Source organism: Pocillopora damicornis, chromosome 5, assembly GCF_964200805.1.
Source record: "Pocillopora damicornis chromosome 5, jaPocDami1.2, whole genome shotgun sequence".
Taxonomy (NCBI): domain Eukaryota; kingdom Metazoa; phylum Cnidaria; class Anthozoa; order Scleractinia; family Pocilloporidae; genus Pocillopora; species Pocillopora damicornis.
Window position 1 is genome coordinate 3120102 of NC_142674.1, and position 144179 is coordinate 3264280.

At 37.5% G+C, this 144179-nt stretch overlaps 9 protein-coding genes and 5 long non-coding RNA genes across 25 annotated transcripts in view; 5 read left to right on the forward strand and 9 right to left on the reverse strand.

Moving 5' to 3' along the window:
- The window catches only part of LOC113686509 (gamma-aminobutyric acid receptor subunit beta), a 10618-nt gene extending 4392 nt beyond the window's left edge, over positions 1-6226 (reverse strand). The window contains exons 1-5 of the mRNA XM_027204138.2: positions 6092-6226; positions 4797-4967; positions 2493-2575; positions 1977-2044; positions 1268-1488 (exon numbers count right to left, since the gene is read on the reverse strand). Of these exons, the coding sequence (XP_027059939.2) occupies positions 1268-1488; positions 1977-2044; positions 2493-2575; positions 4797-4864 (440 nt within the window). The 5' untranslated portion in view covers positions 4865-4967; positions 6092-6226. The remainder of the gene's footprint in view (positions 1-1267; positions 1489-1976; positions 2045-2492; positions 2576-4796; positions 4968-6091) is intronic.
- Positions 6227-8712: 2486 nt separating this feature from the next.
- Positions 8713-9847, reverse strand: LOC113686583 (melanocortin receptor 4-like). The gene has a single exon (XM_089208020.1). It carries the CDS (start codon positions 9707-9709, stop codon positions 8846-8848), a length of 864 nt encoding a protein of 287 aa, XP_089064146.1. The 5' UTR covers positions 9710-9847; the 3' UTR covers positions 8713-8845.
- A 706-nt stretch (positions 9848-10553) lies between these two features.
- Positions 10554-12918, reverse strand: LOC113686557 (melanocyte-stimulating hormone receptor). Its single transcript, XM_027204192.2, has one exon. It carries the CDS (start codon positions 12780-12782, stop codon positions 11865-11867), a length of 918 nt encoding a protein of 305 aa, XP_027059993.2. The 5' UTR covers positions 12783-12918; the 3' UTR covers positions 10554-11864.
- Positions 12919-15503: 2585 nt separating this feature from the next.
- Positions 15504-25906, reverse strand: LOC113686643 (RNA polymerase II-associated protein 3). Its single transcript, XM_027204290.2, has 10 exons — positions 24097-25906; positions 23125-23253; positions 22572-22706; positions 21699-21826; positions 21124-21316; positions 20412-20498; positions 19170-19556; positions 18547-18644; positions 18001-18095; positions 15504-15913 (listed from the first exon to the last, which is right to left on the reverse strand). The coding sequence occupies exons 1-10, from the start codon at positions 24241-24243 to the stop codon at positions 15813-15815; spliced, it is 1500 nt and encodes a 499-aa protein (XP_027060091.2). The 5' UTR covers positions 24244-25906; the 3' UTR covers positions 15504-15812.
- On the reverse strand, positions 25353-64492 carry LOC113686529 (uncharacterized). 2 transcript variants are annotated; one of them, XM_089208019.1, is made up of 6 exons: positions 63900-64492; positions 30527-30711; positions 29728-29990; positions 29045-29335; positions 28356-28433; positions 25353-27379 (listed from the first exon to the last, which is right to left on the reverse strand). In XM_089208019.1, the coding sequence occupies exons 1-6, from the start codon at positions 63921-63923 to the stop codon at positions 27111-27113; spliced, it is 1110 nt and encodes a 369-aa protein (XP_089064145.1). In that variant the 5' UTR covers positions 63924-64492; the 3' UTR covers positions 25353-27110. The 2 variants fall into 2 exon arrangements, with proteins under 2 accessions (XP_089064145.1, XP_089064144.1); XM_089208018.1 differs by lacking the exon at positions 63900-64492 and adding an exon at positions 37605-37765.
- Positions 51166-51948, reverse strand: LOC149044733 (uncharacterized). Its single transcript, XR_016187078.1, has 2 exons — positions 51503-51948; positions 51166-51369 (listed from the first exon to the last, which is right to left on the reverse strand). It is a non-coding gene; the product is annotated as an uncharacterized LOC149044733 (long non-coding RNA).
- On the forward strand, positions 53454-54115 carry LOC149044734 (uncharacterized). Its single transcript, XR_016187079.1, has 2 exons — positions 53454-53587; positions 54053-54115. It is a non-coding gene; the product is annotated as an uncharacterized LOC149044734 (long non-coding RNA).
- LOC149044735 (uncharacterized) lies at positions 53694-53968 on the forward strand. Its single transcript, XR_016187077.1, has 2 exons — positions 53694-53854; positions 53928-53968. It is a non-coding gene; the product is annotated as an uncharacterized LOC149044735 (long non-coding RNA).
- On the forward strand, positions 62355-98094 carry LOC113669383 (uncharacterized). 6 transcript variants are annotated; one of them, XM_089208017.1, is made up of 7 exons: positions 62355-62486; positions 80102-80283; positions 80696-80937; positions 81161-81532; positions 82023-82088; positions 82763-82849; positions 83250-85248. In XM_089208017.1, exons 1-7 carry the CDS (start codon positions 62445-62447, stop codon positions 83543-83545), a joined length of 1287 nt encoding a protein of 428 aa, XP_089064143.1. In that variant the 5' UTR covers positions 62355-62444; the 3' UTR covers positions 83546-85248. The 6 variants fall into 6 exon arrangements, with proteins under 6 accessions (XP_089064143.1, XP_089064140.1, XP_089064139.1 ...); XM_089208014.1 differs by lacking the exons at positions 80102-80283; positions 80696-80937; positions 81161-81532; ... (1 more) ...; positions 82763-82849; positions 83250-85248 and adding exons at positions 92930-93111; positions 93489-93727; positions 93964-94362; ... (1 more) ...; positions 95807-95887; positions 96287-98094 and having other exon boundaries at positions 62371-62486; XM_089208013.1 differs by lacking the exons at positions 62355-62486; positions 80102-80283; positions 80696-80937; ... (2 more) ...; positions 82763-82849; positions 83250-85248 and adding exons at positions 67867-68023; positions 92930-93111; positions 93489-93727; ... (2 more) ...; positions 95807-95887; positions 96287-98094.
- On the reverse strand, positions 87465-89152 carry LOC149044736 (uncharacterized). The gene is made up of 3 exons (XR_016186880.1): positions 89076-89152; positions 88763-88896; positions 87465-87852 (listed from the first exon to the last, which is right to left on the reverse strand). It is a non-coding gene; the product is annotated as an uncharacterized LOC149044736 (long non-coding RNA).
- A 2199-nt stretch (positions 98095-100293) lies between the features above and the next one.
- LOC113669429 (uncharacterized) lies at positions 100294-102507 on the reverse strand. Its single transcript, XR_003446080.2, has 3 exons — positions 102340-102507; positions 101355-101488; positions 100294-100657 (listed from the first exon to the last, which is right to left on the reverse strand). It is a non-coding gene; the product is annotated as an uncharacterized LOC113669429 (long non-coding RNA).
- An 18656-nt stretch (positions 102508-121163) lies between these two features.
- LOC113669334 (C-reactive protein) lies at positions 121164-130959 on the forward strand. Of its 3 annotated transcripts, XM_089208000.1 has the most exons (8): positions 121164-121270; positions 122936-123062; positions 123450-123664; positions 124007-124040; positions 125368-125608; positions 126433-126733; position 127391; positions 130782-130959. In XM_089208000.1, exons 2-8 carry the CDS (start codon positions 122960-122962, stop codon positions 130865-130867), a joined length of 981 nt encoding a protein of 326 aa, XP_089064126.1. In that variant the 5' UTR covers positions 121164-121270; positions 122936-122959; the 3' UTR covers positions 130868-130959. The 3 variants fall into 3 exon arrangements, with proteins under 3 accessions (XP_089064126.1, XP_089064125.1, XP_089064124.1); XM_089207999.1 differs by lacking the exons at positions 121164-121270; positions 130782-130959 and adding an exon at positions 122586-122604 and having other exon boundaries at positions 126433-128636; XM_089207998.1 differs by lacking the exons at positions 121164-121270; positions 130782-130959 and adding an exon at positions 122790-122814 and having other exon boundaries at positions 126433-128636.
- On the forward strand, positions 128575-130460 carry LOC113669356 (uncharacterized). 2 transcript variants are annotated; one of them, XM_089208001.1, is made up of 3 exons: positions 128575-128686; positions 129300-129614; positions 130182-130460. In XM_089208001.1, exons 2-3 carry the CDS (start codon positions 129308-129310, stop codon positions 130343-130345), a joined length of 471 nt encoding a protein of 156 aa, XP_089064127.1. In that variant the 5' UTR covers positions 128575-128686; positions 129300-129307; the 3' UTR covers positions 130346-130460. The 2 variants fall into 2 exon arrangements, with proteins under 2 accessions (XP_089064127.1, XP_089064128.1); XM_089208002.1 differs by having other exon boundaries at positions 128616-128686; positions 129303-129614.
- A 617-nt stretch (positions 130960-131576) lies between the features above and the next one.
- Positions 131577-143573, reverse strand: LOC113669345 (monocarboxylate transporter 13). 3 transcript variants are annotated; one of them, XM_089207993.1, is made up of 5 exons: positions 143512-143573; positions 135648-135879; positions 134581-135149; positions 133515-133884; positions 131577-132055 (listed from the first exon to the last, which is right to left on the reverse strand). In XM_089207993.1, exons 2-5 carry the CDS (start codon positions 135862-135864, stop codon positions 131865-131867), a joined length of 1347 nt encoding a protein of 448 aa, XP_089064119.1. In that variant the 5' UTR covers positions 135865-135879; positions 143512-143573; the 3' UTR covers positions 131577-131864. The 3 variants fall into 3 exon arrangements, with proteins under 3 accessions (XP_089064119.1, XP_027041165.2, XP_089064118.1); XM_027185364.2 differs by lacking the exon at positions 143512-143573 and adding an exon at positions 139288-139753; XM_089207992.1 differs by lacking the exon at positions 143512-143573 and adding an exon at positions 136952-137119.
- Between the last annotated feature and the right edge of the window lie 606 nt (positions 143574-144179).

Genomic DNA, 144179 nt, shown 5'->3' on the forward strand with positions numbered 1-144179 from the left:
TAAGAATAGAACGACATAGGAGCACAGAAACAGAAGCATTTGAAATTAGGGAACTTGGATAAAGGGGAAGCAAGAATGGAACGACATAGGAGCACAGAAACAGGAGCTCTTGAATTTAGAGACCTTGGATAAAGGGGAAGTAAGAATAGAACGACATAGGAGCACAGAAACAGGAGCTCTTGAAATTAGAGACCTTGGATAAAGGGGAAGTAAGAATAGAACGACATAGGAGCACAGAAACAGGAGCATTTGAAATTAGAGACCTTGGATAAAGGGGAAGTAAGAATAGAACGACATAGGAGCACAGAAACAGGAGCTCTTGAAATTAGGGACCTTGGATAAAGGGGAAGCAAGAATGGAACGACACAGGAAAACAGAGAAAGAAGTATTTGCATTTTACAGACATTGGACAAAAGGAAAGTAAAGTGGGAAAGAAACAGGAGAACAGAGAAAGGAACATTTGAAATTAGAGGGGTAAAGAGCCGCCTGAGGGGTAAATCTCGAAATAATTGACAGGACTTCATCCCTCCCCCATTCAATTTTGCCGGTATGTAGCTAAAAAAATTAATGGCATCACAATACAACATTGTTTTTTTGAGGGGGACGGAACGAATAGGTTACCCCAACAAGGACAAAAAAAAAGATAAAATTGAAGTAATAGGAAGTTGAAAAGGTCAATGGGTTCAACAATTTGGTCACTGACTTTAGGGTTAGATGCTTAGCCGAATCCGTCAGTTATGATCCTGATTCAGGAGATCTGGGGACGAGGGGAGTGCGGAATCACCCCCTAATCGCCATTTCTCCAGCCCAGTCAGGAGCGCCGATTTTAGGGTTAGATGCTTCACTGTATCCGTCGGTTACTACCGTGATTTAAGAGTTCTGGGGGCGTGGGGAGTGCAGAATCACCCCTTAATCGCCATCACTCCCGCCCACTCAGGAGCCGTTATCCCTTTCATGGTCTTAGCTAAGGTTTAAATAGGTCTGTTAAACTGTAAGAGCATTAAACAATGAGAACCAGCAGATTAGGTTTTTGAATGACGGCGAGCTCGGCCTGGTGGACTAGTCATCAATGAAGATGAACTCTCCTCACCTTAAAAGGACTCAGGTCTAAGCCCAACCTCAGTCAATGAGCATAAACTGCCAGTTTACGCTCATTGGGTCTCTGCTTTCGGAAAGCCTTGTTAAGCAGAGACCCTGTATAGTTCTTTCAACCAGGAAAAGCTCATGTGATATTTCTTAGATGACTCGTTTATATCCCTTAACTCACCCCTTCGAGTAGAACATTGAGCCATTGGTATAAATAAATAAAGTACTTTCTGCCTCAGAGTCTTTTTGTCTCAGATTGGACTGTCTTGAATTGCTGATATATGTGTCAGGCATCCACGCATGCTCAATGGTCGATCCCTTCAGCTGAATAACCTCCTTGGATTTATTTGCAAAACGCTTGTCTGTCCAGTAGTGACGGAGGTAACCAAATAAGGTGTACTCCTTGAAAAAAAAATTAAAAACTGATCTTTCAGTTTCGTTTTCAGATGCCTTTATTTAGGACCTTTTTTTACAGCTGGACACTCCGTTCATTTTGAAAAATGAAACGAAACGTCTTCTGATCCTTGGTCTTCATTCTGTACGCACCCTTAAGTTGCAAAATCGTGTTGCTCTTGCAAATTTGCGCACAGACTGTATGTGTTTTGAAAGCCCAAATGTAATTAAGTCCTAAATGTAATAAGCCTCGCTTAAACATCTCGATGTGGATGTCCACTGTAACAACAATGCACTGGCGGAGTTAAACAATTGCATTGGAGGCTTATTAAATTTTGGACTAATTGTTGTTACATTAAAAACTTCATTACATTTTGTGCCAAATATTATTTCATTTAGGACTTTATTACATTCAGGACAGTTATTACATTTAGGACTTTAACATACGTGCAACAAAGACCGGCCGCAACGTCTTAGGAAAATGATTGATTCCCTACCATATTAGCTTCTGCAATATTTGCGAATGACTCGACGTACAAGTCCACCTCTACATCCAGTGGCTTGACTAAAAGAAGACAAAAAGCAGAAAAAGAGACAAAATACAAATAAAACGAACAAAAAGACAAAGAAGAACGTCGACAGCAACAAAACAAGGACAGCAACAACAACAAGATCAGCAATAAACAACAAAAAACAAAAACATCACTCAACAAACAACACACAACAAAAACAACAATTGCAACAACAAGAATAAGAGCAAGAACAAAAAGTAGGAAAATAGCAACACAAAAACAACAATTGCAACAACAAGAAAGAGACTGACAAGAACAAAAGCAAGAAGGACAACGGTGAAACAAACAACGATTAAAAAAAAAAAACAAAACAAAAAGGATAAGAAAGAAAAGAACACTAAGAAGAAAAAGTAGAAGAACAAGAACAAGAAAAATAACAACAATGCCGAAAGCCACTAGGAGATCAAATGGAACAACAACAAGAACAAGAAGAATAAGTACCTCCGTGGTCGGGTCTCACGTCCTTGTCATAATTTGAGAACAGCAAGTCCCGTATCGTCTGATTAGCAACTCTTTGCGAAGACCTGTCAGAAAATCGACATGAGACGCGTTTTTTTGGCAGAAGAAGGATAAAAATTCGGGAAACTCATGGGGCTAACCGATGTGTTTTTATAACCCATGATGCACTTTTTCAAGGGCTAATGACTCTATCTACCCTTTACAAACAAAACATAACAATTTTCATTCGGGAGTTTGTCTGCATCGGCAGCCGAGAAATAAATAAATTTTCATTATTTTTTCTGCCATCAAATACTTTTTGTTTTTCTCATTTTAAAAGATCCTATCGACGTTCAGTGGAGAGGATTTCAATTTTAATTTCATAAGCAGTCTTAACTATTATTGGAAAACACTCCAACTTCTTTCCTTTAAAATGAAACCATTATTCTCCATATTAACTTCGGCAGAACCTGCTGAAAAGCTATTTTTTCATTCTGCCTACATGCACATTGCGCTTTTGTGTAAGAATAACGGACACACCACGATGTAAAGGCCATCGTAACCGTTTTACACCGAGGCAATCGAAAACTCACCAGGATATGCTAATAATTACAACGAATACTTATAGAGATTTATCATTATCTCACAATGTAAATATCTATGAAAATAAATTATCTTTTGAGCTGTAAAACTTCCTAGAAGAGACGAGTTTGACCTTGATGTTTCCAAATGATTTTAAAAACACACCTTTTTTCCAAAACTCATATTTTAATTGATGCAAGGATCTTTTTAAACAATGCTTTTAAAAAGCTTAATCACATACAACTATTTTTGAGAACCTTCCTCAGCTAGATTCGTAACTCTAAAGCAAATATTCCGGGCGCGGGAATATTCAACTCCATTTCAAGATAGAAATAAAAAGTGGTATTAATTTTCTTTATCGTCGATGTGTTTTTCGAAATGCAAAAATGTTATTTCCAAAACAAAGCCATTTCAAAATTGGTCTTCCATACACTGTGCATGTCTATCGTGTTCAAATTTTGTTTCACTGAATTGAATATAACAATTGAAACATCATTTTAATAATTTCCCCGCTGCAATTTTTTGGATGAGATATTTCTCTACAAGATTAAAATATATTTTTAAACGCAATGCTCCTTTCTCAACAGAATACGACAACCTTTCGGGTAACATGCAAAAATGACCTTGTTGTTGTTATGTTCGGTGTAATATTCGTGAATTATTTATGGCGATCAAGTGGATCTGGCTAAGCTTTCAAGACCAAATTAAGACAGATTTTTTTAATATCGAAAAGAAAGAATACATTTGTCACGGAATGATAGAAAAAAAGAGAAATCAGAAAAGTAAAATAAAGCAGAAAACCTTTTCCGCTCAGACACAGCATCAGTGGATTTTATAAACACCGTTTATCTTCTAGGTTTTTTATCATACCAAGTTTAATTGAATTATGCAAAGTGTAGACAATACTGCATGAAAAGTAAGCTGTTGATAACTCTTCATTTCGAAATACATTTTGCTATTTCAGAATGGTTACTTGCCACGCAACTGATTCGAAAAATATAATATTAATTCTGTTTTTGAACCGCACAAATCTGGCAATAACCTCTAGAAACGTTTAAGCAACGTTTTTTTAAAGGTAAAAAATGTTCAATTGTCTCTGCAAGTGCGATATGACAGCGTCGCACTTGACACAAGACACTCCTCGTAAGTGATTTGCGCAAGAAAGAGGCGAGAGCTGAATTGTTTCGCTTTTTACATTGAGAGCTTTTTCGGTTCTTATTGAAACCAAAATAAAGCATTCACGTTAAACCATATTTCTCGAGGGAGCTCCAAAACTAAATATCCGTCCTTGAGAACAGTGATTGGCGATCATAGCTATCATGCAAAAAATTCAACCGCGACAAACAATAGCGAAAGTTAGGAAATCAAACTAAATCTTTTGACGAACGAACTCAATCCCAAAAGATGTGTCAAAATTTTACCAAAAAATTAGCCAGAATTACGTGAAAATATATCGGTTATTGAAAAAGTTATACCTAAAAGATCCAAAAAATATGGTTAAATTAAATTAAATGTCGGGTAAACGCAACACCAATTTGGTTATTGATCGGTTTTGAATGAGGTAAGCATAAATTTAAAAAAAAAAAAAAAAAAAAAGAAGAGGGTTGTAATTGTTTTGAACGTCAAGCACTTTGAATAATTCTTTACTCGGGCTCCAAAAGTTTTTTTTTTTTTACCTCAGTAATTTGAATTGGTTAGTTGAAAAACTTAACATATTTTACTTACCCGAACGGGTGAAATATGGTCGTAAAGACGATAAAAGTGAAGAATTTTGAAGAATTCGTGAGAGACATGGCGTTTTAATCCAACTGCGTCTTTCTTAAATAAACGATGATCTGTAATCGAATGCCTCTGGGTAGGAAAACTATCACCTGCGACAATGTCTCCTTGGCTACCCTAAGAAGAAACAACCAGAAAAAAGGTGAAAAAATAATGACTATATGTTTCTTTTTCTGTACCATTTCTAGCTTTGACGGTTGAATCTAGCTCAGAGTTGATTTTATTATCTTAATCCTGAAAAAGTTTTTAAGATCTGTTCGCTTGGGCATATTTTTGCGTCTTTCTGATGAGAGCGTGGTTACGCTATTCGCTTGGTATGCAAGAGGTATGAATTTTGTCTTATGTTCAAATGGGTAAATTATAACTGGGCCAGTTGAAATCTCAGGAAGATTCCTACTTGAACGAAAAAATCAACTCGTCTATTCAAACGAAAAGGGCGTTTATATCTGCAGACGTCTGGCTAAGGGCTAAGGTGTTTAAAGCTAAGCTAAGATAACCCAGGGTTTGTTTGAAATCTGACCTCACGTATGAAAGCTTTAAAAGAATATTCATTATAATTAGATAACTTATCTACAATTTGGTACTTGGACGCTTTAGAAAGAATAGAGGAAATTATCCAAAAAAGGCTTTTGGAAAAAGAAATAAAGAAACCCAGATTAAATCTGGGTTAGCGCTAATCAGCCTTCGAACAACTGGGGTCTGCAGTTGTCAATAAGGACCTTAAGCACACCCTGACGGCGAGGGCAACGAGGACGTAGCAAAAAAAAAGATCTAATGGCAGAACAATAGTCAGCACGTGCGTTTTAAAAATGTTTATATTTCTAAGCCGTCTTTTGCAAAACAAAGACGTGAAATCACCAAAATTTGCGTCGTCTGGAAACAGAAAGCGCAACGACAAATATTTAAATTTTCCATTTGGAACTCAACGCTGCTTATAAACGTTGTACTGAAGTTGAGGTATGACACCGTAAGAGATTTAGACAGTAAACACACGCAGCTATTTTCAAAATTCTAACTAAAAATTAGAAATTCATTTCTTAATCGACGTCTTTCTTAGCGTTGCTGTGCTTACTGCTCATGGTCCCTATCATCTCAACAGTGTTGACGGCAATTGGGTGAGCATATGTTTCCTTACGATCACATTGATACATATTTCTAAGAAAGATTGATGAGACGAGATTTCGGAACCCAAGTCAGTTATTTAGAGAAGGAGTCTAACTTACCAAGTGTAAACTACTTACCCCAAAAAACGTGCATAAAAAGGTTCTATTTACTCTTTGACTGTCGCTCGACTTAAATATGCTGAACAAGCGTTGAGAACTCAACCTTTGGAGTACAGCGAACAGTTTGCGGAAGTCGAACTTCCTCGCTTTCGGAGTTAAGAAGTTATCTGATGAGACTTTTCTCTTCACTTTCACGTATATACAAAAACATCGCGCACACTCAACTAATTAAGATACATATGCTCACGTCTACGCCTACTCATTTACATCCACGACGCAAATAAGTGAGTTCCCTTTTATGACATATATTAGCACAGAGCCTATGTAATAACTTTGATATCCTGAAGGGTATAAATCAAAAACATCACACACATAGTATGAAATATTGCATAAGTTTGAGCTTAATTAAGCATAAACAAGGTTTGTGGTACGCCTATTCCGCAAATGTTTCTGGATAATTCATCTATGCGTCACTCCTAGTTGATGCAATTTATTTTTAAGTATTGAGACGAGCAAATTAAAATTATCTCGAGTAGCTCACACTATCACATGAAATAACGGCAGGGGGGAAAATTAATGGAATGTGATTCAAATTATTCCATAAGTCTTTTAACGCTCTAGCAAAATCTATACGGGGCTAAATTGGAAGCAACATCCAATCCAATACCTTTACTAGATGATGTTAAAAACTCCTTTTTTTCCATTTTCCTTTTTATTAATTTTTTTTTTTGAAAAGGCGATGCACTGACGATTTCTGGTGTTGACTACGAGTTCCATGCACTATTATTTTCTTTGCTTCTTGCTCTAGTGCTGCTAAAGGAAACTTGAACGCAAAAATATCTCCAAACAATCTCACTAGTTCAATTAATTATTTAAGCTTGCAAATTACAATCCACGAGAAAAGAGTTACCGACAAGAAATTATCAACCCTCTTGAGTCGTAGTAATTGGCCTGATTTGTAATTATACTTCAATTCAGACTTCCACATCAATCATCGATTTTGACCTGTAACACCAGAAATTATGTTTCAAAAGAATCGTCTGAGTCACGTGAAAGAGCGACTAAACGCTTTTCGTAATTCTTTCTTATCAACTCCTTTAACAGTCTTGTGTTTTGGTTTTCCTAATACCTTATTTAAATTGCGATTAAGTTGAGAAAATTCAATTTTCAACCATTGATTCCATTCAAAGATTTTCTGCTCATTCACCGAAAAAAAATAAAAATAATAATAAAAAAAAAAGTTGCCCCGGGCAATAAACTGTCTTGGGGGCGAAAAGTTGTCGTTCACCTGTTTTTATTTTCTTCACCAAAAATTGAATGAACGTCAAATCGCTTTAAAAGCCAAAGACGAGAACCAACCGCTTCCAAGAGCTCTATTCAGTTACATACTATGAAAGTTAGTAAGGGTGGCAGCTGTTTGTTTAGACGGTCGGTCACTGGTTTCTTCTTTTTTTAGCTCCTAATCTAAAGACGGGGGAGGTAGGTGGAGTCGTTAAGTAATAAGTGTTGCATTAGTACGGAAAATTTCTACCTTTGCGATAAATCTATAGACATATTGTTAAAGCCTTCAAAAATCGTTCATCGGCGTATGCACGTTACAATTTTATGGCTGAAAACTTTAGAAAATATACTTCAGGAAAAACAGATCTTAAAACAGATAGGAACATAAATTCGTGCAGAGAACTCCAAAATCCGCTTTACGTTTTTCAATAATTTAGACACATGAATTCCATAGATCTTGAACTAATTACCAGCAAATGTCTCAGTATTGCGTAATAGAAGTGGAATTGAAAACAACCATAGCAAAAGTGGTCAAGATAGCTTGCTATGGGACTCAAGGTTTCTTACCTCTGATGATGGACAACATCCCGTCAGGAAAAGGTGTCTTTCAGTCACTGCATGTAGCCTAAAAGAGTTCGAGACCATCCTCAAAGGCATATCAGAAGGCCAAGCGGTTGTAAAATACATCACGCACAACGGCAACTCGATGTCGATAGCAATTCCGCCCAATTTTCTTTTAATTTCGAGGTTTTTTTTTTTTAATCCAAAGGCATAAATTACAGAACAGTTGAGACCTTATCTTTCTCGCTCGAAATGGAAGTCTTTGTATTGCGTCCAGGGACCTAACATTTGAGATTACAAATCAGGGAATACCGAGAGCTTTGCGCTTGCAATGCTAGTGTATACGTAGCCAGTAGCGTTACGAAATCGCGATCTTTAGCCTAATCGCTGTGTCTGATTTAGAGGTTTAGCGGACGGAGAGAGTTGTGTTCGGTGAAGCACGAAGACTCTCTCCCCTCTTCCCTTCTGTCTTCTTTCGCCTAAAATGGAGACATTTGTAAGCCAATTAATTTTCTTTCCAGCCTTTCTCCGCCTAAAAAAATCTAAGATCATGTCTAAGCGTTATAAGGAGATAAAAAGGACTCGCGGCCGCATTGCACTCTACTCGCTATGTGTTATGAATACCTACACCTTACGGTTATTCTGAGAGCCTGTTTACCTATTTAGGCAAGTTTTATTCATTAATAATTTACGTTTACATTAACATTTAGGGAATAAATAATAAACTCATATTATAATTCATCTTTCCAGCTGAGCAATTGAACTCACGATTTCTAACCGTTAAACACAACCAGGCCACAGTTAAACATTCGACTGACGCAAATTAGAAGACCAAGTACGTGGTAATGCTAATGCTGAATTGAAATGCACTCTGCAAACCTTTCAAACTACAGTTAATAAGCTTTGCATACACATAATGAGTGTAAATTGCTATATTAATTTACAGCAAACGAGTTTGCGATAAGTATTTTTTACGACATTGCGAATCTCGTGCAATCGCCAGCAGTAAAGGAAAGGATTAACTGCTGAGTTAATGAACACAATCGTTGAAGTTAGAGACGTAGCAAGAGAAGAATTCATTGAATAAAACGAAGAAACCAAATAAATAACAAAATATGGACAATAACAGATGATAAGAACGAGAAATAATATAAAAGAGTTCATTGCAGATCTTTTCAGCCCCGCCACGTGTGAATTGGTGATGAATTTGTTATTGGTTTCCACCGCTTGCACCTGGATTTGAATCACATGTTGGTGATGGCGAACCTTTCCGTATATTATCAGGTTGGAAATAGTAGAGACAAATATACAAATGCTTATCACAGTTCCCATTGCTATCAAAAGGAATCTTTCCGCCCAAACTTCGGAGCTTGCTAGGAGAACACAAACTGCCCAAATCGTCCCAACTGTGCATGCCACACGAGAATTTGTAACAATACTCGGATACTGAAGAGGCTTCTGTAAGGCAATGAGCCTGTCCACACTAATAGCTGTAACCGTACAAAGAGATATACCACATACACAAAAACCAAATACATTGTAAACATCGCAAAAGATATCTTTGAGTACCTGGGACTCAGAATACAAGGTTATGAAATCCTTTGCGACAAAGAGAGGTTGCACGATCGCACCAACACTGAGATCGGAAAATGCTAGACAACATAGTAACAATATCGAAGGTGAACGAAGGCTTGGTGTTTTCCATATTCCATGCAACACCAGCGTGTTCCCGGCTATTGATGTTAGGGCGAGAAGAATGTTGACCGCACAATTTACCACCAAAATATTATGCATGATGGAATTAGTCAAGTTTCTTTACCCTTTGGATCCCAGTTTTGGGACAAATAGACCTACTGACTTTTTTGACGAAGCAGTTGTTAGGAAACAAATAATCGTTGTGGGGAAGGTATCGACACATTTAGAATCTCTAAATAAGTGATGATCGTAAAGGCGGTTCAATAAAAAACTAATTAAAAATTAATAAGCAGGGGCATCTGTTTTTGCGTTGAGCACCGAAAAAAAAACCAGCAATAACAACAAAAAAACCATCGTGCGTTCAAGAGGGCCAAGAATTAAGAATGAGCAGGAGGAACATTAGACAAAGTGTAGCAATCGCATTTTCAGAAGTTGCAGAAAATTGCCCGAGTCACACAGCAGCGACGAGGAAATTTCTGCAATTTCTGAAAACAAAAGTGATATTAATCCTTTATTTCGAGAGCAAAATGCGCTTACTTATTCATGATATAAAGGGAGTTAGAGTCACTGGACTTTCAAACGCACGAATCAGCCGAGTGGAAATGTATTTTTGTAACACTACAATGTAACCAGCCCTGCTAAAAATCATTTTCCATTAATGAAATTTTCATACTTAAACGTAAAGTTGTCTCTTTCTCGTTTTCAATTTTAATTTACAAATTCAAATGCTCGGGAAAATTACCACAATTAAGGGAAACTTTCCTGTCTCAGTAGCCAATCAGCATCTAGTAATTTTCCTCTCTTTGTTATAAGAAACATATTATTTGATCCTTGTTTGGGAGTTTCGAGTTAGATAATTCACCTGTAATTGTCGTCAAGAAAAAACGAAGCATCATTACAGGTGATGGTGTTTGCATTAATACGTTACAACAGAAGCTCGTGACCTTGAAGCGGGGTTTATTAGCTGGCTAAACAGTAACATTACACAGGTGAAATTCTAGCCCAAATACGGAGTTAGAGTTTTGAGTTGTGTTTGCCTTCATAAAAACTTTACAGCCGATTACGTAGAGGCAGTAAAAACCCTTCACTAATGAAAGATTAATCCATAAGTTATGGTAATCGATTTCTCTGAGGGGAGACTGGGATAACATTCCTATAAAAAAATTTGGGTTCAATTTCTTAAACTTAAATGCAGTGGCTGTCGGTGAAAGCGGAATGCAAACGAGTCGAGAGGTTTGCTTTGAGAGTGTTAAATGGAAAAGATTTACACAAGTAGACAGTCTGAACTGTCGAGAAAATAAGCTTCTAAGTTTTCTCCGTTCCTCGTTCTTCAAACAATATCTCAATGTATAGTGCATGCAGTACACTCTCGGTTCAAGGACATCTTGCTATTTTAAAGAACCCGATGATACGGATGGCAGCTAATTTCCATAAGAAACTCGTTAAATACGGAGTCCTAATATTAAGGACACTATATTGCAGTTTCAAGGTCGTCTGCATGGATGGAGTTGATAATTGTACTGGTCAACTCTGAAAGGGATCTGTTGATAGAAGTTTCTTAGTCTTGATCAAAATCAACCCCATAGTCGAGTCTGGTTATTTCTACAGTAAGCACAAGATCTGGTCCCTGCATTGTTGCTCTTGTTGTGAGAGTAAATATAGGAGAGTGTGACCAGGTGCCACTGAATTTAAGTCTTTAAACGACCCCATAGTCGAGTCTGGTTACTTCTGCAGGAAGCACAAGACCTGGTCCTTGCATTGTTGTTCTTGTTGTGAGAGTAAATGTAGGAGAGTATGACCAGGTGCCACTGAATTAAAGTCTTTAAACGTAATTCCACCTGTTACCCTGTTACCATGAAGATCGATTTGCTGTCCCTCATTTAAAGTACTAAAACGTTTTCCTCAATTTTCCTATCCTCGGTAAGAAGAAAAAAAAGCCCGCAATTTTTCATGGTAGGGTGGCTGCAATCCATACCTGTGTTGGATCTCTCTCCTCTTTACCAAGTATGGCTGAGGATGGTGATATTTGGCTCTTAGCGGCTCCTGCAACAAGCCAAGGGTTGGCTAGACTTCTTTGAAATTTCTGAAGTTCGTGTGGACCCCCTATTTCAATCTTCGCAATCGCTATTAAGCGCTTTATTTCTCACACCAAATCACCTCCAAAGCTTTGAATAGGAAATTCTGGAGATTGCTCATAAGGCTGTACTCATGTTGATTTTTTTTCAGTGAAAACACAATAACAAATGTACAAAAATCAAAGTTTAGGACGAGTCTGTTTCACAGCCTCTCGAATTTCACGCAGTCGCCAACAGTAAAGAAATGGATTTACCACAGAGTTCACGAACACGATTGTTGAGGTGAGCCCTCTTGCTAGGAAGCCATTGATCGTAGATTGCGAATATATGGCGTAAACAACAAAATATGGAAAATAGCAGATAAAAAGTACAAGAAATACTATAAAAGAATTGAGCGCTGATTTTTTAAACTTCAACATGTTGTCCAAACTGCCATCCGTATTCTTTCCCACCGCTAGAACCTGAATCTGAATCGTGCGTTGATGGTAACGAACCGTTTTGTAAATCAACAGATGAGAAGTGGTGGAAACTCCGAGACAAATCGAAGTTACGATTCCAATTGCGCTCACTCGAATGTATAAGCTACTTAACTGCAAGGCTGGCAAAAGAACACACATTATCCAAATCGTTACAAGAACGCGTTTCGCCCGAGGGATCGTGACCAGACGAGGATACTCAAGGGCCTTCTCAATGGCGATCAGTCTGTCTAGGCTTATAACAGCTACTGTGCAGAGAGAGATTCCACATAACGTGTACCCAAACGTGTTGTAGACACTCGAAAAGACGTCCTTAACATTTTGGGATTGTGAGTACACTCGAAGCAAATTGTTGACGATAAAAAGTGGTTGTGCTACTATGCCAACCGCTAGATCAGAGAGTGCCAAACCACACAGTAAGATAATAGAGGGCGAGCGAAGAGTTGGTGTTTTCCATACTCCATATAACACCAATGTGTTCCCAACAAATGATGTTAAAGCCAAGGGAATATTCACCACACAGTTGATCACCAAAATATTACGAATGGCATTAGTTATATTTTGTCCGTCTATAGATTGTAGGCTATTTGAAAGGGAACTGTTGATGGATGTTTCTGACATGCCCGAAGCGTTCGTTTGGTAAGAAAAAAACGAGTTACCTTCCACGGCAGTTCTGCAGTAATTCTTTTCGCGGTAAATCTACGGATACGATGTGTTGACCAGCACGCCAAGAGTCTCGATATATCTTATTTGTATAGTTGAATCACGTTTTGCCGCTACAAATGAAAACGTCACCGAGATGTCGTAATAATAGAGAACTTACATCTAAACATGTCACCACAGATAACATTAAGTGAGAGCAAGTCCACCTCTCTGAGAAAGGGTACTTATACTTGCGTCATACAAAGGGCATTTATATGTCAATTGTGAAAGGTTAAATAATGAGAATGGTCTATTTCCAAGCTAAATTAGCATTCGAGGTGAAACATGTGAAGCAAACAATTGCTATAACGTCGCACAGATATTTAATATATATTTTTTCTTTCTTCGAAGTTTCCCCTGAACCAGAGGAAAGAAAATAACATCAAAAATTAAAAAAAACTATATATATTTTTTTCGAAGGTGCGATACTAATAAAATAAAAGCATGGATTAGGCTGTGAAACGTTTAATCATCCGTCCAACTGCCGAAATGAAAAAAAAAAAAAGAGAAAACACAATTTAGTTTTACTTGATGGCGCTAAGCATGCGTATTTTCCCATTATGTCCCCTTTCATGCGAAACTAAGTCCTAGGGCGTATATTTTCTTATTAAAAGGAGTTGAATTATTTTTTCCAAGCGCAAATTAATTCTGTTACATTCACGGATAGCATAAGACTTTAAGAAACAGACGTAATAATATCATCCTTGTGTGTCAAATTATACGTCAAACGTTCCGCCCGAATTATGATTTTAATTCATAAACCATAAAATAAAACGTAAGTTTTGGCCGGAATTTTGCATCTATAAATTATCTTGTTCTACAACTTTCGCGTCGAAGAATAAAGTTCCGGATCGCTTTGCTTCTGGTGAACTTACAACTTACTTGAGTGTTGAATACCCGTTTATTTGTTTGTGTGTATTTGTTCTTGGCAACAAGGGATACAACCCAATTCAAGATCTGCATCAAGACGTGTCATCATCATTCTCGAAAATTACAAGCACAGTTTGTAATTTTTATTAGCGATACTTGATCGGGTGGGAAAACCAAAATATTGCAATGCTAGCTGCTTGACCCTGTCTTTTAACATGCAGTTGTGTCCTCTCAAAATGATACCCCATTCATACCAGCAAAATGTGTTTAGCTGAACCGGGTTTTATCGGATGAAAATCAGAAACAGAGAACTAAAAAGTGAGTTTTCCATGGGGTTCAAGAAGTCACTAACTTTTATTTTCGATGTGGTAAATTTGACGTCGACCAACATCGGTTTCAGCAGCTTCTGTGAGAGGCAAACAATTTTCAATTGTGTTAAACAAAACAGCTTTAAAATATGTTTAAGCTGTGGCGTGAATTGGGTATTCGAATAAGAAAAATCTTATCCTGGATGAATATTTAACCACTTAAAGAGGCCGACTCTTTATTTGAATAAGAAAATGTCCATTACCTAAAGCCGTGTAAGAAAGTTAGAAATCTCATAAGGAATTAACGCTTTTAAGCGGAACTGTTTTTTTTACGGAAAAAGAAAAGAACAGATGACGTTTTTAGTGACGGCAATGATTGCCCTTTCTCTCGTTGAATCTAACTGTTTTTAGGTTTCATTACGCGAAACCCAATCGAAAATATTAAGCGAACATCCGCAATCCACTTGGCAGAAGTGTAAGTGGGAGAAGGACGGACTGGAAAAAAATACTTTTCAAAAGTTTCGCACGTGTTTTCAGTTCTGTCCAACGTTTCTTCCTTTCTTAAATTAAGCCTTTCTGTATGACATACAATCAAAGATACGACTCGAAGATGTAAACCACTTCGCAGAAGTGTGCTTAGAAACGACGAGAAAAATCATTCAAGGAGGTTTCTGAAACAGGTGTTTTTACGAAAGTGTGCCATGAGTTACTCCTTACTTCAAGTTAAAAGAAAATTTACATTTCTTATGTTTAATTTCAACAATCGACATTCACAGGTAGCAGTTTTTAAAAGACATTTCGCGGTTTATATTTATTTTTCTTTCTTTTAAGTCCTTCTTAAAGGTTTTTAGCGTGTTCTCGTGGTGCTGCATGACAAACAAGACTGAACATTATTGACGCCACTTCACATTAGCTGATCAATCATAGTTTCCGCTATTCATTTGTTCCGTTAATAACCTTGTAAGCTCTAAGTGCTTAATCTGTTCATCTCAAAGTGGTCAACAGTTTCTGTTGACTATTTAAGGACCTTCACATAATAAGCCGAGTCCGAGCACGTATGAAATTTGAATCAATTTCTAAAAGACAACTTACGAAAATTTGATATTTTCTGCCAAGCTCCATGGCGCTTTTCTGGAGCAAAATATGCCGAAAAGAGTGCAAAGGTTTTGTTTCATAGACGCAATAGAGCTCGACTTGAGACTGCATCTTTCTCAGTGTCTCTTATCCACTTCACCTCTTTCACCAAGAATAATAGTCTTATAATGTTGACGGCTATTGCGTTTCGCCCAACAAAATAACGCAGGTGATTTCGAGCCCATTGCTTCACTATTGAAAAATATCGTACTCAAATTCATACTCACCTCGAAATCTGAAGGTCTCTAAATATGTTTCATTAAACCAAGTTGAGCTGAATAAAAATCAGGAATAGAATACTGAGAAACTGAATTCTGCATGAGATTCCAGGATTGATTAATTTTTATTTCCGCTGAGCTAAATCTGAAGTCGAAAAACATCAGTTGAAGCAACTTAAATGAAGAAGAGAATTCCAAACCGTGTTTGACAAACCAGCTTTCAAACGGGTTTTAAAGCTGTTCGTATTTAGCCCCATAACTCCGGCATCATAAACTTGAAAGTAAGTATAGCGAAACAAGATTCACAAATGACTCGATATTTCGCTTTCTCTGGGCCTGCTCGGCTTACACTAAAGGAAACACACGTGACATCCATCGGTAAATATCGTCGTGGCGTGTCAAATTTCCAAGGAAAATGTTCAAGACACTCCATATTTGGTAGCCAAATTATTGACATAATCATCCGTTAATTTCCAGTCCTCCTTGTTTTGTTTTATGCTTTGTAAAAGGTCGCAGATAACTGCAATAGAACACATACACAACGCATGAAATAACCTCAACTAATGATTATTTCTAATATTTTTTTTCCTCCCAATTACTTTTAAAAGGAGACGGTTAGATTAAGAAGCAATCCCTTTAATATTTTGTCACAAAAGTCATGGGGATAAACTGCACATTCTCTTTGCCCGTGTCACTTCACAAGTGACACACAGTTGTCATGGGAAACATATAATTGCAATGAACACTTGAAAAACACTTGAGTAAGAATATGGAGTGGCTGGATTAGAATATCTCTTCATGTCAAATTATCAAGTCCCCAAGTGAAGTATTGTCAAGTTAAGTAAAATAATTAAAAACTTCAAGATCAATCTTCTGCAATAGATAATTTGTCAAGTACAAGAAGGAAGAGCAGAATTTTCCATCAACTAAGAATTCTGCTACTTAATTTTCATTTTAAATTCTGCGGTACGGTTTTATTTAATATCGATAATGTTCAGTGAGGTATAAGGAGTCTTAGCATTGTATGAATCAATGTAATGTTGACTCTGTAAATAACACGTACAGTGTAGGTAAGCGTACTGTTGGTAGTACAAGAGAAAACATAATTTAAGTCTTAACAATGTCCTTGACATGTCTCCTGTGGTGTCAGGTTTAACTCTTTCACTGCCAATAACTCAATTTAATCTCTTTATCAATTGTGAAACATTAATTTCCCGTACATCTAGGCCTGATAATTCGGTGTTGAATCCAACTGTATCCTTTTAGCCGATATTTTTCTTTCCTTTTACTACTCTGCTTGAAATTATATGAATATGTTAAAAAGAATTTCCTTATTGGTCACTTCCGGAAGAGAAAGAGTCGGGACGTAGCTCTGACCATAGATTGACATACGTCACCGACCGCCCCAAAAAATTGTAACCAAGCAATTAACGAATTTGCAATGTCACCCTCCATTAACAAAACCTAACAGCTGGCCAGCAAAAAAGGCTCGTCTAAAAACAAACTTTATTGCGCAAGAATTGCATGTTAGAAAATTCAAATTTACACGACTGAACATGTGAGTCCACAAGACCGATATTACAAAATAATATATTTTTAAGCAAACATTTACTAAAAAAAGTCAATTCTTTACTGACCTTCGGCTTTGAGCTAGTTTTCGAATTTATCACAACTTATGATCCAAGTTCACCACAAATTTTTCGTTAGAGAACACTTAAACAAGCAACACGTCTGTGTTCTGGATAGAAAAAAAATGTCCTTTTGTCGTGCAGGATTGGGTATGGCTAAAACAAATAGGCTTGTGGACGGAAAAAACTTGGGCAACTGACAGAAAAAATTGTGTCATCGTTGGGTATTCCTTTTCAAACGTGTCGTTTTATTCACGGCCGTTTTCGTTTCTTCTTCGCATTATACACGATCAAAAATGGACGAGGTTCAAGCGCCGTCCAAGGAACATTCGTTTATGTTTTTTTGTTCTTTTCTTTCTTTTTTGTTTATTTTCACAGCGTCTTTGTCTACGTATCAAGTATGAATTTGATAAAATAAATGCTTTGAACCTAGGAGTGAGGTTTGATTGTGTAGTCTGATCATAAGCTTCATTCATCAGGTATGTCTGGGAGGCTGGGCTTCCGCACAGACTAGTTCTTCACGCTACCGTTATGTCGATGTTTTGAAGATAGCTTTGAACATCGAAAAAAAACAACACCATTTTGGGCTCTTACTCGGTGTAGAAGACACAGTTGACGTAAAACAATAGGGAACAAAACGGCAAAAGAACGAGTAAAACAATGACAACATTAGGTTAATGAGGCGGTGTTCTATCGTGACATTTCTTGTGTCTTCTACACCAAGAAGGAGCCCCTTTTTGGTTCTCTGGAATCACTCGAAGCGAAATTGTACTTGTAGGACCCAACGTTTAAAAGATAAGACAAGGCATTCTTGCTCTACGAATTAGTAGCACCGATATTCCAAGTTCAAGCAAGTTATGTTTAAAATGGATTTCGAGCTACCGTTTATCCCTTTATGAGAAACAGCCTCATGCAGCTCTCCATGCAAATAGCATGATGTTGCTTAACTAGTACGAGTGGTCGCACTAGGTTCACTCACCTGTCTTATCTTTGTCCGACAGAAACATGACAGCCATGCTGAATCTTTTCACTTCAGAAAGGTATTTCAATTCTTTGAACACCGGTAGGCCATTTCTAAAAAAGAATGAACAGTGTAGCATTAAAAAAAGTTGTGCGTTTAGCATTAATGGAAAAAATAGATCCAAATCGTCTTCAAGCGCTTATCTTCAAATCAACTTTGAACAATCAAGAAGAACATCTAAGAAAAACACAATTCATCCGATACACGCGTGCACAATACATGCCTTTTTACTGATTCTAAATTGCGCGTATTTTTTATGAACGCAATTGCGTGGAGTTCTTTGTAAATTTCACTTTGCATGCGTGCAATACGCCGGAATTGTAGGCGCTTGAAACGCGTGAAGTGCAATAGCGCACGTGGGCGGTACTGTGAATGCCACAAGACTCTTGTAATCATAAATTGGAAACCTGCGCACGATCGTAGTGGTGTAATATTACGTAAAACCCCTTCCCAACTTTACTTGTACATAAGAGTTCGCATCAACTGATCAAAAACTCAACTTACGAGAGATAGAAATCGCGTAAGAGGTTCGTTATCTTAACCAGCATGTCTGACTCAAGAGACTGTTGGAACAACTTTGGGTAAGATTCTGGGTTGATTTTCTGGAAGCAAAAAAAAAAAGCATTGTTACTTAGATTCTTTCCATCTTAGCTGTCAGTTTTTTTTCAAAAGAGTTATCAAATCAGAAATGCAAGTGCATTCACTGTTAATAGTGTGCTGTGGTCAGAGTGTGCAAAGGAAACATAATAAACGAACACACACAACAAAAGCAACAAAAACAAGCTAAGGGAAGGCCAAGGAGGTTGACAGAATATATACCACAAATATCACCCTTAATAATGGGACGCTTCGTTTCTCTTCAATCTAGATAGCCGCACACTCTTGAAGCGTATGATGTAGGGTTGTAAAAGCCTTCTTTTCACGTATTCTCCCGGCTCTCAGCTGTTCAACAGAGTCCTCACACGTTTATTAAGCGCAATCTAGAGCTATTGGCTACACTTGTCGTACCATTTTTGTACCATTTATCCAGTGTCGTTCAATTTTGTCAGCAACAGTCACATAGCAATATAACATTCAATTGACAATAGCTAATACGAGCTGTAATTATGTTTACTTAATAGTCTCACCCTGAAATACTGAAATAGTTTATCAGGTTCTTTATGCAGTGCTCTCCAATCTGCTTGAAATTGTGCCGAAGACTTTGGTACTGCAAATGCCCTAGGGGAAGATTGTGCGCGAGCAGTGGACGCAGTAGACGGAGGCTGAGTGGATAATGGCGATGATGATGATGACAAAGGAGAATTTTTACTGGAATTGTCTTTTAATTCTACTTTTAAAACGTTAGCTTGAACAGAGGCATGTACAGGCCCAGCTGAATTAGAATTGTTCCTTGTCTCGGCAGTTGGCAAAGAGGCTGTTATTTGAGCTCTGGTTGAAACTTTGGCCGTACTCTCTTCATGGTCACTGTCACTTTCTGTTCCAATCTCTTCGATGACAATCCTTTTAAGGGGTTTCTGAGGAGAAAACAGACACTTATTGTATGATAGAAGATGAGCTATTTCGAAACTGCAGTGATTCTCTGATACGATTCCTTAACAAGACAGTACTGCCAGTGCCTGTGGAACTGACAGATTTTTTCTTATCCTTTTTCAATCCTAAACTCGTGAAAACCCGACTCTTTTTACCTTTTAACCCCTAAGAGTGACAAGCATCTAGTTTCTCCTTACAACATCACCTGTGATTCACATACTAAGGTCACGGGAATAAAGCAATGATCATCAAGTAAAGGATCTCATAATTGTCAAACAAATTCACCTTGTTAGCACCTTAAGAAATGTATACAGAACAGTATAGAGAATATGCAAACTGATGTTAGGGTGAAAAGGGTTAATTAGGAATTTTATCCCTGTCTGATATACCAATACATTGAAAAAGTGCCCCTTGCAAGCAGAGGAAATAAGAGTCATGGCCTTCTTCCAATCAAAGACGTTTCTAGGAAGTTTCTAGTTTTCATAACTTTAGAAGGCAAGGTAACCTACTCAGTTCCCACAAACGTTCTATTGAGTATTTTTATATAAGAAATAACAAGGTTGCCTGACACTAATAATTGATGATCCAAAGGACAAGCTCTTGGGGACTGAGAAAAAAGAATATTAAACTCCATAGCTCACTCGTTTTACTGCAAGAGTCTGAAAACTGCTTACTTAACAACAACTTACAGCTATCTCCTCCATTACATCAATTTGTATATGGTATTGAAGTTTCATTGCATGCTGATCTTTAATGTAATCAGTCATTATACGATTGACTTGACAAAATCATATTGAAGAGGTCAAGGTTTTCTGAGCTTTTCTTAGGTTCTTTCTCACCTTGGATTTTGTGGGCAATTTTTTATCTTCCTCATTTTTTGGTGACTTTTCTTCAACTTTTGTTTGCTTTCTCTTTTCATTCAACAGCTGAATAAAAAAAACCTTAAAGTAAATAAAGATTTTGAAAAAAAAGTACTGTGGTACAATTGGTACATGCAGTTGGGATAAAATAACACAGTTGCTACCTACATGTATGTAGGGTTCCTACCCTTTTTCAGAAACAAATTTCAACGGCTTTTCAGGACTTTTTCAGGACCCAAATTGATTTTTTCCATGACTACAAAATTTCACCTTAAACCCTTTCATTTCCAATATTTCAAAATCAATTCTCCTTACAGTCTACATACATTTCTTATACAAAAAAATTCTGAAAACTTAAGTGCTTGATTGATGATTTTAGATATATGAAATTCATATATTTGCACTGCAGTGAAGAGATAAAATCAAGAGATCCTCGCTGCTAAGAACACTACTGAAAAAAGTAGTTGAAAATAGGACCTGAAAAAAATTCAGGCCATATATCTGCCACATAGCTGTGAGGATCTCTTACAGCTGATTTCCAGACCTGACTGGGACCTGTAGTCTTTTTCCAGGACTTTCCAAAATAAAAATTCAGGACTCTCCAGGTTTTCCAGGACCCTTACGAAACCCCGTGTATGCCATCCTATGCATATCAGGGAATCTGAAAATTATATTACCAAGAGCACATTACCTTAGCTATGTTTTTCAATTCCTCTTGAGCCTGCTTGTTGCTTGGCTCCAGTCTCAGTACATCTTTATAGTCAGCCTCGGCTTCTTTCACCCTTCCAAGCTGAAAGCGTGCCGCTCCTCTTCTCAGATAAGCCTTAGTGTATGAGGCATCCAGGGACAAGGCTTGGCTACAGTCTGCTTCAGCAGCCCCGTATCTGTAAATAAATTATAATAAATAAGGTTCAGAGTTTGATAAGAAGAACACCATTTGTAAATGTATGCTCTCAAGGATAAGGGTGGGGTTTTAAAAATATTTTTGATTTTGCTTGTTTACTTTTAATTCTTAAATCTAATTTTCAATATTATGACCATCATTATCATCATCATTATCATCATCATTATCATCATCATGATTATCACCATCACTGTCTCAGTCAATGTCAAGGTAAATTCATCATTACCAGTTCTGGTGTCATTGATATAATTATCATTATCATGATAATAATTTCTCTAGTCACTGCCTTATGTACAGTGACTTTACAGTTCATCTGTTCATATCACTTTAAAAGAAATAGTCTTTTGAGAGAAAAGACTAACCTTTTCAATTTTAGAAGACACATTGCCCGGTTGGCTGGGAGTACAGCATTTGTTGGGTCAAACTGAATTCCAGTTGTGTAGCAGTTAATGGCTGCTTCATATTTACCCTCCTTAAAAAGTGCATTTCCCTGTAGATGCGCATGTAAACAAAAGTTCAGTAAAATCAAGAAATAAAGTTTGATATGATTCTACCTGTTAATCTTTAAGTAAGTTAGTATGCTATTGGGAGGGGAAATGACTGTGAATGCAAAACAACACATTCAGTTGAAACAATTCAATTCTCGTAGAGGGTATAACAAGGGCTACAAGATAAGTATTTTATTATTCAAAACTTAGGTTTCTAATTTTTGTTTCTCCTTCTAGATTCTAAATCATATAACCATTGTATGTATCCATTTTTAATATTTTCTTTTAGTTTTGTTATTTGTAATTTCTGGTGGGGAAACCTTCCAAAGAGCATTCCCACAGAAATTATCACAGGTATCAAGAATAAAGATTTTCTTAATATTGTAATCAAGATGAGACAACTAACACTACTAGTAACACAAAGGAAAATATCCAAGGTACAAAAGTATCAAACTTTTTAACTTCCTTTCCTTGATACATAGCCTGTTGACCTCATCACCAAACTGACAAAAAGTCATCCAAATGTTCCAATCTACATACTTAGTATCCATATGATTAAATACATAGTTTTTTACATGTATGTATGGCTTGACAATTCAGAAATCTTTGACATTGTCATTTTTGATTTACAAGGCATTTTGGTATTCTCTAATACAAGGACTCAGTGGCTCAGTTTACTTTCTTTTAAGAGTATATATGGATTCATTTTAAATGACCATGTTATTAGCAGACATACTCAAATCTAACCTTGTCCTTTTCAAGAAGTGCCTTCTGCAATCTTTGCTCATTTTCCAGATCTTCATCAGTCTCTTCACTCTCTTCTTCAGAACTAGAAAATGTCTTCATTTCATCTGCTTCATCCATGTCTTTTAACACTTTATCCTGATGGAGCCGTTGAATATTAATTGAGTACATCAAATAACAAATAAATACATGTTCACATTCTTTTTTACCCTTTAACTCCCAAGATCTGATCGTTAATTCTCCCTTCTACCTCCTACTCATTTCCTTAGAAACTTAGATGTGAGAATTTGGTGTAAGATCACAACTTCTACCTGATAAGTTTCAGTATTCTCATAACCTGTGTGATAGATAATCTATGGATATTATTGGGAGAAAGTACATGCTAATCACCTTTGGGAGTTAAAGGGTTAAGACTACCAATAATTGTCATTTGACACAGAGTTACTTGGTTTCAGTTCATGAAACCAAAACAAAAAGAACTCTTGCACACACACTCAATGGCAAGTAATACAATGTTAGCAAAACCAACTGCTGACAGTTTTAAATTAGTACTTACAACATCAAATTTATCCCATGATCTGTAGTCATAAGAGCTTATTCTTGTTCCAACTTCTGGTTTTTCTCTGTCAGAATCTTTCTTTTTCTTCTTCTTTCTCTTGGCTTGATTCCTTACAGGAGGAAGGTTCTGCAGCACACAATGTAAAATTAATGATCAATAGAAACCCATATGTTTGCATACACTGTGCATGGATTCCAAATTATTGCACAAAGTAAATGGTATGAATAATTGATCATCAATATATTCTTAAAATTAGGGGAAACATGGATTTGTAACATCCTCTCAAGTTGTCAAAACATCTCTCACTGTCAATGTTCCAACAAAGGTGATCACACTTCACAACCAACTATGTGGTCATGTTAGGTAAAATTGTTCAACCATCAACTCCCAGAAGTGATTAACAAGTAAATTCTCCCTATAATATTCATACATTATCCAGCAAACAGGTAGTGAGAATGTTTAAACTTATCACATGTAAGTTTTTATCTCGATCTAATACCAAATTCTTGTAACTAAGTTACAAGGAAATGTGTAGAAGAGAGAGGGGAGACTTAACAGTCAGATCTTGGGAGTACAGTTTTTGAGGTTGATATGCACTGTACCCGGTTTTATTTTGACTCCGACTACCTGATTAAAATAACGACAACAAAAACAACACCAGAAAAAATTCAGGATGGAAGCACTTGTGAGAAGCTTTATACCATATAGGGCAAGGGTTACTTAGGTAAACAAATGAAAGAGCGAGTTGAAGTCATCTTTTTAGGAGAGGCAGGGATGTGACATGCAGGTTGTAGAGCGTTGAATATTAATTATATAAAAAATGTATGCATATTTCTACGGTTTTAGGGATGTAGAGTTTCTAATCCTTCGTTACGAAGATGTTGGTAGCTATTCTGATACAGCGATAATCATGTATTTAAGACTGCATTAAAAGAGATTTTCTAACCGAAGCACGCTTCCTACACGAACCTTTTTCGTTATTGTCTTTGAATTTCGAAGATCTTCATCTTTGATTTTCATTTCATTCTGCCAACTGTTCAACTCCTTCAGCATGTCTTGCAATTCTTCAGCATTTTGGCGAATACTCATTTGCACTTTCAATCCTTCATCCGCCATCTTGAAAACTTTGTAACCTCGCTATTTTCTGAACAGACTTCACAAGGATACCCTTCTAGATTACGAAAAGCGATCACTTCTCGAGGGAAAAGCCTTCTATTAAGAAATAGAGCGACTCAGGGTTGATTTTATTCTTTATCTATTTTTTTCTCTATAATCATAAAATTTCCTTAATTTCAATTTCATTTGACCCTAAGGTTCGACCGCCTTACGAATTTTTATGCCTCTCCCTCCCCACCCTACTGCAAATGACCGATAATGTCCATGATTTTGACGGGAAAACGCGGGAACGGAGTACAGCTATCTCTAATCACTCTTTCAACGCTTTTATTTAAGCCTTTTTAGTCTCTTTTTTTATATATACTATTTTTGTCTAAGATTAAGATTATTGACCTTTTTTAAGTTCAACGAAGCGTCTTAAATTAGGGTCATTTACCATGGTTTGAAGTTATGACGAAATGAGACGAATTACTCAGAGGGCGAACCTTCAGTTGCTGCGATATGAATTTTGTAAGCCGTTTTTCATGTAGCTTTAGATATTTTGTGCTATATCTTTTACTTCCCTCGTTTCCTACACGACAAAATCTACGAATGAACCGATTTTAATGACATTTCAAATTAACAGAGGTACCATAAAAAAATTACAACCACAATAGCTTGAATTTCCACAAGAAGCGAAATCCTTTTAACCCAAGGTACTGAAATATAATATTACCTGTATAACTGTAAGTTTCATCAATGACCTGAATTTCCAGATCTCAGATCAGTCAATTTGTCGGTACATTAAATCCCCACTCCTGATGCCCAACAGATCTTTACATGATGACCACTACATGTGCGAGAAATATACTGTTACTTCGACACTACTGAAATCTATGGTCAACGCACATATCAGGGAAGTGTGGGTGGGTGTGTGGGTAATTTCTCTATTTCATCAGTGCATCAGTTTAGCAACCAATAATCGAAGGCTATAATAATGCAAAAAAAAAAAAACAAAACAAAACAAAAATGATGATCCAAATATGTCTTCTATATCTTGGTTGGTTTACTGTTGCTGTTTTTCTATTCCTTATTTTTATCTTAGCTTGGCAAATAAAAGTGAATACAAATTAAATGAGCTGTCTCTTTATTCTACAAAAAAATGAGTATACATGTAATACTAAGTAACTGTTAAATAAACCTCTATTCCTCCATATATCCCCTCCTCCCCCCTGTCTTCTGCTGGTCAAATCTAAAGGCAGAGTTGATCAGACAAATAATTAAATAATGTAGAGATTTATAAATATCAAATGATGATCAAATAATTTTTTTCATAATCAATTGCAAAAAACGTCATTTGAACTATTTCCAAATAGCAGATAATATTTAATATAATAAATATACCAAAAATTTATCAATTATTATATTAAACATATCCTATATTCAATGATGGGACTCATATCAGCCTGGTATAATCACAAATTTGGATATAAAGGATCAATTTATGTTTGAGTCAGGATGTTTTGCATCAAGCTACTGCAATATGAACAGCTCCAAATAACTATGGAGTTGAAGGAAACCCTATTAAATGTGAAAAACACAGTGGTTGATCCTTATGTACATGCTTCCATCTTTGGTGTTCTACTAAGGACAAATTCGAAAAGAGGGGGTAAAAAATTAAGAAAAAAATTGGGGTCAAAAATTGAGGTGACAGCAGAACCTTGAGACCTCACTGCAATTAAGCAACACTGACTATTACTATATTGTAAACAAACACAAAAATCCTAGAATGAAAAGGAAAAGGGAAAGCTATGGCTCCAAATGCACCTTAGGCGCATGCAACTAAGTCACTTACCTAGTAAATAAACAAAAAAACAAACAAACAAACCAACAATAAAAAAAAACAGACAAGGAACAAACAAGATAACAAAAACTACGAAAACCATAGCAAAGTAATAACTCAGGCTAATGAGTGTTCGTCACCATCTACCATACATATAATTTTTTAAATCTGCCAATAGATCTCAATTACATCAGGTAGACTATATCTCTCCTTCAACTGATATGTTTTCAAATTATTTACACAAGTGATTCCAAAATACTCTATACACAATGATAAGAGTGTATCACTTGTTAACTTCCATTTAACAAAGATAATTACAATTACCTTACTCTTACTTCTTTTGCCTAACTAACATATGAAAAAATATTGCAAAAATATGACACTGAGCTTAGAAAATAGACAAGCAATGTAAACACTTTTTTCTCAATCAATAGCTTCTCAGCTGATCAACAGATCAGAATCTTAATAACAATGTAGCTCCCAGCCATTCTCATTTGTTGTTTCCAGGTTATTAACCCTATAACTCCCAGATCAAATCTGTAATTCTCCTTACAGTCGACCATACAATTCTTATTAGTATTGGATAAACTAATTATCCTCAAATTTGTATTTTTCTATATTCTCATCACTTATCTGGTTGATGTTGCATTTATATTGTAAGGAGAAATTTTGTCATGGTCACTCATGGAAATAAAAGGGTTAAAAAAAGGTGCACATCATACATGTATGGAACCGAAGCAGTCATTGTGAGTGGTTTTGTTTTGGGTTCAAAACTATAAGACGACTTATAGTATTGCGCTGACACTTAGTTCAGTTTTCTCTAATTAACAAGCGGACTCCAATTCATAAGTCATTAACTCTGGAAGGGAGATAACTGTGGAGACGCTAGGCTTACTACATCAGGACGATTAATTATAAACACCAAGGATACGAGTGCTTATGAACTACCTTGAAATCTTTGTCGGTAAATTTCTGTGAACAATCATATGGAAACATGGAATCTATTTGTTAATTAGAAAATTACATTTTAGAGCAAGTATCCTCTTCAAATCCTGGTCAGTATCTCGTCAGTATCACCACTTTGACCATCTCCAACTGAAACAAGTTCTTCTATCAATTTATTTGCAGAAAGACCCAGTCCAGCATCTCTGATGGCCTGAATCAATCTCTTAACTGTACTTCCCTCCCTCTCACCATATGCCTCTAGAAATTTTTTGATATTTATTTCGTCGTCTCTTGCTTGCCATCCCCTAGATTCCTCAAGCAAACCGGGGTCATCCAATTTTTCCAAGACAACATGCCAGTCATGATACCCTTAAATAAAAAGGATATATTTTTTTTAACAATCAATCAATGAATAAAGAGGGTAAGTTTCTAAAAAGTTGCGTCGGCGGGAGAGTAAAATAAGATAATTTTGATTTTATCATCTGAGTTTATAAATAAATGCAAATTGGTAACCGTAAAGAGCATCAAAGCTGACGTATCGAGCGTTAGCCCTTCGCTCTAACAAAGGACTAACGCTCGAAAAGGTGATTAAGTAATCTAATCAATCAATCAAAGCTGGTTTAATCCGGGAACGGGGTCGAAGTCGTAAACTCGACGGTATCGTTGTCAGAAGAATCATTGTTGCAATTGTTCCATTTTCTTCCCCATTTCACCTAGACCTCAACACTTATGATCCAGTGAAAACAAGATTGTCGGTGTCGCGCGCAGAAGTGGAAGAAGCAACCAATCAAAAAGCCAGTTCCCAGTATTTTATTTTCATTGTTTGATTCTTCGGATGTAGCTTACGACTCCGACGATCATGCAATATTCACTGCCGATAGTTATTCAAAACTGATTAACTATATGCTAGCCAATGGCAAGAACAGTCGAATTCCAATTCAGTAAACACAACAAAACTTCCACGTAATTTTCTCCCTTTAATCGCACGCTTCATTAGAGCAAGAGGGTTTCGAATTTCAAAAGGCTAAAAAGTGCGCTCGCGAAGTTATAATGTAAGCGGTAAGTTTGCCCAGTCACTAAGGCAACAAATCTCGTTACTCATATCACGCAATCAATGAATGATCTACGGACTGATTGATAACAGATGCTGGAAAAATCAGTCAGTCAATCCAATCACCCATCAATCTGACGGTCTAATAAATCAATAGTCAGTATATTCATCTTTTTCCCATTCACTTCAAGCCTTGATTCTCAAATAATTGTTTTTGTTTAGTTTAGATTTTCTTCCTTGTCGGAGAAAATCAAATTAATGTCTTCTCTAGTTGAAGGATGGACATTTACTTACCACACCGTGAGCCACTGATTTCTCTGATTATCTTTTTTTTTTCGTCGGTGGAGAGTTCTCTTAAGAAACGGTCCAATCCTTAAGAAACAAAATAGTAATATTTTATGATTTTTACGACAAAATCATATCTAGGGAAAGGAAGCAGTTTAGAATTGACTTGTAAGCGAAGATTTCGCTACATAGTGCTGGCAATGATGACTATGACATACTTTCTGCATTTTTTCCTGATTCCGTATTATTGCTATTATTTTGAGTTTCACTTGGAATGTTATGTCAAAGCAGTTGTCAGAATTCACTTGATTGAGTTAACACCTCGTATTAACATCCTATGATTTTAGATACAGTGAAAGAGACCAGTTGGAAGAGATTCTTTAGCTCCTTAAAAGTATAGGCAACATTCTCCTTTACATCTTTAAGAGTTTTCAGTAATTTTTACGAGATGAAATGGATTGAGATATTAAGAACAGGAGAACACCTTCAAACATTTCTTAAAATTTCAGTCTTAAGGCGAGACGACCGATCTGAGTTGGCGGAGAACCGACTTATAGTTGTGTTTTCGAGGCGACTTTGACTTTTAGCGAAACGACCAATCATAGCTCGAACTGTTACCAAGCTAAAAGCACCCTGAAACTGGAGTGCAGATATATGTATCTGAGCAGCAGAGTACGTACTTGATATTACACTCTTACCTATTCGCAAAAATGGCTGAAGGGCATGATCAGTAGTTTCGTGTACGTAATCATTTGATTTTCGCCTTCTTGCTCTGTACACTAACGCTACCGCTACTAAGAGGATCACCACAACCACCACAACTCCCACGGGGATAAAAATCTTTAGGTGTTTGCTCCGAGTTCCTTCTGCCCGAGACAACTTCTCAGTCTTCGGTACCTCATATGTCTTGTCTATTTCGGCGTCAGTCTTCGTAACAACAGTACGGCGTTTCGTACTCATCAATGTCACCTTCTCCTTCGAGTTGTTTGCTGAAATAAAAAGACAATGACGTATTCAGGTGTATTCTCGAGGCGCACGCCGATTGAGAGTCGTTAATCCAATTTTATAACTTTTTCATAATAATCAATTGTGGGGTAATAAAAGGCCATGATTAGCCGAGTTCAAGGCATTACCTAAGAGTCTCTAAGAATATGGTTCTATGGTTCTACTCCTTTTTTGGTTTACTACGATCAGCTCTTGTCTTCAAATTACACAAACTTCCACGCGCAAAGCTAGCTACAAGTTGATACCATTGATAGCTGGTAGACATATGTGGCAAATATTGTGAACTGGGTCAACAAGCTTCGGGAATATTTGAGAGTCTCGCTCTTGGTGTTCCTAGTTAGAAGCTACGTCGACAAAGCAAGATTACCACACGTACTTGAAGTTGAAGTTGTGGGACTTGACGATGCTTTTGGCACTGCATCTGTACCTCTCGGTTTGCAAATGCGGTCATGCTTCGTCAAGCATTTTTGCACTTCTTCCTCATCGATGCGACATGGAGACGAGCACTCCACACAGCCATTGACCTCGCTGTCAATATAGTATCCATCCTCACACCCATTGCATTCGGGTGGGGAGGATACTGTACACTTTTTTATCAATTTGGGTTTCCCCGGCAGACAATTTGAATAAGTGTCACACCTTACAAGAAAGAAAACAAAATATACTTTTATTTATTTTTTCTTCCAAAAGGACGAGGAATGATTGTTCAAAATAAAACAAACAAGGTGCTAATATGTTTACGTCTCCCTTGTTGGAAGGGGAAAGCTGTATGCAGTATCTCTCATTCCTACTTGCATGTTCACGTTGTACGTGTTTCACGCCACTTGATAAATGTCTCAAAGAAAGGCTAATCAATAGAATTATATTGAAGAGGTGAAGAGATTGATAATGCTAAATAAGGAAGTGAACAAATCCATAATACGTAAATGGATGAAGAAATCGAGTAACAATGTACATGAAGAAATAGGCGCTTCTGATTGGCTGAAAACAAATGCATTCTCATGTAACACGAGGGCAAAGTTGTAACCTCTGAGATGTTTATGAATTTTTATCAATTTGAATAATAAAATGAATGATTAAGAATACAGAAAGTGTCTTATAGTTAAACAACATGGTAATTGTATCATTTGCGTTCTTCAATGAGATAATACAGGAGTTCTAGTTCGGAAACTTACAAGATACATTCATCGTATCCATTGGTATTTGAATAATCATATCCCTCAATGCAGGGCTGGCATCGAGTATCCTCTGTTTCCGAGCAGGGATCTTTTACACCATATCCCACGGGGCATTGTGAACATTTGGTACATCCTTTATCGTCATGGTAGTAGCCAGGTAGACAGTTATAGGCTGTGGGGCTCTGTAAGGGAAAGGAATGTTAGCCAGGGGAACCCTCTGGTTTAAGTTTGTGACATTTGAGCAATTTTTTGTTGTTGATAATTTTTTTGTTTGTTGCTGTTGTTTATTTTTTATTGTTGTTGTTGTTTTTTTAAGTGCTCAAATTATCTCGATTTTTGTTTTGGTGAGTAACAAACCTAACAAAAAAAAGAGGAAGAAAAAGGTGGAAAAGTTCTACGCCATTTTTTTTCGGTGCACTAGCAGCTCAGCTCAATAAACTTGCAAACAATCATGAAATAATAAAATAAACAAATAAATAGAATGTTCATAGGTCATAGGAACACAATGCAACTTGGTAAAGACATAGTTTAAGCATCTACTGCATCCAATCAAAAAGAATTAACCAAAGTACTAGAGCCGATCAATACAGTCTTTAAGCCTTTCCTTTTCTGTCAAGATTTCTCGATCTTTGCTCAGTTCGAAAGAAAGAAAGAAAGCCGCGCGAAGAGATAGAGGCAAGGAGTAGGAGAAATGGAGTATTGAGGAGATGACGGCAAACCCGAGAGCCTCATAATTATTTGACCACACGAGTGATTAACCCTTTAACTCCTAAGATCTGATAAGTAATTCTCCTTACTGTCTTCCATACCGTTCTTGTGATGCTAGTTTTGCGAATTTGGTATTGGATCAACTCATATTCCCTTAACTGATATTTTTCTTTATTCTCATCATTTGTCTGCTTGATATTGTATCGATATTGTAAGGAGAAATTCTGTCTTGGCCACTCGTGGGAGTTAAAGGATTAAAGCCGTTCTTACTTGAGTATGACCCTTTTATTTTCAAACAAGACGCCTGGAGGTGTTAATGTGGGATACGTTGGTCGTTATCTACAGTCACTGAGGTTTAACTTTGAAAATAATGACATCAATGCTGGCTGTTCAAAGTATAGAAATGGAATCGAAAAATAAAAACCCAAGAAAAAATTAAAGTCAACAACATGAGAAATTACGTGCGGTCAGCCATCGAAGTATTAACCCCAGCGAATAGGGCTTGACTTCAGCGAAAAGCACGTCATCGATTTTCACATCTGACTACGATTAATTCTTTATGTTTTCTACCCCAGGCAGCCTGTGTAAAAAGCACCAATTGCCGTATTTTTTCTCACTGAGCAACGGATACTATGCGAGGTCGAGGCATGTTTCATGTAACCTGCTGTCTTGATAAGATCTTGGGTGGTAAGTGACATGCAGTTTTTAAAGGGAAACAAGTTTCCTTATAATCCTTCAGATGCAACTCTATACTCATGATCATGTTATATCCGCGATAATGACAAATCGACGCCTTTTCTTCCTATCCGAGAGGTCTGCTTGTCTCTCTTATTGTTGGAACGTGGTTATTCCCTGCCAGCCTATTTTTTTCGAGGAATGCACTTACACAGCGGCGAATTCATCGTTGCGACCCAACGACGACGCTTTTTTCACGCCACTGAACATGTCGAAAACCTTGCTTAAAAAGCAAATCAACACTTTGTGGCCCTTGACCCATAGTTTTTTCGATAATTATTATTATAAGCTAGCCATTTCTGTTATTCTTCACCAACTAAATGCCTACAGGAAACCTTGAGACAAAATAGTTGTCGCAACTTGAAGTAGTTGACATCCTTTATTGCATCAGATTTTGCTAAGTTCGCAAAGAAAAAAAAAACTGACACGAATGAAAGTAAATAGCAGTGTTTCACGCGCGACTTAACCCGTCTAGCGAGACCTGTGAAATGATGAGAACAGGGTAGAAAGTCTTTTGGATCCGTCATGTTGCAAGTGAATACAAAGTTTTCCGCTTAGGATACAAATGTTTGATTTTGCTAATTATCATTTAGTGGTCTAATTGAAAGGGTTGCATGTGTTAACTTATACCGTCCACTGTTTAGGTTAACACATATCCGGCGCTTGCTCTTGTAAAAGCTTTTGTTTTCATAACCCACATCGGGGAGAGGTCAGACTAATTCAAGAGTGAACTTACTCAAAACTTACATCAAAGGGAACATATTTCCCTGTGTTGAAATACCTTTTTTTCTAACGAATGCGGTGATCTGGCTCATTTATTTTTGGGTAATGGATATAGATAGATATCTTTGTTTAATTGAGATTCCAGTCAACAGAAATTAGTTTTGGCCATATTTACAAAAAGATCGGTTGAACAATTACGTCACCAAAGGTGAGCGAGCAAAAGTTTACGAATATTAAACATATTTTTTTGGTTCTTCAAGTGACAAACAATACATGATTTTCTACATGTCTTTTAATTGGTCATTCCAGTAAAAATGTTACGAGAAGTTCGGTTAAATACTGTTAAAAGATTAAGCGAGTTTTAATAGAGAAAGCTGTTTAAAGGAACTGTGGCACCCTAGACACAAATAAACGCTTGACTTAGAGCATTACTTTCGTGAACTTAAAGGTATTGCGGGATGCAATTCCTAAAAAAAATGTAGACGCTAACCGTAACTTAGAAATCGGGCACCTTGGGGTTTGAAAAGTAAGGCTTTGCCCATAATAACTACAAAATTAACAAGACTTTTGCACATCATATTTGCTTCTAATTAATTCATTGCTAACGTGGCCATAGAGCCCCTGATGCGTGATGTCATAGAGCCGCTGATGCGTGATGTCATAGAGCTCCTGATGCGTGACTCTATGCGTGACTCCTGATTAAAGGGTCACTCAAACATTATATGTATTCTTTCGTTGCATTCTTGTGCACGTACATGGTAAGACAAAACCCGGCTGACGCATGATATTGCGCTGGTCAAAAACCTTAGAAAATTGTTTCCCTATTTGATAAGACCTCCTATACCTTCAGACCCTTTTAAAACGTACATAATTCGTATTAGAAATGTACCAAACTGGTTGATTTTCTCGCGTGAGATGGACTTAAGACAAATTATGCTCAGTCATCAACTTTTTTTATCTTTTGTGTTTGAGTGCGGCTATGTCGACTAACAACTCCGATTAGACACGTGGACATATCTACCGTTATTTTGACAATGACCATAAAACATATTAAAGAATTTAGTTTTCCTCAACATCCAATGATTTCCTAAGTGATAAATCCAAGAGAAGTCATACTTAATGATTAGCTCTCGACTATCCTATTCGAAACAAGTGGGCGCGCATGCAAAAACAGTTGGACTTTGATTTTATCACGAGAGGTGATGATCATCCATATATTATTATTGTTTACGCCGATTACGCTAAGTACTTGACCCCCACCTGTCACACAAGTGGGTTATTGCGAATGAATAAAATGAACATTGAAAACCGATGGTTTGGTTGGATCTCGGCAAGACGCAAGTGATCTCGAGAAATGTTTCATAAATACCGCAAATCGTGACATTTCATCCCCAAAATCCGCTCAGCCACACTGTCAGATAAATAAAGTTCACTTATCTTCGTTTTCTCTGTGTTGTCTCGAGTTGGCTTGGCTCTTAAACGTTTATCAACTTTACATAAAGCTACGCTTCTCAAAGATATCAATTTCTGCTAATTGAATTAAATCCTTATCTCTTCTGACGACGAAGGTGAAAACTATTCTCTATCCGTTAATTGCGCAACGACGATGTGTGGTCATCGGGAATGTAGGACACAGTCCGTTGGACGTAACTATCAAATATAATATAGAAGTATGGTAATATAGTATTCACAATAAGTAGTCAAGTATTTGCCATACTTGACTAGGTTTGGAAAAAAAAAATTTCCTGTATGGGAAGATCGTTTACAAATTTCCTGTACCGTATACAACCTTGAGATTGTAAAAAGGGACTGAGGGTACCAAGTAAACCTAGACACGGAAATTGTCTGAGAACAGTGCTAAGCTATAAAAATACTTATAGAATGCTTGGTGCCCTCACAGCTTGATAAGATCTTTATGTAGACACCCGAGGCTTATTACTCACGATGAAAACCTCTCACACCAGCTCTTTTACTCAGTGAAGCCGCTGAATCACAGAAAAACGGTATCAGTGTGCATTATGAATTAACTGTGTCCATTTCTAAGGTGTTAATGTTCCTGCCGGTAACATCTATGTAATAAACAACACTAAACTGAGCGCTCGTTTTGTTGTCATAACTTATCAATGTTTGTATGTTGGTGCCGGCGACCTTGCCACCCACTCCTAATTGCAAATCTATATTTGGAGAAAACATGGCACGGCGGTGCCAAAATGCGTAAAAACCATCACCCATTTTCGGCTGTAATACTAAACCACTAATCGTATATTAGTAAAATGCAACTTTTCCGAAACGGCGCCTCCGAAAAAAAAGTTTTTTTTATTTTAACACATGAGCTTAACTGTGCTTTTGCCATTATTTCTAAGCCCAACCAAAATTAATACTGTCCGCAGATTAGCATGTCTTTCACACTGATTGGACCCTAATCAACTTTCCAAAGACTTGAAGCCATTTCTCACGCTATGGTAACCAATTAATATTGATTGCGACAAGTCACGGAAGTCCATTTTCCATTGAATCTTGTTATGTCGAAATTTAACAGAAGTATGTGAGGAATTAAAGATACTCATTTTGTCTCTTTCTGTTTTGTTTATAACTTCAGCAACAAGAAGTTATACACTCTCTTTAAAATGCACACTTTTATCAGAGGAGACGATCACCTGTCGCTTGTGGTCGATCAGCAAGATGGAGTAACTTAACGAAACGTAAACATCTTAAGAGAAAATATTTACAAAAACTGACTAAATAATCACTGAAGTGAAGAAGGGTCCTCGATACTAATTACTGTGCGGATTATGTAAGCATTTACGGGCTTTTTATGTTATCTTTCGATTCCCTTGCACTCATAATTTGACAGAATTTAATATTGCATGCGACTTACTCAATTTAACCAATTGCTGAGTAACTGGGTTAGAAATTCTGCTTGAAGAAAATATAAACAAAACACTTTTCTCGAGGAAAATATTAATCCAGCGAACAGACAGGAACTCAAGAAATCATTATTCCTCGTCAAATACACAAAGGAGCAAATAATCAAACAGAGATGGGGTAAAATTTAGCCGTAAAAAGGGAAGGGCATTTAGCCGTTATGCGTGAAAATCGACAAGTTTTAACCGTTAGTTGTTAAAAAAGGTACGATAACCTTAAAAATTTTTCATTTGCTTTGTAAGCAATTTTTCCGCGTGTTGTACGGAAATAAGCACGCTCTAAGGAAAAGAGACGAGCACTAGGGTGACTGTGATCAACAAGGCGTAAATTCTCAGCCAATTTGCTTTAAAACTCGACGTTCTATTTTTACAAAGAGCCGCCAGTAACTTAGAAGAAGCGAACGGTATTAGATAACTTAAAACAATTTTGTCGGACTACGGCTGCAATTAATCTTTTGAACTGACACAGTCTGGGGCATTTTATCTACACAAATTCTCAGTTCTATTCAGATGATAATGTTAGCACTTGACCACCACAGAGCAGTAGACAAGCGTTAAGTACCAAGTCACGACCATACGAGCCATGTAATCCTTTGAGGTGCTAAATGCATGAGAAGTTGGAAAAAAATAATCCGACGAAGGCTTTTTTCGGCTGTAATCAAACCTCTTACCACATATCATGAAGTGCAACTTTAGACAATTAAAGATAGACACAAACAGCTTGGCACCATAATGGAGTCAATATTTGCCCGTCTAGAAGGTCTTTGTTGTAGTGTCGTGTCAGCAAACCACGTCGCAATCACGTCGTAAGAATACTTAGAATTTTTCTGGCGTGTGCTCACGTCGAATTTCCTATCTGTGGCAAAATAACGAAAATTACCTACACAGGCGAGCAAAGATTGAATAAACAAATCTCCATAGTCGACACGTTTCTTCAGCAAAGCACTTTAACGCCTTACTCGTAGACTTCTAAGAGCGAGGACATTGCATCAGCCAAGCATCTTAAAACTTTCATTCCATGCATGCTTGTGTGGTTTAAATATATAGCGTTCTTTATTTCGGTCTGAGACTGATATTATATCACGTCGAAGTAAAGAAATCGATTTATTACCTCAAACACAAGAATTTATGATTCTATATCGTTAACTAATTCTTTACAGTGATTGACGTAAACTGACGAGGTCACGGTCGCTTTATTGACCAAAGAGAATTATCACTAGCGAAAACCTCTTTTAAACAAAGACGATAAGAACTTACAAAAACACCTACTTTACTTTGTAAAGCCGACCTAATCGGCGGAAGCTGACCAGAAAGCGCATAGGTTATTAGATAACAGTTATCTAATAACGTAATATGTGGCAAACACGGTCTACAGACTCTTTTGTCTGCGTCGGTATGTATACATAATGTGAGATTTTAAGCCGTCAACTAACGGAAGAAATTACGCCGTTGGGGGTGGGGAGCTAAGTAAGCTCCTCCAGATGAACATATAATTACAGGCCAGTTTTTACTAACTTTTCATTAACCTGGTTTATCAGGTTAATGACCATCGCTTCTTGTATCTCACCATGGAGACCTTCTCGTTCCACTGTCCATGCATTTAGAAACTCAGAAATTACCACGATCGTGCTATTTAGAGATGTAATTAAAGAGCCAAACGTTTTAACCTCTGCGGAAAGGTTGAAACGTTGTACTTACATTGTCTAATAGATTTATATACCGGTATGATATGGCTACACGATTCTCATTTGCAGACACAAGGTCTTATAATGACTGATTTTTTGTTGCGATGCCTAAAATAATGAGGCTGATCAACAGAAATTTGACCTGACTCGCTCTAGGATGATAGGATAGACACCTTAAGTATAATACTGATAAATTCTTAAGAAATTGCATCATGACAATTCAGCCGATTGTTATGCAAAGTAACTCACAGCCATCTACCGAAGGAAAATGCAAAATCAGTTTAGATGTTAGTTACTTACCCCAGATACTAAAGTTGAAAGAAGAGCAAAACATGCAATTCCTAACATCCTGTTCTTCTATGCGTTGAGACGACTTTCAAGTTTCAGAAAAACACGACGAGTTGCCGATGGGGCAAGAGCGATGTTTGTCGCACACGAGATAATACTAAAAAGGCCGCTCATCTCGAGGCTCTTGTTTTTAAAGGGTTCGGTATCGAGTTGCATGTTGGGATACGGGACTCCCCCCCATAAATTTTCTTTCATTTTCGAATCAAGTCATAAAACGATCCTTAGTCATGCGAAAATCAAAGCGTTGTAATTTGCCAGGACCAGGCGAATCATTTTAATCATGATATGGCTCTAGATCAGTATTTTCTACATAAACTCATACTGCGTCGCCAAACTGAGAGGGGAAATTCAAAAATATAGCGCAAATTCGTGTTTTCAAACGGAGAGAGAAGCACCCAAATTGTTTCGGATACTGCTTGCTTAATGGACATGATATTTGTCAAGGCTTTGACTTAACTGCTGACTTAACCACGACGAAGGTGAAAACTATAAACTATCTGTTAATTGCAGAATCGACGATATGTTGTCACCGGGAAAAGTACGGCACAGTCCGTTGCACGTGCCGCGTATATAAATAGATATAGATACATAAAAAGAGCCGGTTAGCAGAGTAACCTGTCAGACAGGAAGCCTTTAATTTGCCATACTTGACTAAGTCTGGTGAAAGAAATATCCCATATGAACAAACATTTCACATGCACTAGGAATGATTCTTTTGTTGGGTATATATTGATCGTTAATAAATTTCCTGTACCAAATACTAACATGCAACATTGAGATTGTAGAGATTGTGAGGTTTGTTTAGGTTAAACAGCTTTCTCTATTAAAACTCGCTTAATCTTTTAACAATATTTAACCGAACTTCTCGTAACATTTTTAATGGAAAGACCACTTAAAAGACATGTAGAAAATCATGTATTGTTAGTCACCTGAAGAACCAAAAATATATGTTTAATATTTGTAAACTTTTGCTCGCTCACCTTTGGTGACGTAATTGTTGAACCGATCTTTTTGTAAATTCGAATAAGTAAAGATTTGGTAAAGCATTTGACAATAAAAATCTGCGATAAAATATTATAAAACATAATACGACGTTTCGACGTTTCCAGAACGTCATTATCAAGTGAACTAAAATAATAAAATCGAGTATATATATAATGAAGCGGTGAATAAATTAAAAGTTAAACAAAGAGTTTGGCCCTAATGGAATCGCTCTGGGTGTTTAAATTGGGCCTTATTGTTCTTATGTACAACATTTCGTAATGATTGTCTTGTTTATGAAATGTTGTATGTAAGAACAATAAGGCCCAATTTAAACACCCAGAGCGATTCCATTAGGGCCAAACTCTTTGTTTAACTTTTAATTTTATTCACCGCTTCATTATATATATACTCGATTTTATTATTTTAGTTCACTTGATAATGACGTTCTGGAAACGTCGAAACGTCGTGTTATGTTTTATAATATTTTATCGCAGATTTTTATTGTCAAATGCTTTTTGTAAATATGGCCAAAACTAATATCTGTTGACTGGAATCTCAATTAAACAAAGATATCTATCTATATCCATTACCCAAAAATAAATGAGCTAGATCACCGCATTCGTTAGAAAAAAAGGTATTTCAACACAGGGAAATATGTTCCCTTTGATGTAAGTTTTGATTAAGTTCACTCTTGAATTAGTCTGACCTCTCCTCGATGTGGGTTATCAAAACAAAAGCTTTTACAAGAGCAAGCGCCGGATATGTGTTAAAAGAACTGTGGCACCCAAGACACAAATAAACGCGTGACTTAAAGCATTACTTTCGTGAGCTTAAAGGTATTGTGGGATGCAATTCCTAAAAAATGTAGACGCTAACCGTAACTTAGAAATCGGGCACCTTGGGGTTTGAAAAGTAAGGCTTTGCCGATAATAACCACAAAATTAACAACGCAAGCAAGCCAGCCGTCCGCAGATTAGCATGTCTTTCACACTGATTGGACCCCAATCAACTTTCCAAAGACTTGAAGCCATTTCTCACGCTATGGTAACCAATTAATATTGATTGCGACAAGTCACGGAAGTCCATTTTCCATTGAATCTTGTTATGTCGAAATTTAACAGAAGTATGTGAGGAATCAAAGATACTCATTTTGTCTCTCTGTTTTGTTTATAACTTCAGCAATAAGAAGTTATACACTCTCTTTAAAATGCACACTTTTATCAGAGGAGACGATCATCTGTCGCTTGTGGTCGATCAGCAAGATGGAGTAACTTAACGAAACGTAAACATCTTAAGAGAAAATATTTACAAAAACTGAGTAAGTAATCACTGAAGTGAAGAAGGGTCCTCGATACTAATTACTGTGTGGATTATGTAAGCATTTACGGGCTTTTTATGTTATCTTTCGATTCCCTTGCACTCATAATTTGACAGAATTTAATATTGCATGTGACTCAATTAATTTAACCAATTGCTGAGTAACTGGGTTAGAAATTCTGCTTGAAGAAAATATAAACAAAACACTTTTCTCGAGGAAAATATTAATCCAGTGAACAGACAAGAACTCAAGAAATCATTGTTCCTTGTCAAATACACAAAGGAGCAAATAATCAAACAGAGATGGGGTAAAATTTAGCCGTAAAAAGGGAAGGGCATTCAGCCGTTATGCGTGAAAATCGACAAGTTTTAACCGTTAGTTGTTAAAAAAGGTACGGTAACCTTAAAAATTTTTCATTTGCTTTGTAAGCAATTTTTCCGCGTGTTGTACGGAAATAAGCACGCTCTAAGGAAAAGAGACGAGCACTAGGGTGACTGTGATCAACAAGGCGTAAATTCCCAGCCAATTTGCTTTAAAACTCGACGTTCTATTTTTACAAAGAGCCGCCAGTAACTTAGAAGAAGCGAACGGTATTAGATAACTTAAAACAATTTTGTCGGACTACGGCTGCAATTAATCTGCTGAACTGACACAGTCTGGGGCATTTTATCTACACAAATTCTCAGTTCTATTCAGATGATAATGTTAGCGCTTGACCACCACAGAGCAGTAGACAAGCGTTAAGTACCAAGTCACGACCATACGAGCCATGTAATCCTTTGAGGTGCTAAATGCATGAGAAGTTGGAAAAAAATAATCCGACGAAGGTTTTTTTCGGCTGTAATCAAACCTCTTACCACATATCATGAAGTGCAACTTTAGACAATTAAAGATAGACACAAACAGCTTGGCACCATAATGGAGTCAATATTTGCCCGTCTAGAAGGTCTTTGTTGTAGTGTCGTGTCAGCAAACCACGTCGCAATCACGTCGTAAGAATACTTAGAATTTTTCTGGCGTGTGCTCACGTCGAATTTCCTATCTGTGGCAAAATAACGAAAATTACCTACACAGGCGAGCAAAGATTGAATAAACAAATCTCCATAGTCGACACGTTTCTTCAGCAAAGCACTTTAACGCCTTACTCGTAGACTTCTAAGAGCGAGGACATTGCATCAGCCAAGCATCTTAAAACTTTCATTCCATGCATGCTTGTGTGGTTTAAATATATAGCGTTCTTTATTTCGGTCTGAGACTGATATTATATCACGTCGAAGTAAAGAAATCGATTTATTACCTCAAACACAAGAATTTATGATTCTATATCGTTAACTAATTCTTTACAGTGATTGACGTAAACTGACGAGGTCACGGTCGCTTTATTGACCAAAGAGAATTATCACTAGCGAAAACCTCTTTTAAACAAAGACGACAAGAACTTACAAAAACACCTACTTTACTTTGTAAAGCCGACCTAATCGGCGGAAGCTGACCAGAAAGCGCATAGGTTATTAGATAACAGCGTTATATGTGACAAACACGGTCTACAGACTCTTTTTTCTGCGTCGGTATGTATACATAATGTGAGATTTTAAGCCGTCAACTAACGGAAGAAATTACGCCGTTGGGGGTGGGGAGCTAAGTAAGCTCCTCCAGATGAACATATAATTACAGGCCAGTTTTTACTAACTTTTCATTAACCTGGTTATCAGGTTAATGACCATCGCTTCTTGTATCTCACCATGGAGACCTTCTCGTTCCACTGTCCATGCATTTAGGAACTCAGAAATTACCACGATCGTGCTATTTAGAGATGTAATGAAAGAGCCGAAACGTTTTAACCTCTGCGGAAAGGTTGAAACGTTGTACTTACATCCTCTAATAGATTTATATACCGGTATGATAAGGAAAGATTTTTCGTTGCGATGCCTAAAAAATAATGAGGCTGATCGACAGAAATTTGACCTGACTCGCTACAGAATGATAGGATAGACACCGTAAGTATAATACTGATAAATACTTAAGAAATTGTATCATGACAATTCAGCCGATTGTTATGCAAAGTAACTCACAGCCAGCTAGCGAAGGAAAATGCAAAATCAGTTTAAATGTTAGTTACTTACTGCAGATACTAAAGTTGAAAGAAGAGCAAAATAGGCAATTCCTAACATCCTGCTTTTCTACGAGTTGAGACGACTTTCAAGTTTCAGATAAACACGATGAGTTGCCGACTGGGCAAGAGCGATGTCTGTCGCACACAAGATAAAAACGCCGCTCGTTTCGAGGCTCTCGTTTATTAAGGGTCCGGTATCGAGTTTCATGTTGGGATAGGGGACTTCCCCTTCGGCCTTCTCACTATTTTCGATTTTGATTTCCCAGGATGCAAATTTGAATTTGGGATAGGGGACTTCCCCTACTCACTATTTTCGATTTTGAATTTTGGATAGGGGACTTCCCTTACTCACTATTTTCGATTTTGAATTTGGGATAGGGGACTTCCCCTACTCACTATTTTCGATTTTGATTTTCCTGGATGCAAATTTGAATCAAATCCCACGCGATAGTGTAGTTTTGAAAACAAACTCGCCAACGGAAACCATTCATAGCGCCATTGTCCCCAAAAATCTGAACCTCAACAATTGGTTTTACCAGATACAAAGGTAAAGTTTGACACGAAGCCGCTGTATGTAAAATATTTTCAAAAGCCCAGTCAATCACTCGGTCTTTGCTGTGTTTTTAAAGCTATTCAAAGGATGAGAGCCTCGTTGTCAGTTTTCTAGAACCATTCGTGGTTTCATACCCTCAGGCTACACTTACCGAGCATAAGTTCGCCGTATTAGAGGCAGGAAACACACGGGGTCATTAAGTTAAATTTCAATTCAGAAAGAAAGTTTTTGTTCAGCGCCGAAATGGCTAATCCCTTTCGTTTTAGTCTATTTTCTTAATTCCCAGTGAGGCCATTGAATTCGAGGACTTCAGTCATTGTTTCCGATCTGTTCATTCTAAATATATGTGGTGTCTCCTGCTCCAATATCAAGAACCATCCACTTTCTTTTGAGGAAAGAAATATCCTATATGGACTAACATTTCACGTGCACTAGGAATGATCCTTTTATTGGGTATATATTGATCGCTTACAAATTTCCTGTACCTGTAATATCATATGCAACCTTGAAATTGAAAAAAGGGACTGAGAGTACTAGAAACTAGAAAATAGTACTAGAAAATCCTAGTCACAGAAATTGTCTGCCATTTATTCAATACGACTTGTGCCACACAGAGTAACTGTTTTGGCAATTCGACTTCGATGGACACACTCCGAATGTTTCGGGGGCCAATAAGAATTCGATGAGACAAACAGGAAATTCAATTTCCTGTTTTTTCTTATAATTTTTCATCGAGTTTTCCTACTGAATGACTCAATAGAATCGTACGTTCCCGCTTAAAGAAGAGAGAGAAAAAACTATCTTTATAAGAAGGAAAATACAATTCATTACGTCCGTTTACCGAATGGTGATCGAGAATAATTCTTGCTTTGTCGAGGCATCACAAGAATCGATGTAATAAACAACTGTAATCAACAGAGCGCAAATTCTCGGCCAATTTGCTTTAAAACTCGACGTTCTATTTTTACAACTAGACCCTGTGAGCAGGGTAACTGGGATACCTGGATGGTACTGGATCCGTGGAATCAAGTGTAGTGATACTACGCGTGTCGGACTAGTATACTGAAATAGTGAGCTCAAGTCTGGCCAAGGGCATACACCTGTCTCAAAACATAGGCATGCTATGCATGCAAGAGTTATTTTTTCTAGGGTGGCTGGATTACTTGAAACATTGTAAGTGGTCTACGTTCTTACAAAAGGAAAGAAGATTATTAACGCGGGAAAGAATGAAAATGTCGAATTACCTCACACACAGGTATTTTGTGGTAGATTATGTGTGTTGTACGAATAAATGTAACCAAAAATAAACTGTATTTGTGCCACGGATACCTGTTAGTACAAAATGTAGACAGCAGACTGCAGACCGGATACAAAATATAGACTGCAGAGTGGGTAAAATATGCAGACTGAGAATCTGAAGAGTTTTTACGTCTGGTATATAATAACATGTCATCTTACAGCTTACCGAGCGTCACGCAATCGCTTTTCCGCGATCAGCCTTCACGATAATTTGCACAATTGTGGAAAATTCCTGGCCCATTTCTTGATGAAAATCGATCGTAATATTATTTCAAGCCTTCAACATAGTCTTCTTACTTTGCGCGCGAGTTGGTTGGTGTGATGTCTGTACAGATTTTACCAGTGTAATAAAAGTAGATGACGTGAATAATAGTGATGGTAAAGCAAGCTTAAAACGGCAACAATCGCCAGAAACTACAACGGATACACAGGGTATGAGTAAGTTTTATTGATTTTACGAGAAAAATCTTCATATTTCGAAATACTTATCATTGTAAATCGACCATATTTCGTTCCCTATACTATTCCTGATAACGTGTTCAAATTTTCAACGGTTCCTAGAATAACTTACTCTGAGTCACACAAGGCGTGACGCGTTCGTGAATTAATCGTTGGCTCTTTCTCGAAACGTGACCTTGGGTCGCCTGTGACAAGACAATTGCGTAAACAATACTTGACATAATAACATTATACACAAAAAACACGGGATTTTGGACCATGTATTTATTAAAAAAGAATATCCATACAACTACAATGAAAACAAACATAAGATTCACCTTTCTGATCGTGAAATTAATACCATTCGCACTGTTATCGTAGCTACGTTCCCTGGCATCAAGTGAATCCAACATGGCGTCTTTCTTCACAAGCAGTTTGCATCCATTTGAATTTTGTTCTTCAGTCTCACGGTTACCGCTCAATAACATCTTTTTGTGTGGATTGGCCGCGAACAATACGACTTGTGTATGCATCTATAAGTATTTTGAGCGTTTGCCCCATAATGCTCCAGATGATCGTAATCCAATTACATTGAAATACAAAACGACTGACAAAATAGTTTTATGGGCAAAAATCTCGTGTTCGTCATGTGACCCGGCCCTGTCCGTGCATTACAACGTCAATCATCATCAAGATAGCACGCGTGATCAGCATGTGAACACCTCATTGGATCACAGTTAGTTGTCATGGTGTTGAGGGCCCAATGACCTCTGGGTACTATTGCGCAATTTTTCCATTTTGTGGCGGAGGAAAAAAAAAAAAAAAACGACAAAAAAACTAGACCCTGTGAGCAGGGTAACTGGAATACCTGGATGGTACTGGATCCTTGGAATCAAGTGTAGTGATACTACGGGTGTCGGACTAGTATACTGAAATAGTGCGCTCAAGTCTGGCCAAGGGCATACACCTATTTCAAAACATGGGCATGCTATGCGTGCAAGAGTTCCTTTTTTGTAGGGTGGGTGGATTACTTGAAACATTGTGAGTGATGTCTACATTCTTACAAAAGGAGAGAAGAATATTAATGTGGGAAAGAACGAAAATGTCAAATTACCTCACTCACAGGTATTTTGTAGGAGATTATGTGTGTTTTGCGAATAAATGTAACAAAAAATAAACTGTATTGGTGCCACGGATAACTGTTAGTAAAAAATGCAGACAGCAGACTGCAGACCGGATACAAAATATAGACTGCAGACTGCAAAGTGGGTACAAAATGCAGACTAAGAATCTGAAGAGTTTTTACGTCTGGTATATAATAACATGTCATCTTACAGCTTACCGAGCGTCACGCAATCGCTTTTCTGCAATCCGCCTTCACGATTATTTGCACTATTGTGGAATATTCCTGGCCCATTTCTTGATGAAAATCGATCGCAATATTATTTCAAGCCTTCAATATAGTCTTCTTACTTTGCGCGCGAGTTGGTTGGTGTGATGTCTGTACAGATTTTATCAACGTAATAAAAGTAGATGATGTGAACAACAGTGATGGTAAAGCAAGCTTAAAACGGCAGAAATCGCCAGAAAATACAACGGATACACAGGGTATGAGTAAGTTTTATTGATTTTATGAGAAAAATGTTCATATTTCGAAATATGTATCATTGTAAATCGACCATACTTCGTTCCCTATACTATTCCTTATAACGTGCAGTTCCTCTCGTAACTTAACACCGAGTCACACAGCGCGTGACGCGTTCATGAATTAATCGTTGGCTTTTACTCGAGACGTAAGCTTGGGCCACTTGTGACAAGACAATTGCGTAAACAATATTTAACATAACAACATTATACACAAAAAAACACTGGGTTTTGGATCACGTATTTATTAAAAAAGAATATCCATACAACTACAATGAAAACAAACGTAAGATTCACCTTTCTGATCGTGAAATTAATACCATTCGTACTGTTATCGTAGCTACGTTCCTTGCCATCAAGTGAATCCAACATGTCGTCTTTCTTCACAAGCAGTTTGCATCCCATATAGTTATGTTCTTCAGTCTCGCGGTAGTAGCGTTGTTCAATAGATTGCATAGAGTATATGCAGTTTGGTTTCAGATTTCAGATTTTGCTTTTTACAACAAGTGAACGTTTTTCAACTAAGACATTGGCATAGTTAGCATACAAGGCATTCAAGGCCATCATGGCTTTCAAGCGTTCGCGACTCAATCCGTTCCAAAATTACCGCTCAATAACATCTTTCAGTGTGGATTAGCCGCGATTAATACGACTTGTATATGCGTCTGTAAGTATTTTGCGCGTTTGCGCTATAATGCTCCAGGAGATCGCAATCCAAATACGTTGAAATGCAAAACAACTGACTAAAGAGTTTCATGAGCAAAATCTCGTGTTCGTCATGTGACCCGGCCCTGTCTGTGCATGACAACGTCAATCATCATCAAGATAACACGCGTGATCGGCATGTGAACACCTCATTCGATCACAGTTAGTTGTCATGGTGTCGAGGGATAACACGCGTGATCAGTATGTGAACACCTCATTGGATCACAGTTAGTTGTCATGGTGTTGAGGGCCCAATGACCTCTGGGTACTATTGCGCAATTTTTCCATTTTGTGGCGGAGGAAAAAACTAGACCCTGTGAGCAGGGTAACTGGGATACCTGGATGGTACTGGATCCTTGGAATCAAGTGTAGTGATACTGCGGGTGTCGGATTAGTATACTGAAATAGTGAGCTCAAGTCTGGCTAAGGGCATACACCTATTTCAAAACATAGGCATGCTATGCATGCAAGAGTTATTTTTTGTAAGGTGGGTGGATTACTTGTGGTCTACATTCTTACAAAAGGAAAGAAGAGTATTAACGTGGAAAAGAACGAAAATGTCGAATTACCTCACACACAGGCATTTTGTGGTAGATTATGTGTGTCAATAAAAATTACTCATACCCTGTGTATCCGTTGTATTTTCTGGCGATTTCTACCGTTTTAAGCTTGCTTTACCATCACTGTTGTTCACATCATCTACTTTTATTACGTTGATAAAATCTGTACAGACATCACACCAACCAACTCGCGCGCAAAGTAAGAAGACTATATTGAAGGCTTGAAATAATATTGCGATCGATTTTCATCAAGAAATGGGCCAGGAATATTCCTCAATACTGCAAATAATCGTGAAGGCGGATCGCAGAAGAGCGATTGCGTGACGCTCGGTAAGCTGTAAGATGACATGTTATTATATACCAGACGTAAAAACTCTTCAGATTCTTAGTCTGCATTTTGTACTTACTCTGCAGTCTGCAGTCTATATTTTGTATCCGGTCTGCAGTCTGCTGTCTGCATTTTGTACTAACAGGTATCCGTGACACCAATACAGTTTATTTTTGGTTACATTTATTCGCAAAACACACATAATCTACCACAAAATACCTGTGAGTGAGGTAATTTGACATTTTCGTTCTTTCCCACATTAATATTCTTCTCTCCTTTTGTAAGAATGTAGACATCACTCACAATGTTTCAAGTAATCCACCCACCCTACAAAAAAGGAACTCTTGCACGCATAGCATGCCTATGTTTTGAAATAGGTGTATGCCCTTCGCCAGACTTGAGCTCACTATTTTAGTATACTAGTCCGACACCCGTAGTATCACTACACTTGATTCCAAGGATTCAGTAACATCCAGGTATCCCAGTTACCCTGCTCACAGGGTCTAGTTTTTTGTAGGGTGGGTGGATTACTCGTGGATTACTTGTGGTGGATTACTTGTACATTCTTACAAAAGGAAAGAAGAGTATTAACGTGGAAAAGAACGAAAATGTCGAATTACCTCACACACAGGTATTTTGTGGTAGATTATTTGTTTTGTGCGAATAAATGTAACCAAAAATAAACTGTATTGGTGCCACAGATGTTGGAAACTGTACGTTACATTTATTAATCTTAAACATAAGTGATTTCGTTTATCTATTACATAACCAAACCGCATGTATGCAGCACGTGTCTTATCGCCCCATATATGGTGCTGTTCCACGTGCTTACAAGGAGACGTGATGTGTTTTTTTGTGAGAGTTGTGAGAGAGAATTAATTGGAGTGTAATAGCAAAATCGAACCAAGAAATAAATCGTGAGTACGCTAGCTTTTGCACGTTTTCGACACAGATACCTGTTAGTACAAAATGCAGTCAGCAGACCGGATACAAAATATAGACTGGAGACTGCAGAGTGGGTACAAAATGCAGACTGAGAATCTGAAGAGTTTTTACGTCTGGTAAATAATAACATGTCATCTTACAGCTTACCGAGCGTCACGCAATCGCTTTTCCTCGATCAGCCTTCACGATTATTTGCACTATTGTGGAAAATTCCTGGCCTATTTCTTGATGAAAATCGATCGTAATATAATTTCAAGCCTTCAATATAGTCTTCTTACTTTGTGCGCGAGTTGGTTTGTGTGATGTCTGTACAGATTTTACCAACGTAACAAAAGTAGATGATGTGAATAACAGTGATGGTAAAGCAAGCTTAAAACGGCAGAAAGTAACCAAAAATAAACTGTATTGGAGCCACGGATACCTGTTAGTACAAAATGTAGAAAGCAGACTGTAGACCGGATACAAAATATAGACTGCAGACTAGGTACAAAATGCAGACTAAGAATCTGAAGAGTTTTTACGTCTGGTATATAATAACATGTCATCTTACAGCTTACCGAGCGTCACGCAATCGCTTTTCTGCAATCCGCCTTCACGATTATTTGCACTATTGTGGAATATTCCTGGCCCATTTCTTGATGAAAATCGATCGCAATATTATTTCAAGCCTTCAATATAGTCTTCTTACTTTGCGCGCGAGTTGGTTGGTGTGATGTCTGTACAGATTTTACCAACGTAATAAAAGTAGATGACGTGAATAACAGTGATGGTAAAGCAAGCTTAACACGGCAGAAATCGCCAGAAAATACAACGGATACACAGGGTATGAGTAAGTTTTATTGATTTTAAGAGAAAAATGTTCATATTTCGAAATATGTATCGTTGTAAATCGACCATACTTCGTTCCCTAGACTATTCCTTATAACGTGCAGTTCCTCTCTTAACTTAACACCGAGTCACACAGCGCGTGTCGCGTTCATGAATTAATCGTTGGCTTTTTCTCGAGACGTGAGCTTGGGCCGCTTGTGACAAGACAATTGCGTAAACAATATTTAACATAATAATATTATACACAAAAAACACAGGGTTTTGGATCACGTATTTATTAAAAAAGAATATCCATACAACTACAATGAAAACAAACGTAAGATTCACCTTTCTGATCGTGAAATTAATAACATTCGTACTGTTATCGTAGCTACGTTCCTTGCCATCAAGTGAATCCAACATGTCGTTTTTCTTCACAAGCAGTTTGCATCCCTTATAGCTATGTTCTTCAGTCTCACGGTAGTAGCGTTGTTCAATAGATTGCATAGAGTATATGCAGTTTGGTTTCAGATTTCAGATTTTGCTTTTTACAACAAGTGAACATTTTTCAACTAAGACATTGGCATAGTTAGCATACAAGGCATTCAAGGCTTTCATGGCTTTCAAGCGTTCGCGACTCAATCCGTTCCAAAATTACCGCTCAATAACATCTTTCAGTGTGGATTAGCCGCGATTAATACGACTTGTATATGCGTCTGTAAGTATTTTGCGCGTTTGCGCTATAATGCTCCAGGAGATCGCAATCCAAATACGTTGAAATACACAACAACTGACCTGAGAGTTTTATAAGCAAAATCTCGTGTTTGTCATGTGACCCGGCCCTGTCTGTGCATGACAACGTCAATCATCATCAAGATAACACGCGTGATCAGCATGTGAACACCTCATTGGATCACAGTTAGTTGTCATGGAGTTGAGGGATAACACGCGTGATCAGTATGTGAACACCTCATTGGATCACAGTTAGTTGTCATGGTATTGAGGGCCCAATGACCTCTGGGTACTATTGCGCAATTTTTCCATTTTGTGGCGGAGGAAAAAAAAAAAAAAAACTAGACCCTGTGAGCAGGGTAACTGGGATACCTGGATGGTACTGGATCCTTGGAATCAAGTGTAGTGATACTACGGGTATCGGACTAGTATACTGAAATAGTGCGCTCGAGTCTGGCCAAGGGCATACACCTATTTCAAAACATAGGCATGGTATGCATGCAAGAGTTACTTTTTTGTAGGGTGGCTGGATTACTTGAAACATTGTGAGTGATGTCTACATTCTTACAAAAGGAAAGAAGAATATTAATGTGGGAAAGAACGAAAATGTCGAATTACCTCACTCACAGGTATTTTGTGGTAGATAATGTGTGTTTTGCGAATAAATGTAACCAAAAATAAACTGTATTTGTGCCACGGATACCTGTTAGTACAAAATGCAGACCGGATACAAAATATAGACTGCAGACTGCATACAAAATGCAGACTAAGACTCTGAAGAGTTTTTACGTCTAATATATAATAACATGTCATCTTGCAGCTTACCGAGCGTCACGCAATCGCTTTTCTGCGATCCGCCTTCACGATTATTTGCACTATTGTGAGATATTCCTGACCTATTTCTTGATGAAAATCGATCGCAATATTCCTTCAAGCCTTCAATATAGTCTTCTTACTTTGCGCGCGAGTTGGTTGTTGTGATGTCTGTACAGATTTTACCAACGTAATAAAAGTAGATGACGTGAATAATAGTGATGGTAAAGCAAGCTTAAAACGGCAGAAATCGCCAGAAAATACAGCGGATATACAGGGTATGAGTAAGTTTTATTGATTTTACGAGAAAAATGTTCATATTTCGAAATATTTATCGTTGTAAATCGACCATATTTCGTTCCCTGTACAATTCCTTATAACGTGCAGTTCCTCTCGTAACTTAACACCGAGTCACACAACGCGTGACGTGTTCATGAATTAATCGTTGGCTTTTTCTCGAGACGTGACCTTGGGCTGCCTGTGACAAAACAATTGCGTAAACAATATTTAACATAATAACATTATACACAAAAAAACACAGGGTTTTGGATCACGTATTTATTAAAAAAGAATATCCATACAACTACAATGAAAACAAACATAAGATTCACCTTTCTGATCGTGAAATTAATACCATTCGCACTGTTATCGTAGCTATGTTCCCTGGCATCAAGTGAATCCAGCATGACGTCTTTCTTCACTAGCAGTTTGCATCCATTTGAATTTTGTTCTTCAGTCTCACGGTAGTAGTGTTGTTCAATAGATTGCATAGAGTATATGCAGTTTGGTTTCAGATTTCAGATTTTGCTTTTTACAACGAGTTTACGTTTTTAACTAAGACATTGGCATACTTGGCATTCAAGACATACAAGGCATTCAATGCTTTCATGGCTTTCAAGCGTTCGCGATTCTGTCCGATCCAAAATTACCGCTCAATAACATCTTTTTGTGTGGATTAGCCGCGAACAATACGACTTGCGTATGTGTCTAAAAGTATTTTGAGCGTTTGCCCCATAATGCTCCAGATGATCGTAATCCAATTACGTTGAAATACAAAACGACTGACAAAATAGTTTTATGAGCAAAAATCTCGTGTTCGTCATGTGACCCGGCCCTGTCCGTGCATGACAACGTCAATCATCATCTAGATAACACGCGTAATCAGCATGTGAACACCTCATTGGATCACAGTTAGTTGTCATGGTGTTGAGGGCCCAATGACCTCTGGGTACTATTGCGCAATTTTTCCATTTTGTGGCGGAGGAAAAAAACAAAAAAAAAAAAGACAAAACTAGACCCTGTGAGCAGGGTAACTGGGATACCTGGATGGTACTGGATCCTTGGAATCAAGTGTAGTGATACTACGGGTGTCGGATTAGTATACTGAAATAGTGAGCTCAAGTCTGGCTAAGGGCATACACCTATTTCAAAACATAGGCATGCTATGCATGCAAGAGTTATTTTTTGTAGGGTGGGTGGATTACTTGTGGTCTACATTCTTACAAAAGGAGAGAAGAGTATTAACGTGGAAAAGAACGAAAATGTCAAATTACCTCACACACAGGTATTTTGTGGTAGATTATGTGTGTTGTGCGAATAAATGTAACCAAAAATAAACTGTATTGGTGCCACAGATACCTATTAGTACAAAATGCAGACAGCAGATCGGATACAAAATATAGACTGCAGACTGCAGAGTGGGTACAAAATGCAGACTGAGAATCTGAAGAGTTTTTACGTCTGATAAATAATAACATGTCATCTCACAGCTTACCGAGCGTCACGCAATCGCTTTTCCTCGATCAGTCCTCACGATTATTTGCACTATTGTGGAAAATTCCTGGCCCATTTCTTGATGAAAATCGATCGTAATATAATTTCAAGCCTTCAATATAGTCTTCATACTTTGTGCAAGAGTTGGTTTGTGTGATGTCTGTACAGATTTTACCAACGTAATAAAAGTAGATGATGTGAATAACAGTGATGGTAAAGCAAGCTTAAAACGGCAGAAATCACCAGAAACTACAACGGATACACAGTTCGCGACTCAATCCGGTCCAAAATTACCGCTCAATAACATCTTTTAGTGTGGATTGGCGGCGAACAATACGACTTGTGTATGCGTCCGTAAGTATTTCGTGCGTTTGCGCTAGAATGCTTTAGGTGATCATAATCCAAACACGTTGAAATATAAAACGACCGACAAAAGAGTTTTCTAAGCGAAAATCTCGTGCTCGTCATGTGACCCGGACCTGTCCGTGCATGACAACGTCAATCATCATCAAGGTAACACGTGATCAGCATGTGAACACCTTCACCCTCATTGGATCACAGTTAGTTGTCATGGTGTTGAGGGCCCAATGACCACTGGGTACTATTGCGCAATTTTTCCATTTTGTGGCGGAGGAAAAAAAAAAAAAAAACTAGACCCTGTGAGCAGGGTAACTGGGATACCTGGATGGTACTGGATCCTTGGAATCAAGTGTAGTGATACTACGGGTGTCGGATTAGTATACTGAAATAGTGAGCTCAAGTCTGGCTAAGTGCATACACCTATTTCAAAACATAGGCATGCTATGCATGCAAGAGTTATTTTTTGTAGGGTGGGTGGATTACTTGTGGTCTACATTCTTACAAAAGGAAAGAAGAGTATTAACGTGGAAAAGAACGAAAATGTCGAATTACCTCACACACAGGTTGTAAGTGCCCCTAAGGCACGGGTTTATCCCTTGTTTTGATTTAGTAATCGTTTAATTAATAATCTGTAAAAGTCACACTAGGTGCCTCGTCACGCGTTCCGTAAGTGGTATCGCATTTCCAAACAGAACGGATCTATTGTGCAATTCAATAATTCGATCGATTTCGCAAGCACTCGTGGTTTAATAGAAAGAAATTGTCTGTCGTTTTTATCGAAGGAAGGAAAGGTCCTTTTTGTGTCAACTCTCGCCAGATCCGGCAACAATGTAAGTTTAATTTACCTCGAGTGTTTCTATAGCTAATTTCTTGTCCCTAATTTTGTGAATCAATTATTTTTAGCTTCACGGTCAAATACGACATTTAATAAAGGAGGCGTTCCATGAAAGAAATTGGGGCGATATTTGTTGTGTCGATCAGTGAGATTCGTACGGTCCAGCTAGCGGCGATCAAGCGTCGCTATACAGGTATTTTGTGGTAGATTATGTGTGTTGTGCGAATAAATGTAACCAAAAATAAACTGTATTGGTGCCACAGATACCTGTTAGTGCAAAATGCAGACAGCAGACCGGATACAAAATATAGACTGGAGACTGCAGAGTGGGTACAAAATGCAGACTGAGAATCTGAAGAGTTTTTACGTCTGGTAAATAATAACATGTCATCTTACAGCTTACCGAGCGTCACGCAATCGCTTTTCCTCGATCAGCCTTCACGATTATTTGCACTATTGTGGAAAATTCCTGGCCCATTTCTTGATGAAAATCGATCGTAATATAATTTCAAGCCTTCAATATACTCTTCTTATTTTGTGCGCGAGTTGGTTTGTGTGATTTTACCAACGCAATAAAAGTAGATGATGTGAATAACAGTGATGGTAAAGCAAGCTTAAAACGGCAGAAATCACCAGAAACTACAACGGATACACAGTTCGCGACTCAATCCGGTCCAAAATTACTGCTCAATAACATCTTTTAGTGTGGACTGGCCGCGAACAATACGACTTGTGTATGCGTCTGTAAGTATTTCGAGCGTTTGCGCTATGACGCTTCAGGTGATCGTAATCCAAACACGTTGAAATACAAAACGACCGACAAAAGAAAATCTCGTGCTCGTCATGTGACCCGGACCTGTCCGTGCATGACAACGTCAATCATCATCAAGATAACACGTGATCAGCATGTGAACATCTTCACCCTCATTGGATCACAGTTAGTTGTCATGGTGTTGAGGGTCCAATGACTTCTGGGTACTATTGCGCAATTTTTCCATTTTGTGGCGGAGGAAAAAAACAAAAAAAAAAAAAAAAAAGACGACAAAAAAACAAAGGCATTTTATGACTGGGCTACCACAGGTATCCCAGTAAAAAAGACAAAAAAACAAAGGCATTTTATGACTGGGCTACCACAGGTATCCCAGTAAAAACAAAGGCATTTTATGACTGGGCTACCACAGGTATCCCAGTAAAAAGACAAAAAAACAAAGGCATTTTATGACTGGGCTACCACAGGTATCCCAGTAAAAAAAAAAACGACAAAAAAACAAAGGCATTTTATGACTGGGCTACCACAGGTATCCCAGTAACAAAGGCATTTTAATACTGGGCTACCACAGGTATCCCAGTAAAGAGCCGCCAGCAACTTATAACAAGCAAACGGTATCAGATAACTTAAAACAAATTTTTCGGACTACAGCTGCAATTAATCTGTTGAACTGACACAGTCTGGGGCATTTATCTAATCAAGTTATCACTTCTATTCAGATGGTAATGTTAGAGCTTGACCACCACAGAGCAGTAAACAAGCGTCAAGTCCCAAGTCACGACCCTGTCTTTTTTCCTGTGAGATAATATTTGTTTTAAAATAACATCCAAGTCATGTAATCCCTTGAGGTGCTAAGTGCACGAGAAGTTGGAATAAAATAATTCGACGAAGGCTTTTTACGGCTGTAATCAAACCACATGTCATTTGTGTTAGTCAATTAAAGATAGACACAAACAGCTTGACACCATAGTGGAGTCAATATTTGCCCGTCTGGGCGGTCTTTGTTGTAGTTTCGCGTCAGCAAAACACACAATCACTTTACAAGAATACTCTTAGAATTTATCGGGCCATGTGCAAGGAATGAAAATGACATGCAGACCGGCGAAGTACCCGTGCAACTCTAGTTTTCAATAATGTGAAAGCCCATCGTGGTTTTTTGCACACTGCTTTATAGTTTTTATTCGCAGTAATGCACAGGCTTTTCTTTTGAAAAGCACATTTCCTTCTATTTGTGGCCGGATAAACCGACTGAGTATTTTAATTTCTGGATGCGCTGCGAGTCCGACCAATTCGATCGCCGCAACGTCCAGGATTGCAATAAGATGAGGTTTAAAAGACGACTGTTCTAATGTCAATAATTTATTTGAAGCAAGGAAATTGTAAGCGCACCGCTTGTGAATTCAGGCATAAATATTTTCGCTTGCACATGCTTTTTCAGGATTACGCCAAACGAAGAATGAAAAATTAAGCAGCTCATTTTAACTTTTCAAAACGATGTTATTGGCTATAGTATTATTAATTTCTAGCTGACCTAACTTTAAACACGTCACTGTTGATGATTCTCAAACCCTTTTTAGCAGACCTTTATGGCTTATGAAGGAGTTTGGCTTGAATTGAAACCACCTTTGACTGTTGTTCAATGTAGTTTACTGATTTTTTTTTAAGCCTGAATTCATAAGCGGCGCGCCTACAATTTCAAACCTGGAAATCTGGACGCTGCGGCGATCGGTTCTTAACGACAAAGTCGTTACGAAACACGCTCAGTTGCATGAATTGGTCGCGATAAAGCAGCGGAAATGACATAGTGGAAATTGTACTGTAATCATCAAGTTTTATGTTGCTGGAGTTAACGCAACCACATCGACTTACCAGCAAATTGAAAGAATGCTAGTTTTTGAACTTATACGTACCTTTATCTTAACGATAGTCACAAAGTAAAGGTTTCTCAGCATCTTCTGATCGCTTATTTATATAGGAAGACTGAACTACAGCGGACAGCTTGCAATTATTGTTCACACGCGTACGTGTGCTCAAATACATAGGTTGGGCGAGGCAAGATAACGGCAATCAATGGGAAGGCGCCACATTCTTGGACAGAGACGATAACTGCTACTCGCCGGTAAATACGGACTAGCGTGACCGGGTGAAAGAAGGCAACTGTCTATGTGCTGGCAGGAAGGGTTGTGCTCATAATATTCCTATTAGACTTCAAGTGAGTGATTTTAGTTTATCGTTTTGACAGTAAACTAAAATACACAGAAAAATATCCAGAATGATGTACATGCAGGGGAAAATATCAAAACAAAGAGACAAAACTGGGAAAATAATTCATGCTGAGACAGGCGGTGAACTAAAATCTCGACGGACATTATTTATTCTTCAAACTCACTGGCGACTGCAATCTCACAATATCTTTCCGTACTTCCCTCACGAACCTGTCAACAAGCTCATCAGTTGTAACACTCCAGTTACGAAACTCAACAGGAAGTTGGAAAAGATGGCGAGTTGCTTACTTGACAAATCTATGGAATGTCATGTTTAACTAATCATTTTGCCTTCATTACACCAAGATAGAAACCCTATTTTGGAAACACTTCAAACTCGTCAGATCGAAATAAGTTGATAGGGCATCGGAGAGGCGTTCATGTACACATATTTTGAGTTTATGAATGCTAAGGACAGAATGACCCATATATCACACGAAGTTAAGGTTGAACTTTGCCTTCTCTAATCTACCAATCAGTATCTCCTGTGATATGAGGGGAATCCCTGAGAGAATTATTGAAGTGTGTCTTTTGTTGACGCACTGCGGACAGTCTTTCGGCAACTAGAAGTCGATTTTGTTCGTAAATGGACTAATAGAGATAGTTAGAGATCTTAATTATCGCTTAAAATCTATCAAATACTGTATGATGCTACTCTTCGCGTATTTCCAGATACTGAGAGCGACGGTAAGTAATAATCAAGTCTGTCATCGGAACTTTTTCTTCAATGTTGCTCATAATGCTCAGTTAAAAAAGGTACAAACACAAATGTAGATTTGCAGTTAGGAGTGGGTGATCTAAGATCACCGACACCAACGTACAAACATTGATAACTTATGACAACAAAACGATTGCTCAGTTTATTGTTACTTATTGGATAAATGTTACCGGTAGGAACATTAACGCATTAGAAATGGACACTGTTAATTCAGAGTGCACACTGATACCGTTTTTCTGTGATTCGGCGGCTTCACTGAATAACAGAGTTGTTGTGAGAGGTTTCATCGTGAGTGACAAGACCCGTATCCACTGGGAATTAAATGGCTTTTGATACGGGTGTCTATGTAAACATCTCATCAAGCTGTGAGGGCACTAAACATTTTATGAGTATTTTCATATAGCTTAGCAGTGTTCACAGTTAAATTACATTGATTCTTGTGATGCTTCGACAAAGCTAGAATTATTCTCGATCACCATTCGGTAAACGGACGTAATGAGTTGTATTTTCCTTCTCATAAAGATTGATTTCGCTCTCTCCCCTTTAAGTGGGAACGTACGATTCTATTGAGTCATTCGGTAAGAAAATTTGATGAGAAAATTATAATTTTAATATATTAATTATAAATTAAATTTCCTGTTTGTTTCATCGAATTCTTATCGGTCCCTGAAACATTCGGAGTGTGTCCATCGAAGTCGAATTTCCAAAACAATTACTCTGTGAGGTACAAGTTGGATCGAATAAAACGCAGACAATGTCTATGTTTACTTACTAAACTCTCTTTGTGAAGTTTTTATATGAAATAATTCATATTTGTACTGCGGTTGTAGATGAAAGTGAAATGTGATCAGAAGGCTTCTTCTTTCCAATTGCTTAAATTGGAAAATTTACTGCGATGATCACATTTCACTTTCATCTACAATCGCAGTACAAATATGAATTATTTCATATAAAAACTTCACATCATTTCACTGCACGGGAAGATATGAACTCAATAAATTGACCTCGCTCCCAATGTGTGGCTTCATAGCTCAGTTGGTAGAGCATCGCACCGGTATCGCGGAGGTCACGGGTTCGAATCCCGTTGAAGCCCTGATTTTTTTCAGGCTTCTTCTTTCCAATTGCTTAAATTGGAAAATTTACTGCGATGATCACATTTCACTTTCACTTTTAAACTCTCTTTACAATCTCAATGTTGCATATGTTATAAGGTACAGGAAATTTGTTAACGATCAATAGATACCCAATAAAAGAATCATTCCTAGCGCACGTGAAATGTTACAGGATATTTTTTTTCCAAACTTAGTCAAGTATGGCAAATACTATACTACTATACTTATATACTATACTTGACAGTCACGTGCAACGGACTGTGCCGCACTTTCCCGGAGACATCGACGTTGCGCAATTGACGGATAGATAATAGTTTTCCTCTCCGTCGTGGTTAAGTTAGCTGTGTTAAAGCAATTTAATTCAAATGGCAGAAATGTTTGAAAAGCGTGGCGTTATTTTCTTCATACGATTCATAACTACATTCACAGCACTATCGGTAAGTAAATCCATATTTGCATATGCCCTCATGTGTTTCGAATATGATAGTCGAGAGCAAATCATTAAGTACGACTTCTCTTGGATATATCACCTAGGATATCATTAGATGTTGGAGAAAACTAGATTCTTTAATTTGTTTTATGGTCACCGTCAAGATAACGGTATAAATCTCTACGTGTCTAATCAGAGTTGTTAGTCGACACAGCCGTACCCTAACATAAATGATAAAAAAAAATGCTGACTGCAGCACAATTTATCTGAAGTCCTTCTCTCTCGCGAGGTACCCAACCGATTTGGTACATTTCTAATACGAATTATGTACGTTTAAAAAATTTCTAAAGGTATAGGAGGTCTTATAAAATAGGGAAACAATTTTGTAAGGTTTTTGACTGCTGATTTATCATGCGTCAGCCGTGTTTTGTCCTACCATTTACGTGTACAAAAATTCTACGAAACTAGGCCTGTAATGTTTGAGCGAACCCTAATTTTAAAAAAAAAATGGTTTTATCTTTACGATGACCGCCACAAACAACGAGAAAAGGGCGCTATTTTCATGAGATTTGTTTATAAATACTACGCAGTAGTCGGTAGTATTTAGTAGTAAGTTGAAGGTCAGTCATGGACCGCAACACGTGTTCATAAAACCTCTTTAATTAATGCTATGATCCGATATAAGATATATCATGACGCCAAGTTGTTAAAACATCATTTCACTGAGTTTTAAGAGGTTTACAACGAGACTTGTTAGCAAGACTAATGACCTGTTATCACGGATTAATTTTAGTGCCTTTCAATTGACAGGAAATGTTTGACCTGACCCAGCTGCTTATAACGTTTGACACAAAGCAGCTTCGATATAGAGAAATCATTGTGACCAAGCAAACCTTCACATGGTCTTGCACCAATCTACCCTCGAAAACTGTTAAAAGTTATATAAAAATCTCCTCTGATAAATACGTACAAAAAGTGATTCGTTTGCCTCTTTCTCGGTCTGAAAGGGGAAAATTTGCCGCTCTATCGGTCATGAATAATTAATGTACCCCACACATTCTGCCCGATACGAATATTGAGGGGAAGTCGCGTATCCAAACATGCAAGTCGATACCGGACCCTTTTATCTAAAAACAAGAGCCTTGAAACAACCGGTTTTTTTCGTATTATCTCGTGTGCGATAGACATCACTCTATCCACCGGCAACTTGTCGTGTTTTTCTGAAACTTGAAAATCGTCTCAACTCGTAGAAGAGCAGGATGTTAGGAATTACGTGTTTTGCTTTTCTTTCAACTTTAGCATCCGCAGTAAGTAACCAACATTCAAACTGATTTTGTCTTTTCCTGCGCTAGATGGTTGCGAGTTATTTTGCGTAACAATCGGCTGTAATATCATGACGCAGTTTCATTGAAACTATGGGTCTGTGGGCATCTTAGCATCCTAAGTATTTACAAGTAATATATTTTAGGTGTTTATCCTAGTATGTTCTTCGGTATTGCATTTAAGAAGTGTATACTCGGTCACATAATCATCCCATACAACGTTCCATGGTTGCAAATTGAGAAATGGGTGATGAATGTTTAATTTGAACGGTCGCGTGATAGGGTAGACGCTATTCTAAAAATCTGCCATTGCAGTTTTTCTGCAAGAACTGCTCATTTTCAGCAGGTGGTGCCGTGACGCCAGAGGATGTAATTAGATAATCTTTTCAATCAATGGTCTTCACTACTTGGAACTATCGGTATTTTGTGAGCGTTTTCAAAATCTCTGCTCCGTTTGGTAACTTTTGCATCTTTATTTGACATTATGAATTTGTGTCAAGTTATTTCTTTCCCATGATCATTTCCGAACTTCAGCACGAAGGCGTTCAAAGTTCGAGTCACATATCAGGGGCTCTATGGCCACGTTGGCAATTAATTAATAAGAAGCAAACAAGATGTGCAAAAGTCTTGTTAATTTAATGGTTATTACCGGCACAGCCTTACTTTTCAAACCCTAGGTGCCCGATTTCTACGTTACGGATAGCGTCTACATTTTTAAGAGTTGCATCCCACAATACCTTGAAGCTCACCAAAATAATACTTAAGTCACGCGTTCATTTGTGTCTAGGGTTCCCCAGTTCTTTTAAACAGCTTTCTCAGTTAAAATTCATTTAATCTTTTAACAATATTTGGCCGAACTTCTTATAATATTTAAAATGAAATTACCGCTCAAAAGACAAGTAAAAGATCATGTATTATTTGTTACTTAAAATACGGAAAAAAATCTTAATATTCGTTAATGTTTGCGCGCACACCGTTGGTGACGTAATAATATTTAAAATGAAATTACCGCTCAAAAGACAAGTAAAAGATCATGTATTATTTGTTACTTAAAATACGGAAAAAAAATCTTAATATTCGTTAATGTTTGCGCGCACACCGTTGGTGACGTAATCGTTGAACCGATCTCATTGTAAATATGGCCAAAACTAATCGCTATTGACTGGAATCTCAGTTAAAGAAAGATATCTATCTATATCTATTACCCAAAAAATAAGTGAGCTAGACCACTGTATTCGTTAGAAAAAAACGTATTTCAACACGGGAAAAATGTTCCCTTCTTGATGTTTTCTACAAATATAAGTTTTGATTAAGTTCACCCATAAATTAGTCTGACCTCCCCTCGATGTAGGTTAAACAAAGGCTTTTACAAGAGCAAGCGCCGGATATTTGTTACGACTTTCCGGGAGAGTCTGAAGGTTTTCCTTTTTTTTTTTTTTTTTACTTTTTTCTTCAATTTTGTCCTCTTTCAAAACTGGGTTTTCGTTGACGAAGTTAAACAAAGATTGGTTTAGTGAAGAAACAATAAAATACTTAATAAGCACCAATGTAAATTAAATGTAACAGTGGACTGTATAGGTTAAGGCATGTCACCCTGTCAATTAGACTACTGAATGATTATAGTCTACTTTGAAATGTTATATGAGAGATGATAACGTCTTCTTTTTTTATTAAACAAATTGGTTGTATGTAATGAGGAGCTCGCGTAAATAGCGTTCAAGAATTTAAAACACAGTGATTTTTAGGAATTTAGCGTTCGGCAAGATTTGTCTTGCAGACCAATGAAAAGTCGCGACGCTGTAAATAGAGTCATTTGCATGATACAGTACATGCAAATCGATTGAAGAAGTTGGACAAAGAATTAAAATCTCTCTACTTGGGGTCAAGGAGTGACACACCTCTGTACGTTCGTGACTCTTAGAAATAGAATAACACTTAATAAGTCTTCGTATTTATCATACTCTGAAACGATGCTTCTCATTATGTTTCTTCTCCTAACAGTGAGAGCAACGGTGAGTCATTTCATTTACATGTTGATCTACAAGTATTGCCCTATCTTAATGATATTCTAAGCGTTAGAGCGGGAGAGTCATTTCACCCAGAATTTCATTTCAGTCGTGTGAAGAGTAAATTTCGATGTTAATGCTTTGCACGTGGCCTCTGCGGGCGCGGCTTTGCCGAACTGTGCTTACAACCGGTAACGGCAGCGAAAAACGATGTGAAGCGGCTCGTAGCGACGATAACTGGGGTAAAGTATCGTACTTAGACTTAATTTCAGTTTTGTATCTATGACTGCAGCGAACAAACACATATGTGCTGACGTCTGCAAATTCTTTACCCAGAACCGTGTGAGCCTCTAATATTTTATAGGCGGTCTCAAATAGCAATAGATTACAAGAAATTACTTTACTATCTAGAGATATGACCAAAAAAAATACAAGATAACAAATGAGCGAGTTCTTTCATATCAATTTGAGAGAGTTAAAATTTTAGTTTTATTTGCATTTCAGATGGTTTAAATTCTTAACAATACTATATTTCCGGATTTTGCAAAATTTGCATCATCTCATAAGTAATTGGCTGTTTGAAGAGTAACGTAAGTAATCATTTCAAAAATACCATAAGAATTTCACAATCTAACTTCCCAAAATAAGTCGTGTAACTCCCTAAAAATCACCGATTTTCAATGCTTTCCGTCACTCTGTGCCGTATTCGCGTTCGCCTATTTGGGGAACGCATTAACTAGAATGGATTTGCATTTAGTAGTTCATAATTTTCACATTGGCACGTGTCACACGGTAGATATTTCACATTACTGCTAAACGGACAATCCAGCAAATCAAACATTTGTATCCTAAGCGAAAAACGTCATATTTACTTGCAACATGACGGATCTAAAAGACTTTCTACCCCGTTCTCATTTCACAGTTCTTGCCAGTGGGGTTAAGTCGCGCGTGAAAACTGTTATTTACTTTCATTCGTGTCAGTATTTTTTTTTTTGCGAACTTGGCAAAATCTGATGCAATACAGGAAGTCAATTGCTTTATCAAGTTGTAACGGCTATATTGTCACAAGGTTTCCTGTAGGCATTTAGTTGGTAAAGAATAACAGAAATCGCTGGCTTATAATAATACTTATTGAAAAAGCTATGGCTCAAGTGCTACGAAGTATTGATTTGCTCTTTAAGCAAGGTTTTCGACTCGTTCACATTGGCAGAAATATTGGACAAGATGGTTGGCCGCCCTTGCGCATTTCGTCCATAATGGCGTCCAAATAATGTAAGAAACTGTATGGAAATTTGTAAAATTTCTGAAATATAACAATCAGGAGCTCATAGTTCCGTCCGCTCTCGATCGAGACATATTCAGTACTGATTCTGCTATTCATCAAACCTCACAGGGACTCAAAAAATAAAAACCACTTACTTCCCGAGCCAGTTCTTTTGTCATTGTTCATCGACCTAGGTCGCCATACAGTTCTTCAAAATCCGTCGTTCTCCATAACAAATACTCGCCTATTACAGGAAAGTGCATCAATTAAGTCAACTGCTCTCGATCGAATTGACTGCTACAGAGTTCGAAGCGTCCAAATATCCTGTAAAATTGCCATTTCCTCCCATCAAAAAACTTCGCAACGTGCCAGAATATCCCTTATTTTCCATGTTGAGTAAGTGACGAGACGCCATGTTGAAAACTATGACTGAAATAGTTAAACACGGGCAACGCTGATCTTCGAATCGACGGCCACATTTGTTTATATTCTTGCGAATAAAAATATGCCAGGCGTTCAATGCAAATTCAGTAGTCTTGGCGCGAAAATTTCATTAAAACAAATCAAAATTCTGACATCATGTCATCGCTCTGCCTCGAAAAATCCCAAAGATTTACTTGCAGGTCTTCTTTTCTTTTTCTTTTCATCAAATAGAAGATCGGCGGTGCTCAAATTGTATAAGTCATGGTACGAAACACGCTTCTTTGCAGATCGAGCTGTGATCACCGCCATATTGAATTCTCTTGATATTTTATTGTTCCAGAGTGTAATACGATATACCACTGATAGTTGTTAGCGGGCTCGAAATGTCCTTGATTTGACGTACATGCAAGGGCAAATCTAAAATCACTCACTTGAAGTCTGATAGAAATATTACATCACTTACAACAAACGTAATGATACTAGATAACTAAAAACAATTCTGTCGGACGGCAATATGTTGAACTGGCAATCTGTTGAACTAACACAGTCTGAGGAATAAACATTAAAGAGAAAAACAGACTTAATTACCGGGAAAAGATAACTAACCGTCGCTCTCTGTTTCAGGAAATACGATAAGAGTAGCATCATACAGTATTTGATAGATAAGCAATGAAAAAGATCTACTACCAGTTGTCCTCGGTGTGTCAACAAAAGACACCCCTCAATAAGGGAAGGTACGTTTTTTCTTGGGGGGGGGGGAGGGCTAGGGAATTTTGGTATTTTTTTCCAAAAGAAAGTGTTGGCCCTCCCTCATGTTTTGATTAAAAAACTCCTGACCCCCCACTGACAAAAGTGTGACCCTCCCCTCACTACCGAATTAAAAGAAACAAGTTGAAAAGAAAAAACTTAGTCTGTTAAAGAAAAATGGAAAATAACATCACAAAAATCTCCATTAAAAATTCTGGAAAAGGTGTGACCCTCCCCTTGAATAGCTGAAAAAGAGGGAATGGCCCTCCCCCTTTGGTGCTCACTTTCACTGATGACCCTCCCCTCTGAGGCCCCAGCCCTCCCCCCCCCCCAAGAAAAAACGTACCTTCCCTAATTCCCTCAACCTTAACTTCGTGGGATATAGTTGGCCATAGCGTCCTTCGCATTCATGCACTCAAATCAAAATATGTGGGTACACACGAACGCCTCCCCGGCCGACACGCTACCAACTTACTTCGATCTGACGAGTTTAAAGTGTTTCCAAAATAGGGTTTCTATCTTGGGTTTATGCAGATATAATAATAAGTGAAAAATGACATTCCATAGATACTGGCCATCTTTTCCAACTTCCTGTTAATTTTTGTGACCGGAGCGTTACAATGAGCTTGGTGACAAGTTTGTGACGGAAGTACGGAAATATGATTGGTGATATAAAGTTATTTATTGTGAGATCGCAGTCGCTAGTGAGTTTGAAGAATAAATAATGTACATCGAACCAGTGTGATTGTTTGTCGCGATATCAATTAATAACATTGACAAACGAAGAAAAAGTGCAACCTGAACATCAAAATTTAACCCCTTAAAAGTTCTCTACCTACAAAGTTATTTGCCCGTTGCATGAACTGTATCGTAATAATTGTCTTGGAGACTTGAAATTCACGCTAAACGGTAAGATTTTATTAATCACGATCAAAGACTAGCCGGGTATTCAGAGAGTTCAACTAAGAATGAAGTAATAACTAAATTTTCATTAGTTCCAAATCAATGTATCAATAAAAAATAATAATTAATAATTAAAAAATTCATATCAAAGCCGAATGTTAGGTTACGACAAGAGATTATTATCTCTTGGTCACGATGATGCAGCCGTTTAGGAATGTTCCCATGTTGCCATGCGTCTGTTCAGTAATAGATCACATGATGAAGTCAAATCTGGTAAGAACAAAAAAAGATTTTAAAGTGGCACTCGAGGGGCAGCTGAGTGTGTCACAGGAATTCGAAACACTTCCCTTCTCTTTTGTTAAAAAGGAACCACTTTGAATTTCTCGAGACATAGTCAAGCAAACAGGAATTTACAAGGCAAACTCCTTTGTCTATTTTTCGTTATTCTGGGTATTGCAGAATCAGTGCAAGTTACAGCAAGAATAGATCTGTGGTTTCAGCAAGTGACAGGGACCAAATGATTGCGCCCAGAAGAGAACATCATCACTTTCTCTTCTTGATTCGAGTTATATTCTTCACAATTCAAGATGTTTAGGTTAGGGCGGCATTTCAAAGCAAAGTAAGTGTCGTTTGTTCTAGTCTTTGTTTAAAAGAGGTTTCCGCTTGTGATATTTGTATTAGGTCAATGAAGCGACCGTGACCTCGTCAGTCGTTAATCACTGCGAAGAATTAGGGGTCAGCGGTATAGAATCGTAAATTCCAGCGTTTCAGGTAATAAATGGATTTCTTCGCTGATTTAATATCAGTCTCAAATTGAATAAAGAACGCTGTTTAAACTACTCAAACATACGTGAAATTAAAGTTTTAACATGCCTGGCTGATGCGATTTCCTCGTTCTTAGCAGACTACGAGTAAGGCGTCAGAGCGCCTCGCTGAAGAAACGTGTCGACTACGGACATTTTTTTATTTAACCTTTGCTCGCGTCTGTAGGTAAATTTCGTTAGTTTTCCGTGTTATTATAGGCTAATATAGTTTTCTAGCGCCACAGATAGAAATATGCTTCGTAAGCACATGCCCTAAGTATTCTTGCGATGTGATTATGTGTTTTGCTCACTCTAGATTACACAAAAGACCGGTAAATAACCGGTAACCAGACAAAAGACAGGCAAATATTGACTCCACTATGGTGCCAAGCCGTTTGTGTTTATCATGTAAAATTTCACTTTAATAATACACGATTGGTGGTTTGATTACAGCCGAAAAAAGCCTTCTTCGGATTATTTTCTTCCAATTTCTTATGCACTTAGCACCTTGAGGGATTACATGGCACGTATGTAATTTAAAAACAAGTATTATTTCAAAGGAAAAAATAAAGGGTCGTGACCAAGGACTTGACGTTTGTTAAGCACTCTGTGGTAGCCAAGCTCTATCATTATCACCTGAATAGTTGTGACAATTTGATAAACAGGAAATTGCTATGATGCAAATTCCGTCCTTGTTTGGTGATGAGGAGCAGTTGATCACGATCAATTCGTATTGATAGACTGACTCTATATTGGGAGACAAACAATAAAACATCTATTAAGTTATCGAACACGATGAAAAAACATATTCTCTAACAATAATGATAATAGTAATAATAATCTCACAAACTGCGTATTGCCTAGAGGAAACATAAATGAAATACGCAAGCATTGGTATTTATGTTTGCGATATGTTTATTAGGAAAATAATTAATGCTGTGATAAAAAATCAATTTCAAGGTTTTAGGTTTCCGCCTGTCGTGGCAGAAATTATTTCGCAGTTTTGCATTCTTGTTTTGATATTTGCTCTTGCATGTACAACATTATAGGTATTTCTAGATATTTTAGTTTACTTTCAAAACGTTAAACTACCTAAAATCTCTCACTTGAAGTCTAATGGAAGTATTACATGCACAACTTCCCCTGCCAGCACAGACAGTTGCCTTCTTTCACCCGGTCACGCTATTCCATAGAAACCGGCGAGCAGCAGTTCTCGTCTGTTTCTAAAGATGTGGCGCCTTCCCATTGGTTGCCGTTGTCTTGCCTCGCCCAACTTATGTAATTGAGCACACGTGTGAACAGTAATCGCAAGCTCTTCGCTGAAGTTAAGTCTTCCTTTATAACTAAGCGGTCAGAAGATGCTGAGAAGCCTTCTTTACTTTGTGACTATCGTTAAGATAACGGTACGTATAAGGCCAAAAACTAGAATTCTTTTAATTTTCTGGTAAGTCGATGTTGTTGCATTTAACTCCAGCAACATAAACCTTGATGACTACAGCACAATTTCCACTTTATCATTTTCCCTGCTTTAACGCGAGTAACTCGTGCAACTGAGCGTGTTTCGTAACGACTTTGCCGATAAGAACAAACAAACGGGGGATAATTTAGGATTATATTAAAGTAGAACTCAGTAAACTGCATTAAACAACAATCAGAGGCGGTTTCAATTCACGCTAAATTCCTTCATAAACCACAAAAGTCTATTGATAAGGGTTTGAAGATCATAAACAGTGACGTGTTTAAAGGTTGTTCAGCTAGAAAATAATAAATAAGCCAATAACTTCGTTTTGCAAAGTTAAAAAACCGCTTAATTTTTTTTAATTCTTCGTTCGGCGTAATTTTAAAAAAGATGTGCGAGAGAATCTTTTTATGCTTGAATTCACAAGCGGCGCGCCTAAAATTTCCTTGCTTCAAATAAAATCACAATCTTGAACCTGGAAATCTAGACGCCGCGGCGATAGAATCGGTCGGACTCGCAGTGCAAACAGAAATTAAATTACTCATTCTGTTTATCAAGCCACAAATAGAAGGAAATGTGCGTTAAAGACTACAAAGCAGTTTGCTGAAAACCACGATAGGCTTGCGCATTCTTACACAGGTATTTCGCCGGTTTGCGCGTTATTTTCATTCCTCGCACATGGCCAAAGTGCCTAATGATCGTTGACATGACTTCACTCTTATGACGATCTCCGCAGTGGGATGATGGCTTTACGCCTTGCGGTTAAAATTTTGGTTATTTTACAGCAAACGATTAACCTCTTTCTGTACCTTTTTTTTTTTTAAGAATAACGGGTAAAATTTGTCACGCCTAACGGCTAAATGCTTTCCCCGTTTTACGGCTAAAATTTACCTTGTTTAGATCATCTCTGTTTGTTTGTTTGCTCCTTTATGCATTTGACAAGGCAAATGATTTCTTGAGTTCCTGTCTGTTCTCGGGATCAATATTTTTCCCGGAGGAAAGTGTTTTGTCGATATTTTCCGTCTAACCCAGTTGCTCAGTAATTTGGTTAAATTGATATAACCAAATGCAATTTAAAATTCTCTCAAATTATGATTGCAAAGGAATCGAAAGTTAACCTAATGAAATCGATTTACATGGGACTCAGAGAAGGTAAAAAGAGCCCATAAATGCTTACATAATCCACACTATTTTTAGTATCGAGGACCCTTCTTCACTTCAGTGATTACCTACTCATTTGTTGTAGATACTTTTCTTAAGGTGTTTACGTTTCGTTACGTTACCTTATTGTTGATCGACAGACCACAAGCGATAGAGGATCGTTCCCTCTGACAAAAATTGTGCATTTTAAAGACAGTGTATAACTTATTGTCGCCGAAATTATAAACAAACAGAACGGAACAAAATAGCAACAATTCCTCTCGTCGGTTAAACCCGACATATAAAAAGACAAGATTCAATCGCGAATGGACTTGCGTGTCTTGTCGCAATCAGTTTAATTAGCATATCAGTGACTGGTTAAGATGGCGCGAGAAATGGCCTCGCTCATTAGAGTTCAATTAGCATGAAAGATATGCAAATCTGTGAACAATATTAATCACTGTTTGGCAGTGTTTTATAAACAATGGCAAAAGGACAGTTAAGTGCCTGTGTTTAGATGGCAACCCTTTTTCCTCGGAGGCGCCGTTTAAGTAAATTACAGCATTTTAATTAAAAAAGTGCTGTCGTGATCCCGATAACAAATAGGACATCAATCGATCTGATCCACATAGATTCCTCATAATTGCCCCAAGAATGCCTGAGTTCTACCTCAGGAGAAAGTCAAAGACATCATTCATCGTGTGCTAGGTTCCACTTCAATGGCTTCTATAGCAGCATTAATGTTTATATAAAAAGCTCACAGCTTAGCAGTGCAGTGTTTCAGAATGAAATATTTGCCGAGGGTAATTAAAAATACATAAGAAACGTATTCTGAAAGTTAATCGAGATTGTTGGTGACGATGTTATTACAAAACTATTTTTCATTTATGGGTGGTGGTTTTTACGCCATACGGCGCCGCTGTGCCATATATGTTTTTTTCAAATATAGATTAGCAATAAAGAGTGGGTGGTAAGGTCGGCGGCATTAAACAAACATTGACAAGTTATGACAACAAAACGATTGCTCAGTTTATTGTTACTTCTTATTAAATAAATGTTACCGGTAGGAACATTAACACCTTATAAATGTACACAGTTAATTCAGAGTGCACACTTATACCGTTTTTCTTTGATTCAGCGGCTTCACTGAATAACAGAGCTTTTGTGAGAGGTTTTCATCGTGAATAATTAGATTCGTATCTACGTGAGAATTTAATGGCTTTTAATACGGGTGTCTATAGAAAGATCTCATCAAGCTGTGAGGGCACTAAACACTTTTTAAGTATTGTTATAGCTTGGCACTGTTCTCGGCTAAATTACACTGATTCTTGTGGTGTCTCGACAAAGCTAGAATTATACTAGATCACCATTTGGTAAACGGATGTGATTAATTGTATTTTCCTTCTTATAAAGACTGATTCCTCTCTTGCCTCTTTCAGCGGGAACGTACGATCCTATTAAGTCATCCGGTTAGAAAATTTTACGAAAAAAGTATAAGAAAAAAACAGGAAATTGAATTTCCTGTTTGTTCCATCGAGTTTTTATTGGTCCCTGAAACATTCGGAGTGTGTCCATCGAAGTCGAATTTCCCAACAATTACTCTGTGAGGCACAATTCGTATTGAATAAAACGTGGAAATTTTCCAAGTCAAAGTTTACTTAGTACTCTCGGTCCCTTTTCACAATTTCAAGGTTGCATATGATATTACAGGTACAGGAAATTTGTAAACGATCAATATGTTACCAATGAGAATCATTCCTAGCGCAAATGAAATGTTTTCTTCTAACAGGATATTTTTTCCCAAACTTAGTCAAGTATGGAAAATTAAATGCTTGACTAGGTATTACATATACTATACTTATATACTATAATTGACAGTCATGTGCAACGGACTGTGCCGTACTTTCCCGATGACCACACATCGTCGTTACGCAATTGACGGATAGATAATAGTTTTCACCTTCGTCGTGGTTAAGTCATCAGTGTAAAGGATTTAATCCAATTGTTAGAAATCGATATGATTGGGAAGTGTGGCGTTATTTTCTTCATACGATTCATAACTACATTCACACCACTGTCGGTGAGTAAATCCAGTTGCATTTGAACATCAGTTATTTCCTTGAGATTCAGTCACAGGCATGTTGGCTTTCTAATTCTATAAAGTTGAATCACGATGTTCCTTAGGTATGACACTTCACTACTTGTTCACACATGTTGGTAACACAGTCCTTGATTCTCTAAAATTTATATTTTGGCGATACATAAAAATTAACTGTGTTCCTCGGTTAACAATACAAATACTCTTTAAAAAGAACGCGCTCTTCAAGCATGTCGACGAGAAACGATCATTAGCAGAGACTTTTTCTTGAGCAGCTTTGTCGCCATCACAGTTTTATGACATGTACAATTATAACTTCTCAATGCTAAGCTGCCCTTCCTATCCCCTTACCGAAAATGTTGTTCTTAGCTGTCCTTCCATAAGCGAACATTTCTAGCAATCCTAAAAATAGCGGAAAAGTAACTGTTTTGTCATAAGAAAAGGAAGTGGTTGGTTATTGATATTGGAACCGGAGCCACCATATCCGTATCAACCTTATATAAATATGGCTTTGCTTGTCAGAGACCTCTCCATTCTCTACTTTTTATTTCCATTATCTTTCCGTTCAAAGTATGCTTATACAGGAAGGCTTATCATCGCCTGTCGTAGTAAATTCAAAGTCCAACTGTATTTACATATTCGCTCAAGTGTTTCGAATAAGATGGTAGAGAGCAAATCATTTAGTACGACTTCTTGGATATATCACCTAAGAAATCATTGGATGTTGAAGAAAACTAGATTCTTTACTTTGTTTTATAGTCCTAGTCAAGATGACGGCATACATGTCCATGTGTCTAATTAGAGTTGTTAGTCGATACAGCCGCTAGTACTCAAACACAAAAGATAAAAAGTTGATGACTGCAGCACAATTTGTCTTAAGTCCATCTCACGCGAGAAAATCAAACAATTTGGTACATTTCTGATACGATTTATGTACGTTTTAAAAGCGTCTGAGGGTAGAAGAGGTCTTATCAAATAGTGAAACAATTTTCTAAGGTTTTTGATCGTCGCATTATCATGCATCAGCCGTCTTTTGTCCTACCATTTACGTGTACGAGAATGCAAGGAAAGAATGCATATAATGTTTGAGTGACCCCTTAATGTCAAAAGTGGACGGGTTGCCGGTATTTATATTTTGTCAAATCTAAAATTATATCGGCTCAAAACGGCTCTCTATCGGATTATAATTGGTTGCTTAAAGAGGAAACATAAGATATAAATCTATAACATCAATCAGAAAGTGGCTATAGAGAGATTCCATAGTTTATTGTATGACATACTAACAATGTTTTACCTTTACGATGACCGCCACTATGGGTCTGTGGGCATCTTAAGTATTTATCAGGTGTTTATCCTATCACTTTCTTTGGTATCGCATTTAAAAAGAGTATACTTAGTCTCATATTCATCCCACACAACGTTTCATGGTTGCATATTTAGAAATGAGTGATGCATGTTTCAGTTAAACGTTCCAGGTTTAGACACCTGGGTAGACGCCATTCTCAAAAACCGCCATTGCTTTGTTTAGCGAGAACTGCTCATTTTCAGCAGGTGACGTGGCGCCAGAGGATGCAATTCAATAATCTTTTCAATCAATGGTTTTGCCACTTGGGACTATCGCTATTGTGAGCATTCTCAAATCTCTGCTTATTTTGGTAATTTATGCATCGTTTATTTGAAATGATTAATATTATCTTATCATTTCAAATTAATTATCTTGATTGACAAGTGATTTCTTTCCCATGATCATTTCCGAACCTTAACACGAAGGAGTTGAAAGCTCGATTCTCGCATAAGGGGCTCTATGGCTCATTACTATCATACAATTTTGAAAGAACGGAAATACTTAACAAAAGATCCCTTTCCGTTTGATTCCTCTCCAAGTCAGTCATAGTAAAAGCTAGCTAGACTTGGATAGTTTTGTATTTTAGTTTATCCTTGTATGTCAGATCGATTTTTCTTTCTAATACAATCGTCCACTTGCGTCTCACTTAAGTTGATAAAATGTCGATTTTTCCAACTGCTAATTCTTCGTTAGTTTGATTCGTTCAAGTACCACGGACAAGAATCACGGCGTGCCTTAGTAGTTAAAAAATGGGTGACTATCGTTTCTCTTTTATTAATAAATATATAGAAACATCTGAAAACTGATTTATCCATGAGTGTCGGTGAGAGGACGTGTTTCATCTAAAGGGGCAATTGATAACAATCAATTAGCTTCAAGGTTAAATAGAAGTCACTATCATTTTTTAAAAGTACTCTTGCAACAAACAATCTCGGTCGGCATTGTCTCAGCCGAAGAAAGATGGTTTTCTTGGACACAAAGCGAATCTCTACGAGCGGTAGACAAAACAATCGAAGAAAATTGCAATACACAGTGTTATTGACACCTTAAGTTTACAAGAGGTTTTGCAAAGAAGGTATTTCATCGGGAAAGCCTATAACCGCTTCTGCTAAGCATACTAACATATTATAAAATTAATCAGCCCTCAAAAAGCGTAGACAAGACCGAGTTAACTGAAAAAAACAACCGTATAACGGCTTGCACGCCAGAAATAGGATTGTATGAGTAGGCTATAATCGTGGGTGTTTATGTCTCCGGCGCATGGTTGAGTGATGAAGGCCAACTACTTGTTCGCTTGATTATTGCTTAAGGTAAATTTTACCGGTAAGTACATTAGACTCCTTAAAATTTAGACAGTAGTTCATAATACTTACTAACTGATACCGTTTTTCATCGATGGGGTGTTTTAATTTGAAAGAGCATCGCTGTTGAAAACAAATATCACTGATAAAACAAGTATCCAGCAGAGAATTTAAAAAAACCACGACGGCGAGGTCAACGGGAACGTCACTGAGCAAAAGGCTTAAAAGCAGCTGATCAATGGCTGTACACATTCGTTCTAAGTATTTGTAAATTTCTTCGCGTCTTCTGCAAAACATCAACCTGAAATGACCAAACTTTACGTTGTCTGGTGAACGTGAACGACGACGGCTGATATTTTAAACTTCTGTTTCTATTTCAACGTTGTGTACCATATTCAGTTTCGAGATAGTTTTTACAGTGAGAAACAAACTAAATACCCTAAGAGCATCGCGAGATTCCTGGGTAAAATATGAGTTCATTTTTAACCGACATTGTCCACAACGTCGCCGTCATCGTTTCTTAGACTCCCTAATGACTTTCCGATACTGGTGCCGATATCAAGATCACGCGGCGCAGACAAAACATGTCATTAGAAGCTTTTTTAATCGAGTCCCTATGTTAATTTTATTCCGTATTCGCGTTGCGCAGATATTTCTGGACTTTTTTTGTGAACTAAGTCTGATAACAAAGAGTGAGTACTGTGATATCATTTCCGTTTTTGATGGGCTTGTTTGTTTGCTTGTTTGCTCCTTTGTGCATTTCACGAGGGAAAATAGTTTCTTAAGTTCCTGTCTGTTCACGGAATTAATATATTTTCCTTCAGATAAGTGTTTTGTATATATTTTATTTAAGAGGAATTTCTAACCCAGTTGCTCAGCTATTGGGTTAAATTGATGAAATTACATACAATTTTCAATCCTATCAAATTATGAGTCCAAGGGAATCGAAAGATAACCTGAAGATATCGACAAACATTAGATTTAGAGAAGGTAAAAATGGCTCGTAAATGCTCACATAATCCATACATTTTTCGCTTCAGTGATTACTTTCTCAGTCGCTGTAGATACTTTCTCTTGAGATGTTTATGTTTCGCCACATTACCTTAATTGCGGATCAACCACAAAACTGCATTTTAAAGATAGCATTTCAAAACGAAACTTTACAAAATAGATAGCTACAATTCCTCACATACTTCTGTGAAATCCCGACACAGAAAAAAGCTGAGGCAGTCAGTGGATTCAATCGGGAATGGATTTGCGTGACTGGTCGCAATCGACGTACGCGTAATTTGCTTATTGATTGGTTTTGGAAAGTTGGTTTAGGGTCCAATTGGTGTGAAAGACATGCATATCTGCGAACAATTTTAGTTACCTTTTGGTTGGGTTTTATAAACAACGGCTAAAGCACAGTTAAGTGCATGGGTTAAAATGACAACCTTTTTCCTCGGAGGCCCGTTTTGGCAAATTACAATATTCTGATTAACAAAGTGCCGTCATGATCCAGATAACAATTAGAACATCAATCGGTACGATCCAAATTAAAAATACTTAAGACATGTTTTCTGAACGCTATTTGAGAATAGTGAGAGTTGTTTTCCGTCTTGTCACTAGCGTGGGAGAAAGAAAAAATTCTGAGTACCCTTGAGGAATCGAACCTCAGCACTCTGATGCTCTACCGCTGCACCGGTCTATTACGAAGTTCGTAAGACAAGAGTCCTGCAATGAGTGTAATGTAGAGCGTAATGTTTGTAGATAGAAACACGAGAGATGGTAAGTTTTGAGCTCGGAAAAGAAATAGAAATTTCAAATAAATGGCGCTGCCGTGCCATTTATTTGAAATTATTATTAAACTCTAGCGCTGAATAACGAGTTGCAAAAAGGATAAAAGCTTTCTTCAATTAGGGTCCGGACGCTCTTGTCTCATGTGATTGACACATGTTGTTAGCAAATATTTTGCTATGTCTCAATGCGCCCACGCTTTAAAAATTGAAATTTTGTTGAGATTTTTGGCAGGGCCAAACAAATTCTGTCAGTCCAGTGTGTCTGGACCTTTAATCGAACCACTCGGTTTTGTTCAATTTTTGTCTCAAGCCAAACTGAAAATCGTCAAGTATATATCTTTATGTTTTTGCAATGTCAATGTATTAGAAAATCAGAAATGTGAAAGAAAAAAGTTAGGAAAATTAGAAATGTGAAAGAAAAAAGTTAGGAAAATTGGGAAGTTCAATCAGTACTACACATGAAACTTTATCCATTCTAGAACTTTCCAGTCGACACTGTCTCATAATAACCCTTTGACAGGAGCCTTTATGTTTTCATTGTGGTCGGGAAAACAAACCTCGGAATACTTAAAAAGAAAAAAAAGAAAGAAAAGGGCCGGGGTTTTCCCTAGAAACTGCCCCATCTAGTACCTGATTGGCTGAGGCAGAATGGTTGTTTTGCCACGTTTAGCATATTTAATTGATCATTGCATCATGCGTCTGCTCATGTTTCAAATTCAACAAGAACAGGTAAACAGAGAGACTGCTTCACATTGTATTTGATAATGCGTAAAACTCAGAGACCCTTAACATGTATACGTTCCTCATGATTTGGTCAATTTTGCTAGTGAGAGCTGCAATATCGGTATGATGTTTTGAATTGCTATCTCTTCTACTCATGTTTGCAAAACGTGTTCATTTTCTTTGGTGGGGTATCAATAGCACCACTGCCATTTCGCCACCCGTTCTAGTTGACTCCTAAGATTCAGTGAAAAATTCTCCCCTAAAAATCCCTTATATTTCTTTCCTAAATTAGACAAGATAATTTAATGTTATGACAAAATAACATCCTTCAGCTGATAAGCCTGAATGTTCTCTTTGCCTGTTTGCAAGATAAAATATCGGAATCGTAAGGAAAAAAAAGATGTTAATCTCTGCAAGGAACTAAATGGTCAACGTTATAGAATCATAAAATCCAGCGTTTGAGGTAATACATGGTTTCTTTGCTTAGAAGTTAACATCAGTCTCAAATTGACAGCTATTTAGGCCACAAAAGAATGCGTGGGAAGAAAGTTTTAACATGCTTGGCTAATGCAATTTCCTCTTGAGTAGGGCGTCATAGTGCTTTCCGGTAGGAACGTGTCGACTGTGGACATTTGCTTATTCTATCATTGTTGGCCTCTGTTGGAAATTTGCGTCATTTTTCCATGTTGTTGTCGGCCAAATAGAGTTTTTTTGTACTACAGATAGACATATGCTTCGAAAGCACATCTCTGAAAATTTCCAAGTACTCTTGTGATGTAATTATGTGTTTTGTTTACGCAAACTACATCACAGACCTCCCAGACGAACAAATATTGACTCCACTTTGGCGCAAAGCTGTTGGCGTTTATCTGAATCGTATAAAGTGGTACTTTAATAATATACGATTAGGGGTTTGATTACAGCCGAAAAAAGCCTCAGTCGGATTATCTTTTTTCGACTTCTCATGCACTTCGCACTTCAAGGGATTACATAGCACGAATGACATTTCAAAACAAATGTTATTTTACGAGAAAAAAACAGGGTCGTAACTTAGGACTTAACGCTTGGTTACTACTCTGTTGTGGCCGAGTTCTAGCCTACGTGTAGCCGTACCCTCCCCCCGAACGAAAACCTGACACTAACCTATTCAATGACGTCACTCTAATCTATGCAAAATTATGTAACTTGAAAATACTTCTTGCTTGCTAGCCAGAACGGTAATCGAAGTAAACAACGATTCAAGTGAAGTCATTTTCCACTATTTCGGGCAAATTTGCAATTTATTATCCGCGTTCAATTGCATACTTTGTTTTCATGATATAGAAAAAAAATAGGCGATATTTGTTCGATTAGCAACGTGCTTACACGAAACCAGATTTCATTCAACGTCCACGCGGTTTCTGCTTACATTTAAATGTAGACTGAGTGCCACGGTTGTCTAAAAAAGTTGGATAATTTGCCACAGAATCTCAAGGTTTACAGATTTCTTTAAGCGATAGTTGGGCTGCACGTGTGAAGAAAGAGCGACTCATTTCTCAGTCGATGGGATCGCTGCAAGAAACATGAGATTCGCGGCACCGAAAGTCGAAGGCGGAAAATCCTCTTGGCCCAAGTTCATCGAGATAGTGCACCTGGTCTTCCATGAGAGGTTTAACGGGCGGCACAGTAAATATACTGGACAGTTTCTTTAAGTGAAGAGAGGCGATCGATATCTGGTGCGGCTTGATATATCGAGACATCACAGTCACGATCAGTGTCAGGTTTTCATAGAAGTTCCCTCGCTCCCGTTTCACCTTAACCCTTTAACTGCCAAGATCCCAAGATCCCCACTAGCTGCTACACATTTCCTTGAAAATTAGTTATGAGAACTCGGTGCTAGATCACGATAGCAACTTTACCTGATAAGTTTGAATATTTTCATAACCTGTTTGTGGAATAATGTATGGATAATCTAGGGAGAAGTTTCATGTTAATCACTTCTGGGAGTTTAAGAGTAAGGGGGAGGGTACAGCTACACGTAGGCTAACCAAGCTCTAACATTACTATCTGAATAGAAGTGACAACTTGTTTAGATAAATGCCCCAGAATGTGTCACTTCAACAGATTAGTTGCAGCCGTAGTCTGACAAAATTGTTTTAAGTTATCCAATTCCGTTACGTTTGTTTTAAGTTGCCGGGGGCATTTTGTAAAATTAGAATGTCGAATTTACAAGTGAAATGGCTGAGAATTCACGTGGGAATGCGGCTGGTAAAAGCAAAGCCCAACACATCGAAGCAAAGCCCATAATATCTGAAAGCCCAACAAGCGTTTCGGTACTGTGCCAGATTGATACTCGTCTTGCGTTTTCTTTTAATTTTTTTGTCTGTCCGCTATGAATCAACATGTTGGAACCAAGGTGTAATTACATCACTTTTCCGCTTTTTCTCGCGTCAGTTACGGTATCGTCGGTGAGTGAAAACTAACGTCACTAAACAAAAGGCTTAATGAGCAGCTGAACAATGGCTTTACGCGTTCGTTCTTCGTCTTTGTAAATTTCTTCGCGTCCTCTGCACTAAAATATCAACCTGAAATGACCAAACTTTGCGACGACGGCTGATATTTCCAATTCAACGCTGTGTTCCATATTCAGTTTTGAGAAAGTAAGAAACAAACTAAATTCCCCACGAGTAACACAAGATTCATGGGTAAGATATAAGTTGATATTGCTGGAATTTTTTACGAACAAAGTCCGAAAACGATAATTATGCACTGTAACATCATTTCCGTTCTTTTATTTTTTTTATTTTATTTTTTTTATTTTAGCTTGTTTGTTTGCTCCTTCGTGCATTTAACGAGGGTAAATGGCTTCTTGAGTTCCTGTCTGTTCACGGAATTAATATTTGCAAATCGTGACGTTTCGAATGCATACTGCTAATCTTCATCAGTCGATAAGGTCGACTAGATTCGGGTCTCCTTATAAAGTAGGATGCTCCGCTGTGATTGGTTGGTTCTGTCACAGCTGTGAATGGCGTGTTTCGATCTTCGATGTTAGTGAGTTATTCCATCGGCGGTCCGCTGCCGTACGGCTTTCCGGTTGTAGTGTTTTTTGATCGTGGTCATCCATGCTTCACGAATTTCTATCGCACTGTCCCCGTTGATGTTCTGAGGGTGAAGTATTATGTGAATAGCCTCTTAGACCCTTCGAGTGTACCAGTGAGGATCACGATCAATAAAATTAACCTCATTCCAAAGCGGTTGGCGTCCGGTGTTGTGGGCGTTCTCTGAAACAGCGGAGGTCTAGGTACGGGTTAGTCGGATGTCTCGGTCGTGCCCCTTTATTCTGTCTTGTATTGGTCTTCCAGTCTCGCCGACGTAAACCTTGCCGCATTCACAGGGAATCCTGTGAACTACACCGCCTTGTTTAGCCAGATCAACAGCATCTTTCACTGTAACTTATCGTTATGATTGTTGATAATATCATCTCTGAATTCGCCAATTATTTAAACGATTTATGAAAGCATTTATTTCGTCATCTATTCATTTATCAACTCATTTGTATATTCATTTATTTATTCATTTATATAATAATTTATATATTCATTTACTTAAATCATTTTTTTAAAGTTAATTTAATTTTATTTTATATTATTTTAAGTTCGCAGTCGGTGATTGCCCAGAAAACAATTTCTGGGATGGAAAAAAATGTTCCACATGCTCAGGCTGCACCTATGGGTTTGGTTTGAAGGAACCTTGTACAAAAACCAAAAACACCGAATGTCAACCATGCATTCTTGGCTATGATTACTCGAACAGCACAGGGATGGAGGAGTGCATCAAGTGAGTAGGTGTTATGTCACGTTTCTCTTTATAATATTGTACTTAACGTTGCTCTCTAAATCCTGCTTAATAACCTGTCAAATGCTTCATCTATCTTTTCCTTCTTTGTCTCTTGTTTTTACAACATTTCTTCTGATTTCGTTTTCTCTATGTTCGTTTCCGTTAAACTAAACTTATAATGCTATAATAGAAAGTGCACAGTTTACCCCATAGGCGGGTTATTGTTAACAGCTTCTCTCTTTTGCGAACGCGACACGAGGCTAAAAGGATGCAAAGATAGTTTTTCGACAAGCCTTTTGATAAACTTCTGCTATGAAACCTTCTTAAATTGATTATTATTCAAAGTAAATTTAGTTCATTTTAGTATTTAAGCTTTCTACCCAAAAGAGCTATTTTCCTTCCTCTATTTAAGGTGTGATACATACTCCAACTGTTTACCTGGACGATCTAAAAAGATAACAAAGTGTACAATATTTTCTGGACCCACTTGTGACGGATGTGAAGAAGGATATTATCACCACCAAGATGTTGGCTGTGATAAGTGTTCGCCTAGATGTGATGCTATGACCGAGGACGAAATACAGGCATGCACAACTAAGCATAACCGCGTTTGTGCACCAAAACGAGTTTTGCCTAAAACTCCTCCTATCTTCAGTAAGTTGATTCTCTTCCACTTGCTTCCATACTTAGTAAGACAACTTTGAATGAAGGATTAGAAACTTTTCTCCTTCAGTGACAATCCATTTTTGAAATTTGTGTGCTTAGTTCAGTTCTTTGCAATCTTTGGTACTAACTGAATGGTTTGTTTATTTGGATCTAAGCTTTCATATTTTGTTTATTTTAATTAATTATTGTTCACTTTATTTTTGTTTTTAAGGTAATGACTCAAAAGGAGGTCATCCTAACAACACTACCAATGACAAGGATTACGAGATACCACCAGATGGTCCTAAGCTGGAAGAATCTAAAACAAATCAGCCACGAGAGGAAAATTTAATCTTTGAAAATCCGTGGCCTTGGGTTCTACTCATGGTGATCGTCACGGTACTAGTGGTCATAGGCTCCATAGGGCTTTATAAAATAAGAAGTCGAAGAAATCGTCCAGCTCAACCAGAAGGCGATGTCAATACACATAACACAGAAGAGAACATCGCTTTGCGCGAGCAAACGATTCCGTTGATAACTGAAGGTGGTGTGGATGCTCATGACACGAGGGAAACTTTCTCTTTGGGGCCAAGGCATGAGTTAGGTGAGTTTGTGCTGCCTGTCCTTCTTTTTTTCTTTTTAGAGTCGTTTTGTTAACAACACAATTTCTTAAGTGCAGATTTTTTTATCTTGACTGACATGTACTCTGCACTATATATTTCTATATATTTAATACTTAAAGTAGATAATTAGTCAGCCGTTTTTGTACGGATAACCTCAGGGATCTCTCTATCATGTACTGTATGATTTTTAAACATATTTGCACTCGAATTAGGTACTATTAAAAGATGTCTCCGTAACCAAGTTAAACATTGAAAAGTATTATAGATGACGATGAAAGTTGACATAGAATATCAAAAACTTCGAGTTACTTTCTTCGAACCCGATTTTAAAAGACTGCGAGGCTACTTTTGACAACAGTAATTGATGAAAGTAAAATTCCCGCGACTTTCTTAGAGTTTTGATGAAGCAGGTGTAAAATGATTTTTGAAATAGAACAGGACCTTTAATCTGCTTTGTTGTTGAATTTTCAGAGCCATTGGATTCAGGTTGGGTGGATGCCCCAGAACCTTCTTCAGAATATCTCAACAGACAAAAAGGTTTGCTTAAACAGTTCAATACGTACTTTTGTGATATGTGTGGTATCTTATGCAAGTTTTCATTGTATATACGCAAATGCAGGAGTTTCTTTCTTTTTGTGGTGTTACAAGAATGTACGATGTAGCGAGTAGCAGTTTTCCAACATGCACGTGGGCATCCGTAGGATAAGTGTGATTCAATCAACGTGTATCCGCCACAAACTCCCCTCCCCTTTCCCAGAACAAAAACCTGGTTCCGCCTCAGATTTTTATGTCCCACTCAAAACTATAACAAAATTCTCGAACGTCATTGTTTACCACCAGCCCGATTTGAGTGTACGCGTCATGCTTGCAATTGGACAGTGAAATAGGACAGTTAAAGGGACACGTAACACTTCATGCCTGTGTAAGTGGACAGAACACGTCATGTGCGCGCGCTGTTGTCTCGCATTTCACTAAGTTAACTGTTGTTGTTGTTTTTTTTTATGAACACATATAACCGATGTATATTTTCTTTCTCCAATTTTGTCGTAGTTTTGATTGCTTAGTAACCGAACTTCCTGTCGTCCAAGTCTGCTCGCGGTCGTTCGATTTTATCAATCACTCGTATGATTACAGACCGAATTGGACTCCACTCGGTCCTGTTAGTATTATTAATCACCATAGTTGTTTTATTACTTCCGTTATTATTTTAGCTCTAGGCTTGGATCGCCCGATTAAAGATTTAAGGATTAAAGAAAAGAAGCAAATCAAGAATGATCTGAGTGACAAAGACATTGAAGGTAGGCAGAAGCTCTTAACCCTTTACCTCTTACGAGTGACACAGAGAGAATTTCTCCTTACAATATCAATACAATATCAAGCATAGAACGGATGAGAATAAAGAAAAATATAAATTTGGAGATTAGTAGTTGATCCAATACTACATTCTCCAAATTGACATCATAAGAATCGTATGAGAGACAGTAAGGAGAATTACTAAAGAGATCTTGGGAGTTTAAGGGTTGACCGATATCCGTGTGTTAAAATTTTGGCATTTGCTTATAAGGAAATCACCATCAATTAAACAAGTTGTCTTTAAATGCAGTGTACAGTGGTGCGTGTAGTTTTCCCTCAAAGTTCTAAACCTGTAACTATCAAGATGTTTCCTTGAAACAGTTTTATACATTGTTCTTAATTTAGGTTATTTTTACTGGCAAAGTATTGCCGAAGAACTTGATCTTAAAGATGAGTCCAGAGGATGGGAAGGAGCGCAAAATCCAATTGAAAACCTTCTCAAGGCATTTGGCGAAAAAGAGGGGAGCACCATCAGAGGACTGGTAGAAGCTACTAGGAGAGCTGGGCTGACGCATTGTGCGAGTCAGTTGGAAAATCAATTTGATACGGCTCCAAGAAATGAGGCTGATTCTGCTATTAATGTGCCTGAGTACACAGGAGAAGAAACTGACGCGAATGATATTGCTGATACAGCTGTATGACCAGCACTCCTGTGTGAAAAAGTAATGTTTTGGTGAATACATAGCCATAACCTTGTTTTCTAAGTAATTCTCTAATCAGCAACTGAATTCCACCTTGCCATGTGTCTGTTCCGTTAGTAACAGGTCACGCTTTAGGTCAAAATGCTGTAACAACAGAATACAATATAAGTAGCTCGAGGATCATTAAGGTATCTATTTCATGTTGAATACTACTCCCTCCATGATTGGCTGTTAAAGACCGTACAGACACGCGGCTGAAGTCATAGAAAAATGTGTACTTTGTTTTGTCCGCATTGAAGTTCTATTTGCATTTTTTTAATCATTTATTTATTTATTTATTTTTATTATTGCGAAATTTCTCAACATTAAGCGGGCGAAGGCTTCTAAAAAGTTAAACAAAACAAATTTACGTCCTTGAGTCTAGATAATGTCGAACGCAGCATGACTTTATCGCCCCTGAAGAGAAGGAAGGGTAAGGTGGGGGGTGGAGTAAGGTGGGGGTGGCGCAAGGTGATCCTTGTGTACTGATTCACTAAAAGTCACCCAAGCCTTCCGGAAATTTGAATCGAATTGATAGATATTATTGCTTTCTTTAAATAAAAATTCCATCTGAAAAATAATGTGCAAATTTCAAGTTAATTACTGACTGACAAATGCAATTATTTATGCTGCAATTTTAATTTAATAGCCTAATGACAATTGGAAATTTACGATAATTTATGAAAATTTACGATTGTTTATGAAAATTTTGAGCGACAGCAGCAAAAATGTTAAACACATTACTCCAGACTCCTTTTTTGATATTCGAGTAAAATGCATTGTTAAATTGTGCAATGAGAAATTAGTGCACAGGTTTTGAATTATTCAATTGTAGGTACATTACATCTGTTTCGTTTTTGTTGATCTTTCTCGTCGTTTTTTATTTTTTCTTTCTTTCTTTTTGGTTTGTTTTATACCTTATTTTCTGTTGACTAAAAAAGTGACTAATGCATGAACGAAGCAAACTATCTAGTTCCTAATCATTCGTTTTTCTAATCTGAAATTTTTTTTTGTAACAATTATTCCTCCTTTTATATTTGTACTTGGTAGATGTGCGCATTTTAACGAAGTTTCCAAATCATGGTTTTTTCTAGTGTTTTCAGTATCATTTTTACGAGGAATGTACAGGTTTGTAAATTTTAGAAAATGGTAACGAGTAGATACTTGCAAAAATGTTACCTGCGCATGAAATGATCTGTATTTTCATATATTTACACGAGGTAGATCCAATAAATCGAAGAACTTTTCTAATAATTTTTTTTATCCTTGGGCCGGCAGAAAAATGAAAGCACGTTATTGTGCTCTGATAGTGTTCTAGGTATTTTTCTTCTTTGTACATTCTAGAGAGAATTTTTTAGAAAATGATTTAAATGAAATTGTCCTTATCTTATTCGTGAATGTTTGGATAACATTTCCTTTGCACAGAACGTTTAGCAACAAGTTAATTCTGTAAGTTATTGAAACATGATCTATATTTAAATTTGAAAAGACTCAAGTATATAGTATCGAGAGAAGATATTTTTTCTTGACTGTATTTAAGAGCAGGCTATCGGTTACATGTATTTACTATAGCTAAGGTTGGTTGTAATTAAAATAACCCATATTGATTTGATTTTAGCTAATTATCCTTAACATAGAGTTAATAAAGATAAATGTTGGTACTGACTTTGGATCATTCAGAGTGCCATAGACAAGATTTCAAGATAACTTCATTAATCAATTTTAGCCCTGCCTCAATTTTCTTCTTTGACTTGGACGGGTCGACACTCATGAGGGTTGCTATAATCCCAAAATTCTGAACAGTTTCCTTAACTTTTTGTGTTCAAATTAATGATCGACTTGATGGAAAAAAAACCATAGATTGGAGACATTTAACGGGAAAAATCCGATACGTCGTTTACATCATGCGTGAAAAATAGAGTCGATTGTTGAGTCCTTCTAGGATATCATGTTGTAGGAATTTTGAAAGCCTTGAGAATTGAAAATAGTTATACAAACTTCGTAAATATAAGTGTCACCAGAATAAAAAGAAAGATATAGAACACTCGATCCATTGAGAGCCGCCTTTGATTAGGAAAGCCAATAGATTCTATAAACGCTAACAAGATCAGGCATTGAGATACCTTTTGATTTCTTTTTGACTACACGCGCCACGAAAATTGAAGCGTGCGTGCATATCTCACAGAACTCGAAACAAGTGCCTATCGCCTGCCCTCTCAGTCAACAATAAAAAAAGTATAGCGCTGGCATAACAGAAATAAAATCCCAGCCACTTACCTTCAATATTTTAACGATGAATTGTAGATTTTTCCATGAAATTGCTACGCTCTGCCAGAATCTTTAGTTACTAATGCTCATCTTCGAAATGGCATGCATAAAAATTCGTTTCTTCCATTCGCCAGCCACTTCACAGCAATACAATTGTAAATGTGTACCACGCTTCAGGATAGCTTAAAGTCTTTTAAAAATTGAACCAAATGCTTTTCTTAGTAAGTTTGTAATATGTAACACGGAGCGATAAATTGAGTTCACCATGTGCAAACGAAAACTTTCTTTTAATCACTTACTTGCTTGGTTCCAAAACACTTGGCCAAACTATGCATAATGTACGTTTTCGCTTGTCGATTGCCTAGACCTCAAAAACACTCGAATGCTTCTCTCGGAAGCATTGCACCTCGAACCCTTGAAAGTTTCTTGGATTGGAAACTTCTGTATTTCTTGTAAATAATCAGGCTGTGCAAATTGCTAGCCGTTAAATTTTCATTCAGCTCCGGTCGACTCAGTTGTAAAGCGATGAAGGGGTAAGTTTCTAAAGAAACTGTGGTGCTGCGTCGGTGGGAGAGTATAGCAGGTAATTTAGTGTTAACAACTGGGTTGAAAACGTAAATTAGCCACCGTAAAGAGTAAAAAAGCGAGTTGTAAAGCAATGCGCATGTCAAGTTCTGACGTTTTGGCGGCCGGAAGTATCGCTGACTTCCGGTCGTTATCATTCAAGAAGGAATTTGAAAGACAAATCTCATTTATCAACTGGGGAGAGTCGAAAGCTTGTGTCAGACAAAATTTACCTAATCCCCCCATAAGGTTCTGTAATATTCTTATTTTCCCACCTAATTGGCAGTTAATTGGCGTTCAGTTTTTTCTTTTTAAGCCCTAAGACTGACTAGCATCTAATTTATCCTTACAACATCACCACTGAATTAAACCTTAATGTCATAAGAATAAGGGAAATGACACCAACTAAAGAAACTCTTGATTGTTGGACAAATTCTCCTTGTCAGCACCTTAGTAAATGTACAGACAACAGTATGAAGAATATTAATACTGATGTTAGGCTGTAAAGGGTTAAATAGTCCCTCTATGTACTTTTTTGGCAAGCGACTGACCCACTCTGTTTCCCCTTCCCTGACGATAAAAATGATTTGACTGGTCTATTATGGAAAAATTTGTTAATCACACATGCATGAAGATAATGGCAAAGAGCAAAAGAAGCATGTTTCTTTTTTGCTACTGTCTTTCCGTCACTTGACTTGATAATTGACTCGCTTGTCTTAACGATTTGATTCCTCGAACGAGGAAAGTATCAGAAATGACTCCAGTAGAGCCATTTCCGATGGGTAAGCAATCATGATTTACGTTAAGTATTGATTAAGCAATGTCTATGTTATCTTAATCAATTAATTTTTTTGTCTCGTGCCGGTGTTATTGACTCGAAGCATAAAACTAAACATAATCCTGTTTTTAGGATAAGTTACCACGAATAACTCTATCGTACGAGTGCTTTTTTTTCCCCATGGGCTGATTCGTTTACACGCATTCTTCCTTGAAATCGACTATAAATTAGACCTTTGTATGTAAATTGTATATACTTTCCACAATAACACTGGGGAAGGGTGAACAATTTTATCTCCTTTTTGAGTTTACATTGTTTGAATTACAATTTCAATTCTTCATTCTGTGCAGTTTCTATACATCAAGGTGTTCGATTCCGAACCAGACTACTCAACAACTACAGCAAAATTTCCTTTTAAAAAATACATTTTGCATTGACCTTAACGTTTCAACAAGGCTAAGAAATATTCACAAATGTTTTTGAAAAAATATCCTTTCCAACTACTACCTATGGATCGATAAAATGTTTTGACTACCTAAAAGTTACTTTGCAATCGTCAACAACAGTCTAAGTGAGACATGGAAATCAATCGGCTGATGGAAATTTGGTACGTTGCTGGACTGGACGCGCAGTTATAAGGCTTCCACGACCCACTGTCCTGTTCAAACACAGAGTAATCAGCACAATTAGTTTTACGTTTCTCTTACCCAGAGGCAAAGAAAATCAATTTGTAGAGAGGATGTTTGTATCAGTTTTGAGAACACTTTGATAAAGCCCCTTCAATGTAGAGATTGTCCTATAATGGTTTTCTTTCCTTTCATTTCAACTTGACGAGAGAAGGATTGTTTCTCTCTATTCTCCTTTTATTCAAGGAACTAGGTCATAATTAATTCTCATAGTACTTGTGAGACCTTAGGTGTATTTTCTCGCATTTTTTCCTCCGAGGTTTACATATATTTTGTACTTCAGAGTGACCGCACCGGGTTCAATCAAGCTGAGGAAGTTATAGGCATTGTTTACTTGCAAAAGTATGAACACTTCCAAACATAGTTAGAACAAAAAATGCCTAATAAAGCCTCGGGTTATGGGTTGATTTTACACCAAAATCGTACAGCTTAAGTAAATAAAAATATAGCATAACTTTTTTTGTCTCTTAATCACGATCGACAACCGATTGCATTTGCATTTCAACTTTAACATATTCATTTAGTGTCGTGAGAAAGTTGCAAAAACAGCCAGTGGACTGAAGACTTCGCTCAAGATATCACACAATCTGAACTTCTTAAAGTTGCACTTCGTCTAGAGTTTTATATCTGGTATTGTTGCTTTCCTATGATTGACAAGTCCACTTTCTTCCGGTTTTTAAAGATGATGTCGTCTTTTTAAAAATAGCACCAAAAAAAATGCGTTTTTAGATGTCAAGCCACAAGGGTTGCATTCCGAGCGAGGTCATGGTGGATGAATCATCAAATTTAGCAATTTTCAAGAGATTGAGGAAATCTGCTTAATAGTTATCAAAAGAGAAGAAGAAGGAGAAAAAATCTTTTCAAACTTTCAGGCTTACTCACCGAATTCCCCCTCCTCATTGACTCCTGATACCAAAACAGCAACCACGAATATGGTGCTAGCAAATTGAGTAGTTGTTATCATGACAATTATAATTAACAAATTACTTGTAGGCATCTTTACCGGACGGAATCTCCTGGAAAGGTAAAACAACTTTAAAAGAAATAAATCTGACGGTGGTTTCTCTTTAGAGATTCATTCAAAATATTTCTTTTTGCATTCTATACACTATAGATTACAATACCTTGCATAGTGATCCATTAACTGGTTGAAATTAGCTAAATGTACATTCTTCTAGTGCGCAAAGTTGCTTACCTATACCGGCTGCGAAAGATAGCACCACTTGTTCTTTGTAATCGCCGGGATAAAATAACTTCGGCTTACAGTCGTCACTCGATTCTCGACGGTAATCCCGAAATAATCTCAACCAGTTGAGTCTATCGCTGTCTTCTTGAATTCCAAGAGAAGTTAATTTTGAGAAATCTAGATGTAAACCCTTTGCTAACCGAAATAAACGGTAGAAAAGCGGTTATTAGTAAGAAATACGTTGCATAGCGCAGCCGACTGTATGCACAGACCTCCGTCACGCATGTATGACATGTAATTTTTTTAGGGTCAAATTGAAGGTTGTATAATTTCTCTAATTTATTTATGTTTAAACTTTGGTGAAAATGCCTCATCAGGTTAATTGACTTGACTGTAAATTATACCGCTCACTCGATTCTCGACGGTAATCCCGAAATAATCTCAACCAGTTGAGTCTATCGCTGTCTTCTTGAATTCCAAGAGAAGTTAATTTTGAGAAATTTAGATGTAAACCCTTTGCTAACCGAAATAAACGGTAGAAAAGCGGTTATTAGTAAGAAATACGTTGCATAGCGCAGCCGACTGTCTGCACAGACCTCCGTCACGCATGTATGACATGTAATTTTTTTAGGGTCAAATTGAAGGTTGTATAATTTCTCTAATTTATTTATGTTTAAACTTTGGTGAAAATGCCTCATCAGGTTAATTGACTTGACTGTAAATTATACCGCTCACTCGATTCTCGACGGTAATCCCGAAATAATCTCAACCAGTTGAGTCTATCGCTGTCTTCTTGAATTCCAAGAGAAGTTAATTTTGAGAAATTTAGATGTAAACCCTTTGCTAACCGAAATAAACGGTAGAAAAGCGGTTATTAGTAAGAAATACGTTGCATAGCGCAGCCGACTGTCTGCACAGACCTCCGTCACGCATGTATGACATGTAATTTTTTTAGGGTCAAATTGAAGGTTGTATAATTTCTCTAATTTATTTATGTTTAAACTTTGGTGTAAATGCCTCATCAGGTTAATTGACTTGACTGTAAATTATACCGCTATCTGACAAAAGTTTGATCGGGCTTCAGAGAAACATAATAGAGAAAGACAAATAGTATTAGATGTGGAATTCATCCAACATTTAGCATTCTAGTTTGTATTATTTTGTATTAAGCGCTTGGAAAAGTATAAGCTCTGTGAAAAGTAAAGTTTACAGACTTCTGTTGCCTCTTAATCACGATAACGAAAAAAGTTAGGAAAATTAGGAAGTTCAATCAGTACTACACATGAAACTTTATCCATTCTAGAACTTTCCAGTCGACACGGTCTCATAATAACCCTTTGACAGGAGCCTTTATGTTTTCATTGTGGTCGGGAAAACAAACCTCGGGATACTTAAACTCATGTTTCAAATTCAACAAGAACAGGTAAACAGAGAGACTGCTTCACATTGTATTTGATAATGCGTAAAACTCAGAGACCCTCAACATGTATACGTTCCTCATGATTTGGTCAATTTTGCTAGTGAGAGCTGCAATATCGGTATGTTATGATGTTTGAATTGCTATCTCTTCTACTCATGTTTGCAAAACGTGTTCATTTTCTTTGGCGGGGTACCAATAGCACCACCGCCATTTCGCCACCCGTTCTAGTTGACTCCTAAGATTCAGTGAAAAATTCTCCCCTAAAAATCCCTTATATTTCTTTCCTAAATTAGACAAGATAATTTAATGTTATGTCAAAATAACATCCTTCAGCTGATAAGCCTGAATGTTCTCTTTGCCTGTTTGCAAGATAAAATATCGGAATCGTAAGGGAAAAAAAAGGTGTTAATCTCTGCAAGGAACTAAATGGTCAACGTTATAGAATCATAAAATCCAGCGTTTGAGGTAATACATGGTTTCTTTGCTTAGAAGTTAACATCAGTCTCAAATTGACAGCTATTTAGGCCACACAAGAATGCGTGGGAAGAGAGTTTTAACATGCTTGGCTAATGCAATTTCCTCTTGAGTAGGGCGTCATAGTGCTTTCCGGTAGGAACGTGTCGACTGTGGACATTTGCTTATTCTATCATTGTTGGCCTCTGTTGGAAATTTGCGTCATTTTTCCATGTTGTTGTCGGCCAAATAGATTTTTTTGTACTACAGATAGACATATGCTTCGAAAGCACATCTCTGAAAATTTCTAAGTACTCTTGTGATGTAATTATGTGTTTTGTTTACGCGAACTACATCACAGACCTCCCAGACGAACAAATATTGACTCCACTTTGGCGCAAAGCTGTTGGCGTTTATCTGAATCGTATAAAGTGGTACTTTAATAATATACGATTAGGGGTTTGATTACAGCCGAAAAAAGCCTCAGTCGGATTATCTTTTTTCGACTTCTCATGCACTTCGCACTTCAAGGGATTACATAGCACGAATGACATTTCAAAACAAATGTTATTTTACGAGAAAAAAACAGGGTCGTAACTTAGGACTTAACGCTTGGTTACTACTCTGTTGTGGCCGAGTTCTAGCCTACGTGTAGCCGTACCCTCCCCCCGAACGAAAACCTGACACTAACCGTATTCAATGACGTCACTCTAATCTATGCAAAATTATGTAACTTAAAAATACTTCTTGCTTCCTAGCCAGAACGGTAATCGAAGTAAACAACAATTCAAGTCATTTTCCACTATTTCGGGCAAATGTGCAGTTTATTATCCGCGTTCAATTGAATACTTTGTTTTCAGGATATAGAAAAAAATTGGCGATATTTGTTCGATTAGCATCGCGCTTACACGAAACCAGATTTCATTCAACGTCCACACGGTTTCTGCTTAAATTTAAATATAGACAGTACCACAGTTTTCTAAAAAGCTGGATCATTTGCCACAGGATCTCAAGGTTTTACAGATTTCTTTAAGAGATAGTTAGGCTGCACGTGTGAAGAAAGAGCGACTCATTTCTCAGTCGATGGGATCGCTGCAAGAAACATGAGATTCGCAGCACCGAAAGTTGAAGGTGGACAATCCTCTTGGCTCAAGTTCATCGAGATATTGCACCCCGTCTTCCATGAGAGGTTTAACGGGCGGCACAGAAAATATAGTGAACAGTTTCTTTTAGAGAAGAAAGGCGATCGATCTCTGGTGCGGCTTGATATATCGAGACATCACAGTTACGATCAGTGTCAGGTTTTCATAGACGTCCCCTCGCTCCCGTTTCACCTTAACCCTTTAACTGCCAAGATCTGATTGTTAATTCTCCCCACTAGCTGCTACACATTTCCTTGTAATTTAGTTATGAGAACTCGTTGCTAGATCAAGATAACAACTTCTACCCGATAAGCTTGAATATTTTCATTACCTGTTTGCTGAATAATGTATGGATAATCTAGGGAGAAGGTTTATGTTAATCACTCCTGGGAGTTAAAGAGTTAAGAGGGAGGGTACAGCTACACGTAGGCTAACCAAGCTCTAATATTACCATCTGAATAGATGTGACAACTTGTTTAAATAAATGCCCCAGACTGTGTCACTTCAACAAAATAATTGAAGCCGTAGTCCGACAAAATTTTTTTAAGTTTTTGAATTTCGTTACGTTTGTTCTAAGTTGCCGGGGCATTTAGGAAAAATAGAATGTCGAGTTTACAAGCAAAATGGCTGAGAATTTACGTGGGAATGCGGCTGGTAGAAGCAAAGCCCAGTACATCAAAGCAAAGCCCATTATATCTGAAAGCTGATTAAGCGTCTCGGTATTGTGCCGGATTGATACTCGTACTATCTATTCATTTATATGATAATTTATCTATTTACCTACTTAATCATTTTCTATTTTATTTAATTATTTATTTATTATTTATTTATTTTTTATTTCTTTTTAGTTCGCAGCCGGTGATTGCCCAGAAAATTATTTTTGGGACGGTAAAACATGCAGCGTTTGCTCAGGCTGCACCCTTGGGTTTGGTTTGAAAGAACCTTGCACAAAAACCAAAAACACTGAATGTCAACCTTGCATTCCTGGCTATGATTACTCGGACAGCACAGGGATGGAGGAGTGCATAAAGTAAGTTTGGTGTTATGTCACGTTTCTCTTTATAATATTGTACATAACGTTACACTCTAATTCCTTCTTTGTCTCCTGTTCTTACAACACGTTTTTTGATTTCCTTTTCTCTACGTTCGTTTCCTTTAAACTAAACTTATCACGCTATAATGGTTAGAGCACAATTTTACCACGTAGGCGGGTTATTGTTAACAGCTTCTCTCTTTTGTGAACGCGACACGAGGCTAAAAGGATGCAAAGATAGTTTTTCGACAAGCCTTTTGGTAAACTTTTGCAATGAAACCTTCTTAAATTGATTGTTATTCAAAGTAAATTTAGTTCATTTTAGTATTTAAGCTTTCTATCCTAAAGGTACTATTTTCCTTCCTCTATTTAAGGTGTGATACATACTCCAACTGTTTACCTGGACGATCTAAAAAGATAACAAAGTGTACAATATTTTCTCGACACACTTGTGACGGATGTGAAGAAGGATATTACCACCACCACGATGTTGGCTGTGATAAGTGTTCACCTAAATGTGATGCTATGACTGAGGACGAAATACAGGCATGCACAACTAAGCATAACCGCGTTTGTGCACCAAAACGAGTGCTGCCAAAAACTCCCGTCCCAAGTAAGTTAATTCACTTCGATTTGCTTTGATACTTAGTAAGACAACTTTTGAATGAGGGATTTAAAATCTTTTTCCTTCAGATGACAATCCATTTTTGAAATTAGTGTGCTTAGTTCAATTCTTTAAAATTTTTGGTACTAACTGAGTGGGTTGTTTAGTTGGATCTAAGCTTTTTGTTTTTTTTGGTTTATTTTGATTGATTTTTGTTCGCTCTTTTTTTTATTTTTGTTTTTAAGGTAATGACTCAAAAGTTAGAGGTCATCCTAACGGCACTGCCATTAAGGAGGATGACGAGATACCAAAAATTGTTCCTGAGTTGGTAGAATCTAAAACAATTCAGCCAGGAGAGGAAAATTTAATCGTTAAAAACCTGTGGCTTTGGGTTATATTCGTGGTGATCGTACTACTAGTGGCCGTGGTCACAGTCTCGATAGGGTTTCACAAAAGAAGAAGTCGAGGAAATCATCCAACTCAACAAGAAGGTGATGTCAATACATATAACACAGAGGAGAACATCGTTTTACGGGAGCAAACGCTTCCGTTGATAACCGAAGGTGGTGTGGATGCACATGACATGAGGGGAACTTTCTCTTCAGCTCAGCAAGGAGTTCCTTTGGGGCCCAGTCATCAGTTAGGTTAGCTTGTGTTGCTTTTCCTCCTTTTTTTCCTTTTAGAGTCGTTTTGTGTATGTTGTGGTTCAATTTTATTCTTAGTTCAATTTTTTTTGTTTTTGTTTTGGGTATTGTAATGTATGATAATGAGTTTGAAACAAAGGAAAGTAAAATTTGAACCAAGGATAAAATTGAACCACAACATATACGACACATAATTTTTTAAGAGCAGATATTTTGATCTTGGCTGAAATGTACTCTGCACTATATATTTCTATATGTTGAATGCTTAAAGTAGTGAGTAAGTAGGCCGTTTGTGATAGGGATAACCTCCGTGATCTCCCTTTCATGTACTGTATGACTTTTGAATATATTTACATTCGAATAAGGTATTATTAAAAGATGTCTCCGCTACCAAGTTGCACATTGAAACGTATTAAAGATGACGATAAAAGTTAACATAAAAATCAAAAACTTCGAGTTACTTTCTACGAACCCGATTTTTAAAGACTGCGAGATTACTTTTGACAAAAGTAATTGGTGAAAATAAAATTTCCGCGGCTTTACAAGAGTTTTGATGAAGCAGGTGTAAAATGGCTTTTGAAATAGAACAGGACTTTTAATCTGCTTCGTTGTTGAATTTTCAGAGCCATTGGATTCAGGTGGGGTGGATGCCCCAGAACCTCCTTCAGAAGAACTCAGCAGACAAAAAGGTTTGCTTGAACAGTTCAATACGTACTTTTTGTGATATGTGTGGTATCGTATGCAAGTTACCATTGTTTATAAGCAAACACAGGAGTTTCTTTCTTTTTCTGGAGTTGCAAGATTATACGATGTAGCAAGTAGCAGTTTCCAATTAAGTTGTACCTGTCGTGGGCATCCGTAGAACAAGTTTGTTTCAATCAACGTGTATCTGCCACAACCTCCCCTCCCTTTTCCCAGAACAAAAACCTAGTTCCGCCTCAGATTTTTATGTCATAATCAAAACTATAACAAAACTCTCGAACGTGGTTGGTTATCACCAGCCCGATTTGAGCACTAATAGAACAGTGTACGCGTCATACTTATATTGGACGGTGAAATAGGACATTTAAAGGGACATGAAACACTTCATGCCTGTAAGTGGACAGAACACGTCATGTGTGCGCGCTATTGTCTCGCATTTCACCAAGTTAACTGTTTTTTGTTTGTCTGTTTGTTTGCTTGTTTTTTTATGAAAACGTAAAATAAATGTCCAGTTTCGTTCTCAAATTTTTTCAAAGTTTTGATTACTTAGTAACAGAACTTTCTTTCGTCCAAGTCTGTCGGTAATCATACTCGTGATTGATAAATCAGAAACCCGCCTCGCGGTCGTCCAATTTTATCAACCCCTCATATGATTACAGACCGAATTGGACTCCACTCGGTCCTATTACCATTATTAATCACCATAGTTGCTTCATTTCGTCAATTATTATTTTCATTCTAGGCTTGGATCGTCCGATTAAAACTTTAAGGATTAAAGAAAAGAAGCAGATCATGATTTTCCTGAGTGGCAAAGATATTGGAGGTAGGCAGAAGCTCTTAACCCTTCACCTCCCATGATTGACCAAGAAAGAATTTCTCCTCACAATATCAATACAATATCAAGCATAGAAGTGATGAGAATGAAGAAAATATCAATTCCGGAATTATTAGTTGATCAAATACCAAATTCTCCAAATTGACATCATAAGAATTGTATGGCAGACAGTAAGGAGAATTACTAATAAGATATTGGGAGTTAAAGGGTTAACCAATATCCTTGTTTTGAAATTTTTGCATTTTCCTTCATAGAAATCACCACTACTTAAACAAGTTGTCTTTAAATGCAGTGTGCAGTGGTGCACACAGTTTTCCCTCAAAGCTCTAAACCTGCAGCTATTAAGATGTTCCATTCGAGCAGTTTTCCATGTTGTTCTTAATTTAGGTTATTTTTACTGGCAAAGTGTAGCGGAAGAACTTGGTTTCCAAAATGAGTCCAGAGGATGGGAAGGAGCTCAAAATCCAATTGAAAGCCTTCTCAAGGCATTTGGCGAAAAAGAGGGAAGCACCGTAAGAGGATTGATAGAAGCTACCAGAAAAGCTGGGCTGATGCATTTTGCGAGTCAGTTAGAAGATAAATTTGATACTCCAAGAAATGATACAACTGATTCTATCCATAAAACTTTGGTTCAAATTGAAGAAAATGATAATTCTACTTCTGTTGATACACCTTCAGATCCGTGTGAAGAGGATGGTGCAACTGAATCGGTGGAAGGTGAAATAAATAATAAGGCTGATTCTGTTATTAATGTACCTAAGTACACAGGAGAAGAAACTGATGCGAATGACATTGCTGATACAGCTGTATGAACAGCAATTCTGTATGAATAAGTAATGTTTTGCTAAATACATAGCCATAACCTTGTTTTCTTAGAAAGTTTCTTATCAGCGACTGAATTCCACGTTGCCATGTGTCTGTTCCGTTGGTAACAGATTACGCTTACGGGGGTTGGTGGGTAAGGTCGGGGTGAGGTAAGGTGATCCTTGTTTACTGATTCACCAAAAGTCACCCAAGCCTTCCAGAAGTTTGAATCGAATTGATAGCTATTATTACTTTCTTTAACTAATAATTCCATCTAAAAAATAATGTGCAAATTTCAAGTTATTTACAAATGCAATTATTTATCCTGCAATTTTAATTTAACAGCCTCATGACAATTGTAAATTTGAAATAATTTATGAAAATTTTGAGCGACGGCAGCAAAAATGTTGGATACATTATTCCTATTTAAAAACGAGAAAAAAATTGCTTCTTCGATATTTGAGTAACATGTATCGTTAAAAATGTGCGATCAGAAATTGGCACCACAGGTTTTGAATTATGCATTTGTAAGTACATTACATCTGTTTTGTTTTTGTTCATCTTTCTTGACGCTTTTTTCCCTTGGTGTGTTGCTGTTTGTTTTTTACCTTATTTGACTTGAATATTTGTGACAAAAAGATGGCTAATGCATGAACGAAGAAAACTATCTAGTTCCTAATCATTAGATTTTTTAATAACCTGAATCTTTTTTCCGTAAAAGGAACATTCCTCCTTTATTTTCGTACTTGGTAGATCCAAGCATTTTGACTAAGTTTACAAATCATTGTTTTTTTTTAGTGTTTTCAATATCATTTTTACGAGGAATGTACAGGTTCGTAAATTTTAGAAAATGGGTTCAAGTAGATACTTGCAAAAATGTGACCAATCAATCCAATGTAGATCCAATAAATTGAAGGACTTTTCTAACTGTTATTTTTTATCCTTGTGCCGGCTGACAATTGAAAGCACTTCGTTGTGCATTGATAGTGTTCTTAGTATTTTTTCTTCATACATTTTAGAAAGTAATTTATCAGAAAATGATTTAAGTATACTTGTGAAATTGTCCTTAGCTTATACGTGAATGTTTGGATAACATTTCCTCTAGACAACAAATTGTCCTTAGCTTATACGTGAATGTTTGGATAACAGTTCCTTTTAACAACAAGTTGATTCAGTAAGTTAGTGAAACATAATTTCTCTTTAAATTTGAAAAGACTCAAGTATAGTATCGAGAGAAAATACTTTTTCTTGACGGTATTTATGAGTTGGCTATCGGTTACATGTATCTACTAGCTCAGGTTGGTTATAATTAAAATAACCGATATCGATTTGATTGTAGCTAATTACCCTTAACATAGAGTTAATAAAGATAAATGTTGGTGCTGACCAGCCTGTATTTGATTAGGATCATTCAGAGTGCCATAGACGAGATTTCAAGATGACTTCATGAATCAATTTTCGCCCTGCCTCAATTTCCTTCTTTGACTTAAACGGGTCGACACTCTTGAGGGTTGCTATAACTCAAAATTCTGAACAGTTTCCTTAACTTTTTGTGTTCAAATTAATGATCGACTTGATGGAAAAAACCATAGATTGGAGACATTTAACGGGAAAAATTTAGCTTGTACATCGCTGCAGCCGATACGTCGTTTACATCCTGCGGGTTGTTGCTACCGCCCAGCGATTGATTTCTGAGGCAAAATTGCGACGTTCAGCGAGTTTTCACTCAGGAAAGTGAGTAATCTCATTAACTGTCTGTTTCCCATTCGCATTTGCGGTGACACCAGAGTAAAAAAGTAAGTGTAAGACTCGAGATAAGCTGAAATCCCTTGCCACTGGGCCGTCATAAAGTGGAGTTTCGAAGTTACATCTAAAGCATGGGAAAACGCTATCTAAAAGATGTATATTTTGGGGTGTAATACCGTGTATAGAGAAAGAAATAAAAAGACAAAGAAAGCGAACACAGTAATCAGCAAGTATAGGGACATTCTCTCTTTTAACGAGGCTAGGCGTTATTGTTTTGATGCTAAGGTAACCGACCTATGCTTTCATACCATTGTAGACACAGGACACCGTTGTTGACATGAGATTTAACCATGTCGAAGGTTACATCATGCATGAAAAAACAGAGTCGATCCTTCTGGGATATCATCTTGTCAGCCTTGAGAAGTGAAATACAAACCTCGTAATTATAAATATCATCAGAATAAAAAGAAAGATAGAGAAGATTCAATCCATTGAGCACCGCCTTCGATCGGTTAGGAAAGGCCGACAGATGGCAAAGTCTAAAAACGCAAACAAGATCGGGCATCGAGATAGCTTTTGATTGCTTTTTGACTGCACGCGCCACGAAAATAGAAGCGAGCGTGCATATTTCACAGAACTCGAAAACAACATTCGCATGCTTCTCTCGGAAGTATTGAACCTCGAACCCTTGAAAGTTTCTTTGATTGGAAACTTCTGTATTTCTTGTAAATAATCAGGTTGTGCAAATTGCTAGGCGCTGAATTGTTATTCAGGTCTGGTCGACTCGGTCTTGAAGCGATGTGCATGTCATGTGATTTAAGTTTTGACGTTTTGGCGGTCGGAAGTATGACCAACTTCCGGTCGTTTTAATTCAATTTGATATTTAAAACTCATTTATCACCTGGGGAGGGTTGAAAGGTTGTGTCAACACAAAATTTACCTGATCCCCCCACAATAGTCTATAATGTGTTTGATTTCTCGTTAATTGGCAGTCAAATTTGCAATCAGTTTTTTGTTTAAATAGTCCCTCTTTGTACTCTTTTGGCAAACGATTGACCCACTCTGTTTCCCCCTCCCCGGTGAGAAATGTGACGACTGGTCTATTATGGGAAAAATTCTCGTATGCTACTGTCTTTCAGCCATTTGACTTGGTAATCTACTCGCTTGCCCTAACGATTGCCACAGAATGAAGACATTTCTCAGTTGGATAATATGCCTATTTCATGAGGTGGGTATAGCTAGAAAAAAAAAGGTTTCGAGTGACCATTAGCAAAATTTACATGGGTTTCAAACGAAAAACTTATATATTTAAATTTTTCAATTTGTTAAGTTGCACAACCAAAAACCGTGGTGCACCGTGGCAGGAAAAGTAACTGCATTGTCGCTATTGAAGTTGCTGGCTCAGTTGAACGTAACTCTTCTAAATAAGCACAGTTGCTAATAGAGCATAGTACCTAATGAAATAATGTTGTGTTACTTGCGTCAGTAAAAAGGTGACACAAACTTTTCTGTCCTTGAAAAATAAATCTATCAAATCCAAAACACGATTGTGATTGAAATATGGAAGGAATAATGAAAGTAACCCCGCCAGGAGACCAACAGGAAACATCTTAATCGCAAATAAATTCAAATGCTTCTAAGCTTCTTGTGTTAAGAACACTCAGACATTCGATGACCTTTGTAATGGTTACCGGTAGTGTGATAGTTCGCCGTTGTCGGGACAAGGAACGAGAAGTTCTGTTGCAAGTGAGTATTTGTAAAGAGCTAAATGCTAGGGTAAGGAAAGCTGCACCCGATCACACATTCAGCATTACATTGCTTATACTTTCCACAATAACACTGAGGAAGGGTGAGCAATTTTATTCCACATCTTTGTTTACAATTTAAATTCTTCATTCTATGCAATTTCTATACATCAAGATGTTCGATTCCGAACTAGGCTACTCAACGACTATAGCAAAATTTCCTTTCAAAAAAATGCATTTTACGTTGAGCTCTATGTTTCAACAAAGCTAAGAAATATTTACAAAAGTATTTGTTAAAATGTCCTTTCCAACTATTACCTATAGATCGATAAAAAGTTTAACCACCTAGCATTTACTTTACAGTAGTCAATAACAGTTTAATTGAGGCATGGATATCGCTCATGAAAATTCGGCACGTTCCTGGACTGCACACGCAGTTATAAGGCTTCCACGACCCACTGACCTGTTCAAATACAGAGTAATCAGCACAATTAGTTTTACGTTTCTCTTACCCAGAGGCAAAGAAAATCAATTTGTAGAGAGGATGTTAATATCACTTGAGAACACTTTGTCAAAATCCCTTCAACGTAGAGATTGTCCTATAGTGGTTTTCTTTCCTTTGTTTTCAACTTGACCAGAGAAAGATTGTTTCTCTCTTTTCTCCTCTCATTCAAAGGATTAGGTCATAATTAATTCTCATAGTACTTGTGAGACCTTAGCGGGTGTATTTTCTCGCATTTTTTTTCCTCTAGGGCTTACATACATTTTGTACTGACTTCAGATTGGCTTCGCGCTGGGTTCAATCAAGCTGAGGAAGACATCGATTCGATAGAGCAGACGTTCAAGTTTTAGGCATTCTTTACTTGGATGTAAAAGTAGGTAAAAAATGGGTGCGTTTGAACAATTCCAACATTAGTTAAAATACACTCTTCAAGCGGACAGATAACGAGGAAAACAAAAATGCCTAGTAAAAGTTATGAGTTGATTTTACACCAAAATCGTTCAGCTAAAGAAAGTAGACTAGCATGGCAGATAAAAAGGAGTATTTAAAGTTAAAGTAATTTTTTCTTTGTTTCAAGAGATTGATGAAATCAGCTTGATAGTTATCAAAAGAGAAGAAGAGGGAGAAAAAACCTCTTCAAACTTTCAGGCTTACGTACCGAATACCCCCTCCTCATTGACTTCTGATACCAAAAGAGCAACCACGAAAATAGCGCTTGCAAATTGTGTAGTTGTTATCATGATAATTATAATCAACAAACTACTTGTAGGCATCTGTACCGGACGGAATCTCCTGGAAAGGTAAAACAACTTTAAAAGGAATCATTTTGACGGTGCTTTCTCCTCAGAGATTTATTCAAAAATATTTCTTTATACATTCTGCAGTCCGTTATATTAAACTCCTTACTCAACAACCCCTGATACTTTAGGAGATATTGCATTTTGAATATAAGGCTGTGCTCGTTCGATCGAAGCAGACTAGTGTGACTAGAGTTTGAGGTTCGATTCCTCGTGGGGACTCAGAATTTTTTCTTTGTCCCACGATCGTGACAAGACGGGAACACCTTTCTCTATTTCTTTACCGACCGCGCTCAAAACTTACCATCTTTCCTATACTGTTTACAAACATGACGCTATCGACATTGCTGATCCTAACAGTATGCAGGAAGCGTGTCATATGAACTTCGTAATAGATCTCCCTCACCATAGAGTACCGGTGGTAGAGCATCGTAGCGCGGAAGCCGAAGGTCTGAGGTTCGACTCCTCATAGGGACTCAGAATTTTTTCTTTGTCCCACTCACGTGACAAGACGAAAAATATCTTTCTCTATTTCTTTACCGACCTCAAAGCTTACAATATTTCTTATTCTAGTGTGACTTGGCTTCCTAAAAAAGGCAGAGACGTTCCTTTTGCTCGGTACGAACGGTCATACGTATGTAAGATGGTCTCTCCCAGCTGCGATTAATCTACACTATTGCTAAATTGATCAACAACTTATAACAAAATTTGAGCTACTAAAATAACACTTAACCAAAGCAGCACATAAGTTTTAGCTTATAAAAGCAAAATGTGACATTCAAAGGTCAACGCTTAACCTAAACATGCTCTGTAAATGTAAGTGTACGAGTGTATTCCTGATCGTACCTTTCTGAAACCCAAATCTTGTTTAATCACTTGGTCTTCTCAGTCTAAGTCTTCCCTTGCTGCTGGTCTACTCCTTTGGCAGGAATGGCGGAAGAACAACTGATATTCTTAGTAATTGAAAACCTGAAGAAAGAAAAATTATTCATCGCGCGCGATTCCGCTTAGAGGCTGACCAGTGAAAACAGAACGTTCTCACGGTTCCTATGAAATTTCTCAAATTACTAACAAGCTTACATTATCCTGCTGTGTATCTCTTTAAATAGGGAATCTCCAGGAAGGAAGCGAAAACCCTTAAACGATCAGAAGTAGTTGGCATGTTCATCTGAAATAACGGTCTACTGTAACAAAGTGTTACGCTGTTGTGCAGTCACACTGTTAATCTACGCTTTAGCCGATCTTTCTATTATGTAGTGATGTGACTTTCCATGAAAGCAGACCTTTGCGTAGAGCAGTACATCGGTGAGCCTTTGTCAGGTTTTCACTTCCTATCCATGAGTATAAGGCTGGTAATTTGATTGTGTTACGTCGCCCAAATTTCCATAGTTTCATACACTTCCGTAGGATTTAATTGCTCCCGCTTTTGTACTTAGTTTGTGAGCCGTGGAATAAATAAAAACACCATAACTAATGCCAAAACCCATCTTATTCTCCGAGAGTTATTAAAATGTGTGCAAAATGGAGATAACCACTTAAAACTGATTTAACCTCATAGCGCTTGTCTGTTTTCTCGTCGCGTGCGGAAACACATGCATGCCAATTCCCTCATTTGAAAGGGATACCACGGGTCATGAAGAAAAAAACGTTTTAACAGATTGTTGTAACCTTTCCCTTTCTATATTACCATAGTCTTTCTGCTCAACTTGTCAGTCACGCTGCCGTAAAATTCGGCTGTTTAGACCTTGTTTATTCTAACAAGGACGTTGAACGTGAATATATTTTAAAACTACAATTTTCTCTGTCACTCTCCCTTTAATCATAATAATATCAATTTTTATTGCTTTTATTGCGCATTTTAATATTAAAAATCATGATAAAATGCGCATAACACTCGAATAAGACTAAAAAACGTTATATTACATGCTCTCAATGAATTAAAGTTTAATCTTTTGTTATATTTCCTTCCTAATAGGTATTTACTTACAGCAGGTCAGCTAACTGGCATTCATGATCATTACCGAACATATGTTTCTCATAAACGCTCATTTCCACATAGAATTCCGTCAAAATGTTGTATTTGTCTGGCTAACAAAGCCAGTAACTATTGATAGTACCTTAAGTTTTGAACCTGAAATTACGAAAGTGATAATTGCAAAAAGGATTTATCTTTCAGCGCCAAAGAACATCAAAACATAACTCCTAGGTCGAGATAAAATTGTTTACTCAAGATACGCCAGATTGTCGTGCATGAAGACAATTAATGTTGGATTAGAGGCAAGTGTGCGGTAAGATCCTATAATCTCATTAACTTCGATCCTCCTGAAGAAGTGCGGAATTTGCTGAGATTGCTGTGACATGAACGTATACGAAGGCTTTGAACTTGTCTATCTAATATATCAGAAATATTTCTATATCGATGTCAAAGGCATTAGATAACGTGTTTTTCGACAGACCCTCTGAGCAATACAATCAGTATCTGACACGCAATATATATACCAGAAATCTTTGGGAAACTTCAAAGTCAGTTCTAGGTGCACATCTTAGGCCATGAATCCATTGGTTAACAAAAACAACAAAGAAAGAAAAAAATTAGACCTATTACCAATGTTTTGGAAATAAGCATAACCATTTCCAAGATTGAATACAATTTCTAAACATGTATTTAAATAAAACATAACGCACCTCAGGTGCTCAAATCTTCCTTTCCCCTTGAAGGTGTGCGAAGAGGAAATGGCCCAGCCGGAGCTCGAAGCGGTAATACACTCCGACACCTATGCCAATTATCACTGAATACAGCGCGCCTTGATTCTCCGAGAATGCAACCTGGTCAAAAATGTGCGCCAGCTCAAAGGCGCTCTCAAAAGTACCGCCTTTGGCTATCCGATATTGAGACGGACAACAAACTGGTCCAAGCTGTGTCCTCTTTGATATTTAAGACAAAAAAATTGTTTTTTTTATTTTTGCCAAATAAAGACAGAGATAAGGAATCCAAAGTAAAATACCAGATGCAACAAGCTTTCTAGAGATAATCTGTTTGGATAACACCTACTTTGACTTTATAATAACAAGAAGATTAGCGACTTTCAGTTGATACATATATAAAAATACCCCATCAATCGATTTCTTTAAATGATACCTGGTAGGTCGTTAGATAGGGAAATAAAGTTATCTCAGCGCCTTGCCTCCAATTTAGACCCCTCTACGAGGACCCGAACATATCCGAATGCGTCTGTACGCACTGATCGTTCTTTCTCAGTCAATACAGTTGTTATCATTAGACTTGCGGCCGTGCAAGCGATCAAATCGAGATTTTTTCTGGTTACGATCTACCGAAAATACCTACATTTTCTCTTCTCCAGTCTTCCTCTATATTACGCGGGGAGTCCTAAGGTGCCTCCTCGGGTTTTTGGCCCTCTGGGGCCAAAAACCCTGCGGGGGCAATTACCGCAACCATTGCATGAAAAGTGGCCATCTGGTCAACTTCAGAGCTCTTGGTTCGTTAGATAACTCTTAAAACGCTAATTAGTACTTCTGTCGGATTATGGAACCTCGACTGATTAACTATACAAAGCTTGCATGTTTCAGCAGGGCACTGACATCTAAAATCAAATGATTTCAATTTGATTGTATTCCACATTTTGGACTGCACGCTAAACTTTCAATCCACCTCATTTTCATTCAAAATTACCAGCCAAATATTTGATCATAGCTTTGTCTGCCGGTGCTATTCGGGAAACAATTTATGCACATGGGTATATTGCAAGTTGATGACAACTGATTGGCATCGGACGCACAACTCCTGGGTGGTCAAACAGAACACAAGTGCGATTATCCCATCAATTATTACACCTTGTTTACAGCTTTTTAACAGTGAATAATCCTGTTAAAGAATATGTAAATTATGTGAATTATGTAATTTTACTGTCAGGCCTTTAGCACTAAGAAGGATAACTTTCTTTTTTTTAAGGATAACTTGAAAAGAATCGAATTTGGTCCCTAGTTTGATTCCGATCGTTGATAAATCAAAGTGTCTCAAAGTAATTCTTCAAGGAAGAGGGTCCAATATAGGTTTGGCGGAATGCGGAATGAGACTTAAAAACCGAGGCGGGATGTGGGATGCGTTTTTGTGTTTCATCAGTAGAGACCGTTTTTTAAGCCAGCCAAATATGCGTTAGAAGCAAGTCTTTACCATTCTCTACAATGAGAGTACACTATTACATTGTAAAGGCTATTATTTGTCCATCAGTTGGTGATGAATTCGAGCAACTAAGGTTTAACCAGACGGGATCGGGATGAAAATGTTCATCGCAGCGGGAGGGCGGAATGAAATGAAAAGCAGCGATGGAATGCGGGATTAAAAAATCTACTTTGGACCCTCAAGGAACCGACCCATGATTTCCTCATCTTAAAACATCTTTGTTTCCCTAAGTGGCTATCCGTCGCCTCTCCAGCCAGGAAAACCGCTATTTAGAGTTTTGTTTCCAAATAACGACAGCTTTCCGTGCTATAAAGGATAGACACCACAAAACATCGAGATACAATATGTTTTTAACGGTAAGTTTATCAATACTCAAAGTGTTTTGCGAATAGCTTACGACACACTCAAGCAAACAAAGTGATCGGACACCAAACAAACGTGTTTCTCAGTTGACTTAACGTGAAATGTAAAATACTTGTAGATAGAAACACATACCAAAAAATAGGGCTCGGAATTTATACTAGCGCTTAAGGACTATATTGTACTTCGCCAATAACAGCAGATAAATTAAACGCATATGTAATCAACTGTTTACAAGTAAGGCGTACCTTTAAGTGACGAGGGTTTGTCACTGTAAGTGCTATCGCATTCAGTATTTTAGAATTCGCGAGAGCTAGTTGCTCAGAGCTTATCATTAGATATCACCCCAGTGATCGGATATCATTTCTCGATGCCTGTCTCTTAAGACTTAGCACCATGCTGTCAATTTCAAAGATAAGGCAAAAGATGATAAGTTTGTTTAAAACCCGACCGCTTAAGCGATAATCGATTTACGAGACCTCAGACGAAACCCAGCCAGTAGGAGACAAATTTAAAAGAATAAACTGGGGACTGGACTCACTGTTCTTGGACCTTCCAAAGACTATTTGAATGTACTTTGTGACCCAGGATTACGCGGAGCCGAGACTGAGACTATTTGGATGCTACCAGCTGATTTGAACTACTTACTGCACAGTCACTTTGGCTCTGAATCATTTCATATCTGTTAAGGCAAACTCCATGATAAGAGTATTTTCATTTCAAACCATCTGTTTCTGGGTGTAAATTGATCAATGTCGACAACTTTAAGTGTTCACTCTTGCTTAAACTAAACGTCCATAATATATTTTGGAAAAAATTCGTTCCTCTCCGCGTTTATTTTATGTGTTAAGTTTATAATCAGAAAATATTTAATTTTTGAAAGCTTCTTTTCAGAATGACGACAGCCAACTGATGCCTAAAACAGTTCCTACGTAGACCATTACGGGGTAGTCTCAGAGAATAAATTACGGGTAACGACCATCAACTCTCTGCTTAAGTGTGAATGCATTTAACGAAATATTACTTATACTTTACCTCAAAAAGTGACTACAAAAACAGTATGGCTCTATATTTCAAAATCATTCAACCTTAATTTCCAGTGGGCTGTCAACCTCTCAACGTCGTACTGACCTAAGTATTGATATGCTCATTACATCTTTTGTTTCGTCACGCTCTTGTTGCCGTCGCCTTCGTGGTTTAATTAGCTCACGGATATTGAGCCACAATTTATTCAAAGTGGTAAGTGGTGTTAATGAATTCTTCTTATGGATATGACAAGAAATTAGTATAACTGCTCCGGCGAATAGAAGCCTGTAAAGATGCACACGTTCTGATCCGTCGAGGATTCCATCAGAACTCGTTGTTATCACCTTGTGCAAATTGATTAAACCAGGGGTATTAAAATGGCTTCCTCGTGTTTTTTCCATGTTAAAAATACTGCCGTATTTATTCGATTAAATGCTGCCCTCGATCAAACGCCGCTCTTGAATAAACGCCGCATTTTAAAGCAGAAATATTAATGAACACCGCCCTCGAATAAACGCCGCATCGTCTTGCGGTGTTTATTCAAATAATACACTCAAAAAGCTTACAGCGATCAGTGCTTCGATCACAGTTAGAAATTTTGACTGAACCAGGCACAAATCCTTTTGAATGTACCAGTTCTGATATCGAGAAAGCATATTTGACACAAGATCTTTGTTCACTTCATGTATTGCAGTACTATTAACTTACAAATTGTGAAATTGAGAACAATATAACAAAATATATGACTTTTAAACAAACACTAAAACATGTTCCTGTTTTTTAAGATGAAAATGGTCAGTTACCATATTGCTGTTTGGATTTTAAATGAACGCCGCCCTCGAATAAACGCAGCAATCGAATTACGAAAAATGGAATAATTACCGCGGCTTTTAATCGAGTACATACGGTATGCTGAAGAGCTAAGTTTGGCGTTACACTTTTCAAAAGAAAGATATGAAGTTTTTGGTGATTTACCTACATAAACCTGTCATATTCTTATCTCGATATGAGATATCAGGACAATTGTAACACAATGGCTTAAACATCAAAAGGAATTTACACGATGATTCGAAAGTACCCGTGCAATTATACTAAACAATTATTCGCCTCAGGCTCAGTAGATTTTGTTGGATATGAAACGAAGAAACGACGATAACTGGATTGTCTCTTATCTTAGGGTTTAAATGCCCAATTAAAAGATGTTAAGAAACAAAGGACCAAGCGAAAAAAATTTAAGAAACCAGTTATGTTAAGTCCTTTTTTGCATAATATTGCTATGATTTTATTTTTACCTTATGCATATAATAAACTGCACCTATTAGCTAGGAAATTTACCCAGAGAATCTACTTATTTGGTTCGACTGGTTTAAATTAATACTCCGTACATCAGTCAATTTGCCATATATAATTGTTTAAACATAGTTTCGAGAGTTAAAGTTTTTATTTTAAATACACTCTTCAAGCAGACAGATAACGAGGAAAACAAAAAATTCCTAGTAAAGGTTGGTTTTACACCAGAATCGTTCAGCTAAAGAAGTAGACTAGCATGGCAGATAAAAAGGAATATTAAAACCTTGAGGTTAAAGCAATTTTTTCTTTGTTTTAAGAGACTGATGAAATCAGCTTGATAGTTATCAAAAGAGAAGAAGAGGGAGAAAAAACCTCTTCAAACTTTCAGGCTTACGTACCGAATACCCCATCCTCATTGACTTCTGATACCAAAAGAGCAACCACGATAATAGCGCTTGCAAATTTTGTAGTTGTTATCATGATGATTATAATCAACAAATTACTTGTAGGCATCTGTACCGGACTTTCTCCTGGAAAGGTAATACAACTTTAAAAGGAATAATTTTGACAGTGCTTTCTCCTCAGAGATTTATTCAAAAATATTTCTTTATACATTCTGCAATCCGTTATACTAAACTCCTTACTCAACAACCCCTGATACTTTAGGAGCTTTGCATGTTGAATATAATGCTGTGCTCGTTCGATCGAAGCAGACTAGTGTGACTAGAGTTTGAGGTTCGATTCCTCGTGGGACTCAGAATTTTTTCTTTGTCCCACGGTCGTGACAAAGACGGGAACACCTTTCTCTATTTCTTTACCGCGCTCAGAACTTACCATCTTTCCTATGCTGTTTACAAAAATGACGTTATCGACATTGCTGATCCTAACAGTATGCAGGAAGCGTGTCATATGAACTTCGTAATAGATCTCCCTCACCATAGAGTACCGGTGGTAGAGCATCGTAGCGCGGAATCCGAAGGTCTGAGGTTCGACTCCTCATAGGGACTCAGAATTTTTTCTTTGTCCCACTCACGTGACAAGACGAAAAATATCTTTCTCTATTTCTTTACCGACCTCAAAGCTTACAATATTTCTTATTCTAGTGTGACTTGACTTCCTAAAAAAGGCAGAGACGCTTCTTTTGCTCGGTACGAACGGTCATACGTATGTAAGATGGTCTCTCCCAGCTGCGATTAATCTACACTATTGCTGAATTGATCAACAACTCATAACAAAATTTGAGGTACTAAAAAAACACTTAACCAAAGCAGCACATGAATTTTAGCTTTTAAAAGCAAAATGTGACATTCAAAGGTCAACGCTTAACTTATACATGCTCTGTAAATGTAAGTGTACGAGTGTATTCCTGATCGTACCTTTCTGAAACCCAAATCTTGTTTAATCACTTGGTCTTCTCAGACTAAGTCTTCCCTTGCTGCTGGTCTACTCCTTTGGCAGGAATGGCGGAAGAACAACTGATATTCTTAGTAATTAGAACAACTGATATTCTTAGAAAACAGTCCCTAGCTTTGGCGAGAATGAACCCGCTAAGGCTTCGTACACTTTACAAGCGTTTTCCCAGTAGCTGAATCGAAATTCTCTCGTTGAACATTAACGTTAGCGACAGCTAATACAATGTTTCCGCAGATAGAGATGATGACTAAACTTCAATGCACAATGGGAAACCACTCAATGGGCGCGGACGGAAGTAGAAACGTAAGTAAACACATCACTGATTGCTTGATGTCAAGCATGTCAGCGTGTGAGAGAGAGACTGTCAGCGTGTGAGAGATTATCCTGCTGTGCATCTCTCTAAATAGGGAATCTCTAGAAGGGAAACGAAGTAGTTGGCATGTTCATCTGAATAGCGGCCTACTGAGACAAAGTGTTACGCTGTTGTGCAATCAGACTGTTAATCTACGCTTTAGCCGATCTTTCTGAATAATATAGTAATGTGACTTTCCATAAAAGCAGGCTTTTGCGTAGTGCAGTACACCAGCTAGCCTTTGTCAGGTTTTCACTTCCTGTCCATGAGTATAAGGCCGGTAGTTTGACTGTGTTACGTAGCCCAAATTTCCATAGTTTCATACACTTCCGTAGGATTTAATTGCTCCCGCTTTTGTACTTAGTTTGTGAGCCGTGGAATAAATAAAACCATTATAATTAATGCCAAAACCCATCTTATTCTCCGAGAGTTATTAAAATGTGTGCAAAATGGAGATAACTACTTAACCTAATAACTGATTAACCTCATAACGCTTGTCTGTTTTCTCGTCGCGTGCGGAAACGCATGCATGCCAATTCCCTCATTTGAAAGAGATACCACGGGTCAAGAAGAAAAAAACGTTTTAACAGATTGTTGCAACCTTTCCCTTTCTATATTGCCATAGTCTTTCTGCTCAACTTGTCGGTCACGCTGCCGTAAAATTCTGCTGTTTAGGCCTTGTTTATTCTAACAAGGACGTTGAAATTTTCTTACGTCTTCGTGAATATATTTTAAAACTACAATTTTCTCCGTCACTCTCACTTTAATCATAATAATAATAACAATTTTTATTGCTTTTATTGCGCATTTTAACATTAAAAATCATGATAAAATGCGCATAACACTCGAAAAAGACTAAAAAAAAGTTACATTACATGCTCTCAATGAACTAAAGCTTAATCTTTTGTTACATTTCCTTCCTAATAGGTATTTAGGTATAGGTGTAAAATGCGTTTAAGCTACAGCAGGTAAGTTAACTGGCATTCATGAACATAACCGAACAAAAGCTTTCCATAAACACTCAGTTCCACCTAGAATTCCGTCAAATTGTTATATCTGTCTGGCTAAAAAGCCAATAACTGTCGATATTACCTTCAACTAACCTAAAAATTACGGAAGTGATAACTGCAAAAAGGATTTGTCCTTGTGAAGACCTGTGAACCGTAGCGCGAAAGAACTACCAAACATAACTTTTGGGTCGGAAGAAAAATTGTTTATTCAAGAGACGCCTGAATTTCTCTCAGCACATGTCATTAAATCGAACTTCAAATGGTGTCACTCTACAGAATTGAACTTTATAAGAACAAGAAAATTAACGACTTTCAGTTGATACATTTTTCACCTTAATCTTCAGCGTAAGAGAATCCTTTCAAGGTAGTTCAAGTGGCTTATTTGATATCAAACATCATGCGACCAAATCCAGTTGGCTCGTTTATTTTTGGCCTCGGCCAGATAAGAAAAGTGCAGTTCCCCACGTTGATCAAAAGTATACCCTACCAGTAAAAATACCCCATCAATAACCAGCAATTCCAATCAAATTACCCAATAGCTCGATTCTTTAAATGATACCTGGTAGGTGCTAGATAAGGATATAAAGTTATTTATCTCAGTGCTTTGCCTCCAATTTAGACCCCTCCGCGTGGACTCGAACATTCCCGAATGCGACTGTACTGATCGTTCTTTCGCAGTCAATACAGTTGTTATCATTGGATTACCGCAACCATTGCATGAACAGTGGCCATCTGGTCAACTTCAGAGTTCTTTGTTCGTTAAATAACTCTTAAAACGCTAGTTAGTACTTCCGTCGAATAATTGAACCGCGACTGATCAGCTACACAAAGCTTGCATGTTTCATCAGGGCATTTACATCTAAAATCAAATGGTTTCAATTTGATTGCATTCCACATTTTGGACTGCAAGCTAAACTTTCAATCAACCTTATTTTCATTCAGAATTACCAGCTAAATATTTGACCATAGCTTTGTCTGTTGGTGCACATGGGTATATTGCGGAAACGTCTATTCTGGTTGATGACAGCTAATTGGCATCAGACGCACAACTCCTGGGTGGTCAAACAGACCACACATGCGATTATGCCATCAGTTATTTCACCTTGCTTACAACTTGTACAGTGAATAATTCTGTTAAAGAATATCTATTATGTGAATTATGCAATTTTACTGTCAGACCTTTAGCACTAAGAAGGATAACTTTTTTTGTTTGATGGATAACTTGAAAAGAATCGAATTTGGTCTCTAGTTTGATTAAGATCGTTGATAAATCTAACTGTTTTTGTAAGCCAGCCAAATATGCGTTAAGCAAGTCTTTAATTTTCTCAATAACGAGAGTACATTATCAAAGGCTATAGTTTATCCATCAGTTGGTGATGAACTACAAGAGCAACTAAGGTTTAACCAGACGGGATCCTTATGAAAATGTTAATTGCAGCGGGATGGTAGCATGGAACGAAATTTAGCGAAGAGCTGCGGGATTGGAAAAGTCTATTTTGGACCCTTAAGGAACCGACCCATGATTTCCTCATCGTAAAACATCTGTTTCCCATAAGGTTCATAAGTGGCTATCCGTCGCCACTCTAACCTGGAAAACCGCTATTTAGAGTTTTGTTTCCACATAACGACAGCTTTTGTCTAAAGGATAGACACCACAAAACATCGAGATGCAATATGTTTTTAAAGGGAAGTTTGTTAATACTCAAAGTGTTTTGCGAATAGCTTTCGACACACTCAAGCAAATAAAGTGTTCGGACACCAAACAGACGTGTTTCTCGATTGACTTAACGTAAAATGTAAAATAATTGTAGATAGAAACACACACCGAAGATAGGGCTCGGATTTATATTAGCGATAAAGGACTATATCTTACTCCCTGTTCTTCGCCTGTAACCGCAGATGAATTTAACGCATACGTAATCATCAGTTTACAAGTTAGGCTTACCTTTAAGTGACGAGTGTATGTAACTGTAAGCGCTATCGCTTTCAGTATATTAGAATTCGCGAGAGCTAGTTGTTCAGAGCTTATCATTAGCTGTCGCCCCAGTGATCGGATATTGTTAAACTCGAATAATATATCATTTCTCGATAACTGTCTCTTAAGACTTAGCACCATGCTGTCAATTTAAAAGATAAGGCAAAAGATGATAAGTTTGTTTAAAACCCGACTGCTAAAGCGATAATAGATTTACGTGACCTCAGACGAAACCTAGTCAGTAGGAGACAAATTTAAAAGAATGAACTGCGAACTGGACTCACTGTTCTTAGACATTCCAAAGACTACTTGAAAGGACTTAATGACCCAGGATTACGCGGAGCCGAGACTATTTGGATACTACCAGTTGATTTGAATTATTTACTGCACAGTCAGTTTGGCTCTGAAACATTTCATATCTGTCAAGGCAATCTCCACGATAAGAGTATTTTCATTTCGAACCATCTAATTGTGGGAGTAAACTGATCAATGTCGACAAATTTAACCCTTTCACTCCCAAGATCTCATTAGTAATTCTCCTTACTGTCTGCCAAACGATTCTCATTATGTTGGTTTGGAGAATTTGGTATCGGATCAATCAGCAATTCTGTCTTGATCACACACGGGATATAAGGGTTAAGTGTTCAATCTTGCGTAAACTAAACGTCCATTTCATATTTTGAAAAGAATTCGTTTCTCTCCATGTTTACTATATGTTTTAATTCTACAATTAGAAAATCTCTAATTTAAGCTTCTATGCAAACTGACGAAAGCCAACTGATGCCTAAAATAGTTCTTACAACAGACCATCACTGGGTGGTCTCAGAGAGTAAATTACGGGTAACGACCATCAACTCTCTGCTCAAGTGTGAATGCATTGAATGAAATATTACTTGTACCTTACTACAAAAAGTGACTGTAACAAAAGTGTGACTTTATATTTTAAAATCATTCAACCTTAATTTTCAACGGGCTGCCAACCTCTCAACGTCATACTGAGCTACGTACTGATATGCTCATTAAATCTTTTGTTTCGCCACGCTCTTGTCGCCGTCGCCTTTGCGGTTTAATTAGCTCGCGGATATTGTGCCAAAATTCATTCAACGTGTTAAGTGGTGTTATGTAACACTTCTTATCGATATGACACGAAACTAGTATCATGAATTGCTCTGGTAACTATAAACCTGTAAAGATGCACGCGCTCTGATTTGTCGAGGATTGCGTCATATCTCGTCATAATCACCTGGCGCGAATTGATTATGACAGGGGCACTAAACTGGCTTCCTCGCGTTTTGTCGATCTTAAGCAGGAAGTGATAAACGCGATAGAGAAAAATACAACCGTATTCAGGGATTAAACACCACCCTCAAATAAAGGCCCCCTTTTAAGGCAGAAATATTGAGAAACGCCGCCCTCGAATAAACGCCTCATCATCATGCGATATTTATTCAAATAACAGACTCAAAAAGCACACAGCGAGCATTGCTTCGATCGCAATTGGAAATTTTGTGTGAACCAGACATAAATCCTTCGAATGTACCAGTTATGATATCGAGGTGGCATATAAGACACAAGATCTTTATTCTCTCATGTATTGCAGTAGTACTAACTTGCTAATTATGAAATTGAGAATATTATAATTAACGACTTTTTAGACTTCTCTGACGCAAACAAAAACAAGCAAACAAAACTACTGCAGAATAAATGTAATCAAAACAGATACGCTCGAAAGGAAATATCTCATTTATTACATTAGGTGTGTCCACTCGTCCTTGAAACTGGGTAGAAAAACCAACACGCAAGAAAAATATCACTCTCGCTGATATTTTCTCTTGTGTCGCCAGTATTTTCTAGCGTTAAAATGGGTATAAATAAGAAATTGATTTTTTTTATCAAGAATTAATTTGCACTACAATTCTAAAAAAAATAGGCGTTTACCCTTTGTGTCTAGACTGTTTCTACATGATTTATCTCAACTTGGCCTTTTCTCGACCAAGGTGTTCTAAAAAGACCCTGAAAATGGTTCACAAAAATCACGAATCAACAGTTTTAGACAAAAACAATTTTCACAACAATTGATAGACAAATACTCACCCGGAAACTGAAACGTCACTGAAAGAGCGTTGTCAGCGTCAAATCTTAAAAAAATTTCACTCTCATAAATGAACAAAACAATTTGGATAACTTGACGAAGGAAACGTTCGTCAAATTCTCAATTCTTCGCTTGAAAACACTTGTGTGTCGCCAGATCTGGACCAATCACAGGCGAGGTTCAACACGAGCAGAGATTGGTTGAAAGCCACCTTGGTATAACTCTCCTAAACTATATTTAATGATGGTGCTTGAAATGACTCATACTATTTTCTGTTTGGCCATCAAAAAGGTTGGAAAAACAGTTCTTCGGTGTTCTCTATGAAACCTTACGACATCCACTTAACGGGAACTTAAGCGGAAATTTTACTCTATCAACAGCTGTAAAGATCGTTTAAACTCACTGAGCTTCACATAATCCTTTACTGCTGTGAGGAATTTGTGCTATGTTTTAAATAAAAACAACATACCGTGCATGCTAATTATAACAAATCATGGATTCAATACTGAAGTATCATGGCTCAGACCAATTCCAGACTCTCTGGGGCGTTCCTATCGCATCCTGTGTGGTTCACCGACGTGAAAAACCGCACCAAAAGCACTCTCAAAGTTTCAGACTAATTGTAGATGCGTAGGCGAACAGACGAAAACATTTACTAACAGACAAACACTAATTACATAATCCCGCCTCCCCCGCACGCACAATAAGCAAAGGACAAGAAATGTGAGCCACAAAAAGGACGCCGAATTAGATCTCGGAAAGCAAATTAAAGCAGTGAGCGAATAATCATGGAGCCACAATGTTATAAAAAAACACAGTTTCAAATTATCGCAGAACTGAATAGGTATGGAGAAGCCGAATGGAAGATATGAATATGGAAAAGTATTTACTGACAGCGATACCTTTAGATATGCTTAATGAAGCAACTTTAAACGAATTCTGCATCATGAAAACTAAAGCCTAAATTTTTCAAGATGGTTAATTGCAGTACCTATGGGTCTTTTCTCCAGTATTAATCTGCTCAAGCAAAGTATTCCTTTAAGGTTTCCTTATATCTAACAAAAAATCGCCTTCGACGCATAAGCAGCTTCAATGTCACCATGCTTTAAAACTCAAATGCTTGACGACCGAGCGACCGACGTGAAATTTGTCCATATGATATCCAAACGTTGTCAAGCAGAAAGTTGATGAAATAACAAAAATAAATATCGATTGAAAGATATTTTTTCAAGTAATACCAAGATGTAGAGCTAAAACTTAACGAAAGGTATGGTAAACAGTAAGGGGAGTTGATATTCAGATCTAGCGAGTGAGGAAATTAAATCTATTTCAATACAATTTGAAGCAATTGAAAATCACTCTGCATTTTGTTAACTTCACTGGGATTTCATATGTTGCCTTTTATTAATATAATTATCCTTATTATTATTATTTTTTTTTTTGCTCCTCTGCCAATTTTAAGTTTGCATGATTATGACTAAAAAAATACTAGCAAAACAAAATCCCCAAGCCGTATTTGTATGACAAAAAAAACCACAATATGCCAAAGGACACAAACAGTCACGAAGCAATAGATGGAGATAATGAAAGATCACGACATAAATCTAAGCATGATAACAATAGATAAATTGCGACAACCGAGGAGAAGCAAAGTAGAAGAATTCACCCTCCATTAATGAAAGGATTTTGATGGTCGGAAGATTGTCTTGAACAGAACTGCCAAGATCAAGTCGCTTGAATTGTGCCTCTCCAAGAAAACAAAAAACAGATTGAGGAACGAACACTATATCAGTTCAATAAAATCTACAGGTTTTTAGCTTAATCAACAGATATTAAGCACGAGTACATAACTGTCCCACAATAATAAAGAAAAGTGAAATTAATTGTAGGTTATGATAATTAGTAATTGGAATTGATACCTTGAAGTCACGCGTAGTCAGTGCGTATGCCTTCAAATAAAGTACATTCCTTCACCATTCTTTGCAAGTGGAGGTTTATAAACATCGAAATTTGTTTCACCACCGCCTTGAAAAACTTTGGTGAACCACAATGACAAATACATTAATTTATTATACCTTGCGTGTGATATTAAACCTCGTGTTAATACACTTATTTTGGGGTCAACAGACTGAGAAATTACATATTGAATCAATTTAGATATGGTGACATCTGGTAAGATCTTTCGGCTAAATTTGTTAAACACGGCATTTGAAGTCCCGCTAACATAGAATTTGATTCTTTGACAGAGGAACTTCAAACGCGATGTTCCACGACTCGTCTAATGGTTAGTTTCTGTTTTTAAAAATTAAAATGGTCAGTTAACCTTCCATTGTTCGGATTCAAATAAACGCCGCCCTTGAATAAACGTCGCACTCGAATCACGAAAAATTTAATAATCGCCCCGACGTTTAATCGAATAAATACCGTATTTTGAAGAGCTAAATTTTGCGTTACACTTTTCAAAAGTAAGATATGAAGTTTTTGGTGATTTATTCACATAAACCTGTTAAATTCTTATCTCGACACGAGTTATCAGAACAATTGTGACAGAATGGTTTCAACAACAAAAGGAATTTACAAAAGAATTCGAAAGCACTAGAGCAATTATACTGAAACAATTATTCGCCTCAGGCTCAGTAAATTTTGTTGGATATAAAACGAAGAAACGACGATAACTAGATTGCCGTATATTCTGTCACTTTATAAACAGAGAAGTAATTTTTTTTTGTATGAAAGTTTTCCACACGCTGCGCTTGTTATCTGAGACGACTTAAAATATATTTTATTATGATGACTACATAATGTTTTCCTTTTTTGTCACTTATTCTGACGACATAACCTTACTGGTAGTGTAATTCCATCCTTCCAAGTCCTTTCACATTAAGACTGCCATTCTCTTTGCATTAGGCACCAGAGATGTTCGTCACACAATCATCAATATATTACAATTTCATCGAGTCAACTTTGTGAACTCAACGACGCCACGGGAAAGATGTGTCCACGGAACATGATTCAAAAGAAAAGATTCAAATTTTACGACTGCGTAAGTTGGGCTAATTCATATTCACGTCATAGCTGACTGAACGCAATTTAATCAGGGCATGTAAACTATCTCAGGCTAAAAAAGGGAGTACCAAGCAAAGTGGAATGCTCTACCCAGAGGGTTTACTTTTTTACGAGTTGAAAAAAAAGCAATTGTTGAAATTATAGTATACACCACACAAGTGAATAGTGCTTTTCGCACGCGCAGATTGGCTAGTTCGGAAGTGAATAGCACCTAATATTTACCTCCAAGTAGCCAATGAGACAAAATCGCGCGTCTCAGTAGTTTGATTTCCGACCCTTTTTCGGTATATGGAAAGAAACAAACTAATTTTTGCCATCTGTGTGGTATATACTAAAAATATTTAACATTTTAGTGTCGGTCAGTAATTGTTAACCATCGAGGGCATCTCTATCCTGACACTGATCTAATTTGCTTGACATCAACTCTCTCTGAAAAATCTTTTTTAAGTTTTGTCAAAAAAACTAGTAGATGGTTTTTGTTCGTTAGCAACTCGTTTGTTTGCAATTAGGTGGAATAAAATTGATATTATTTTATTTGCCTCTAGTGTGCATCTTGCGACAGGATTTGATCAGGAGGTGGACGAGTTCCTTGAGTCTGTGATATTTAATCAACGGTACTAATATAATATAATGCGCTTCACTTCAAATACTACGAGAAATACATGTAGTGTTGCACTTTTCTAATTATTCTTAGGTTTGCTTTGGAGTGGGCATTAAACCGTGGTAATGAGAAGGCGTTATTAGTTTCTATGTTTGCGAATATCTGCTAGTTGCAAGCTTATGTATGTTGCTCGTCAGGTGCTCAACATCCCAAGCCGCATGTCATTTATCACGATTGATTGACAGTATTAAGATCAAAGTGAGTTCTTGCATATTCCGTGCCGATAAGACTGAGATGCTACCAGCCGTCCACTTTCGTGTAAATTAACGAACAAATCTTCGTTTCCCATGCGGATACTTATTATCTACGATTATCTACGTGTACCACTGTCTCTAAACTTTTTAATTTCTTTATGTATTTTATTTAGCCTATCAATTTTTTTAATCAATCGCATCATTGAAAAAATACAAACAAGTAAACATATCTTTTTTCTACTTAATTCTGAGGAGATAGCAACATCAAACAATATCAGGACCTCTCGCCTATCCACTCTAATAACAGATGTTGAATTTCAAAATTTTCCTTGAGATGAGCCCGATAAACATTCCCAAAAGAGGAGTGTATAAAAAAGGCAGTTTCGACTGTCTTCGCCCGGCATGCAATGAACATTTTTACTGCTGTAACTGGAGATTCACGGACGGTAAGTTTATGAAAGAAAGCGGAAAGCTTTTTACCATCGAGTTGACTCGCAATTCAAGGACACCTACAATCAACTCTCGCCCTGCGAACACCTCGCTATTACAGACACCCCGCCATTGCGAACAAGGGCCCGCCCCCCGGCGAAACGCATAAAGAAATGATTGAAGTAAACTCCCGTTATTACAGACACGGAAATGCGACACTTTTATGCTCCTAGCGCGAAATTTCCCTTGTTTTTTCTCTTGCTATAGCGGGCACTACGTCCAAATCCTGACTCATGTGATAAAAAGCGTAATTAAGATAAAGGAAAACAAAGAAACCCTTTCTTCTATTGGGTGCGAGTATGAGAATTTCCTGCTCGTAGCCAGATCTTTTTCCGGTTCGTGAGGCCACGTTAAAAACTTTATGTTTGCGTATTAGGCGTCTGCTTAGAGACAAAATTTTTTTGTTTTTCTCTCGCACTCCACTATTACGGACCCTCGTCATAACGGACACTAAATCTATCTATCTCCCCCCCCCCTCCCGGGGTGTCTGCAATAGCGGGAGTTGACTGTATAAAAATTGACAAATAAAGCGAAGCTAAGTCAAAAGCATTCTGTTTTTGTATGTACTGAGAGAGGATATCATCTCTTGCTCTCGTGTTACGAAATCGCACGACTTCTGCTTGGTCCAAGAGGAAACAACAAGGACGAAAATATTGCACATAAAGAAAATATTGGCACACTCAATTTCAGATGAAACTGTCAATGATCAGTTGTTGCAAGACCTGTACTTGTTACTAGATATCGGACATTTAACAATTTTCCTTGTAGTTAAGAAGTACTTATGTTCTTTTGAGATCATACTAATTGTAAGTTTTGGTTGTGACAGTGTACCGTTTACGTGCGAGTAAGCTCTATGTCCTTCAGAACTATGTAAATTTAATAAATATTTCGTTTTTGCTTCCCAGACGTTAAATAATGAATAGCCTTTAAGCAAATTGATGCATTGTAAAGAGTTCGTGAAAGAGAGTAATGTCAACACGATTTCATTCTTGCCGCAGAAATGATTAAGCCATTTGTAGGAGGTTTTCGAAATAAATTCGTTTGGTTTTCATTTCACAATTGCAAATAATTTCCTAAAAGTTTAGCCGGCCACGAATAGACTAATTATTTTGTTAGATTCCTAAAGTGGCTTGGAAAGCTAAGGAAGCTTTAGGAAACTTTAGAGAGAAACATTGCAATTTCATACTAACCCGTTTTTCCTTTATGAATAATTATCTTGCTTTCAAAGAAGAACTCTTTTGGTTTTTAGGATATAAAAGATTATAATTACAAACAGTTGAAAGGTAATCAGCCAAATAATCTTAAGGAAAAAATAGTGTATGTAGAAACGTGTATGTAACGCAAATTACATTTGGCTTTTTGACAATTTCAATAACCACATAATACATTACTTGGAAAAGTGAAAAGGTAAACTTTTAATTAGAGTAGCCTCATACTGTTTCCTGATTACTCTCGAATCACTACCTGATTGGCTGCGATACAAAATGTGATATAAGTTGGTTTGTCAGTTAAAAGGATGTTAATGTAGCTATTTGATGTATAATTCATTAGAAAACTTCGTACAAGAGACAAAAGTTTATCGTCCTCACCATGTATTGTACTTAGGAACCTTTGTCAGCTTTCGTCAAGTTAGTTATCGTCTAAAAAGGTACATCATATCATCATTTTACTGTAGTTAAATTTCAGGGATACTTTTTTTTTCAGTAAGGTGCTATTCTCAAAATACTAACTAAAAATCTATCAATCGCTATACGAGACCCTGATATCGAAATCGATATTCATCCTACTTTGAATTGTGAATATTGACTGATTCAGTTTGTTATCCACGACTTTAGCTACGCTAAAAGTATGAAGAATCCCTCGAAGGTCTGCAAAGTCAAAAATCTTTAATCTGCCAGGATTTTCATGACATCAAAACGATGCACTTAATTGTAAAAGTATTTGCAAGTACACATTGCAGATTGTTAATTAAAACTGAAAACTTTATGGCCGTCATAGCATATGTTCAAAAACATGCTGCAGGGAAAATCGTTGGTAAACTGAAGAATAAAATTTTTTGGACTATGATTTCTAAGAATTTACTCAGTCAGAATGGCTTGTATAAAATCATTACTACTCTAAAAAGCCAGGCTAAATGAGAGCAATCATGATATTTTGCGTATCTTACAGGTTCCTGTTGTATTACAGTGAAAGTTTTAAACGCAAAGAGATACTCAGTTGTAATAGAGGAAACTTTTACCTGAGCGTTATTAGCTAAAATTCAAGCTACAGTTTTTAAAATGTTATAAAACAACTGGTCCATCGAGAAATGAAGAATGTGGCAAGAGGTTACAGTTATTGCCCAATATGCCTCGAGCTACGCCATCTTTTGCGCTCTCCAAATTTTCTATTTGTCTCTTATCTTAATGTTTAAATGCCATATTAAAAGATGTTATGAAACAAGGGACCAAGCGAAAAAAAATTAAAGAAACCAGTTCTGTTAAGTCCTTTTTTTGCATAAAATTGCCATGATTTTAATTTTTTCCTATGCATATAATACACTGCACCTGTTAGCTGGGAGGTTTTCCCAGGGAACCTATTTATTACGTACTCTGTACTTCAGTCGATTTGCCATATATAATTGTTTAAACATAGTTTCAAGAGTTAAAGTTTTTCATTGAAATGTAACGAACAGCAGGATTCCATTGCTTGGGCAACGTTACCACCACCTATTCTGTCGATAATGCAATAGATCTACTGTAAATATGAAAACTTTATTTACGGCGTCCTGCGGTACTGATATTGATTCAAAATTCTAAGTGTTTCTCTTTGTCAGATTTTTTGCTCTAGAGATGTTACGTAACTTTTTAACTTTTATGCATCTTAAATCTTAAACCTTTATTTAATTAATGTTTTCCAAGTCTTGTTCTATTTTAAGTCAAATTCAGCGAAGCGATCTAAGAAAAGTGACTAAAAATTGAGATAATTCGTTCCTTCAATAAGGTAAGCAAAGAACTGCTTTTTGGCTCAGGAAAGAAAAACAGAAGTATGGTGAAATCATTTAAATGTCATGCAAATAACATGAATCTTGCCAGCTCGCAGAGACTTCGGATACAGTGATCTTCACCAGAATCACATAAGCTTTTTTTTTCTAAATGTGGTCCTTTTCCAAACTCAAACATGCAAATTGAATGGAAGCAGCTCTGTAGTGAGGTGGAGTTTATTTAAAAAAATTTTACGTGGGAATCTTTTTTTAAATTTTATTTTAAAGCTAGCAATTTATTTTTTTCCTCTTTTTTTCCTCATGCAAAATTGAAACTTGTGAACAACGTAGAGTGTAGTCAGTGACTAAACAGAGATGAGGACATTAAGGCCGATCTTCTTTTCCCTTCTTATGGCTGAAATGGCTGTCTACGTGTGTCGTGCGTGCGCAGAAAGAAGGGTCTTCGTTGCCACTGAAGGTACGGCAGATTGCTTTGAACACCGACTGGTTAGCTGGCTGACTGACTGAGACTGATCGAAAAGCTATGTGATTGGGCCAGCAACCGATAGTCTATCAGATTGACTACCTTGCTTGTATCTCGGCCGATTGCCTCATCACCTGATTGCCACATTGTCTAACTGACAAACTTTTTTCTGACTTATAGACCTACTGACTGGTCGACTTACTCACTACGATTGATCTTTACTTTTTCCTTTTGCCTGCACTCCAGGAATTAAACTATGAACCACTTGTAAGCAGCCGAGATCTTCTCACCCGAACGAAACTGATCTTAAAATAGGGGGGTGAATCAACCTTAAGTTTCGTGATATTATCACTCAGTTTGTTCCAAATTACTTTTTCCAAGGACATGCTCTCTCTAGTCATGTAATATCATCTCATCAAGTTACTTCCCATCGAGACTGCCACTTCCTTTGTCTTGAGCGCAAGAGATGTTTATCTTACAACTATCAATATTTGCCGCCTCCGTCGACTCAGCTGTGTGAACTTAACGCCGCCACAGGAAAGATGTGTCCCCGTAATATGATTCAAAAAACAGGATTCAAATACTACGAAGACTATGTAAGTTGAGATTGTTCATGTTAATGGCTAGCATTCACAGTGCTCTTTCCATATAGCTGATTGAGCGCAAACGAACGAGAAAATGTAAGCATTCTCAAGCTGAAGAGGAGCACTCCTGCAAATGGAATGCTTCACTGATCATGATTAAACCCATTTTTATTTCACAGTAAGTTTGAACATTAGTGGTTCAAACCTCTGACAGCATCACGATCCAAACAGCAATTACTGGCCATCAACTCTCTCTGGTTAATCCTGTGAAATTATGTCTTAAAAACAAGTAAATGTTTGTTGGTCGGTAGCGATCTAGTTGCGTAAAATTAACATGATTCTATGTCTTTCCAGAATGCATCTTGCGATAGCATTTGTCCAGAAGGTGGTGAGTTCCTTAAACCTTTTGTCTTTATTCTATAGCGCTACTTTGTTTAAATTTCCCTCTTAACAATCCTTAAAAGCATCGACTAGTTTCAGATATTGCTTTCCGTGCAAGTGATTTACATGGCCAGTTAGTGGCTTAACATCGTTAATAACTTTGCATTTTGGACTTACTGATAGAAGTGGGCCTTAATCCAAACTAACGAGAAGCATATCAAAAATTAATCATTATAAATGTAACCAGTTTCACGTATACTTAAATTACTATTACCATGTCCAACAACTCAAAACCACTACCATTTACGATTAAAAATATAATCATAAAAATTACAATTTCTTCGATTGTGATTTGTTTAAAAAACTACTATTTTCCGCTAATTCATTTCCCAAGTTGTTATCGGACAGTTCAATAAGCCAATCACATTCAAAGTTGTAGTTTAAATCGACCCATCAAACAATTAAACAATTTATGCCTCCATCGTCAGTCTTTTGAAGCAAATTTTCCCTTTCTTATAATTTTCATGATTAATTGGTAGTAAGACTTCGTGTTGTCCAATTCCGTTCATATATACTCGTGATAAACAAATCGGACGACCCCGCGTTATCACCCCTATGATTACAGACCGAGTTGGACTCCACTAAATCCTATTACCATTACAAATAACACCAGGCTCAATAATTTAATTACCTGATAAAGTTTTCTCGGTTACTCACCGCTTTGTGCCTTACCTTGCCTTATGCAACAGAAGACTGTGAGCTCAGAAAGGGCGCTTATTTTGGACACCATCAAAAATATCGCAAGGAAAATTATTACTGTAAATTTGCATTTTTTTTTTCGCCAAGGTCAGCTTGAACGAGAAACGCACTGTGGAATTTGATCATCACCAATGAACAATTGAATAAGAAAGTGACCAAAATGAACGTATGGATGAAATCCCTTTTTGATAACGTATAATAGGCTTGTGGAGCGAGCAACATCACAACGACTTAAGAATATGGCCATAGAACATACTTTGAATTTACCTGTTTGAATGTAATTTATATAATTGATATGGCCCAGGGGCATCCTACCATTTTACCTCACTCTTACTCCATTTATGGTTTTTTTTTTCCTTTACCACTAAAAATGTCACAGTAAGTCAGGAATCACGTTCTGTCTTTTTATTCTCCCTTAAGACGTTAAAAGTTCCCATAAACCAAAGCGAACCTTTCCAGATGGTTCCCTGACAAATAGAAACTTTGCCTATCATTTTTTCTTCATTGATAATTACGTAAGTCTTCTTACATAATTTTTTTTTCTTTTTTTTTCTTTTTACCCGGTTTGATTTTAGACGCCAATTTGACAGATTTCCAGCTTACTTTTTCAAGCAAGGCCGTGACAAATTATGTGAGCCTGGATGTTCAAAGTTGTGCAGAACCGCTGACGGCTTTCACTGTGTGCTTGTGGTCGAAAAATGTCAACATTTCGTATGGTGGATGCCTTTTCAGCTACTCGCTAACAGAAGAAGCCAACGAAATTTTAATCTGCGACTACGTTGACCAATTCATTTTTGGTGTTAAAGGAGACGTAAGGTAAGAGATACGGACTCAGGTTTTTTTTAGCAACATGAATAAAATTCCCTTTCATTTGATAACACTTGTATCAGATCATTATACAAATGGCAAGAGGGGGATATGTGCTCCCTACCCCCCTCCCTCTAAAAAAAGAATTTCCAATCTCCCCCAGTCTCCTAGGCGATGGATAATAAATGGTCCCTAAACTGATTTATAGCGTTGATGATGTGCAGAACCGCTGTCTTTTTTCATTGCGTGCCCGCGGTCAAAAAAGGAAGTGTTAACATTTCGGATTTGCGAAAGTTTCATGTTTTTTGCTAAAGCCGATGGGAGGTTAATGATACGGAATCAATTCATTTGTTTGTAATTGACAATGAATCACCTTTAAAAACACTTGTATCAGATCTGTCTACAAGAGCCTTTGGTAACATGAGCACGCAAAAACTAGGAACTAGGGTCGCTCCATCAGAGTCTATCTTGGTTTCCAAAGTGCGAAGCGACTATGAACAATGCTACCCGTTCTAAATGGAGTATTTATCTATAGAAAGTAATCCTCAACCCTCTTACGCAACGCATTCGCCCGAATTGCCCCTGATATGCATCCCCACAATCACCCCACCCACTCCTCCCTCAAACCTGTCATAAATTTTTCGTGCAGTTTCCTGGTAATTATTTAAACTCCCAGATGAAGAGAAGCATAGAAAGAGTATAGAATCTTGCTCAACAAAAATGCAAGAGTTACTGTGTCTCCCACAAAGCTAAGGAATAAATCAGCTTAGTGTGATCAAGTATTTACAGATACTTATGTATAAATAATTATTAATAAGCTAATCCTCTTCTAGTGATATAGATGTGCCTCATAGTGCAAACGTATTCCTACACGTATGCGCCTCTTGGGAGAACGCCGCTGGATCGTGGAAATTTTATTTGAACGGCTCACTTCTACAAAGTGGCAGCGATTTTCTGACAGGTGAAGTGATCCCCAGTAATGGCATTGTTATTCTGGGTCAGGATCAAGATGACTATGGTGGAGGATTTGAGCAGGAACAAAGCTTCGTTGGTCAAATGCACGGGGTGAATATGTGGAAGAGAGCTCTGACGGCTGAGGAAATTTATGAATTGTCGAAAAATTGTTCTTATGGAGTCGGCAATTTCATGAGCTGGAGCCATTTCACATCAAGTTTAAACGGAAATGTGAGCCTTACATCTCCAATTACTTGCCACCTATAAGGTGATTTCCAAGTACGCAGAAGTGTTTTTGTTGATGATAATATGATGATAAAGTTTCCTAAACCAATTTCGAATACAAGTGCAAGTTAACCAAGCATACACTTCTGTGTCGAATATTTTATTACACCTTTTAATATCTTGCGTACCAGTGGAACAAAATACGGAACAGGAATGAACAACGCGGGAGCCGGCTTCGTGCGACCACCGCTACGACAACATAAAAGGGGAAATCGGGCATGTTTTACTCTTAATGAAACTGTAAACGAGTAGATGTTTAGGGAACTGTCCGTTATGATGGATATGCGACATGTAGCTATTTCTGAGCACCATTTTTCTTAGTAATTTTTCACGGAAAAAAATTAGTGTAAACGTATTATAATAAAAATCATCCTAATCACAGATCTACGTTAATTCGCTCTTGCTTCTCTTATTCTCGACAATGTAAGTCCTTTAACTAATTTAAAACTAAAGAAGAGATGTTTTATTGAAAAAAAATTTCAAAAAATTCAGCTGAATCATTCCTGACCAGTTTCTCTATCAAAAAATATCCACTTTGTTGAACGAAATTAGGGTTTTTTGAGCCCTTGTGGCGGTTTTTCTACGGTTTATATCGGATTTGAATCTCACTGAACTGAATCTCATGAAATAGAAAATATTCATTTCTCGGCTTTAGCAGTTTCACTCCCAAAACTGGATCTCATGAAATAGAAAATATCTATTTCTCGACCTCAACCATTTCACACCCAAGATCTCCAACTTAATTACTTTCTGGTATGCAATTCTTATGATGTTAATTTGGAGAACTTGGTTTTTGATCAACTAATAATAATCCCCTGATTGATATTTTTCTTTATTCTCATTACTTCTCTGCTTGATATTGTATTTATGTTGCAAGGAAAAAAATCTGTATTGGCCACTCATGGGAGTTAAAGTGTTTATACTCTGATTATATCTGTTGTAATAACTTGTAACACTTAGGTATCCTAAGTTCTCATCATTAAGCTATTTCAGTAATTTTCTTAGCTTCTTTATGTATTGCGTGCTTATTTCTATCGTTGGAATAGATGTATATTCTTTAACAAGGCCTCACTGAAAATAAGGTTTACAACGAACGCGTCTGGTAAAAAATTAATACCATCATTCTCATTAGGAGAGCTACAATAGCAAGTTTAATTACTAAGCTAATTTAGAAGTATAATTTGCACCTTAATTCTAGCTATTGTTGTGTTGCACGCTTTTCATAGCTCAAACAATTGAACACTGTTTGAATCTGTTCTAGTATACTACCACCTTCTGGATGATAAGAGTTCTTTGCTTATAAATGATATAGACCGTATCGTTGGCAAGTCAGATCAAATAACTAAAGAAAATGACGTAAATAGACCGTGTGTGTCTTTGGAAAGATGTAGCTGGTTATATCTCTTTAATCTGGCAAGAGATTAACTAAGGCTAAATGTAATTATTTTGTATAAATTTTATGTGGTTTCACCCTCTAGTTCATTATTTTTTAATTTCATCTTTGCTTTCAGTTCCACGGCAGAATCATTTCGTGTCTTATAGCTTTCAATGAAAAGTTCCACTCGTTAGCCAGTTTAGATTCTCCCTCTTAAACACAGGATTGAAAAAAGAATTTCAAAATGATTAATACTTCAGCTATTTGTTTGCGTGCAAGATGTCTGATATTCTACGGAAAGTTGCCTTCACGAAAAATTAGCAGTATGGTAATGCTAGCTTTAAATTTTAATGCGAAAGCAAATTTTCATAAGCCTTCTGACAGCTCATTAAACACTTCGTAGTCCGTATTGTCACACATAAAGTCATGTAGCTGTCTTTTGGGCGTTTGGTTAGATTAGGACTTTGAATGAGGTACAGTATCTCAGTTTGAATATCATATCTCATATCACTTAATATTTAACTTTTAATATATTTGTTATATCTGCCGATATCATTCAACTATGATCGAAACTCTAAACTCTGAAAGGGACTAATGCGCTTGGGGCAAGGGACAAGTATCAGTCGAGCAAGACACAGACTCCGAATTGGAAAGATTCTTCACTCAGATTGACTTAAAGACTTAGCCGACCGAAAGACAAACAGGCTGACTCATCCATGACTGATCAAATTACTGACCAAAGTACTAAATTTACGACGTACAGACAGAGAGACAGACCGACCGACCGACCGACAAACAGATTGATCACATTAATGTCTACCTGCTTTCTCGCCTGCCTTTCTGCCTGCGTGCTTGCCTGCCTAACTGACTTAAACCTACCTCCCTATCTTACTCACTGCCTGTCTGCCAAGCTAGCTGATAGAGTGCCTGCCTGCCTGCTTGCCTAACTGTCTGACTGCGCGAGTGGATGTTAATAATGAACTTATTAGATAAACTCAGCAACTGACACTCCAATGTAGGTGGATGTAAACAACAAAATGATTTGCAAAACTAAATATTTAACACTATTGTTTATGGTCGATTCAGTAGGAAAAATGCCGCGTATGTTTCACTCTCTTCTTCTCTTCACCTTTCACCTGAGCCTCGTAACTGCTGAGAATCAATGCAGGACAGAAGTGAACATGCCCGGTGTCGCTCTGAGAGGTTTTGTGTTTAAGAACATGACAGTCACAGCTCCGAGCAGGTGCGATGCCAAATGCTTAGGTGAAATAACCTGCCAAAGTTATAACTACCACATGGAGAAGAACATTTGTGAACTGAACAACCGAACCAAAGAAGCAAGACCTGAAAATCTTCGCTCCAACACTTCGTGGTTTTATATCAGAAGATTAATTGAAAGAGGTAAAAACTTTCCTAAAATAGATTTTCTTTTTCTCAACTGAAACGAATTTAATATGGTCGTAAAAAGTACTCTTTGAGAAGTCCTAAAACGTATAACCTTTGGGAGTAAATGAAAACAAGTTTTTATAGTTTATAGGGAGTTTAGTATTTTCAACTGAGTTGATAGCCTAAATTGGTCTCTGTAAAGAGAATCAAAGCCGACATTTCGAGCGTTAGCCCTTCGTCAATCGTTCTGACGAAAAAATAAACTATATTATGCGTCTCTAAGAAGGTATTTACTTCATTCTCAGTTGAATTACGCGAATGGAACTCCAGATATTGAAAGGGTTCATTTCATGCGTCTCGATCTTCAGTCATTTGCATTTGCTAACGGCGTAATATCTACTTTCTCTACTTTTCTATGGAGCCAAAAACACTGCGGGTTATATGAAATAAAGCAACAATACATCTTTCGACTACTGAAATAGTACTATCATTTCTAGAGTCATATGCTGTCTGAGTTAATGAAGTAAATCACGATTAACAGCATGAATTGATTGATTTATCCGCACGTCCATCGGCTTTCAGTTCCCCTTGGTTCCATTCCAGAATTGCCAGCATCATCTTGCCAGGAAGTGAAGGCGAGCGAAGGTCCTGACATCATCAGCACTAAATACTGGTTGGATCCAAATGAGAGTGGAAAGCCATTTTTGTTTTACTGTGACATGAACCGAGAAGGTGAGTCGCCTTAAATTTATCCGTAATAAAGATAGGGTGCTTCTTTCATTCTCTCTATTAGTCCACTTGCCTGAGCCTTTTTAATTTATCGACGCAGAGAGGGGAGTGGGGAGGAGTAGTATGGAGGATTTTGGGTAGATCACATGGTTTTCAGGGCAATGGAAGGGGATCAGTCGTCTTTCTCCGACATGGAGGTGGATTATAGGATATTGACTGCTAATTAAGTGCCAACCGGGCGGGGAGGTTCGTGTTCATATGGATATAACGGAGCCTCAGGGGAGGGAAAATCAAATAAATATTATGGGAACACAACCAAAATCCTCCAAACTTACAAAGACGTAGATATAGAAGTAGAAAAATACATAGAAAAATAATGACGACAACAACAACAACAAAAACATACGAAAAAAAGGATCAAGTTAATTATAATTTTCTTCTTTACATTTGGAGTCGGTAACTTTCTGAGGTGGAGTGACTTCATTCCCGGTTTGCATGGGAATGTCAAACTAACTTCACCAGCGTCTTGTGAGCCATGACGTAACAGAATGCCTTTATCCTGCCTTGAATAGCAACCCAGGACCATTGAAAACAAACATGAAATGAAAATAGAAGCAGGATACCATACTTATATGCCACGACATCAAATTGGTTTATTAATTGATCTTCATAAGTTATAGCAGTCGTAATCAAGCTTATTACAGCTTTAAATAATTCAAATTTATTCACCACGGATTCCATGATATCTTTGGGAGAAGTGATACTTACCCTTGGCGGAAATCAATGTGCGCATACAAAAATTTCCAAAGGATGTAGTCCCTTAAACTAGCTAGAATGACTACAGTAAGCCTGGGGTCTCGTTATCGCTGTAACCAGGAGAGGATTATGAATCAACTTCTTCATGCCAATGCATCAAGAGGAAACAGAAAAAAAATTGTCCTCAGCTTATTTCTATCATTTTTTTTCTGCAATTCTCAAAAGAAAGCTCTGTAGAAAACTATCTGAGTGTCTTTTTTATACGAAATACAAACGTGCATTGATCATAATTAGTGTATTAACTGATGAAGGCGTCCGGCGTGAAGCTAAATTTGTGCCGTTTATCGTCGATGAAACGCTATGCTATGAGAAGTCAGCCATAATAACTCTATACGGTGGCCATCTACATTATCAACACAGCTGATAAAACCAAATTATATTGTTATACCCGACCCCCCCCCCCTCCCCCACCACCCACACAGCACACCGTGGTTTCTTTAGAAACTAAGCTCTTTTATTCTTAAACGTGAATGTTCTCGTTTTTGTGAGGGTCAATAGACAGTTTTCTAGTGAATCGCCTGAATCTTCCAACCATTTCTCTAGCATGTTTTCCTTCAAAATCTTAGGATTTCCCTGAAGTGTTGGTAGTGATTAAAACATGAATTGCGACACTGTTCTCATCACGCAGCTCGAGCACCCACAGGTAAGGTTATACTCAGATGGCACTCTACCCCGACCTCTATTACAATTCAATCAAGCCCCAATCAATGATACAAGAAATTAAACAACAGAGCACTTTTCAACAACTATCAGCGATTCCCACAGCGTCACTTCCTCCTTCTCGACCAGCTTTTCAGGCGGGGGTTTCCTCTTGCAAGATACAGCAAACATTATAGCTGACCCCGCTAGCATTATGGCACCAACCATGTAGAATACTGGGGTGTATGAACCCTCGATATCGGCTACAAGACCTTTGAAAAACAAATAAACAAGCTCATCAAGAGAAGCAAATCACAGCTATATCAAAGGTATAACTTAGGCTACTTAGCACTAAGTTGAATGTTAAATGAAGGTATTAATAGAATAATGATTTCAGCGGCTAACAGTCTAAAAGTCGAACACGAGACCTTTGAAAACAAATTAACAAATTCATCAAGACAAGCTAATCAAAGCTATATCAAAGGTATAACGTAGAATTCCCAGAACTTCTCCAATGTGTATTGAGTGTCTTGGTGAGGTGGTAGCTTTTACAGCAACGGTCAAAATGTTACGGCTAACGGTTAATTTCTTAACATAATTGTAATCAGAATTTTAAAAATTAATTCCAACTTATTTTAAAATTTTGATAATTAATTTTCATCGTTTTAAAAATAAAACATAAAAACATTTAAGACCAGTCGCTTACTTCCAATTCTGAGATAAGAAAGCAAAAAGAAGCAATATATAGCATGTGGCCTACTAATTCAGTAACAATTTCACCAAGTATAGAAATATGATGTACATGAAACAGTCTAAGATTTTGACCGTCTTAAAATAACACTTTGTAGATAGGCTATGTTGGTAACAATAACTTTTTTTTACGGGGAACAGTTATAATAGTGTCAGTTTTTAAGCTTAACGGTTCAATATTCGACTGTTTATGGCGAACGGTTAACCCTCAGTCTTTGAGTTATTGTGAACATCAGGTGATTGCCAGGTTGGCCCATAGAAAGACAACCTCATGGAATTTAAGCCTTGCATTGTTCTTCTAATGTTCGATGTAGCTGGAAATGTTGACTCAAGGCTTGACGCAAGTGTTTGTGGAAAAAAAATTCGTAAATGCAAATAAACAAGGATTTGTTAGCAAAGAACATCTAAGAATAATAAATCGTTCTCGTTTGATTACAAAGGGCATTATGGTACACATTCACATTGGCATGCACACACGAGATCGTCGCTACAAGCATTTTAGCCTTTGCTCGCTTGTCTACTATTCACTAAATGAATTGAGGGAGTAAATTTCTAAAGGAACTCGATGGTGCCGCATCAGGGAGGGGTTATTACAAGATGGTTTAGATTTACAGACCGAGTTTACGGTGCAAATTGGCCACCGCAAAAAAAGTTTCTTAAGCTGACGTTTGAACATTAACAATTCGTCAAAGCGTATGGTGAGAGACCAATGCTCGAATCGTCAGATCTGATACTCTACAGGAAGCCAATTTACACTATCAAGTCAAATGATAAAACCAAATTATACTAGTTTTTCAGTAAATGTTTCTCGCCTCGTGAGGAATCCTCAGAAAACGACACACACTATCGTTCCCGAAATTATTAACAACTTATATGGAATTGACATATTACACTGAGGTCTGAACCAAGAACCTCCCTCATTTTCCCCTCATTTTCCCTCTCTGGTACGCAGTGTTTAAAATTAAATGAAAGTTAATATACCTCCCAGACCAGGACCACAAGCTGAGGATATACAGCTAAGGCAGTTGTAAAGCCCGAATCCGAGAGGTTTTAACCTTTCTGGAAGACTATTCAACACAGCAATGGCAAAACCACAACCCAGTGTTCCATCGGCTAACCCATATACCACGAAGTAGATTATAAAGTGCATATTCGTTGTTGCCATGGGAAACAGCAAGGTGGAGACCCCTTCAAGACTGGCAGCTATGGAATAGATGTACAACATGTTTATCCATGAAACGTCATTTAACCGACCAATCACAGGTCGAATTAGTAAGGAAGCTACTCCGCTGTAAATGTATAAACGTGAAGCTGTCACTTCTGTAGATCCCTTCTCCTCCAAGTAACGGACCTGTTGAAATGGAGAGAGAAATATATATTTACAGATCTAGGGGCCATCAGGGTTAATCGTCCATGATAACGCGTCGTTTTCATTTGATACTAGCTCAGTGTTTTCTTGCGCAGGTTTAGCCGATAGCCAATTAAAGGTTTAAGAGGTCTTTACCTCTTACACAAGGCCTTTGTGTCAATTTTTTCCTAGAAGATCTTTTATCAGAAGGAAAATCGTTACACGTTCACCGTCCCACATTTTGTGCTGCGCTTGCATTTTTGTTGCCACGTTCCCACCCGAGAAAGAAACTCAGTGGACGGGTATTAAGCCATAACCAGCTCTCCGGCTCCTTATTATAACAAGATATTAAAATACGGCTCTGAGTCAGCTCAGCAACCAGGACTTTCTAAAGAAACAGGCCAATGAAAACTTACTTCAGGAAAAATATAGGAGGTGAGGAGTGTGTAACCCTACTCACTCACCAAAATGATTTTAAAGCGATGCACACAAAATAAATATATATATACTCTATTATCCCTTCGTTGCTCTTTAACATTGGCGAAGGGATTAAAACTTTTTTCCCCTTTAAGTTAATATTAAATTTTCGACATAATACTATGCTACAATGCATTCTATTGAAGTAATACGTGGGATATGCTTCAACCTCACTTGGCTAATGAAGATTTGACTATGTGATCACGTTGGTTTGAAACTTACCATATGGACTGTTGGAGTATAGTGCCCGGTGTAAAACAAGACAGCGGCAGTTGTACAGAGAACAAATTCTTTGTGTTTGAGGATTGAAATGTCCCAGAATTTGTTGTTCTCCTTTTGTTGTGAATTCAGTTCCATTTTGCTAGACTCGGCTATTGGTTTATAAACAAAAGCCAGAGCACTTGTTACAACTACAATACCAGCCATTGCTGAAAATGTCCCTCTCCAGCCAAACGCTTTAAAGAGCTCATGCACAATTGGGCTCATAATAAACAAACCTCCACCGGGCCCCATGGCAATAAGACCCAAACTAAGCGAGCGCCACTTTGTAAAGTACTTAGGTACCATTATGTAGGTCAGTATAAATACACCACAGGAGCCAAAACTAAACAAAAATCCATAAGTAAAATACATGACGTAGAGACTCGTCACTTTTGACGTCACAATGAGACTAGCCGCACAAATTATTGTCCCGGAAAATGTCACAATTCGCGCACCCAGACGATGATAAAGGTTTCCGACTAAAGGTCCAAAAAGTCCAACGCCCATCATGGCAATTGAGCCTACCCAAGCTGAAGAGTAAAAAAAAGGAGAGAAGGATTTGGATCATAACTTATGATATGACTCATACACACAATTGCAAATTAGGGAAAGAACATTGAGAATTGTTGATAAATTTTCGTAATAATAATTTTATTCAGTCTATGAATCACAAGTTAGATCCCAGAAAGAGGTGGATGACACCACGTCCTGTAACAATTTAGTCCAGATATGTCAATAACGTAACAGGTAACTTTTGCATCCTTCCCCCGTTTATTGAGTTAAGTTAAGGAAATCCAGCTTGTGAATCATTAGGCAAACCCTGAAATCGGTCAGCTGGTTGCGTTATTGTTTCGGCATCTTGATCATTTCCTTCCTCCCTTGTGGTCTTGTTCAACAATCATTTCGATGCTTACATTTGCTGGTTAAAATTTCCAGCGTTTAATCACCCCACTAATCACAACATAGGCTTTCTCACGCGCTCGTAGATTCGCCTCTTCGCTCCTTAACTAATTTAAGGCATAGCGTACCTGTTTTAGCTTTCCCCTGCTGAAATTCGTCCAAGAGAGCAGGAAACAAGATACCAAAACTATACGTGAATCCGCAAATGATAACATTTGACAAGACTGCGGCAAAACACACCAGCCACGACCAACAGCTATCTTGATAAGGAGAGACCTTTATAACGCATGTCAGAGTTTTCGCGGTCTTGCCGCCATTGCCGGGAGCCTCGCTTCCTTCATCCATGTCAACCACAACTAACTGCGAGTAAAGTAACGAAATGAAAAGGCTATTGTGACGTCATAAAAGTGATCGACGTCACTAATTCATGTCAAAGAAAATATACCGGTTAATGTTTAATGCGCATGTGCGCGAGCATGGAGAGCAATCATCTTTCCAAACAAAATAAATAAATAAACAAATAGATAATAATAAAGATATATCAACTTCTGAAAATTATATTTGGGTGGTTTTTTTTTTTACTCTAAGAGATTTAAGGCAAAATGCAGTCAGAGAGAAGGGAAGGTACGAGATTGATGTGATTGCATTACAGGCTCACAGGCGCTAAGTGGAATCACCATTCTGTTAGCAAACACCGAAAAAAAAATTTAAGTCACTTTTCCTTGGCTTGAATCATGAACCTTTAAGAATTTATTCTCGACCGATATTAGGTCAATTGTCAGAAATATAATGAACTCTAACCGGAAATCTTGGATTTTTGAGTCTTTTCTTACTTTTTGAAGTAAAGTGTCTTTAGTAAAAACCTTGCTCAAAAGCGTTTCTTTGAAGTTAAAATAATCAGATCAAAGAATAAGCGTCAAGGTACAAATCCCATACATGCTTTATTTTAATCCAATATGTTCGGGTCACGTTCCTATAGCTGAAAAAAGTCAACGTTTTGTTTAAAAAAAAAAAAAAAAAAAAGCCTTTATACGGGCCCAAGTGGCCCCTGGGGCCGGTGCTTAACTCCGGTTTTCTTAGCATGAAGCGGCTAGGAGTATTGCTACTCCCCCCTGGATGGATGCTAGTCCTTTGCGGGGTTACCCCCAGCACATTTGCTGGTACCCATTTGTACACCTGGGTGAAGAGAAGCACTGTGAGAGTAAAGTGTCTTGCCTAAGAACACAACACAATGACCCCAGCCAGGGCTCGAACTCGGACCACCCGATCCGGAGTCGAGCGCACTAACCATGTTTAAAAGCGTCATCAAATAGACTCATCTTAACGTCAAGGTGTGAAAAAATAAGTTCCCATTCTGTTAAATATTCAAAATTATTAAATGTTTATTCAATATCCGAAATCTTTCTTTCGTAAATTTTAAGAAAATACATACTTTTATAGGGATAGCGGCAATAGTTTGCATGTTAACATTAATTTCCTTCTGTGATACCGGCTTGCAGAAAACGTTCACTTTTCCGCTCACGTGCCTGAGAACAAAGGCGATTGTGCTTTTGAAAGGTACACTGAGTAAGATAAGTAATGTATACTTTTATAGGGATAGCGCAAGTAGCCTGTCATTTTAGTTTGTAAATTAACACTAATTTCTTTCTGTGACACCTTACAGAAAACGCTCACGTTTCCTCTCACGTGTCTGAGAACAAAGGCGATTTCGCTCCTGATAGGTACATTAGGTAAGATAGGTAATGTATACTTCTAGAGGAATACCACATATAGTTTGCATGTTATTTCAGTTTGCGTGTTAATTCAATTTCCTTCTGTGATACCCAAGAGTGATTTAAAATGCTCACGTTTCCTCTCACGTGTCTGAGAACAAAGTCGATTTCGCTTCTGATAAGTACACTAACTTGGTTACGGGCGAAATATAACAGAGTTCTCTTAAGCATCACCGGTCGGAAGCCCTACAAACAGAGCCTTTAAATCATAGTCAACTTGGTAGAAAACGGAAAAAGAAAAAAAAAACGCGCAGCAAGGCCAAAAGGTTAGGGGAAGCAGTGACAGTGCTGACAAATAATTTTCAACCTTCTTTGATGGTGGGGCTTTTAATAACCCAATTTGCGAGAAAACACATCTTTGTCTAAGAGAAGTGTGTGATCAAAATCCCAAAAACAATGTGGGAATCGGAATCATAAAAACAAATCACACCGAAAAAGGGTAGTTGCTGCAGATATTGCCCCATGGCAAAGGCGTCTGTTGAAAGACAAGCAGCTGTATTATGGTCAATATTAGTTGCCTCTTGGAAGGAGTGTTGCATGAATCGATTTATCTCGCAACAAAAGCCGTTGGCTACGTTGAAGTTGGAAAAATTCGAATAGAGGGCTTATCTTGCTGACTTTCATTTAAGTTACCTGGGGTGATTTACATTCCGACGTCAGCTGTGGTCACCAATTGAAAATTATAAGTAAGAAAATAATTCCTACTGTTGTTATGTAACAAGCTGTGAACAGTGAGTCAGTTGTCACGATATGGACACAAGCGCTTCAAATAAATTAATTAAAAAAAAGGAAATAATATGATATATTCCGGTTACCACAGCCAGCAACCTAGCGCCATTGTTTCTTAGAGAATTTTGTGGCCCACCATCTGATAATTTCTTGACGGTGAACACTTTCAAAACAACCGTGGAATGAACCATAAAACTAAAGACGACTTATAAATATTTACATTGAGAAACCTGCCAATTGTTATTCAATCCTTATTTGCATCCACACAAGAAAATTTGAAATAAATTTTCGAATCTTCATTTACTAGTGGTAAAATGTTTCGTTACACCTTAGAAATACGACATAAAGCTCTGTCGGATTAAAGATAAAAAAAAAAATGCCCTAAGCGTCTCTGACAACTGAAACGATACGCTTGGGATCTTTGAGGTTTTTACGGGTTTTTAATTGTCTACCAGCTGGTACTGATCTATTTGGCTCGAATAGTCGAACAAAGCGAGTCAAGATCGTCGCAAGCTAATATCAAAACCCAAAATTATAATCTCTAGAACCTCGCTTTTCCTATCAGTTCCAAGCTTGTGGTACGTTTTCGAAACCAATCATTTCACTTTTTATATCGGAAATCATCTTAAGCGCATCGCAAGTCCAGTGTCAAGCTTAAAGATATTATGTTTCTTCGAATTTAACATCTTTGTTCAAAGCGCCATTGATTTCGATCCGAGAGGACACACAGGTCGCAGAAACCTTTTGGTTTCCAAAGACAAGGAAGATCGACAGATATTTGAATAAGCAAGAACCCCCTGGTGTAGAAAATAAGGAAAAATCGAACCTCGAGCTCGACGCGAAGAGTGGAATCCCCCGTTTTGAAAATGAAAATCGCGTGTACAACACACATGTGAATGTACAATTTCCATTTCACGATATTTTCAAATAAAGAGCCGATATTGCACACATTGAAGGATCGCAGCCGCAGAGTATGTCTGTTTTTTTCCTTCGTTCGCTTGCCTTTTATAAATAGCAAATATAACCGGTGGTTTCGTCTGTGGGAAGAAACTGAAAAAATAAGCGGTGTATTTAATCAGAATGAGACAATCCCTTGTTCTTTGATGCGTTCAATGTCTTCGAAAGCGTTCTTGATTTGGCAAAACTCTCACTTCAAGAGTAGCATCATAATAATCAGAGGTGCCGAATACAGTGCCTGAAATGTTTGCCGGCAAATGATAATGTGTGAGATTCTCTAAATGGTGAGACAGATTCGATACAAACATACCTCATCCTGACTTGACGGCATAGCTTAAGGGAGAGAAGATCTCGATGGACTGTACAGCATGCGAAACGGAAAACAGTCCAGCCGCTAAAGAAATTAAGTCGTGAATGGATTATCGCAAAAAAATACCTCGTTTACAAAAGGAAGAAACGGAAGATTGAAACAGGTTTTTCAAGTATTGCTTGAAATCGAAAGCCGGATTCACGCCTTTCTTCTTCTTGTTATCTTTCAACGGAATATTATTTTCAAAGTTCTGGAGGCAGAAGAAAAGAACATTTTAAATCATTAAGGAAAGTTTGAATCATTTTGGTAATTGATTTGAGCAGACACTAGTGCAAACATAGCTTCTGTCGATCGTGCGAACCAAGATTCTGTTAACTTGCGGTTGTCCCAACATTTTTCACGACTGATCATGTGCGCGAACACGTGAGGATTTCTTTGGCACGCAAGGATTCTGTGGCTACTAGGTGACCTACTGTTCGTGTGACCCAAGGTCTCCAGGCAAAACAAGGGTTCGGAAAACGAGCCCACGCTCCTATGAGCCAGCTGGTATCATATTACACCAAGGCATCAAGAGAAGAAAGGGGGAATGTCTCTGAAGAAACTGTGGTGATGCGTCGGTGAGAGAGCAGAACAGGGTAATGTAGTTTTCTCAATTGAGTTGATAACGTAAATGGTACCCATTTGTACACCTGGGTGAAGAGAAGCACTGTGAGAGTAAAGTGTCTTGCCTAAGAATACAACACAATGACCCTGGCCAGGGCTCGAACCCGGACCACCCGATAGAGGACTCAAACTGTCTTTGAATAAATCACCATTTCAGAAACGAGGAAAATACACAAGTTGAATGATTTAATTCCGGATGTATTTTGTATTTCGTTCTAATTTATAGTTTCAGAGCTACGTTGATTCATCGTTGAAACCTTTGGATGGCTCTGAGTCTAAAAAAAGGAAGAAAAACCGGAAAACGAAAAAAGGATAACTTTCGTCGAAGGACAAATCTTTCAAAAGATGATTACAGTTCAATCAGAAAAGGGGGGGGGCTCACTGAAACTGGTTTGTGTTACAAACATTACAATAAACGGTGTGTCAATAAATAAAAATGATTGAAAATTGTGAAATTAAGTATCGATAGATCAAAGAACTGGTGTAATCTATACATTATCCCGCATTGATATACCACAAGAAATTTTAGATCTCTTGCTTACCAATATACCTCAAGAATTTTTTTTATTTTAGCAGTTTTGCCATATTAATGAGTGTAACGACAAATGCTTGCTAAAATAGATTATATTACTGAAATCGCTCCGAGCAAAATGTCGCATGTAGTTTTGTTCGCAAAAATATTTCGCGACAAATACCTGCTAATAAACATATCTTAACGTATTCCTAAGGGCCTATTTACACGGTACGACTTTGTCGCATGCGACAAGCTTACGACAGGCTTACGACACGAATTGTTTCGTGTAAATCAAACCTACAACTCGCTTACGACTCTTAAGTCATGTCGTAGGCCTGTCGTAAGCTTGTCGCATGCGACAAAGTCGTGCCGTGTAAATAGGCCTTAAGGTAGCGTTGCATAATAATTATCTGATATCGGACTTTTCGTTGATTAACAAGCGTGGCTTTGAACTCTATTCTTGCTCTCATATTTTGATCGGATTTCTTTCCACATATCGCTGTTATAGAAGGATGTAATTAGAGCTACCCCAACTTTTTTTTGTTTAGTTTGTTTTGTTTTTTCTTATTTTTTTAAATTTTAATTTATAACTCAGTACGGGACTGCATTGCTCTTCAAGCTTCGCAACGAGACCTTACTTCAAACCATCACTCTTCCAATCATTGAGAAACAAAGGTAAAATTATTTAGGAATTGGCCGCCCAAAGAGATTTTTCAACTTTATAACTCTTGGTCACCCCTTTATGTTTACGCCTTTATGTTTTGTTTGTTTAGTGTCGAAACGCGAGTTGAGATTGACCCAATTCTTTAGCTGTTTCATTCTTGGAAAACAGGAATGATCTTGAGTTACGACAATTCAAGCCAAGCAAAATAGGAATTGAAGCCTGAAATTTATACTTAAAATATAGCTTAAATTCGACCGCATGCACTACTTCAGAAAAACCGCGTCTAAACGCAGGGGACTAGTCTTTTTTTTTCTTTTTCTTGAAGGATGAGCTTAGATAATTATTTGGGAACATCTCTTAGAGAGCACTGAATGACATCCCAAAAGTTACGCGCCCATGAGCTTGAAAGTAGACGAGGATTGTTCAAGCGTTTTGCAGGTTCAACATAAGCGTTTGATGCTGGAGGCGAGCAAAGACGATTTTGAAAACCCACTCTAAACTGAAGTTTTCAAAGGGAAAAACCTATAGCCGTAAAACGGCGAAAAAAATTCGTCGTTAGGCGTAGAAGTTGAGTGGCTATATAGCATCTAGTTTCTTCTTACAATATTACTGACCACTGAATCAAACATGAAAGTCACAAGAATAAAAGAAAAGATTCACCAGCTAAAGAAGCTCTTGATTGTTGAGAAAATCCTACTTGTCAGCACCTCAGGAGAAGTATAAAGAACAGTACGGAGAAAATAAAAAAAACCAGGAGTATAATCTGCACTAGAGGTCTGAGTTCTTGAGTTTCTATCTAAACTTTTCTTCAGATAACATTGCTCGTCCTTTCGCAGCCCATCCTAATATCAGTCAAATATACCCTATTAGAAACACTGTTATATTGATAGCTGTCATGTTTGGCGAAGGAAATCTGCCAAAATTTGAAGGATGTTGACTGTCAAGATTCTTGCGTGCTTGAATTACGGATCAGGCAATACTTTCGGCTGATCTTATTAAGGTAAATGTCATCAGACGAAGACAATGTCTGGGTTTTCGGTGGGATGCACTTGAAACTTTCCTCGGAAGGTTTCCGGCGATGATAGGTTTCTTTATTCATCTATCTATTGTTTTATTCACAAGTTGATCTTTTCCCGTCGACTTTGTATATCACAAGTTGTTTGCCATACCGAAGAATGGTTGTGAAAGTAGTCATTAGCCGGAGTAGGTAAATGCCGAAGAAACATGAAGCTTCAACTGGCGTGAAAAGCCGGGAAATTGAGCCCAAAGGGTGCACGTGGTTGAGAGCAGGGACATTTTTCGTTATGCATGAATGCAAAACAACTACCACCAATTTATGATAATTTGAATTTCTCGAAAGGTCTTCCAGAATTCGTTCCGCAACACTTTCATACCCCAATGGATATGCCTTCAAGGTAATGATGATTTTTCCAGGAATCACATAAACAATCTGAAGCTTCCCTTCGAGGAAGCCTTCGCTCAAACTAAATTTTTTTCATAGAACCTCGCAAAAAGGCTTACGCCGGCTCGTCAAATAATCGTGAGATGTGCTTACGTTTCTTTGGCTCAGAAGGCATTCACACAGCCTTGGGTTTCGCATGAACCCAAGCCAAGCAGGACCATGCTTGTCTTTAATCTTTTCTACCTCGAAAATTAATAAGAAATGCGCTCCTCTTTATTTTTTGATGAGGGAAAGAAACTCTAAAAAGCCTCAATAACACAAGACAGCTCATCAATGACTTGCAATTGACACCCAATATTTGCGATCTACGAGTCAATTTGAATAATCCTGTGTCATCTTGAACAAGGAGTTAACGTTAAAGAACTTTTCTACTACCCTGTCGTCAATGTGCACATAGTGTCTTAAACGAAAAATCATTTATATGGCTGAAGACTTCAAGCCTAGGGCAGCTTTAGTCCTTGTCATTTGAAACAAAGTCCTTCTGTTTTGGTCTTCTTTCTTTTTCAGCTGATAATCAACAATTTTGGGTCGAATGTCAGGCCAAGTTTAACATCATGGCACGCAAAATTCTTGTAGGAAAATCGACATAAGAGTTGCATGAACCTGTCTATACGTGCTCCTCTTTTAGCAAAGTTCAGTCAACAAAAATCACAAATTGAATATTCGATATTGTTAAAGTATTGATAAAATCTGATGAAAATTCACACCTTTTGCGGGTAATGAAAGCCTTTCAAATGCAAATATCGTTTTTGTTTTTAGCTTCATCTAGAACAGCGTTGTTTGACCTTTCGATACGACGATGAACGGTTGGTTGTCACATCATAAACACTAAATGTGCGAAACGCAGCGGATGAGAAGTGTGTTGGCAAAAAAAAAATAACGCGAGAGAACGCAAAAACTGCGTTATTAACATGAACTTACCTTTGCTCTCCTGTTTTGCCTCGGAGTTATTACATCACGGGCGACAAGCCGGGGAAGAAAAATAGTCTGAAATATGAGTGGTCAGCGGTGAACTAGCCTTAATTGCTGAGGAGGAGACAAATCATTTGTAGTTGCAGTAAATAATCGTGCTATAGAGCCCGAGATTGTACCGATGTACATCGCTAAATAAAAGATCAAGCAATTTTTATAAAAGCGAAGACTGTAAAAGTATTGAATTTACCGCTGTAATAACATTGATGGCATGGAGAAAGGCATCAAGAAGAATTGAAGTTACGTTTGTAACTTGCTGCGTTACGAAAACAAAAGTATATTGACTTCCCATTGTCAAAAATGTCAATCAAATTTGACTTGAATCCAGTCCGTCTTTTCGGAACATAGAGTTAATATTTCAAAGCTAACTGAAAAAATTAACCAGAGGATGAATTTAATGTCATTAAGAGACCTTAATCTACCAAGGTAAGTGATATAGTTCTTGGTCATCAGTCAAAATATATTTTTGCGAGCGTCACTGGTCCAAAATCGCAACGTGACGGATCCCACAATGGGGGATATCCCGGCTAGAATCAATTTTCGGTGGTTTTTGCTCGGTCCGTATCATACCGAGTGCATTTGTTAAATTGAATCAGGAAAAAGAAAAAACATTTTGG

Excerpts from the sequence above, each read along its gene's own strand:
- LOC113686583 (XM_089208020.1), bottom strand. The coding sequence starts at position 9,709 with ATGCATAATATTTTGGTGGTAAATTGTGCGGTCAACATTCTTCTCGCC.
- LOC113686557 (XM_027204192.2), bottom strand. The coding sequence starts at position 12,782 with ATGTCAGAAACATCCATCAACAGTTCCCTTTCAAATAGCCTACAATCT.
- LOC113686643 (XM_027204290.2), bottom strand. The coding sequence starts at position 24,243 with ATGGCGGATGAAGGATTGAAAGTGCAAATGAGTATTCGCCAAAATGCT. Across the intron at positions 21,827-22,571 it reads CACTTCTTGAAAAGGACAAG|GGAAATGCACTTTTTAAGGA; the intron begins GTTAGATTTGAG and ends GCGCATCTACAG. Across the intron at positions 18,096-18,546 it reads TTACGCGATTTCTATCTCTC|AAATGGCCTACCGGTGTTCA; the intron begins GTAAGTTGAGTT and ends ATTCTTTTTTAG.
- LOC113686529 (XM_089208018.1), bottom strand. The coding sequence starts at position 37,652 with ATGTTAGGAATTGCATGTTTTGCTCTTCTTTCAACTTTAGTATCTGGG. Across the intron at positions 29,336-29,727 it reads TCCCACAACTTCAACTTCAA|CAAACAACTCGAAGGAGAAG; the intron begins GTACGTGTGGTA and ends TTTTTATTTCAG. Across the intron at positions 28,434-29,044 it reads TCAGCCATTTTTGCGAATAG|GATTGGACCGTTTCTTAAGA; the intron begins GTAAGAGTGTAA and ends TTGTTTCTTAAG.
- LOC113669383 (XM_089208012.1), top strand. The coding sequence starts at position 71,237 with ATGATTGGGAAGTGTGGCGTTATTTTCTTCATACGATTCATAACTACA. Across the intron at positions 93,112-93,488 it reads GGGATGGAGGAGTGCATAAA|GTGTGATACATACTCCAACT; the intron begins GTAAGTTTGGTG and ends CCTCTATTTAAG. Across the intron at positions 95,052-95,806 it reads AGAACTCAGCAGACAAAAAG|GCTTGGATCGTCCGATTAAA; the intron begins GTTTGCTTGAAC and ends TTTTCATTCTAG.
- LOC113669334 (XM_089208000.1), top strand. The coding sequence starts at position 122,960 with ATGAGGACATTAAGGCCGATCTTCTTTTCCCTTCTTATGGCTGAAATG. Across the intron at positions 123,063-123,449 it reads GGTCTTCGTTGCCACTGAAG|GACATGCTCTCTCTAGTCAT; the intron begins GTACGGCAGATT and ends ACTTTTTCCAAG. Across the intron at positions 125,609-126,432 it reads GGTGTTAAAGGAGACGTAAG|TGATATAGATGTGCCTCATA; the intron begins GTAAGAGATACG and ends ATCCTCTTCTAG.
- LOC113669356 (XM_089208001.1), top strand. The coding sequence starts at position 129,308 with ATGCCGCGTATGTTTCACTCTCTTCTTCTCTTCACCTTTCACCTGAGC. Across the intron at positions 129,615-130,181 it reads CAGAAGATTAATTGAAAGAG|TTCCCCTTGGTTCCATTCCA; the intron begins GTAAAAACTTTC and ends ATCGGCTTTCAG.
- LOC113669345 (XM_089207992.1), bottom strand. The coding sequence starts at position 136,981 with ATGCAAACTATTGCCGCTATCCCTATAAAA. Across the intron at positions 135,150-135,647 it reads GCAGGGGAAAGCTAAAACAG|CTTGGGTAGGCTCAATTGCC; the intron begins GTACGCTATGCC and ends TTTACTCTTCAG. Across the intron at positions 132,056-133,514 it reads TTGTGGTCCTGGTCTGGGAG|GTCTTGTAGCCGATATCGAG; the intron begins GTATATTAACTT and ends TGTTTTTCAAAG.